Source organism: Lepisma saccharinum, chromosome 19, assembly GCF_977018435.1.
Source record: "Lepisma saccharinum chromosome 19, izLepSacc3.1, whole genome shotgun sequence".
Lineage (NCBI taxonomy): Eukaryota > Metazoa > Arthropoda > Insecta > Zygentoma > Lepismatidae > Lepisma > Lepisma saccharinum.
This window is the reverse complement of record NC_139247.1, coordinates 48,184,686-48,328,864: the sequence shown is the minus strand read 5'-3', so window position 1 is coordinate 48,328,864 and position 144,179 is coordinate 48,184,686. Positions and strand designations below refer to the sequence as shown.

Sequence of the window (144,179 nt, the reverse complement as noted above, 5' to 3'; positions counted from 1 at the left end):
AGTACCCGACACATTTGATGCCGATTGTAATTTTACATTATTCTTCGATTTTTCAGGTGGTTTTGCGCATCTAGAATGAAATTTGCTTTAAAAAAAGTTGTGAAAATGAACATTCATCTTAATTAACGAATCTATATATTTAATTGAAAAACACAAGGTTCATAAGCAAAAAAATCATGATGATTAACATGTCTGGAAAAAAATCATTTTTGGACTGGAAATCCTGGAAATGTCAGGGAATTTCATAATAAAAGAAATCAACCCTGTTAGATTTAGATATGCAATATTTTGACAATAATATTTCGTGTAACTTTAGAAAACACAGGAATATCAAACTATTTACACCTCTTAAGAGTATGAAATTCTATTACAGATCTCTTATTCGTACTGCAATCCTATCTATGTTTTATAGCAGTTCAATATTGATTCATATCAGTCGCTTTGTCTCGCAGTTAGACAAATAAGCCAATTTGTATATTTCACTTAATATTAATTATAATTTTATTGTGCATCTCCCTAGTTGCTATAGTTCATGAGATAGATGGGTCATACTGACTTGCTACATCGCAGTCAGGGTTACCAGTATTAAAATGCAGTTGTACTGAGGTAGCAACTGATAACATTACTGTTATTACTCTACACCGCACACCACAATACCGCTACATGCATCTAGGCTTTACAAATGTTCAAAATATTTCTATTTGATAGAAATCCAATTTGAAAAGTGTTTTGATGTAGAAGTAATTCCTGTGATCTACAATATACTCGCACTTATCATTTACAACTATTATTTTCAATGCATCATGGGGCTGACCTTCGCTGAAGGCACATAAATATCTGCCTCACTTCCATGTAGTACATCACAGTAAACTACATATCTGCCGGACAACGAGGCTGTGGCCCGTATAAATGCAGTTTATGCTGTGGGTCGACCTACAGCCAGGATAATTCTCTGCATGCCTGTGTTTTGTCTTTCTGTGTGCTGAGTGCCACTTTACAGTCTCATCTTTTAGCCTAGGTAAGGAGCTTTTACTCCTCAGAGAGAGAGATAGAGAGAGAGGTATTCATTTTAGCTATGGTTAAAATATCAACCTACTAGTAAGTGCTAACGCATACCCACAATTCTCTTTTCAATGAATTATAAGAGTTTTGCCAGATTAGGGTCTAAAATATTATTTTTCTAGTCTGCAGACAACACCCGAAATAAAATGGCGTGAATTGCCACATTAAGGGCATGCGGGACAGTCTCCGCCCGGCTTTTCCCTCCGAGTCACTGTTGCCAACTTACCTGTCTTGGAGCCAGATCTGGCTTTTTCGTGCACTCGTTTGGCGTCGCCCCACCCCCTCTTATATTCCCAGCTACTTTATTTTTAGCGCTGTGTTGACGTTAAATTGGCATAATATTGTTATCAGGGAATCCTTTATTTTCGACTTCGTACGACCATGAGATGGGTGATGCCGTCGAATCTAGATGGTGAAAACTAAGAATAAATTGTCATCAATTTAGAGTTAACGGTAATAGCAGCGCCCCACCCCTTTGACAACTAACATTACTCTAGGAAACACTTCGCAAATCTAGCTCCTTGAAAGTCAGTTTTAACTCCATTTAAGGTGAAATTTAGCTCTTTTATGCGCACCAGGTTTTTGGTAACACTGCCAGGAGGAAAGGAGAAATGCATTGGGCATATGGGAGTATTATTTGATTTTTTATCTTGCGAATATCAAACCTCTGATGGAATAGAAAATAATATCAATGGGAAGAGGGTAGTTTGAAGAAGTGATTGCCAAGCAGAAAAGTCGAAACTCCCATTTGATTAGCCGTAACTTGATGTTGAAGTTGATTCCCCATAAGGAATACATGGGATTCCGAAAATTCTTAATCTTCATATTTTTCAAATATCGTGTCCAGAATTAATAATCAACTAATTAATTTGTTTGATTTATTTTACTTTCCTATTCTGTCACTTTTAATTAATCGCGAAGATGAGGGTGAAAGGTGATAATATGAAATGGATGAAGGGACAATCACAAATATATATGGACGAAACAACAAGCGCCCCACAGAAGATTATAATGTCTTTGAATTCAGACGCCAGTGCCTCGCTAGTCTGCAAAATGCACAGGGTGTACTACATGGAAGTGAAGAAAGGGTCACTCCTTACACCACACATTAAGTTTTAATATGCTGTTAAAAAACATACATAACATGGTAACATGTACTTAAATCAGCTCAGAAAGACTCTTGGGGATTGGACCTACAGTTTTCTGGAATCCGAACCACTTGTATGTAGCCTCAGCGATGCACGATAACGAGACCCTTTGATCAGTGGCGGCAACTTATATGGTCCACCCAATAATTTACTTTGTTATTATACTTTTAATTAAATCTCCGCGCTTAGAAAAAAAATGTTTCAGCACCATACATTCAAAGATTTCTCACAAATTACTGACTGTTATCAAAATATTTCGTAATAATTTGTTGTCCTATATTATTTACACTCTCCGTAATCACATCGTTATTAGGAAAGAATTAGTACCCGAATCTGTAGACACTCAAAACTCTCAAAATAGGCAGACAAAGGCACTAAAATTCGTTTCAAGATTATTTTTTTTCATAAAGCAGTTGTCTTCGAAATAGACACTTACGAGTGTAAATTGGCTGAATCGTTTTTATACGTAAAAGTCTACATTTCCTGGCCAAGAAACAAAAAATGAAAAATTGAATTTAGTGCAAATTCTCCGGTTACTTAATTCGTCCCTACCGAGACAAAGAGCAGTATCTGAGTTTTCTTGATTTTTTCAAAAGAGCATTGTAAAGTTTGTGATCATACATTATGATTGATTGTACTTTTGTTTTTCAGGGGTATTGAAATGTGTCGCAGCATACAGATACCTAAAGGGCCGTGCGTTTTGATGTGTGTGTTTGCATTTTGGCCGTTGGGAACTTTTTTTGAGATAAGCCCCTTTGTCTCGGTAGGAACGTCATGACATTTTTTTTATTCCATAAAATTACAGAACGTATCTTTGAAAGACATTCAGCCCACCGAATGTGTTTCAAACGATGGCGCCACTGGCCTTGAATACAAGATGGCTGCAGATAAGATAATGGTCCGGAAACAAAAGAACCTGCGCAGAACCGCGTGTCATGTGCATCGTACTCGCGCATGTAGGGGAGACTGCAGCAGGTTTCCCCGTGATGTAGGGGAAGATGCGTGAAGACTTCTGCCCGAATGTTTGTGGTCGCTCTAGAGATATTTAAAAAACATGGAGTTTAAAAATAGAATATCATGCATGTTGTACTCTTTCCAGTCAGAAGACACCGACTCGTCAGGCTGCTCCTCCCTCTGGTGATCGGATTCAAGATGGCCGGCGCCCTCATCATGTCCATCGCGATCGTGAAGGTCTTTTTGATCAAGATCTTCTTCATCAGCAAGGTCTCCTTGCTGTCGGCCGCCATGATCGCCCTGAAGAAGGTCATGGAGCAAGGCTTCTTCCCGGCGCAACCTGCCTACGGATACGACTACTACGGGGGACAAATGGCTGGCGACAACTCCGGCGCTTACGGTAGCTACATGTATCCTTACGGACAGTACTCTGCCGCCGGATCGGGACCTTACGGCGCCACTGCTGCGGGTGGAGATTTGGCCGCGCAGTACTCTGCATCAGTGCCCAGCACTCAACAGCTCATAGCCAATGCAACTGCTGCATATCGGGCAGCCCTTGCCAAGAAGAATGATGGTAAGAAATGAGTTTATTTTAGCTATAGTGGACTATTTTTAATTCAAACTTCGATAATTCGAAGTTAGGTAATTGGAACTTCGATAATTCGAACTTTGGTAATTCGAACTTTGGTAAATCGAACTTTGATAATTCGAACTTTGGTAATTCGAACTTTGATAATTCGAACGGAACTTTATTCCCCTTGACATTCACTTTAATGATACATGTTTTTGTTAATTCGAATTTTGGATAATTCGAACTTTTTCGTGTCCCCTTGGAGTTCGAATTATAAAGAGTCCACTGTGTTTTATTTATTTTTTAATGTCTTATTTCAGAAGGCGGAGTTAAGACTGTACTGAACCTTTTCTCCACTCAACAATATGCATAAAATTAATTACACGTTAATACTAAGGGTGAGCCGATACATTTTGAATCGATAGCCATACCGATACAGATTCTTGAAAGTTGTAATTAAAAGTTTTTCAACGCATTGATTAATATTAGTGAGCCAATATTCCACTCCAATTGTAAGCATCAATTTACCAGAGTTTTGCTTTAAAATATTTTCTTAAGAAATACATCAGAATATAAAATTACCTACTATGCAACCACAAAATACAGTTTTTCCACATAATATTGGTACAAAATCAATGGAAACTTCGAATTTTGCATAATTCCCGGACACCGCAAACAATCAAGACACGAGAAAAGTATCGGCCGATATCGGTAAATCCAACCGATACTTTCCGATACCGATACGACTGTTATCGGTCGATATCGATACATCAGCATCGGTATCGGCTCAGCCCTAGATAACACATTAAACACAAAGTACACTGCTATAAGGCACAGTAAAATTTCTCTACCGTTAAAATTTAACAGTGTGCTTGTTAATTGACAAAAACGGGATGTAACTGTTTCTTTTTTAAATTTGAATATTTTATCATATTATAAATTACAGTTGCGTTCACCATAAATATATTTTTAAAAACTGAATGAGTAAAATTATATTAATCAGATTGCATTTCTATAATCAATAATCTATATCTATCTATAATCCATAATTATATATAATCAATAATACAACAATTTAAGATCTTCATTTATTCGACAATTACTTCTCAAAGAGAAAATTAAAGTATGATAATTGTTGTAATTTTGTTTCAGATTGTCATCGTTTCAATTCTTGTATTGTGCTCTCATCTAATCTCATCTGCAATCTTGGCGGTTTACTTTTTCGGCAAGATTTTTACCATGCCTTCTTATTTGTTATTTTGGCCTTTCATCCTGTCTTCGTTGTTTTAAAATTTTTAGCACAGTTATTCATTTCGTACAACTGTCGTGCAAAGTGAGCATATGGCATTGTATATTTTAATTTTTTAAAGTTTTTGCAATGCAAAGTCTTTTGAAGTGTGACGTGAAGGGGTTTCGGAGTTAGGGTCCGCACATTCTGGGTTGTTAGTTGATGTCAGCACCACGCTCCGTTTCCCCATTACCCAGCAGAGTTGCGTCCTAATATCCATTGCTTACAAGCTATTTTGTTATGTTGAACCTCACCCGCTAAATAAAGGAATCTAATTATTACTTAATTAATATTTTTAATAATTATTTAATTATTATATTTAATAATTATTTAATTAATAGTTTTAATAAATATTTAATTATTATTATTATCCATAAAGAGTGATGAAAACACAAAATTATAACAACAATACACAACAAACAATAATAACTACTATTTCCTGTGTTTGGATGTAATTCTATGCCAATTGTGATTTGTTTTTTTACTTTCTTCTATGTTTTTCCTTTTCAGCAACTAGACGTTATTCTTTCTCTTACCGAAGACCGACTAGGACACGCACTGGATAATGAAGTGCCGTTTCAATACCTTCAGAAGTAGCTAACGAATTTAGTCATGTGCTTTGCTTGGACTCGCATCAAAGTGTGAATGTTTCTTTACACTTGTTCAGTCACAATGTGAGGATATCCACGCAACAGTACAATAATTTATGCAGTTATCGAGTCATCTAACTTATTATTTATTATTTATTTATTTGTAACAATACTTGGTATAATCTATAAAAAAGTTGCATAGAAAAAATTATACGTCTCTGAATTTGCTCTTTTGCTCAATATTGTTGATTCCCTACGTTAAGAAATTACGACTGCAAATGCAGAAATTGTACATATTCTCAGTAAAGAATTTATTTTGAATTACTTCATGTATATATTTTTTTCCGTTTAAGAATACTTGTGCATGATATGAATAAATGTAGTTTTTCAAATAAATTAAATTAATGTATTTTATTCATGTTCTGTGATATCTATAACATTCTTCTATGATTGTGGAAGTTGGATATTTTATAGATTATGTTAGAGCATTTTAAAAATTATGATACTCTGCTCAATTTTGTGACTGTTTAGTTGCTTATGCCTAAGTAATAAACAACAGACTGTGTACATAAGATAATATCAATTTGATTCTACGAAGGTTGCAAGCAATACTATACTATATATGATGTAATTTTATGTTTAAACTAGCTGATTAGCCGGTGTTTCCCGGGTATTTATTTATCCCAATCTTGTATTAGACAGGAAAATAATGAATTCTAACTATAGTGTAAAATGAACTTGGAGTTCAACGGCATTGGGAGTGTCACTATTCATCTAAGCAACCCCGACAACTATGGATTCCACACTAATATCGGTCATTTCCGATTATTTTTACATATCACCCCTTCCCGTCCCCACCCCTAGGGGTGCCAGGGGTGTCTTACCCCCACAGTATTTCTTTCTATATTGTAAGTCATATGTGTACCACGTTTGGTCATCGTGAATGTAAGCAAAAAGCTTAGCGACTCCGAAAACTATGGATTCGACACTAATCTAGGTCATTTTTGAAATTTCATTTCTCACCCCCTCTCTACCCCCTTGCCGATAGGTGATGAACTTGGAGTTGAACGGTATTGGGAATGTCACTATTCATCTTAGCGTCTTACTCCCACAGTACTTCTTTCGAGATTGCAAGTGATACGTGTTCCAAGTTTGGTTGAAATCGCTCCAAGCGTTCGAGAGTTATGCCTGATAATATACACACATACATCCATTTTTATATATATAGATTTGGGAAAATTTTATGTGCTAATCAATGATGACACCAGGGGGCGGTGACGAACATCCTCTACCTTTACCCCACAAAATAAGAAAAACTTGACAAATTAATGCTCAAATATGCATTACTACTCACTTATTCTGGCACCGTCACTGACGTCAACCACACTTTTCTATATTATTAAAAAGTTTGTGTATTAAATTTTGATATCTACTATAAATTCAACAGCTTTTTTGTAGTATGTATCATAAAGTAGGTTCATAGTTTGCAAACCTATGATATAGCTACTGTTTTAAGTAAAATTATTATTTTCATTTTTACGTACGCATGTTTAAATATCTTGTGTTTTTGTGTACAAAAGCTGGTTTCAAGTACGTTCTTCTTCAGTGTGTGTCCTGTGTTGGCAAAGCAGGTAACCACGATATGTATCTTTCGATTCACAGGGTCCCGGGTTCGAATCCTGGACTAGGCATGGATTTTTGTGAGTGTCCATTCATCAATTTCATCGTCTCATCACATCTTCGCAAATTAGCCAAAAGTGGCACAAAAACGAAGTAAAATAAAGCAAATCAATCAATCAATCGATTCACAGTGTTACTACTGTATTTGTGCTGTTTGAGCAGTGGTATAGGTGATTAGGGGGGGGGCAAGGGAGGGAAGGTGCCCCCCGCTTTTGCTCCCGCACTATACTAAACCTTAGCTACCAAGGGAAAGTAAACTCTCCTTGCCCTCCCCCCTCCAAGTTTTGGAACCGAATCGGCGCCACTGTGTTTGAGTATGCTAGGATGGTTAGGTTTTCTTGTCTTAGTATTTTTGTACTTTCTTCTGTTCTGTGGCGTCACATTTCGAGAAGCGTATGGCTTCTGTTCTGTGTTGATGTGAAACGAAAAGTGAGGCACCATTTTGCGATGCGACCATGCGTTCAAATTGCAACAAGATTGTTCCCTGATGTTTTCTTCCATAGTTCAGCCCGTCCATGGGCGTGGGGGGGGGGGGAATCCGTCGATCCTCCCTTGAGCTTATCACCATTCGTTTTAAGTTACAAAAAGCAGAAAACTTGTTATTTTTACAGTTAATAACAGAAATATATCTAATTTGTTACATTCGAAGAGAATAACCAAAGTACGTATAAACTGCATTACATCTAAAAAAAATAGTGTAAAATGCAGGAACCCTTTTATATTTTCACTCTACCAGTTAATCCTAAAAATAAATGGTTAACAAAATTCAAAATTATATAAATTATACGAGTTTTATGTCAGAGTCACACAATATAATCTTCGTGAGTAAAATTTCTTTATAACTTTTTAAAGCCTTTTCTTGAACGAGGCGCGCAAGAGTTAGTAATAAGAAATATACAAAAATATAATGAAACGATTGTGTTGGATATTCACTCATCTGGTGGATCGAGTAGAAAAGTCTATCCGGATTGATTGATTGACTGATTTGGTTTATTTTGCTTCGCTTTTCTGCCACTTTGGTACTCCCTCAACAGAGTGTATCTCATCACCCTGTTATCATATGAGATTTCAAATATGTTGCATACTTATGCATGGTTTGATTTGATTCTTGTCGCTTTTCTACCACTTTTGGCTAATCGCGACAATGAGGATGAATGATATGATGAAATTGATGAAAGGACACTCACAAAGAACACACATGCTCAAGCCGAAATACGAACACGGCTAACCATCCCGCCATGGAGGTCGGCAGAGTACCCAGGACATAATAATAATAATTATTATTATTATATTTATTTAAGTGATGAGCACGATTTGTCAACCAGGTACATCACTATGTCAAAACAGGTGATACAAAAATACAAAATTTGTGAAAGGTCGGCCCCCCAGTCCCTGGTTTCTACCCGGCCCTCTGGATTACTTCCTTGTAAAATCCTTTCCAATCTCTACTTCCACCTCACCCTGGTTGCCACGCGAGCAGCTTATATTAACGCCGAAATTACGAAAGGGGGGTTTCACATAACATTTATATTTTAGTCCCTGGTTCGTTATTCATGTACAGCAAGTGAATAAATGTTTGGTTTAAAATGGACAGTACCGTAGTTCTTAGAGTTAATTCAGCAAATCATAACATTTGTAGTAGGATTATATTGGTTTATTATACGTTGTTATATATATACATATTTGCATATTGCTTCCATGTGTGCATTTACATAATCAACCAGTTTCCTTAATTCAACATAATTGTGCACACCATCGGTACTTCCTTTACTGCAGAATTAGCATAACTATCTCTGCGGGCCTACCCTCAGCTTAAATTATATTCCGTTCATTACAAATGCGTTTTATTAAGCCTTTACTCTTTCTTTTGGGCATCAATTATAACTAACTAACTAACTCCCTAGCTTTCTTAAACCCGAAGGTTCATGGCTGCAGCAACACAGGCCTTCCATCTTTCCCTATCTTGAGCAAGTTCTATATACTCTTTTCCATCCCTACCGATTTCCCTTAGGTCCATCTCAACGTTGTCCCTCCATCTTCGTCTTGGCCTTCCTACAGGTCTCTTACCATCAGGTTTCCCAACAAGAATCCTGTAAACTCCTCTTTCCTCTCCCATTCGTGCCACATGGCCTGCCCACCTAAGTCTTCTTGATTTAATTATTCTAATAATATCCGGACATGAATACAAATTATGTAGTTCTAAATTATGTAACCTTCTCCACTCACCTGTCTCCTCACCCTTTTAGGTCCAAAGATTTTCCTAAGGATCTTATTTTCAAATACTCTCAATTTATGTTCCTCTTTCAATGTAAGGGACCAAGTTTCACATCCATATAATACTACAGGCAAATTACGGTTTTGTATATTTTAACTTTTAGTTTCTTAGATATTAAATGAGTTTATGAAGACAAAAGTTTATGAAGAGAGAAGTAACATGCATTTCCTGAATTAAGCCTACTTTTTATTTCCTCTTTAATATAATTTTCATTTGTTAATATTACTCCTAAGTATTTGAATTTGGAAACTGGTTCAAACGAGTTGTTATCAATAATTAGATTTTGATTATTACCTAACACTTGGTTTCGGCCTGTAAGCATATATTTAGTTTTCTCTTTGTTAACTTCCAAACCTATCTCTTTAGCAGTTTTGAAAAATATTTTAGCATTATTCTTAATTGTATTCACATCATCCCCCAGTAAGTCTACATCATCTGCATATGCTAACAACTGAGTCACACCATTTAATTTTAGTCCTTCTTTAGTTTCTTTTACCTTCCTAACATCATATTCTAAGGCAAAATTAAAGAGCAATGGAGATAATGCATCTCCTTGTTTTAACCCATCATGAATTGTAAATTTGTCAGACATATTAATACCCACACGAATTTTACTTTCTGTTTCACTGGTGCATATTTTTATCATACTAACAAGCTTCTTAGGTCTTCCAAACTCTACTAATATATTATATACAGAGGCGAAGATATAGTACAAGCAATGCAAGCACTGCTTGCATAATTCGAATATCATTTAATGTACTTAATGTTCTAACCGTATTTAGTTTCCATCGCACTCGATTTCGCGAAAAAATGCGGCCGCAAGCTCCCCCAGCAGCTCTGTAGCAAGCACCAGCCTCAATGCTTGCAGCCGTTCTGCGGGAAAATAAGGCCTCCGAAGGAGTCACATGGCGAAGCGTGAAATTCTGGTGGAACCCGTCCACAAAGCTTCTACAAAAAGCTGTGCTTTCCGAGCTTGCGTGATTCCCGAAAATAGCCGAGTTCAACCGAAAGCAGAAGGATTCATCTATGGGTACGTTGCCAGCAAAAACTAGTAACGAATATTTGTCTTCATGAACACGTAAACAAGATCGCAAATATAATAATAATTGTTAGTCATAAAATAACTAAAAGAAGTTATTATCACTGTTCTAAATTCCATATATATCATATTATATTACAAATTATTTTAGATTTCGCGAAATGTAAAACGCGTAAAAAAAGTTGACATTGGGAGTTGGGGCAGTGGAATTTCTGCACCCCCGTGAAGAGTTTTCTCAGGGAGGGAGGGAAGATTGGACGGACCTTGGTCCTGCACCCTGCTTCCTGGTCGGTCCAGCTCAAATTACGCCAGAAGTGTTGACCGCTACCAGTGTTTGCAACTGCCAAATTATTTACGCAGTAATTCAAGTGAGCTCTTTCACAAATTTTACAATCAATAAATTGACTGCTTTTGAATAAAACTTGGGGTGAAAATAAAGCTATCTGAGAAAGAACTATCTACTGATATTTGTACATGGCATAGAAGTAAATCGTATACATTCTGCATATTATGAGCACAAGAATATGTTTTAATGATTGATTGATTTATTTGTTGTTTTAAGTCCACTTTATGCACAGTAAGGCTAATCGGGACTGGACCTACAGTTTAAAATGGGATCTGAAACACTTGTGCCTCCACCGGGTATCGAACCCGGAACCCCTTGATTACAAGGCAACGACACCACCACTGCGCCATCGGGGAGGCCCGAATATGTTTTAAGTTCTATTATTATGACGCAAGTGGTGTTCCCAGGGTCTTTTTACGGTCCCCATTTTGTCATCTTTTCCTTCCTTTGACGTTTTTTCTTAGATATACTGGGCCAAAAGGGGGTTATGTCTACCATCCACCCCCCCCCCTTCGCCCCGGGCACGCCATTGAATGACACTTTATTACTTAAATATTAATGTACATACTCGTTCTGCTGAAATGATTCTGATTCCTCCGCGTAATTTTTATCTCCAAACTGATATATCTTTCCTTTGTGACGGATAAAATTAAGGAAATAGGTTGGTATCACTTTCTGTTGTTTCAGAGATTTTCAAAGTGAACTTGTGTGGATGCTTGCATTTGCAGTTGTGGAAAGCGCGTGGGATAGTGTGAGTGTTTGTTGCTTCGTGTTTTGTGTTGTGAATTTATCGGAATGAACGCGTATTTAGGAACGGTTGATGTGAAGTGCGGGTGTATTATTGAGCAATTGAAAATTGCTTCGTTTAGCTCGAGAGAGATAAGTGTTAAAATGAAAATCGTGGAAGGGGGTCGACCAACACCAAGAGTTTGAAATTTATTGTGGTGAGTACATCGTCTATGCATGTGTTTCTTTGCTTTGAAATGAATTTTTTATTGTTTGTGTTTAACTTTTTATTTAGTGTTTAAGTTAGTCCAATGCGGTTTTTAGGGTGCCCAAAAATACTAAATTACATCATGCAGCGTAAAATAAACAAATGATTCCCATTTTTTTAAATCTAAATCGGTTTGGTCACCGTTTGACCATATTAAATAATAATGAACAAATAAAGGTACTAATAAGTAAGTAAGAAATTCCGTCTTTCTTTAGTCGTATGCGGAAAGTTCGCATATGCAAAACGTTTAATATCATATGAATAACGTTACCTGGATTTTTTTAAAAAAGTAAATGTGACGTTTGCGGATAATATGGTTTATTTTTAGTACAGTCACTTTATTACGATATTTTGACAAATCCAGCGACTGGGTAAATGAGGCTATAAACCTTGAATCTTTCCCCTCGGCATGTCGTTGTACTACATGTTTTGTTGTACTGAAACATTGCTTGCCTCCTTCGTAAGACTACGCTTCGCTACTGATTATATAATTTATCTCTTTTGACCGAATCATATGCTTTTTTGAAATCAATGAATAGCTGATGGACATTTTGATTATATTCCCACTTTTTTTCAAGTGTCTGTCTGATGTGAAAAATTTGATCTGTAGTTGATCTGTTACGTTTAAATCCACATTGATAATCACCTATAATTTCATTAGCATATGGGGTTAGTCTTGTTAAAAGAATGTTAGATAATATTTTATATGTTGTTGAGAGTAGAGAAATTCCACGGTAATTATTACAGTTCATTTTATCACTTTTTTTAAACGCAGGAACAATTATGGATTCTTTCCGCTGTTGAGGGATTTCTTCTTTATTCCATATTAAACAAATTAATTTATGAATTTGACATATTAATGAATTTCCACCATATTTAATTAACTCAGCTGGTATTAAATCAATGCCAGGTGCTTTGTTATTCTTTAGCCTTTTAATAGCATCTTTAACTTCATTCAAGTTAGGTTCTGGAACTAAAGGTTCTGCTGTGTGGACTTCATTTACTTCTGATTTAATTCCTACATGAACATTTAAAAGGTCATTAAAGTAGTTCTTCCATCTATTTAGAATATCGCTTGGGTCAGCTAGAAAATCACCGTCTTTATCTTTTATCAAGTTTACTTTAGGTTGCCACCCCTTTCTAAATTCATTTACACCTTTATATAAATCTCTGATATTTTTATTTTTGCTGTTTGTTTCAATTTCGTTAATTTTGCTTTTCAAGTAATCTATTTTTTTACTTCTAAACGTGCGGTTAATTTCTCGCTTTATTCTATTATAATTGTTTAGATTTGTATCATCAGATTTATTTAACCACCTAAGTCTAGCCTGATTTCTTATTTCTATTAGATTATGACATTCATTATCAAACCATGGCTTACTTTTTCTCGGTTTATGGTATCCTGTACTTTCTTTAGCTGCTGATTCTATTGCATTACGTATGTGCTCCCACTTCTTATTTACGTCTGTTTCATTTATATTTTCAACATCATTTAAATCCTGCAAAACATCAAATCTGTTTGACAGTTTAATTTGGTAATCTTCCTTAATTCTTTCATCAGTAAACTTTCCTGTATCAAATTTTATAACTTTTAGATTTTGTTTCTTATGATTTATCACTGAGAGTCTTTCTCTTAATTTAGCAATTACTAAATAATGGTCACTGGCACAGTCAGCACCTCTATGTGTACGAACGTCAATTATACTAGTATGCCTTCTCTTATCAATGAGAATATGATCTATCTGATTATGAGTTTTACCATCTGGAGAAGACCAGGTATATTTATGGATATCTTCATGTTTAAAAGTGGTACTTTTCACAATTAAATTCTTTGAGGTTGCAAAAGTAATCAATCTTATACCATTATCATTACTTAATTCATGAAGACTTTCTTTACCAATCGTGGGTTTAAATGTCTCTTCTTTGCCAATCTGTGCATTACAGTCACCTAACAGAATTCTCATATCATACTGAGAAAATTTATCAAAGACCTGTTCTAACTCTGTATAAAAATCATCTTTAGTATTATCATCTTTATCTTCCGTTGGTGCATGTAGGCTATGTTTATTAAAATAATTTTACACCACCTACCCTGTAAAACTGCATATGATATCCTATCATTAATAAATTCTACTGTTTTAAGAGCCGAGATAATTCTATTATTTATGAAAAAGCCTGTTCCAAAATTATGATTTTCAGTACCACCATAGAAAAAAGTATAATTTTTAGTTTTACAATCCCCTTCTCCTGGCCACCTAACTTCCTGGACAGCTACTACATCTAATTTATACTTAACTATCTCATTAACTGTACACTGAAATGCCCCAGGCCGGTAAAGGCTCAGAACATTCCAGGTGCCTAATTTAATATCCTTATTCCTAACGTAGATCTTATCCTTAGTCCAGGGACCTCCCAAAGTAGTCCCCACCCGGAGATCGGAACGGGGGACTATTTTACCTCCGGAATATTTTACCTTGGGAACATCCATGGCCTTATATTGCTGTTTCTTGACTTTTTTTTTTACAGTGCAGAGTTGTCAGCTCTACGCCTAACCCCCAATATGAATGGAGGAACTACTACACAAGACAAACACAAACACATTAAACAGCACAATTACTACACAAGACGAACACAAACACATTAGACAGCACAATTACTACACAAGACACACACAAACACGTCACAACTATAACACAATATAAACACAAACACACCACAACTACTACACAATATAAACATAAACAAACTACACACCACAACTACTACACAAGACAAACACAAACAAATTAGACAGCACAACTACTACGCAAGACAAAACAAACATACTAGACAGCACAACTACTACACAAACATACTAGACAGCACAACTACAACACAAACATACTAGACAGCACAACTACAACACAAGACACCTACATACACATCACCGATACTACACAAGACAAACAGAAATACATTAGACAGCATAACTACTACATAAGATAAACACAAACACACTAGACAGCAAAACTACTACACAAGACAATCCCAACCACACTACACAGCACACCTACTACACAAGACAAACCCACATACAAGCACACCACAACTACTACACAAGACAAACACAAACACACTAGACACCACAGCTATTACACAAGACAAACTCACACACTACACAGCACAATTACTGCACAAGACACACAAACACATAACAACCACTACACAAGGAAAAAACAAACGCACAACTACTCAAAACCTCTTCATTATAAGGTGACCGCATTAGTTACACTTTCATGAAAGCTCAATTCACTCGAAGGTTGTGACCAAGAAATGTATTGAGTAATACTCAATACACACCCATTTTTGAGCCTTCATGGTAATCACATGAGAAGAATATCTAATATATCGTTATTATTATAAAGTTAACACATGTCTCCAAAAAAATTTACTCATGCAATGAAAGGATAAAGTTACAACTAGGGCTTAGTCAATAACAATGGTGGTGTATCAGCTGATAAGAGTGATACCTGGAAGTATTGGTTGGATTTTAATTTACCAATACCAGCGGATACATTTCCGACATTTTGATCTTTTCGCAGGGACCATGAAAATGTAGCATGACATTTCGTGAAGTCTAAATATCATGGTAATTATCCAAATTTGAATTTTTCATTTATTTTGTTCCAATGTTATGATAATGTGATTGCATAAGAAATACTTTAATATTCTGATGTTATTCTCTTATATTTTGAAGCCAAACTGTGATAAATTGATTCTTATAATTGGAATGCAATACTTAAAAACTAATATTAATCAATATTTTGAACAACTTTTAATTATTACTAGAGCCTGGAAGTTGGCATTTATGATGTAGAAAATAGACACAAAAAGAAAGAAAAAAAAATAAGCACGATAAACCGAAAAAGTGGAAAATTCCTAGTCACGTATACCCATAATTTCACTCAAAAAAGGGCATCAATTATTCAATACGGAAATATCCAAATATTCAAAGCTTTTCTAAAGAGGACTTGGGACAGCAAACAGGTGTTGGATTACACCAAATGCTACATTATTATATTCAGTCTAGCCACCAAAAGTGGACTAAACTCGGGGAGACTTTCCTCATCGTCGAATCGATGGGGAAACACTGTTTTTTGCTAAAGCCCAACTGGCATTTTTTATAGTTGCGGTAAACGTCCGTGAACGTGGACCCCGTAGAACTGGAAATTTCCACTGCAACGGTATTTTGAAAGACAGCTCCCCCACTGGGGAGATAAAAAAAAAAAAACAGGGGAATCTTACATCCAGTAAAGCACAATCCAATTAGCACATACACTTACATCCAGTAATAACATAAAAGTACACTCATGGAAACATATTACTTAACCCTACACCTTGTAGCTGACCAGCAATTAATTAATACAATAATAGAAAACCAGTAATGGTCAATCCGACCATTGCAAATTGAAAATATAATTATAAAATAATACAATGGATCCTACAATCTTACACGTCATCATAAATTCATATTGTAGCTTTCCACAAGTTCAGCTATTAAACATCTGGCCCTATTGAGATATGTTAGAATTGAGATATTCCTCTGGGAATATCTGGGAATTTTATAAGATATTATTCAAAAAGTATTCACTATCTATTTGGAAAGATTCTTTCATTTTTCTTTTTTCTTCTAAGGTATACATATTCAACTTTGTTAACCATTCAGAATGATGCTGTTCATAGTAATTATTTTTAAATTTCGTGCATAGTAAATGTAACCAAGCATCTTCTTTGCTCTTTTGCAAATTTCTGAAACGTGCTCATCAAATATGAGAGAGGAGTCAATTAAGATTCCCAAATCTTCATGTCTGTCGCACACTTGGATTCTATTTTGATAAATGTAATAGAAACTATATAATGAACTTCCTTAGTACATCTTAAAACTTTACACTTTTTCAAGTTAATTTTCATTGCATTAATTTTACACCTATATGCCATTTTATGAAGGTCAGTCTGAAGTTGAACATCATTAGGGTTAAAATAATCTTAATTTTGTTTTATATTATCAGAATACAATAAACATGTGCTACATTTAAAATATAAAGTAACGTCATTGATAAAAACAGCAAATATATAATAATAATAATATTAATAATGATTACTACTAGTATTGCATGGCAGTCGGATACAGTTTGTAAAGTGCCCCGGTAGTATTTATTGTCCTGCTACTCCACAGTGTATATATAAACGATATACATAAACGAACTTAATTAATGCTATGTACAGAATATTACACACAGCCCTAGTTACTAGTTGACCATGTATAAGTGCTGAATCGTTAGCACAGCGCGCTACGACGCCAGGAGTCCCGGATTCGAACCCCGCCCTGGGCATGGGTGTTCTTTGTGCGTGTCCCTTCATCAATTTCATCATATCATGTTTCATCCTCATTGTCGCGATTAGCCATGCATAAGTGTACAACATATTTGAAATCTAACTCATATGCTCCTATGATATGTAACAGGGTGGTGAGATACACTCTGTTAAGAGAGAGAGCGAGAGAGAGTATAAAGGTAAAAAAGAGAACAAGACGAAAGTTGAAATGTAATAAAAGAAATAGTAAAAATCTGAGAGAATAAGCTAGACGACATAATTTGATTCCAACACGTGGGAAAGAAGGCGAATAAACCCATGGTGCAACAAACTTTGAGGGCCAGAACGTACCTACCGACTGCCAGCCTCACAGGCTTCAGCAGAGGTAGGCGATCATCCAACCACTTATGGTGTGACGTGTGGCCAGCACGACGTCTAATCCTCCAGTCGTTGTAGGTTTCCATGTCCAGGTTACGATACTCAATCATAGCCAGGGCTGTAGTTGAGGGTATACGACGGTATATGCCGTATACCTTCTGGTGAACCTTACTCTTTAGCATATAGGTATCTTCTGCTATACCTTCTACATTTGTTTAATTTATCTTCATTTACTAGCTGAATACCCGGTGTTGCCCGGGTATTTATTTATCCCAATCTTCAATTAGACAGGAAAATAATGAATTCTAACTAAAGTGTAAAATGAACTTGGAGTTGAACGGCTTGGGAGTGTCAGTATTCATCTTAGCGATCCCGAAATCTATGGATTTCACACTAATATCGGTCGTTTTATATGTCACCACCCCCACTCCTAGGGCTGCCAGGGGTGTCTTACTCTCACAATATTTATTTCCAGATTGTAAGTGATATGTGTACCAATTTTGGTTGAAATTGCTCCAGGCGTTCGAGAGTTATGCCGGAACAAACATACATACATCCATTTTATATATAGGCTATAGAGTGTAGAATGTAATTTGGGCATTATTCCAGTGAGTTTTTATTGCTGTCATGTACTTATGGTTTCACGTGATTGGGGAACATAATGTCGAGAAGGCCCACCTGTGAGGATGTATTTGAAAAAATAAATCTTTATGCAAATAATTTAAGAGTTTGTGCAAAACGTTCGTGACAAGTGCAGTTACGCATCAAAAGAGGTACTTTGGAAGTGGAAACAGCTCCAGAAGACTTTGTTACTTAAGAGCCCGTATCAGCGTCGCTCGAAAAAAGCAGCGGACAGATGTCATTTATTCTTCCTAGTCTTGCCAATATTGATTCCATTTCCCCCTTCAAAGGCAAATCCATTGCATTGAGACTTTGCTGGAGGGAGGGTCTGTCGAAAGAAGCAGACCATAAGGCTAAGGTTCCCTGTCCGCTACTCTCCCCCCGCTCAAGAGTCTGACCATAACAGGTTTCCTGTTACAAGACAAAACTTTTTCCGAGTGTCTGAAAGAAGAAAAACACACATTGACGAACATCGCAATACAACTGAGAGCCAAGGACTATTTAGGGGAGGCGGGGTATCCAGGGAGTCCGAATCTTCCAGGAGAGACTTACGAAGTACTAAAATTAAATAATGTAAATATGCTTGTTTTGTTTAGCATCTGTCGTATAATCGAGAGACGTTTATTTCCGTCAAACATATTCTAAGGGAAGGATTACATTGGGGTCAAACAACTTTGGATGACTGTACCAAATAAGATTTATGCACACCACTACTTAAGTAATATGATTAAATATTAAATTAAGAGCTTTTCATTTCGTCAAATGGATCTAACATCCTTTTTCGTTATTCAATAAATATTCAATTCTTTATCTGTTTCACAATCACCTTGCCAGGGCAGTTGTTTTTATACAAATTGAAGCGATCTGAACTATTCATGAGCTAGATAATGAATATGTGCGGTTATATTCCTATTCATATGCCGTCTTTTTCCATTCATGTAATAACAATATTAATTAATATTTTAATTATTAATTTAATATTCCAGTTATTTTAATTTGTTTTTATTATTAGAAGAAGGTACCAACATCATAGGCGTGCGCAGACTCTCACATAAGGGGGGGGGGCAAAAGCCTTGAAAATTCAGTCAGATCGGGAAAGAAAAACCTCATTTTATCTCACTCTTTTAGTTTTTTGGATTGATGTGATATATATATATGTGTGTGTGTGTTCGCGCGAGCGCGCGCGCGTGTATATTATATTTATATATATATATATATATATATATATATATATATATATATATATATATATACACCTAGGTATTAACATATTATTTAAATACATTACGTAATCTATTCATCCGCCCCTTAACAAACCAACAGCAAAAATTATATAGATTGTCTCTGAAATGTGAGCGCTCGTTTTCCTCCAAATCAAGCTGTTATAGCAGCAACTGTCTGAATTACTTATTTGTTCTTACTTTCTCTCTAGTAATTTACAATGTATTGGAGAAAAGAAACTGCGAGCGAAGCGAGCATTGCAAATTTTTCGATCCAAATTTTTGAAAGTTGAAAACAGTATTGATTTAATAGGGCGCAAAAAATTTCATACGGCATGGCATTCTCTTTTACAATTTTTCTCAATCAGATTGTTCGGCGCCCAGGGCCAACTCCCGCTACTTCCTAGCTACGGTTCGGAAGTTGACAAGACTGCAAGAAAAGCAGGTACCGCGAGCGAAGCGAGAAAGAAAATTTTACGAAATGTATTTTTATTTGTATAAAATTTAAAGTCGAGGGGACAATTGTCCTTTTGTAACCCACTGCAAGTGATCCTGACCGTCTGGAAGAAATAATGCAAGATGGACGTGAAAACTAATTCCGTCTTGAGTATCCTTTTGTCCTGCTACTAGTATAGATTCTGCTAGTCTTGCTTTTTTTTTTTTTACTTCAATGTATGCCCCCCCCTATAATTGATTTCCGTCCAAGGTTGGAAAAAGGAATAAGGCAATGCCCCCCAGTCCCCTTGTGGTTGCGCCATTTCCTTTTAGAGTATAATATTGTTTAATAACAGCGACAATATTGTCTCCACTAAATTTCTAGGTGAAAGTATAATAATATAGGGGCATGGAACGTCTGGAAGGGGGACAAGGATTACCACACTTCGAAAACGAAGGTCAAACTAAAAGTATATATTTCACAGGTATAATTATATTTCAGTCATAGTAATTTACATTAATTATTATGTAATGGGGACGCAGGAATGCGATAATTTCAAATTCAAGTGGTGTTTTTAGAGGGGACAGCACTAGTATCGGGGTAATACGCCCCATGAAAAAAATACCTTTCTTGTCCCTTTGTGGAAAAATCTGCGAACGTCCGTGATTAGGGGGCAATTCCCCCCCCCCACCTCCTCCGCCCGTGCGCACGCATATGACCAACATATATGGAATAGTTTTTAACATCGAGTAGCAGGATATCTCTCCTGTATGGTGCAGTAAACTAGGGAAATAATAACGATGTTTTGTAGTAGTGCATAGCTATTCACCCTGTTGCGACACATGTGCAGAACAGGCGGAAGACATTCTTTTGTGTTTTCTGCAGTTGGTGGATTATCCTAGGTGAGATGATTTTGATGTTCTTTCTTTTCTTAACGTAATAAAAACGTGTCTTACAACCTAAGGCGTCGTGCTTTGTGCTCCGCCTGAGGATGAATTATATGATGAAACTGATGAACGGACACTCACAAAGAGCATCCATGCCGGGATTCGAACTCCCGGATGTGCTAACCACTCCATCACGGAGGCCAGTGCTAATGCACATGAATATCACTTCAAGTTAGCCATTTGGAATCATTGGGAAAGTCGTGTAGTTAATAAAATGTGTACTTTTAGCATTTTTGATACAATTAGAACTATTTACAGCCAATGCATATTATTCATATTGAACCGGAATAGGGATGGCCAAACGGATCCGGATTCGAAAAATCCGAATCCATTCGGATCCGGATCCGGATCCAAAAGTTACGGATCTGGATCCGGATCCGAAAATTACGGATCCGGATCCGGGTCTGAAAGTTTCGGATCTGGATCCGGGTCCGAAAGTTCCGGATCCTGGTCCGAGAGTTTCTTATCTCAATCCCATTATAATATTACCACACCTTAAAAGGTATTATGATCTCCGATTGCAAAAAAAAAATTCATTAGTTAGTCCTACAAGAATTTTTTTTTAAGTGTTGTTCGTAAAATACTTTGCTACGCATCGGCTAATACACTCGTGCACAAAAATAATCTTACTTGTTTAACATAAAATGTCAGAGGTGATTTTGTAAATGCCATTGAAACAAATATGTATTCATTCGAATGTATTGGAAATGAAAACACACATAAATGTGAGACATTCCATTCCAGGATGAAACCTTTAACACATATAACAAGATAGAAATGTTATACAAAAATTATACAATTGTTCTACAGTTACAGTTTTACAAATTAAAATAAAACATTATAATATATGAAGTGTTATGTAATTACAAAGTGTAAGACTAACAAGGGAGGTTATCTAAGTGTCCCCCCTCCGATTTCCATGAACCTTGGCAGGCGTGTAGTGGGGCTCAAAGGAAGAATTTTTTTTTGTTTCAGCTAAAAAACGGTTTTAGGGGACAAAACCCCCTCAAATGTCAAGATGAGGACAAATTGAAGTGAGGTTCTGACCCCTATGTCCCCCTCCGATTTCCATGAAACTTGGCAGGTGTATAGCGGGGCCCAAAGGAAGAAATACATGTTTTTTTTTGTTTCAGCTAAAAAACGGTTTTACAGGGCAAAACCCACTCAATTGTCAAGATTAGGACTAATTGAAGTGGGGATCTGACCCCTGTGTCCTCGTCCGATTTCCATGAAACTTGGCAGGTGAGTGTATAAACGGGCCCAAATGAAGAAATACGTGTTTTTTTGTTTCGGCTAAAAATCTGTTCTAGGGGGCAACCTCCCCTCAAATGTCATGATGAGGACAAATTCAAGTGGGTATCTGACCCCTGTGTTCCCCTCCGATTTCCATGAAACGTGGCAGGTGTATAGCGGGGCCTAAAGGAAGAAATACGTGTTTTTTTGTTACAGCTAAAAAACTGTTTTAGAGGGCAAAACCCACCTCAAATGTCAAGATGAGGACAAATTGACGTGGGGATCATCTGAGCCCTGTGTCCCCCTCCGATTCCCATGATTTTTGACAGGTGTATAGAGAGGCCCTATGCCCCCTGTTTCTTCCTATGACATATTTACGTGGTTTCGGGGTCATATCCCCACTTCAATTTCTCCTCATCTTGACATTTGAGGGGCTCTATACACCTGCCAAGTTTCAAGGAAATCGGAGTGGGAGACTTAGACCTCCCTTGTAAGTGTATTAATTAATTACAAATCGCGCACGCGCACACACACACACTATATATATATGTGTATGTATATTATATATATATGTATATTAGCAGGTAATAATATGTTATAAGCACATTCTTACTTTCCAAAGAAGCGCATGTGGGATGGCAAAACGGATCCGGATCCGAAAATTTTGGATCCGGATCCGAAAGTTCTGGATCCGGATCTGAAAGTACCGGATCCGGATCCGGATCTGAAAATTCCGGAACCGAAAATTTTAGGATCCGGATCCCTAGGATCCGGATTTCGGATCCACTAGGATCCGGATCTGGCCATCCCTAAACCGGAACGACGAATTTGTGAATTTACTACAGGACTTTTCAAACATCCGCAGATAAGGCTAATACAGTTTCTTGTTCATATCTATCATAGTTATCCTGAAATACACGTATGTCAGTTTTCACGCAGCTTACTAGTTTCCAGATATGCTTGATTCTGATAACTGTACACTCCTATTATTCATAGTTGCGAACTATCTCTCCGGATCCGAGCATGCATGTGAAAAAGAACTGAATCACTCCGCTCCGGAGGGCTCCTTTAGTACCACCGCGACCTAGCTCCGAAACCCTGCCTGCTGGCAATCGTATAATTGTCAGCGATGTTCTCTCCATCCTTTCATCCTTGGGTTCGAGTCCTAGTTGAGCCTGCATTTTTCACTGAAAATTCTACGTAAGTTATGGTTGTAGCGAAATCCGGATTGTCTCCGAAATGGGGAGATTACCTCCGAAATCCGGATTCTCTCATTTTTCCATCGGATTCCCGAATAGTAAAAAAAAAAAAAAAAAATCTGGATTTGGCCATCCCTACTTCACACGTCTTGCGCGAACACTGACCTGCTGATGTGTAAGTGGAATTATCAGTGTGATAATTCTTAGTAATTCAGACTTCATAACACTGGTAGAAAAATGTGCAGAACAAATTCTCGAGTTAGTAACCTCAAAGTTGTCTTTTCGACAGCATTTGCTCTTTTTTTTTAACTTCGGACGGAAATGCATGGTAAAAAAATCAGAATTTTCAGTTTTCATGAGATAATTTGGAACTGTGTTTACAGGACAATAATACATCATCATCACTGGCACTGAGATATGGATCTCATACAAAAATAATTTAAATACACGAATACAAGAACAGGGGAAGAACACAGAAACGAGCACTGCCGGATCTACAAGCCGCAAGATCCCGCAGTGCGGGGGTGGGGGCAGAGACAAGTAAGTCTCTAGAAGGCCCTCAGTGATTGACATAGTATAGGGTTCGTATATGCGTATTTAAAAACTAAACTTAATTACTCAGGGGTTCAGAAACGAATACAAGATATACAGGTAACGGCAGTAGCGGCGAGGGGGACAGTCGGCCCCCACTTTTCGCCACTTTTGTCCCCTCACTATGCTAAACCGTAGAGTATCTACAATGCGAAATATACTGTCCCTCCCCCCTCGGTTTTGGAACCCAATCACCGCCACTGGGTAAAGGTAACGTTAAAGTTCCCTGTGCATATAGCACCGTGCCATGACGTCCACTTGGAACACACCAATGTGTTTATATATGAGTTGTTGAGGGACTTTTGAATCACCCTCTAGGCTCTTAGATGTGACTTTGTCAACATGAGATCAAGAACTTCACACACACACATGCATTATAATATACATACAGACACACAAACACACAAACACACACACATATTATATATATAAGCGTAGAGGGTATGTTTGTGTTTATGTTTGTGTGTGGTAGGTTGGTAGAGGGGAGCCTTTGGTTCGTTGTTGATCCATGCAGATCTGCAGCTGCCACCTCCAACCACGATTTTACGTACAACACGTTGTAATAATCTTGCGATCTTATAAAAGCTAAAAGCAGGAAATGTACTTGAACATTGCAATGGCCTTGCCCTAAGGGAAGTTTTATAATGTAAAATATTACGTAAGATAGCTTCTACTTCTTTAATTTTCGATCGCAAGGTTTCTACCGTACTATAAAAATCTGGGGGCTACAGGGAGCTTAGATCTGTTGTTGGGGTTTCATCCCCCCTAACCTCCTTGTAGCGCCGTCCCTGGCTGTATGTATTTCGTCCAATGAGTACAAGCTAGCAAAACTGTGAATTTCAACAAGTTTGTAGATAATTCTGCAGCTGTTCATAAAAACAGACGTACGCGTATTTTATTAGTTTCTTGCTGTGGTTCATTTTCCCATTTCAGCAAAAAAGTATTCACACTCTTTGCATACGGTGAGTAAATGTGGGGGAAGGAAGAAGTTCCCCCTTAATAGTCTCACTTAGAAATTTAGTGCAGAGGAATCTAATAACCGTTCTTAAACAACATTATGCTTTTATAGAAATAAAAGTATATACTATTTTCAAACCTACGAAAGTTCCAAGTAACTACGTAAGGAAAGGGTAGTGAATTACTTCCTATGTAATTGGACTCTCCCACTAGCAAATTTCTTATTAACACCTCCACATATTTCATTATTTAGTTGTATTATCTGTATGTGTCTGCAGAATAAATTGCCCATATATTGCACATGAATAAAATATGAAATTATGTGTAGTTGTTTTGAATTTGCGGTACTAAACCACGTTTATACGTAAATTAGTATTTGAACGACAGATATGGAAAATAAAGCGCCAGCAGAGAACAATGGTGCCACTGAAGTTGAAATTCATCTAATAAAGTGATTTTAGGTGGGTCGGGACACACACGACCCTGTTTTGTTCCCACCAATGTAATAAAAACAATGAGATGGAATGAGGAACTCTTATCAAGGCCCTTGCTCCCCATAATCGGAGGATCTGAGACAGAAATAGTGTTATTTGTCGTATATCCAGAAAGTTGATTGATTTGCTTTATTTTACTTCGCTTTTTGTGCCACTTTTGGCCAATTTGCGAAGATGGGGATGAGTGATGATATGATGAAATTGAAATTGATGAATGGACACTCACAAACATCCGTGGCCAAGCCGAAATTCGAACCCGGGACCCCTGGCGTCGTACCCCCCACGGTGGCCGGCCCCAGAAAGTTGAAAGTGAATGAAATTTTTATGGTGTGTTTTCTATGATCATTATCAATAGTAAGTCTGTCATATTATTCCACTAAATAATGTCTTCGGAAAAGAAAAAAACAACAAATAATTAATGTATTTTATTTTACATAAGACCTATGCCTAAAAGTATTTTTGTATATGATGACACAGAACTATCTTATGTTGTGATTTCTGACTGTAATATATATATGTAATTGGTGATAAAATAACGCAGTAAAGTATTAAGTAAATATATTTTATCCCCCTACTTACAAATCATGAAAGGAGTCAAATTCGAAATTAAATTAACGGACGTTCAAAATTTTTAAAAATAGCACTATTTCCATAACAGATCATCAAGTATTTTTTACCATTGACCCTCAGGAATATCTCAAACTTACAATGAACGTTCATTGAACTTATTTATGATCGACAGCTAAAAAGTCATTCATTTGCATGACTGGATGATAATCCACCACCAGATAGAATTTACACAATATTTACCTAAAAACTTTGGGTAAAGTTACCTTCACCCTAAAAAAAAATCCCTTGGTAATGGACATTCGTGTTCTCACAAAAAAAAGTTATAATTTGGCACAATTTTTCTTTCGCGGGCAAACCTTTTGTAAAGGTGTACTTCAGTCTGTGCAATCAGTCCTTCCCATTTGTGAACAATATACTGGGGAAATCCACCGTCCTTCACTGTTGTCATTGCACTACAACCCGATCGTGATTTAGTATGAGGATATCGCATAGTGAAGAACTGTTTACAAGCATCGCCCAAACCATTGATTCTCCCCCCAAAACCTTTCCCTGCCACTTGAGGAAGACTGGCCGATTGTGAAAGAAAAAAGGAACGGAAGAGGAGGGAGGTTCATGAGGGGCGCGAGCGGTACAGAGGGGGAAACGGCTAGCGCGACCAGCTTAGAAAAGTCGAAGTTAAAATTTACATACATTGCTCTGTACGTCGACAAACTACAGACATTCTAAAGAAAATTATGTAAGATCAGTTTCATTTCTTTGCTGTAGAAGAACAGTAGAAGCTTTCTTGTTCTTTAAAATGTTGATTTAAGTTATTACATATAATTGGCGAGCAAGTAAATTTTACGAAATTTTACGAAATTTTACGAAATTTTACGAAATTGAGATAAGGAAAACTACGTAATAAATAATGTATTTAAAAAAAGGCTTAACGACATAACAAATTTCATATTTGATCTTTAACTCAGTAAAATTTAAATGACACACACTTGACTGTTCGAGCACAGAATAGTGTTGCCCACGAGACGAGACTTTGGCCTGTCTCGTCTCGTGGAGTCTCGTGGAAATGCTGTCTCGTCTCGAAAATATTCGTTTGTCTTATGACACATGGTCAATCTCGTCTCGTCTCGAATTTTTAAAAGCCTGTCCCGTCTCGTCCCGTGGGCAACACTAGCACAGAAGGTCGACGCAAGAACCTATTTTTTAGGTATCGTCACCAGCGGTGATACGGGCTCTTAATATAAGTTTTTCATTTTTGGGGAATTCCACGAAAAGTGGTCCTAATACATGTAAGTAACAACATGAATTAATATGGAAACTATTATTGCTTTTAATTGCATTATGGTTTAGATGTTTGTGAATGCATATAATTTGCACATTTCACCAATAAGTTACGAGCATCTGCAGCCTATATGCTTCAGACTCAAATGAAGTCAAAATTTGCTACATTTTTAAATGGTCACACACGTAATGCCCTTTTGTTAATGCTTTTCGTGTATTCAGCCTGTGCCTCATAACTGACTAACTAAGCTCTCTAAGCCTTCTTAAACCCGAAGGTTTATGACTGCAGCAACATAAGCCTTCCATCTGTCCCTCTCCTGGACGAGATCAATCCAATCTTTTCCATCCTTACCGATTTCGTGTAGGTCCCTCTTAACGTTATTCCTCCGTCTTCGTCTTGGCCTTCCTACTGATCTCCCACCTTCAGGTTTCCCAACAAAACAAGAATCCTGTAAACTCTTCTTTCCTATATCTTCATAGTCAAGTTTTTTTTTCATTTGTTAGCAGACCCCACAAAGTACTTCATAATTCCATGAAATCAGTTCATTATGACTATTTTAATCCAAACTCATTCCCAAAATATTAAATTTTGTGTGTAACATGTCACACACCTAACGCTGGAATGCCCCTTTTAGTGTTATTAGAAGCAGGGCCGCCGTTAGAAAACGCGAGGCCCTGTGCGAACCATACCCCCGAGACCCTATATTTTGAATAGTGAAAATATACACACCTTTCCTTCCTTGTAAAATTCTACACTCAAACCATCCTCCCCCATCCTCAACACACATTTCATTTTCAACCACCGATGAAGTTTGTCAGTCTGTAAAGAGCATCAAGACAAACAACTTTACTTAAGAAACTTTTGGTAGGGCTTGTTTCGGCAAGATCATCCCTCGAAAAATATTTTTTCTTCCGTAGTTTTCGAACTGGAAATTTCTAGTACGGGCTTGCTTGGTCGAGTTTGGAGATAGAAATTGGAGGGGGCGTGATTATACGTATCAACATATTGAGACAATGCACTAGAGGGGATGCTAACGCAAATTAGCCTAGCTGGCGGGTGCTTTATAAAATTTGTTTAACTGAAGGGATTATCATCCCGCTGCTTTTCACCCTCCACACTTTGGGGGTGATCATGTGTGTATGAAGGACATATCTTTTTGCAACATAACGTACTAAATGGAAAAGTATTCTATGGAAAAGGGATCATGCTAGCAGGCATGATGAAACCCCTGGTATTATTCCTTTCGCTTAATTCATGCATTGCTGCTCAACATCACAGGTGTAACTTGGCGTGGGGAAGGGGTCGGGGCCAAGTCGCCATGTTTATTAAAATGTATACGTATGTTTTGGAATGTCAAACCTTCTATATATTTGGAAACCTAAAGTTCATGTTCTTCGGTATGACTTGAGATGAACGGACCCCTCTCCGATTTTCTTCATATTTGACATAGTCACTAATTGAGGCCACCTAATCACGAATCTGAAGTTAAAATTTGTCGGAAAAGTCTAGAAATTGCGAACCATTGACGCTAGCCTCACGAACCATTGGCGTGTGGTTAGGTTAGTTTCGGTTAGGTTAGGCAAACATAGTTAAAATTTGGTGTCGTGGTAGTATCAGGAATATAAATTTGCTTGTGAAACAAAAAATTTCGCGAATATCGACGGTTTCCATTTCGAAAACTAACGCCTTATTTTCGCTTATTTTGCAATTTCTAGACATTTCCGACAAATTTTAACTTCATATTCGTGATTAGGAGGCCTCAATTAGTGAGTCTACCAAATATGAAGAAAATCGGAGAGGGGTCCGGCCATCTCAAGTCGTTCCTGTTCGACCCTAAGTTACGCTGCGCTTATCGTTACATTAAAGACTTGTTAAGTCTTATTCAGAGATATTTATATCCTGAGGGCCATTCTTTTGTCGTCTTCCGACAGAAAAATTGCTAGTACCGTAGTAACCATGAGTGTGATGCATGGGCTCAAGCATACAGGAAAAACAATGCTATTTTTGAGGGTTGAAGTCGAAATGAAACATCAAGGAAAGTTGTTCGTATTGACGTCCTCTGCAAGCTGTTAACGTTTGTCTGTGGTCCATTTGTTATTTAGCGTCTCTTTTCTGCCACTTTTGGCTAATCGCGACGATGCGGATGAATAACAAGATGAAATTCATGAAGTGACACACCCATGCCCAAGCCGAGATTCGAACCCGGGAGCCCTGGTGTTGTAGCGCGCTGTGCTAACCACTCCGTCACAAAGGAAGGCGACTCTGTATGTGTGTATATCCATGAAATTATTATATAAACGTGTGTGCGTGTGTTACGCAGTCTTCACACATTGGTACTGTAAAATATGAATATTCCGTATGGATGAGGAAAGTATCGTAGGGGGAAATTCATTTAGAAAACATGTAGAATACAATCTCTCCCCTTTTGTGTATCAAAGTCTTCAGTCAAGTTATCGAAGTCAACTTTTGACAAGTGGCGACTGTGGTGAGTGTTTTTAAAAATACAGAAGGTTGTTTCACGTTGATGGTAACGATTTCGATCACCAAGGAGCAGCACGTAGGCACAGCACTGAGCAGCCAGAGCCAGTAGGACGAAAGTACTGTGTGTTGACTTTCAAAGACGATGGTTGGTGTGTGTGTGTGAGTGTTTATATGGCACCAAAAATTCCAGTCTTTTGGGAGGGGTACATCTGGGACCTTTCCGACGTTGGTTATAGTTATAGCCAGATAATTAAACAGTGCCACATGAAAGCATTCCATGTGTCAAAGAAGGGCATGAATGCAGTGTTGAATCGCCATAAAGCTTGCACCGTACCTGTTGCTGGAACCAGTGAAAGTGGGCCTCGGACATATCGGAAGCCCAAGCGTTCCTCCGATGTTGTGCGGAAAGTGAGATCCTTGGTGCGATGTGCAAACCCTGCAACGCAAAGAGTGATTGCACAGGCAGTGCAATGTTTCCCTGCAACTGTGAATCGCATCATAGCCCAAGATTTATAACTTGTGCGGAAGCACAAGGCTCAAGTTCATACGTTGCGTGCCTTACATGTCCAGGAGAGGAAGAACAACAGTCGGAAGCTCTACGAACGCCATCTGGCAGGGGACCGCTGGAAGTATGTGGTGTCTCTGGATGAAGCATGAGTGTACCTGTCGGGATGTGGTAAAAAAAAGGCCATCTACTATCGTCCACGTGATGCAAGAAGTCGATCTGAGTCGGTACGTGAATGTGCTGAAAGTTTTCCACGCGGGTTCATGGTTGTTGGTGGTTACTGGCATAACGGCAACGAATATTTTGGAGCCACTTTACAGACATGATATTCCTTTTGTCTATGGCAGCGACACATCTCGTGTTGTCATCCACCAGCACAAGGCTTCCAGTCATACGGCAAAGTCCACGCAGATATACATGGATCGGATGGCACGTGAAACGGGCATTCATGCAATCCCCTTTACAGACATCCCTGTGAAATCCTCCGATGCCTCTTTCATGGATTTTTGTGGGTTTCCGTTGTTGAAACGAGCCTTGGGAAGCAGACGGCCCCGCACAATTGAGGGTCTTTGGAAAGCTTGTCAGGAGGAATATGATCGTTTGGACCAATGTGTTCTTCAACGCAGTCTCCTCCAATGGAAACTCCGCTGCAGGGCCATTGATGCAAGCCAGGGGTATCACATGGAGCACCACCGCTCGTGACGTCACGGTTTTTCTTAAGGTGAGGTGGGTTCTAACTTTGTTACCATGGACGTGAAACGACCTTCTGTACATGTTGCTTCTAAAATCACGGTCCCCCACAGGAGTCTTTCTGAGGGGTCATCAGCGGTCAGTGGAAGGAAGTGGGGTGACGCTATCACACCCGGTCAAGAAAATTCTTATAAAGCATTCCACACTAGGATAATCCAGTGCATTTTATCCATGTTGATCCATGTAAACATCCCCCAACTTTCCCCAAATTGATGTTTCCAGAAATATCAGGGTTGGGGGATAAGTGCTCCTCTTGCCCCCCCCCCCCCTGTGACCGCTCTTCTCTCAAATACGTCTTGGTTGATTTCAAACGACAGAAGCATCTTTCGCCATTTGCTACTTTTATCGGCGATGTTAGACGATTTTTTTTAACGTAAACTGGAAATGAAATACTTTAATTGAAGCCGCACGCAGAACTGCTTCAAACGATAATGATTAATTTGACTTGAAATTTGTTTGGCCCACTGGCATAGTGGTATTATCTTGCCAAATCTGTAAACGTCCCTTCTCTAGGAGGAGTTTTGAGGAATAAAAATAAAAGCATCTCCAGATCTTTATTTCAATTTCAGCTGCGGATGTTTTTCACACAAAATGGAATATGACCCAGGACAATTTCCCTGTCCCGGTCAATACTCTTCTTTTAATCTTTTCTCAATTTACCAGATCGCAAACAAAACCCCACCCTAAAATGTCTCAGCTCAGCACAAAGAATCACTTTATAGTTCCTGTACTCTCTTGGGCAATGGTTTATGGCAGGAACCTGTCTGTTTTTCTCTCGCATGCTATGAAATTTATTTCAAATAATTCACAGTTAGATGTAATATACTTTGATCTAGCGAAAGCCTTTGATACTGTTAGTCACCTCCTTCTGATTCACAAATTATACAATAGATTCAACATTCATGGTAAATTTCTCACCCTTCTCACAGATTACCTTAGAGATCGCCAACAACGTGTCGTTCTTCCAAGAACTGTATGTAACTTTCTTCTTGTCCTCTCTGGAGTTCCACAGGGCAGTGTTCTAGGACCTCTCTTATTCGTACTATTCGTCGACGACATTGCCGACCATCTCACAGATCCCTCTAGTAACTACCTTCTTTTCACAGATGACTGTAAAATGTTCAGAGAAATCTCCACTTCCGACGATACTCATCTTCTTCAGAATGACATAGCAACATTTACTTCCTGGTGCCTGACATGGGACCTTACATTACATCCTGACAAATGTACTACTCTCACTATCTCACTCAAGAAGAATATGTTAAAGTCATCTTATTCCATCTCTGGCAATAACATCAAAGAAGTATCCTCCCACATAGACCTAGGCACTGTTTTCGACCAAAAGCTCACATTTGAGGAACAAATTTTAGGCACCACTAAAAAAGGCCATGCGTCTCTTGGGTTTACTGTATCGTTTCCCTGAAATTAGTGACATCTCAGCCCTCACCTTGTACTTCAAATCATTCATTTCCCCAATAATAGAATACTGCTCTCCCGTCTGGTCCATGGCATGTCCCACTCATCTCTCTAGAATCGATTCAGTCTTTCACTTCTTCCTAACTATAGTTCGATACAGGGTTTGCAGAATGATTTCAGTTATTTATACGAAATTGTGAATGGCAAAATCCGCTGCAACACACTTCTTGAGGAATTCCACTTTAGAGTACCTATGCGCTCAACTCGCAATACAAGATTATTTTATACAGAAAAACCTAGACTAGAAATTAAAAAAAAATATATATATTTTAAAGACTTACCACACAATAGAATGATCTATCATCAAGAATCGATATATTTTCCTCCGAGTTTGCCTTTCGGTCATCTATTAGAAGAAATGTTTGTAAATAATATCAAGTAGTGCCATCTGAGTCATTCCATACCAAATCAACACAGATATGTGCAATTTCCAAACTGACCATCTCCGATTTTCATGAAATTTGGGGAGTTGAAACTATGCATGGAACTTAGTAAATATGAAAAATTTTAGTCTCGTGCGTTTTGTAATTGTTAAATTATTCAAGGTCAAATTTCGCGTAAATTGCCCTTTTTGAGCCCGCTTAGCTATACTAAATGTTCTGTACCTCCGCCACTATTTCACCTAGGAAGCTCAAAGAAAGCTTATTGTACAGGGAATTGAACAAGCTTTCCAATGATATACAACAAGCCCATCTATCGATAAAAATGTAATTTTGCCACGTGACCTTGACTTTTGACCTTGAATATCTCAAAACATGTCATAACAAAAAATCGTGAAAAAATATATTTGGTCCCTCATGCCATACTCTAAAACATATCAAAAAATCATTCTGGGACTGCCATGGGATCAGAAGATACAAAATAATATGTTTAACAATGTGACTGATAAAAGCCTCATTACATGAACTATGACGAGTCAAAAGTCCTTTAACACCTCCTACAAAATGTTAAGGAGTTATCCTGGTCATAAAAGAAATAGGTTAGGTACAGGGAGATCTCTAGCTGTGTGTGTCAAGCGCAGGTCCGGCATATTGTTGACCGCCATATTGAATTCAACGCAAACATTTCAAAGGAAAGTGGTTGATGTGAAATATGAAATCAGGCTAGAATTCCACGAGAAATGAAGCGGCGAAGGTTTTCCCAACTTATTTTTTGGCAGCAAAACGTTATACGCATATCTTTCACTTACGATATATGCACATTATAGTGTTGTCAATATTCCTGTGAGCACACTCGTTGACGTCTCTCACACTCACATAGAACATTTGGCAATGTAGCATGTGCAACAACATCGCAAGCAGCAACTATGCCTTCTCTCAGATGGTCAATATCAGGGACTTTTAGTGCATGCACCATTCTCTTCAAATGTTTCTGAAGGTAAAAGTCCTCCTAAGATGTTAGATCTGGGGAATGTGCAGGCCTTTTAATAGATCCTTATCTGCCCATGAATCTACCTAGAAATTTACCATGAAGAATGTTCACATACGGTGGTTACACACTGTCTTGTTTCAAAACTATGGAAAAGTGCCATACCCCGTAAGGAAAGATGAAAAACCTGTTCACTTAACATAACACATCCAAGAAGCCGTCACCATTTAAGGTTCCGTTGTTGAATATGGACCAACCATTCCCGTTCTCCATACACTATACCACATCATTAGCTTACCAGCAATATCCATTCGGCTGGGATCTGTCTACTGTAGATTATCAAATCACACGTATTGCGTATAATTTTTATTAACTTTACCAGGAACATAAAAATTAGCATCGTTACTGAAGAATTTTTCATTCCAAAGGAAGTGTCACGTAATTGTTTGAGATACTTTTCCCAATATTCTCCACTACTCAAGTATTTGGTGAATGTTGCTGATTAAAATCATATGCAATGGTGCGTATACTTCTTTCTGTCCCAAGATGTCAGCGTGATCTCGCCGAGTTCCTGACACGTTAAGAGCATTCTTAATACTTTGTTTTTAACACCTCGAAAAGGAGAAAATGATTACAAGCATGCAGTAATAATTTTTTGCTGGTTAAATATACTTTGGAAAAACCTTCGCCGCTTCATTTCTCGTGGAATTCTAGCCTGATTTCATATTTCACATCACCCACTTTCCTTTGAAATGTTTGCGTTGAATTCAATATGGCGGTCAACAATATGCCGGACCTGCGCTTGACACACACAGCTAGAGATCTCCCTGTGCCTAACATATTTCTTTCATGACCAGGATAACTCCATTACATTTTGTAGGGGGTGTTAAAGGACTTTTGACTCGTCATAGTTCATGTAATGAGGCTTTTATCAGTCACATAGTTAAACATATTATTTTGTATCTTCTGATCCCATGGCAGTCCCAGAATGATTTTTTTATATGTTTTAGAGTATGGCATGAGGGACCAAATATATTTTTTTGACGATTTTTGGTGATGACATGTTTTGAGATATTTAAGGTCAAAAGTCAAGGTCACGTGACAAAATTATATTTTTACCCAAATGTAGACTTGTAATATATCATTGGAAAGCTTGTTCAATTCCCTGTACAATAAGCTTTCTTTGAGCTTTCTAGGCGAAATAGAGGCGGACTTACAGCACATTTAGTATAGCTAAGCGGGCTCAAAAAGGGCAGTTTATGCGAACTTTGACCTTGAATAATTTAACAATTACAAGACGCATGAGACTAAAATTTTTCATATTTACTAAGTTCCATGCATAGTTTCAACTCCCCAAATTTCATGAAAATCGGAGATGGTCAGGTCAAAGGCTGTGTTGCTTTCGCATGGAATGACTCATCTTTTACTTATTTTTTGTCAATTTGCTATTCACTTTTGTGTTATTTTGTTATTTTTATTATTTTTAAATATTGTTTTGTTTATTATTATTATTATTATTATCTTTGCATTTTCATTGTTGACAATTTCAGTGTAAAATGGCCAACTGCGCTGTATCTGGAATTTTCTCAATAAATAAATAAATAAATAAATAAATCGGTTGAAGGTTGTGGTCACAAACAAGAAATTCAACTCCGTTCCGTCGGACACAGCGGCTTGCACCTTGCAGCCCACGTTCGAAAATTATGTTCCCTTTTTCCTACACTACGCAAGCTTATTTAAATCTATTTCTATCGCTAAAATAGATTTCCTTTCTTTTCTTTCTTCTATTCTAAAGTGATCACGTTTGCACAAGGAATGAATGCGTATAAAAGATTCAATAATATTATATAAATATTTCGGAAGCGTGAGCCCCCCCCCCCAAGCAGCGAGGCCCTGTGCGGTGGTACACGTCGCATACCCCTAACGAAGGCCCTGATTAGAAGTATTATTAAAGTTATTAACAGCATACAAAGTGACAGTTCACAAAGGTAATATCAACAAGATAATAAAATACAATTACTGCCGTACTGTATCGCTTATATTCAAATACGGGTTTCGATTTTTTAAAATACCTTGTCTATTGTAATATGCCTTATTTATGCTAATTATGGGTTAGGTATATCATCAGTCTTTTCGGCCTTAATGTTTTACGAAACTTAGCGTATACCCTCTGAAATTTTTGGGACTACACCAATGTTCGTAGCTCCCTCATTTCATTACGATGGTCTTATACAATGGTCAAAATCGCAGGTGAAAAGCTGTCAAGCTTCCCCCAGCAGACTCGAACCAGCGCTCGTCCCGTATTCCGAGCCCAAAGCCTGAGATCTTAGACCGCACAGTCCGGGACAGGCGAATATATGGAGCTTTTCACATATTCTAGGGAGAAGAGGGGGCAAGCAAATCTTTCGATCCTCCCCATGGACCTCCATGGGGATGATACATTACATCACTGGTCATTAGCGGATTTAGCAGGAGGGCAAAAGGTATGACTTAATATAGATATATCAATGGTAGGGAGACTATTCTCCCTCCTCTATCCCCCAAAGGGATTAAAAGCTCACCCCAAGGTAGGGCGAGAATACTGGTCCCTGTATCCCCAAAGGGAGCAAAAACACCCCAAGGCATGAAGAGTATCATCGCCCACCCAAAGGGAGTAAGTATAAACACACCCCGAGGTAGGGCGAGAATACTCGACCCTCTATTCCGCAAAGGGAGCAAAAACACCCCCCAAAGTAAGGCGAAGATAACTCACCCCTGTATCCCAAAAGTTTAGGGGAAACACACCCTAGGCTAGGGCGAGTTAAACTCACTTCAATATGGGGTGAGTAAACTCACCTTTTGGGAACGCCTGTTTGTGACAAGCCAAACTCACCCCAAAAGGTGAGTTTCCACACCTTTATTTTTTCCAGTTTAGCATTATATTACAACCAACAAAAAAAAATGTTCGAGCAATCTTTTTCCAGGTAGTAATAGAACGATACCAAGTCTAGATCAATATATTGATCAGGACTAATTTCACTAAACTCTTAAAAAATACGACACCGGAAATCGAATCCGGGACACGTTGGTTACAAGGCAATAACGTTAAATATATCCGAGTTTTATGACAGTCACTTCTGAGAAAGTGAGTTCTGAAGCTTATATATTTCCTTCTGTAGCGTAGAACTGTTCTACCTAGGTATTTCACAAAATTCTACTAATGCTATCGTCTTATGATCAAAGGGTCCTGAGTTCGTTTCCTAGTGGAGATACATTGTATACATTGGTTCGGATTCAACCTTGAAGGCCCCGTCCCGAATAGTTTATTTGACCAGAAATTGGATCTAAAACGAGCCCATGTAATCGTCTTGATGTAAATATGATATAGACTGGGGATGTTTTTAACATCTAGAAATGTCTGCAAATTATATTTCCAATGTTACGTCTTATATCAGGGTGGCTATTCACCGGGAATTACTTGAATTCCGGGAATTATGCGTGAATTATTGGCTCCGGGAATTATGCGTGAATTCTACATGAATTTTTCTCCGTAGACGTGAAAAATCACAACTTTTATTAATCCAAATCCTATTCACATTTTATGGAACTAAAAATTATTTTCGTAAATTTTTTCTTGCTCGCTTCGCTCGCAATTCCTGCTTTTCTTAGTCTTATCAAGTTTATAACCATAGCTAGGGGGCGGCGGGAGTCGGCCCTGGGCGCCGAACTATCTAAATGAAAAATGTTGTAAAATTGATTGATTGATTTTTGGTTTTAAGCCCACTTTATGCACAGAAAGGCTAATCGGGTCTGGACCTACAGTTTAAAGTGGAATCCGAACTACTGTGCCATGTGCCTCCACCGGGTATCGAACCCGGGACCCCTTGATCACTAGGCGACGATGTTACCACTACACCATCGGGGAGGCACAAAATTTGTAAAAGAGAAAATGCATTGGCGTCCCGTGAAATTATCTGGACGGTATTAAATCAATATTGATTTCAGCCTGCAAAAAATTAGATCCAAAAATGTTCTTCGTCGCTTCGTTCGCATTATTTCATTGCGTAATGCATGGTATTGTAAATTATCAGACAGAGAAATAACACTTGCCTTAATTGATTTTGTTTTAAATGCAGGAACAATTGTTTGGAGGAAAGGGAGTGAGCACATTTGAGAGACAATTTGTGTAATGTTTACTGTTGGTTTATTGTGAGATGGATGAATTGGTTGTGTAATGTATTTAAATAATATACGAGTATGTTGTACATATTATATGTATTAAGGAAACTTTGAATACGTACACAATTTAGTGTCCACCTCGCTCTATGTTGCATATATGTGAAACATGTATATCGTGTATGAAAGTTATACATGTTAATGTAGAAAAGAATAATATTTGGAATGCATTTATCATGCATTTCCTGTCTTTCAAAAGTAGTTTGTGTACTTGTTTTCCATTATTAATGTGAAATTGAACGTGTTGAAAAAATAATTGAAATCGTTTGTTCGAACACAAATGCTTTAGCACCAACTTCTACTCTCTTTCTACATAATTTACGAGGATAATAACTTATTTGATACTACTACTACTACTACTACTACTAATCATAATAATGTTGGTCCCGGCGGGTTCGAATCCCGGCTTGAGCATGGATGTTTGTGACTGTCTTTTCATCAATTTCATCATATCACTTATCCCCATCTTCGCAAATTAGCCAAACGTGGCACAAGAAGGGAAGTAAAATAAAACAAATCAATAATAATAATGTTATTATTATTAACGTATTAGTACGATCATCCTCGCACTTTCTCCCCGCCTCTGATTGTAAATAGAAACTCAGTACATTAAATTAAATATTTTGATTATATTACGTACACCATTTAATTGAATTATAATTTTTGGATGTTGGAATCACATAATCCTTTATATTATTAAGATATTTGTGTGTGGATGTTGAGAGGTGGTAATACGTAAAGTTGAAATAGAGGAAACATCGGCTTGAACTTATGGAAAGTTTGCCTTGAAAACCGGGAATTATACTTGAATTTTATCATGGTCCTAGAGTAGCCACCCTGTATATGAACACAGCATATTCTGTGCCTCTCCTAGAAAAAAATTCTAGATCCGCCTATGTCACTGCTTATATTTCAGTGTCGTCAGAGACTACTTAATTTGCAAAAGTACACTCAAAGAAATGGAATTTTCCATTTGAGTGCTATTAGACGACAACTTGTAATAAACATACATGGCTGTTGATAATTCTAAAATAAATTGTAACAAATATATCTACGATCGCAAGAATTTTATTAGAAATAAGCATACAAAAATTACGCACATAACAATAAATATATACAGAATATGATATTTTTACACTCACATTAGTTTTAACAATAAATATAACAAATAAATTAATTCCGGCTGACCATGGTTTTCAGTAGTATATTTCCAAAGCACGTGAAAGCAATATCATGAGCTTAATGTAAGGGTAGTGGGTGTTCATAAGAAATTGTCCTAGTAATGTTTCTCTAATACTGGCAAAAAATATTTGGTATCTATTAATTTCTATATCTGCTTTATAATGAATTGTTTCACTTTAACAATTTTGGTTTATGTCAACCTCGTTTTCACAGGAATAGTATATACGTCATGAGTTAAATAGAGAAATTGGTTCAAGTCGAATTTTGTTTTGTCTTAATTTGGTGGCAAGCGTGTTTGATCATTATAAATACCAACATTCTGGAACGGTTAAGTAAACGTTCGCCTACAAAGTTAGTTGGATTAGGTTTATGTAAAATTAGGATAGGTTGAACTAGGTTCAGTTAGTATGTAATATCATAGGAATTTTAGTTTTCCTGGCGACGTGATTGGAACAAGTGTTGTCGTGTTACCAGCAAAGTTAAGTTATCATTAGCTTCCAACGTTTCGAAAATCATACAAGATCAACGTGTTTCAGATTTGGTTACGTTAGGTTTACATTCAAATAATTTTAGTTGACTTAGTTTAATTAAATTATATGATATTATTTTATGATAGGTTTGCTTATAAGTTTGTTAGTTGCCTGAGCTTAAGTAATATTATGGTAGTTTAGGTAAACTTACGTTTGATTTAGCTATGCCTTTACATTAGATTAAATTAGGTTTAAATTAATTTGGAAATTTAATGTTTGTTCTGTTAGATTATTCAGTGTTCGTATTTCATTGACAGCAAACTGTTATGCAATATTAACTGTACTTATTATCAATATAATGTTGTCGGGAAGACAATGTTACATCTAGTGGATGTCGCACATATTTATGTCACTTCCCATTTACATCAAAATGGCTTATTAGGCTTGTACAAGGCCTATGGGTTATATGCAAATGACCAATTTCATATGGTCCCCTCGCTAACCATAAACCTAACTAGACCTTTTTACTACATATTGATATGACTGAAGAATCCGGCATACCATATCTCTTGTGTTTTAAATGTACTTCCGTGAAGAAAATGGAAAATGATAGAAATGTGTGATTCAAACCGTTTAGTTATACTACCAGTTGTTAAATGCTGTTTATGCTAATGTTTTCTCTTGTTTAAGGCACACGTCACAATACAAAAAATGCTTATATATTTTGCATTTATATTTTGGTCAATGAATTATGATCAGTCTGCTGCAATGCATGTCAATTACATTTCTTTAAATGTTTTCCTACCCTACACAATGTTATTTGACAAATATTACAAAGATCAAGCTAAGTTCAGAATCGAGTTGACTATAGAGTTTAATTCAATATTTGAACATGTAGTTTGACTAATGTCCACATTAATCATCTAACTCAAGTTTACAAGTTTATTCAGGTCCAATGCATAGTCGCAGCTTATAGAGGGAGGGTAAGGAATGTGTATTTATGTTAATTGAATCAACACGATAATTAGCTCTCAACAGCACGAAAGCAGGTCACCAGTGTTTGTCAAGAGCTTAAGCAAAATGCAAACGAATCTACAGATTGTCTTCCCCTTGGCCTGCAGAAGCAAATTATGTTCAAAGTCGATCCATCTGTAATGGAAGAAGAAAATATTATAATATGCGAAGTAGTAATCAACTATACAAGCAAATTGAATTATATATTAATGAGGTACGGTCAATATTTTGTCATTGTTCATGCAACTAACTGTCTTGTCCGTTGAATCTTCACCATAAAGCATTGTAGTTCCTTTTTCTTTCATGATCTGTATTCTTTTAACTGTAAATTTGGTACTGCTTTCAAGTGATACAATGCAGTAGATCTAGTTTTATGGTTAGTTCATGCATGTCACTACCATACGTATTTGTTCTAATATATATTTTGATGCCCATAAATATTCTCCGAAAAAAAGGCCAATAATTTTTAAAGTTCCAACTCAGCATTAGTTGTTTGTTCTTGTTTAAATATTATGTTTTAAATTCCCGTGCTAGTGAAAAATCTGAACGTGTTTAAAAGTGCATAATTAGAGTGAGTATCAAAAGCATACATTGACCCTTAGAGGGCTGTTGAACCATGGGGTTTAGTTTAACCATCAAAGATCGTATCGCAGGTAATGTGTTCCAAATTTCAAAGTTGCTGATTAAATTATTCTCAATCCCTATTACTGTTGACAACAAATACATTGTAAATGCCCATGTTGTGAGGTGGCATGTTATAATTTCCCATGAATACAACATGTTCTGCATTTCCATGCTATCATTAACCTCAGTATTGATGTCATGAGTGATGATGACATGATAATCATGTCAATGTAATGGACAACATCATCTCAATATTCATAACTGTTGTTATGCCAGTGTGTATTAATTATGATGCATATTCTATATGTCTCTGCTTTCAGACAAATCCTTCTAAGTTCCCTGACTTCTGACAAAAAATGGTTTCCAATGACCATGTTACATCCCAACCAGTATCCTCTAATATTCCATGAGTGCTGATGATAATCTTTATTTAAGGTGTATATGTTGTCATCTTATGTCTTTGGCAAAACTCTGACGTCTGTGATAAGATAGATAAACGATAAAACTCGATATGAATATCGATCATTGTAAACCACTAGCGTACATAGGGGAAGGCTGATGGGGCTACAGCCCACTCAAAATTTTCAAATGAAAGATGTAAAGAACTCGTGGAAACTAGAGTGACAAAATATCCACCTGTACAATTGAAACGTCTGAGAAAAAGACAGTTAAGTCAACTCATCTAACTACAGGAAAATGAAATTTTAATTCCAAAATGCGACTCAACATGTGAATGAAAAGGTACTATGTCTAGTCTCCCCGATGGAGCAGTGGTAGCGTCATCGCCTTGTAATGATGGGGTCCCGTGTTCGATAACCGGTGGAGGCACATAGTGGTTCGGATCCCACTTTAAACTGTAGGTCCAGTCCCGATTAGCCTTACTGTGCATAAAGTGGACTTAAGACACTAAATCATTCGATCAATCAATCAATTGATGAATGGAAGTGTCAAATGCATGAACCGAAAGAAAGCATGTTGTAAAGTTCAGTACAGCTTTCACATGGCAGGAAAGTACACCACTGCTTCGCTTACGAGAGAAAATTGACTTAGCTGGATATTTCCCCTGACCCTTCAATTACAGATCCCTCCAAAAAAAAAAATGATAATGGTTTCTGTCAATCAATATCTGCATGTTAATTTTGTTGCGATGATAACGGCAGGTTAAAAATTATTATCATAATACAGCTGTTTTGTCGTGTGAGACCGTGATTGTCTGAAATGGGATTCTTTTTTCAGATGATCTTAAGCCAATTACTCGTACTTCATGACAAGGAACGAATTGACAGACATGTCTTTACCAGCAGTCACGCGAGAAGATCAAGGTGAGTTGATTTTACTATGAAGAAAATAGAGAAATAAGACGATGATTGTGTCTGGTTGGTCACGGCGTGTCCACGAGGCAATTTTCCGTGAGTGAGTCTCGTGGAAGCATCCAAGGAAGACGAATTTTCTTCTTTCTGTTCTTTCAGCTCCGGTGAGCAAGCCGTAGGTGGTTGGTCAGTGGGCTGAGGAATTTCTGCAGGAGTCTGGTTTTGTGTGTCAGTCATTCTGTCACAAGGGTGAAAGTAGATCGAACATACATTTCCTGGAAATGGGATGCTCTAATGAGTGACTCTCCGATAATTCTGTACCACTAGTCCAGAGGGAGGGAGGAGGGATGTTATACGAAATTTAGTCAATCATAATTAAAAATTTCTATAGCTATCACACCGCCAATATTAGCGATTGCTTCTCTGCCTTCTACCACTTATCCCAAGTAATAAATGGTTCCACAGTTATTAAAATTCCATAAAAATATAGTTTTATATTAGAGAACTTGTGAGCCATACTACATAGTGTATAAAACACTAATTATTATTCCTGCATCTTAGAAATATAAATATACATATATCTAGTTCTCGCATTAACCGCAGCAATTGTATTTTTCATAGTTTTGTTTCGGTAGGTTGCACGTTCGCCATATTGAATCCGCATTACTAATTTCGTACAAATACCATAGAGTGCCTGAGACACCTACCTAAGAAAGATCTGCTTGTAAACTTAAATATATATACTTCAGAATCACTTAGATACGTTGCAGATATGAAATTACTACATAAGATCATTAATGGAAACCTAAGATGTAGCATCCCACTCCACGAACTCTCCCTCAGAGTGCCCAGACATAAAATACGGAGCAAGGAGACTTTCCACACTGCAACTCCCAGACTATCACTCATACGACGTCCATTATTCCATAGGCTACCGAACCAATTCAATATCATCTCAGACCAAGTAGATATTTTCAGTTCATATTCGTCTTATATCACCAACTTAGAATAAATTGTACATAAGTAATGCATTGTGAAAGTAATCTGTTTACCTTGCTTATCTTTATATTTTGTTTATTATATTTTATCTTCTTTCGTGTGTTCTTCTTAACACTAGGGTACTGTTTTACTGTTGTGTCTTTCCGGTTTAAAATGGCTTCCGCTGTACTGGAAATTGCAATAAATATATAAATAAATAGCAGGCAAGTTCTTACGAGTAGCCAGCTGCTATGAAATTTTGAGATAAGAAAATCTAATTTTACGACACTTGACGTGGCCAAAATTTTAGTGACTTGTGCCATATATCATATCAGGTCTTCTTGAATGCGTAGTGGTAATGTTATCATCTTGTAATCAAGTGGTCTCGGATTCGATACCCGGTGGAGGCACATAGCGGTTCAGATCCCTGTAAACTGCCCAGCTTCGATTAACCTATCTGTGTGTAAAGTGGGCTTAAACTCAATGTCTGGCTCATTCTCGGCGTGTAAGGGATGGTGCTTAGTTAAGATACCAAAATGTCATCCTCTTTTTCGCGAAGTATACCCTTGACTTCATTTTGAAGACTAGCGAGGCTGTGTTGTCTGGACACGAGGTCAGTATAATACTCGGTGGGTCTCGTGTTGTGTGCTGTCCATTTGCGTTTGTGATTGTCCTTTCATCCACCTCACCTTCTCACCATTCATCCTTGTCTTCGCAATTAGCCAAACTGACAGAGAAGCGAAATAAAATAAACTAAATTCATCAATCAATGGCTCATTCTCGTGGTAGTCTCGACATTTGAACTGTCTCGGTTTGTTCTCGAATCTCGAAATCAATGATACAAAAGGAACTATAAAAATACTTTGTAAAAAACAAACTAAAACACAAGGTTTGGCATTAAACAACACTTATAACCTATCTATAACCATACTATACCACCTCTGTCTTGGTATGTCTGAGTAAGTCTCGGTTAAGCAATTTGAATTTAAGCAAAACCTTCGTGTGTCCCGCAACACTCTCTAGTTTACTCAACTCTAAAACGAGACGAGAGTCTCAAACGGCATGCTTAGGTCTCGTCTCGACTTTGCAGACGTTTATCTCGTTCTCGGTATCGTAAGCTCGATTCACTATTTTTAAATTGTGGTCTCAGCACCAACCTATTCCTAGCCATAATTGAGATTCTAAGTTGGATCAAGACATGCACTAGGAATAATATACAGGTATTTCGAGCGTAATAGATGGTACAGTATGCTTCAGTAGAATAGATTACAAATATATTGATGAATATATGAAAATCGCACGCACACAGATCAAAGACTATCCAAAACATGCAATTTGCACGAAATTCTCGCAATTATAATCTCCATCTGGCCATTATTTCTGCAACTAAGAAGAAACAGCCAATCAGAGGGAGCCACGTTGACCCTCACGTAACCGTGTAGAGTGTGTGCAGGTTTATTGCAAACATAGATTACAATGATTAGAGCGTGTTTATGCATTCACTGACCCAAACTATATGTAGGATTAAATTCTTACTCTCAGTACTGATCATAATTTATCTAAACTATTTTTTCTGTTAGGTGCTCTAGAATATGAACTAACACTAAACCCTGAGGCGCAGGAGACTTTTAAATGAATTTTTCATTGTTGGACGAGTGAAAAGCGAATCGATTTCAATCGTTACTGTTTTCTGGATTTCGAGCACACTATATTAACTTATTGTCAAACCGTTCCCCAATTTTCCTCACGATGCTCCCACCGGCAATGGAATCCGGGTACAAGCGAGCTTAGTTTTAGTATATAGAAATAAAAATTCTAGAAAACATCACTAACGAACTACAGGGATATCAATAACGAGTATCTTTATTTGTGTTATCTGTAATTATCACAGCCACTCAGGGTTGTGTCTGTTTTGTAAATATATAAACGTGCTCTGTGGCATCTATATTCCGATTAGTGAAACATACCTCAAATCGCTTTGTTGTGTTCAATAGGATAATGTTTTTTTTAACAGGTTATATTCTCTATCTAGATTTTCTCAATGACTCCAAACTAGATGACACGCTTGCATAAAGTAGTCTTAACTTCAAGCTTTAATCTAAAGAATAAACTAAACCCAATCACATTAGATATGTGTAGCTATGGCGAAGGAAAGGCAAATTTTACACTAGATGGAGTTATGAAGTATGAGCATTTTCCCCTTACTATTTATACTTCAAACCGTCTTAATGCCGGACGAAAGTATCCCTCTCTACACAATCTCATTAGACCTGGAAGATGTCTCGTGACGGGTTGCCCGGAATTGTGGAGGGAAATATAAATATGAAGACTAAAATTAACTTCTTATTTTCCAAAAGGCAATACAGTAATTGAAAAATTTGAAACATTGGATCGTAAGATAAATCGTTTCTCAGAGCTCAAGTAAAATTTGAAATTTTCCTGTCCACAGTTTGTCGAGATAATCATGATCAAACATACCCCGTAAGCTTTACACAGAATTGGATGAAAACGCCCATTATTGAAAAAAGATACAAGATCACCTTAAGATGGTACATACCTATTGACTCTCTTGTATCTTAGCAAACTGCCCCCTGTAGGCCATCTCTTGGGAATCCATCTCACGTTCTAATTCTTCAAGTGCTCTGTCTTTGGATCCTTCCAGGCTCCTGCCTGTCTTGTAATCTTCAGAGCCATAGCTCTCCCCTCCGTTGTAGTAAGCGTACCCGTCTTCACCCTTGCCCTCATAGTGGGTGGTGCCGCTGGCCCAGTGGTCGTGCGAAGGCTCGAAGTGCTCCTCGTGGTGCGTGTGGGGAACGACAGTGTAGTGCGTGGAGTGCTTGTGCGCGAAGATCTTCTTCAGCCAGAGAACCGAAGAGAGGACCAAGGATAGTTTGCCCACTGCCAGAGCCTTGAAGGCTAACAGTTTCAGAGCGAGGTAGGCCAGCTTTGCAAGAAAGAGCTTCTGCATCAGGAAGAAGAGGAGGATGTAGCGGTTGCCTTTCTTGCCTGAAATCAAGACATAAGATATCGTTAGACAGACTGTTGGAGAAAAAATTAACACAAACACAGGATGTTATTTAAGGACATTAATACATTAACTTCTTCTAAACAGCGCATCGTGTAGGCTTTAACCCACTAGAGTACTGCAGAAGCTCGAGCGTATACAATGGGATATCACTTTAATGTGACAATAATCGTAGACATATTGGGTTGATACATACGTTCGTAACGTTTTTATCACTGTGGCAAAAGTATTTTTGTTTCATACTAATTTGAGATGAACAAGAGAACATAAATTAATCAGTAATATATTTTCCTTCATTGTCTATGACTGTCTATCAACGCTGGGGCAGTTTTTCAATTCAACGCCTGACGAAATCAGCTGATTCGGGGTTCAAAGCCAAGTTTGAAGAGCACTTTCGTCACCAAAGGAGCTTCCTTGAAGATTGATGGATTGAGAGCTGAAAAGGTAGCAATCCGAGGGCGCAAGATCGGGGAGTAAGGAGGATGTGGAATAACTACCCAACCAAGCTACTTGGTAGCTGCTTTTGTCGTGTTAGCGGAGTGTGGATGTGCGTTATCGTGTCGCACCACTTGATGCTGTCTTCCTGGCCTGCTCGCTGATTTGGTTGTTTTCATTTAAAGCGTGCGGTATCCAGAACCTTACCCATGGAATGGAAATGTCGCACGATGGTTGAATGGTCACAGTTCATCACATTTGCTAATTCTCCAGTCGACTGATGTGGATTCTCGTGGATTAAAGCCTTTAAACTGTCTTCATTAAAGCCCGATGGTCTTCCTGAACGTGGAGAATGAAAAATGTCCTCTTTCTAATGACAAAACCATTTTCTTGCCCTGCTTCCCCGTAGAAGGACAAATGTTTCGAGCCGCCTCCGCTGCCCTTTGTCCCTTTGTTAAACTCAGACAGAAGAATGTGTCGGAAATGTTTTTCCCCCACTGGATACTTATTGTTCTTTAGCCCATAAATAACACCGTCTTTCTTCAAATCTGTAAAATTCAATGCGTATTTCCAAGCACAACAATGCCACTCAAATTGATGAACATTAAACGATAAACAAACTCCTAACACCGCAGTGTTGCCATACCAAACACAAACGCTACGAACTAATGCATCAATCCAATATAGGCCTATGTGTAAAGTATACATCCATTCAGTCCACAATCATCTATTTCGGTTTATATACCACTGCGTATTGGTAATATAGAGCAAACTACATTTTTACATGGAGATGATGAGCGATGATTATGTTCACTTAAGTTTCAATTTCCCTGCGTTTGTCACTTCACGATCCATATTTGGGGGCCCACTACCGCATACAAATTACAGTTATACTTGTACTGATAGGCTTCGAGTGCATAGCGCTCGTTTTGCCTCTTCCATAGTTGTTCGCTCGACCGAAACAGTTCTCAATTATGTACGCTATCTATCGTTGTCCATGCGAACTATTTGGCGCTCGAGCAAAATCCTCTTTCTACAGCACTCTATAGCCCATACTAAAATAGTTTGTTGTCGACGTATACAGGCTAGAGTTGACGAGCTATATCTTTGCGGGTGCCTTGGCTACTCCGCGCAGAGTGTGAGAGAGATACGTTTATGTAATTGCCACCTAATCGCCCTTTGGGTGGTCGACAGCAAGGACAGAACGCAAGGATAATGACGCGCAGTCGGTAGCTCCTCCCCCTTGCTACTGCGCAGCCGTGCTTGGGCAGGGTTCACCCGCAAAGATGCAGCTCGTCAACTCTAGTAACCATTTGAATCGATATAATATACCAATATACCTACAAGCACAGCGACAGGAAAGAAAGAAACATCTGCTAATAATGAGAGGAAAAGTATAAACGAAATAAGAGGGAAATAATGGATAAAGAAAAAGGATTGAGAGTGGAAAGAGAAGAGAAAAGACGAAGTACAGTAATAAGGAAAAGAATAATAAAAATTAAGAGAATGCGAGAGGAAAAGGGAGAAGAAAGAGATAAAAAACAATGCGAATGTGTTAGAAAAGAGAATATAGGGGAATAAAAGCTAGAAAGAGAAGAGAAAAAAAGTTTTTCTTTCAAACGACGCTAGCATCATTTTTAGAGCGATTTAATATGTGTATGAGATAAAGCAAGAGAATGTGAGAGAAATGATAAGAGATGGATAGGAGAGTAGAAAGATAATAAGAACGAAAGAATAATAAGAATACCAAGAGAATGAGGGAGGAGAAAAAGGAAAAGAATGATAATGTGTTAGGAAAGAGAAGAGAAAGATAGTATAGAAAAAGACAAGAAACTATATTTTCAAATTACACTAGTAAACATTTTTCGAGTACATAGGAATTTAATTCATATAATTACCAACAAGCACGGGAACAGAACATAGAGAAATAGGGTAAGAATGGGAGAAAAAGATTAAGAGAGAATGGAAGTAGCAGAGAAAGAGGGAAAGAATGTGAGAATGAGAGAGAAAAAGGAGAAGGAAGAAAGACAGTAAGAAGGAAAATAATGATAGAAAAATCAAGAGAATGAGATGAGAAAATGGAGGAGAGAGGGAAAGTGAAGAAAGAGATAAAGAGGAAAACAATTAGAATGCAATATAAAAGAGAATATTGAGAAATGAAAGAAGAAAGAAGTAAAGAAAGAAAATTACTCATTAAATAACTCTAGCAAACATTTTTATGTAGTGATTTGATCGCTATTATATATATATATATATAATCCCAGAGAGAAATAGGGTAAGAATGAGCGAAAAGAGAAGAGAAAGGATATGGAAGTAAGAAAAGAAAGCAAGATAGAAAAACCAAGAGAATGAGAGAGGAAAGGGAGAATAATTAAAGAAATGAATTCGATAAGAAAATTTCCGAAGACCTTGAGAAAATCTCGGAAAACTCCGGCGATGCTGTTGTCACAAAGATTACAGCTTGCAGATACTTTCTGGTCTTACAAATTGTCCTATACCACACGCCATGCTAGAAATTATTTCAGGAGTCAATCAGCCATATATACAGGGTGTCGCCGTGCAACAGCGACAAACTTTCATCGAGGCGAACAACTGTTCTCATTAACGTTGTTGAAGTTGAGACATCGTTTCGTAGCTAAGAGAGTTCCAAAAACATTTCGTATCCTGTATGTATGCAGCCGTGCGATCCAGATGCATGGTTGCCACTGCCATTTATTTTCCTGTCGAATAACATACCAAGAACAATAATATGCCACGGAGAGTATAGATAACTCAAAAGTAACAAATGCACAAAGCAGCAAGTCGCATAAGACAATACATAGGTTGGAACCGGCTTAATGGAACATAAGTCAAGCAGAGTCTTCGCTGGACAGTATTCGGATGGGTGGCCGTCACAATACCAGGTTCAATATACAACAAATAAATTGAGTAAACCACTTAGGAGAACGGCAGAAGAGATACAAAGGCATATATTTGTAATAGAATCGATATGATCAGTTCTAGCTACTTAGCCTTATTCTAGTATAACTCCTATAATGTAATACAACGACAAACGCTCTATTAGCGAAAGAGGAAAAATATAAAATCAAAGCAAACAAAGACAGGAAAAAATGACCGCAAATGACAATACTAGAAGGCAGGGCAAAACCGTCATGATTTCTCCTGTCCTGTTTGTTTTGCGAGGGTTGGTAGGATTGCCTTCACGCTGTGAAAGTTTGTGGATGTTGTACAGTGATACCCTACGTGCGCACGTGTCCACAAACCCCATTGGTTGCGAGTCCAGGAGCCAGATCCTGCCGACTTGCATTATTGCACACACACACACACACACACGCAAACACACAGACGTATGTATGTATGTATATACGTGATTGGTTGGTATATGGCAGCGGTGTCAATGTCAGTTACACTTGAATTTTGAAAAATACAACAAAATTACTACACTGGTGAACAGAACATTAGATATTAATTATGGAACCTCACTTTCTGACTTCCCCTTGTATATATAATATGATAGGCAAATTATAGCTCTCATGATACTGAGGGTTTCATTTTTGTCACCTATCCTAGTTTATGTGCACATATGATTACTGAGAACATGTCGAGTATACAAGTTACCTTTTCCTCCAAGACCACCACCTTTCCCGCCAAGTCCACCACCACCTTCTCCTCTTCCTTCGACTTCAGAGCCGTCCTCCAGGAGAGTGACATCAAAGGACGACTGAGGGCTTGCCCTGCTTCTGGCAACCCTCAGGTACATCCCAGGCAACAAGCTGCCCAGGCGCAACCTAACAATATGGTCGCTGACAAACTTGACGATCCTATTCGCTATAAGAGCATCAAGATACTGCTCTTTCGCCTCACTACTTCTTGGTAAATCTGCTTCGTTGAACGACTCTATCGGTTCATCAGCCTCGCCTTTGTTGCTGCCCTCAGGAGCTACCAAGCTTCTATTGTCGTTCCTCTCGAACTCAACAATGTTCCACCAGTTCATGTAACGCCTTCTCGCATACCGATCAATGTCCCTCACAAGGTTTATCTTCAGACAAGAAGTGTCTAAGTTCTTGATGCACTCGATGTACGCAACATCCGAACTCTCTTCACCATGTGCCAACGCAACGGCAAGTCCAACGATCACCAATACCTTCAGGCACTCCATCTTTGTGTACTTCACTCGGTAAGTCCTCAACACTACAAGATAAGTCCACTATGAGCACATGTTACTAATTATGAATTGCGGTGTGAGCAAGACAAAGGTTTGCAGGAAAATGTGGTGCTTTCGACGCCCGCAGCACCTTTTTAATGTAATTTCTGGGTACCCCAAATGTTATGCTTGTGCACTGCCGGAGCTTTGAAGTCTAGAATTTGGCGCGAACTACTTATCATCAAAGCATGCGAAAGTTCGCGTGTTGTGATATGAAAAGGTTTCCATAAACTCAGAAGGGGGGAGGAGGAAGAACAGATTGTTATGAAGGTCTGGTGGTTTTTTGTGGCTTGCTGCCGGTAAGCATCCGTGACACCGTTATAGTTTTCACACTCCATGTGAGCAATGCCCGCATCTTGTTGCTCCCACATCCGAGAAGCTACCCTCTGCCTCACACACACTTACACACATGGGTGACCGACCCTTCCTTCCTACTTCCATCCTTGGAATTCCAACGCTCCAAGACCAAACTGGGTTGTCACAGGCATGTGATTTATCATTAGGATCATCTGAAGAAAGAGAAATAAATAAGAAAATGAATTGAAGCCATGCTTTATAATTAACCAAGTCTAATGACCTATATTGTCACTGTCTATAAAACAAACTTTCTTTGGCATGATAGCCGAAAAGAATTGACTCCACCATGGAGGACCCTTCTCAGATAGAAAGTTGTTTCTCAAATAATAAGTATTCATTAAGCTTTCTTTTGTTTTAAGTAATTTACATTTATGTGATGTTTTACATTTATAATTGCAAAATGTATGAAAACTATATAATCCACATTAATTAAAGCTAGTGTTCCAGAAAAGGCACATAAGTCACAAACTGATATTTTATCTTGCTTTCATTTAAGTCACACTTACTCAATTAAAAATATATTAAAGTATAATTTTATATTTAACATGTGTAAATATACTAATCAGTGATGATCCAACATTTGACACATATCTGTAATAATTGCTTTAAAAAAAAATAAACGTAATAACTGTCTGCTGCAAAATTTCATATTTTGACTTAATTACTTTCTCCCTAACATCCTAGATATGATCAGTGTAATCAATAAGACACTTGCGTTCCTACTTGAACTTACTAATATAACGTGATACTGAGTTTTGGAAGTGGCTGAGTGGCTAACGTAATGTGCTGTAAAGCCAGATATCCCAGGTTCGAACCTTGGATGTATCATTGGGTTTGCCCCATTTTGAACTTCATCAATAATCCTCGTCGTCACGATTAACACAAGAGGTAGAACTGCGATGAAAGAAACGATATAGAAAGAATTAAATGATTCGAAAAAGATAGTTTATTTGTGTAGTAACTGGTGTTATTTTCAAACCTACGTAAGATTTACTTCAAATGAAAGCAGATAAGCTTAATTGTTATATTGAATATACCGTAAATATTTTTTCATTCGCTTTCATTGTTGATAAGTTTAACAATGATAAAAACAACTTAATTCTTTCAAGGGTAGTAATAGTATTTTTGAAAAATGAATAACAGCTGTTCCATCTGCTGATTGCTATTGAAAGTATTCCCTGCATACAGAACCCAACATGTGCCAATTGACATAAATGTGTTGGCTGCAGTAACACATTAAAGTATATAAATTGCTAATGATGCATTTTGGTACATCAAAATTCACACATAAATGAGCCGGGTTCGAATCTTGGCCTGGGCATGGATGTCTGTGAGTATCCATTCATCAATTTCATCACCTGCTCACTCATTCCCATCTTCGCAAATTAGCCAAAAGTGGCACAAAAGGCGAAGTAAAATAAAGGAAATCAATCAATGAATCAAAACACACATAAATGCATCAAAGGGTACTTTTATCAACCGCAGTTCCGTCTGACTCATTTAAAATGAATGAGTTGAGAATATCAAGCATGATGATTTCAAAGAAACCAAAATCCAGCGTTTAACTGTGTCATTTGATGCATCAATAATGTATCAAGCTTGCTTTGATGCATTCGAGCTCTGTGTGTTGACCTGAGAGCCTGTTGTACAAAGCTCTCCCGAAAATTTGAGATTTGACAGAACGCTCTGCCAGGTTGCTGAAAATTTCAACCATGTACACTTTGTCTTTCTTTCATTCACTTCATTTTAACGTAGAACGTATTTTTTCTGTTTTTTTTTTCGATGTAATAATCACTGATTTAATCCTCTTTATGAAAAGATCATTCCATGCCAAACCATCCAATGGTGGTTGCATGACCATTTTAGAAAAATTTCATTTTTAGTACATACGTTTGTACATGTTTCTAGATATCAAAAGCAATGTTCAAAAAAAAATATTGTCTTTAGTTCTCCTGGGGAAGCCATTTTTCCAACATGGCGCATGGCTTTTTTGCTCATGTAGCAGTATAGAGAAACCTTAATATCTCAAAAACCATTAAAGCTAGAGACCTGAAACAAAATTCATTTTGTAGCAAATGAAGTATACTTTCTATGATATTCAGGTATGTTTTGCTCGAAATTGCATCGTAAGTACGAAAATTATGGCGGAAAATGGGGTAACAATAGTTAAAAAATTGCAATTTTAAGTCCAATTTTTTTTAATGATAGGGTTTAGTCTAAGGCTTGATTTTCTTTCATGTGTAGACGACCTACCTGCAGGGTGTCTGTAAATAAAATATCAGTGCTTAGAAATGCACCCCTTTTTACAGCATGGGCTCAAACATGGCCGTTCATTGAATTTTGACAGTTTTCGGGGTTAAATATCTCATATGGGTCCCCTTTAAAAATTCTGAAATTTGTCACATAGGAAGCCCTTCATGAACCTAACTCACAGTAAAAATCTCAACTTTTAGATTCAATTCGTTTTGGTCAATATGAGGTAACATATGTCACCTAATTTCTTACGTTGCAAAGTAAGGTTAAACTACATTCCATACTTAGAATAATGTAGTCCTTTCAATTTCTTTTTTAAATTTGGGTTAAATAAAGGCTCAGAAAATATAGTAACATAAGGTTTTAATACTTGACTTACCAGAAATTGAAATTACAAGGTGTGCCAATTGAAAATCTGCAAAATTTCATTGAAAAAGGTTTGATTTATTAGGTACCCACGACCAGTTAGTATTGTCAGCTCCAAAACTGAGCTTCCCCCATATTTTTATAAATGTAGAAGTACATGCAGCTTAAGATAGGCAGTGGCATGCCCAGGAATTTCCAAAGGGGATGGGAGGGGGTTACATATACTTTTTTTAGTATACAGCCCTGTTTTTGCCACATTATCCTGCCTTTGACGTAATTGTTTATGGAATACTAGGCAAAAACATTGGTTGATTTGACATGGAATGACCCCTTGTGCAATTTCTATCTTTAAGCAATAAGTAGAAACTTGATGTGACTCTTACGGTTGTAAGGTAGGTGAACCGAAGGTGGCCATATTATGTTTCTAGGGCAATTAACAAACTTCTAATGAGAGATACATTTCTGAAATTTTATAAAATAACTTCTACCGGGTGTCCGAGAAGTCTTTGTATGAAAACAAAAATTAACTGTATCCGCTATATGCAACATAGACATGAAAAAATGGTACCAAAATGTTCGGAAACTATTCAAGTTTTATTGGCAATAGGAAAGAAATCAATAAATCTCCACGTGAGCACCCTTGGTAGCACGGAGTACATCTAGTCGAAATTCAACTTTTCGCCATGCATTAGCCAACATCAAAGGAGGGATTGATGTGATGACTTGGGTTATCCGTTGTTGCAGAGTTGCAAGATCGGATGCAGGAGTTCTGTAGACATTGTCTTTCACATAACTCCATAGAAAAAATCTAAAGGGGTTATGTCTGGAGATCGTTCAGGCCACGCCGTCGGTCCATCTCGACCAATCCATTTTCCAGGAAATGTCTGTTCAAGGTAGGAACGAACCTCCAGACTCCAATGTAGCGGTGCACCGTCTTGTTGAAAGATAACATCTGGGTGGTATTCTAGCAATTGAGGAACAGCAAACAATTGCAACATGTCGAGATACACTCCAGATGTTACGATGTCCTCACAGAAAAAGAATGGTTCGATTATTCTGTCATGCAGCAGGGCGCACCAAACGTTCACCTTCGGGTTGCCCATGGTCGACTTCCTCACCTCATGAGGGGGCTCATTACCCCAGATACGCACGATGTTTGAAACTGTCTCTGCACTGTTTTTTGTGACCTGCTCTCGTGAAACCACAGGACACACTTAGCCTTTTTCTGATTTGTGTACATTTCCGGTTTGCTGGACACTGGCACTGCTACACTACTGCAACGGTACAGAAATCTGAAACAAAAAAAACGTGAATAGTTTCCGAACATTTTGGTACTATTTTTTCATGTCTATGTTGCATATAGCGGATACAGTTAATTTTTGTTTTCATACAAACACTTCTCGGACACCCGAGAATTGACAACGTGTACCAAATGGATATTTTGTAAAATTGCGTGTAACTTTTAAAAAATTCAAAACCGTGACGTATGGGCCACCTTGGGAACAGGGGTACCAAAGGTGGCCCACTGCTTAGAAAATGTTGATGCTTAGAAAATGTTGCTTGTGCTCAAGAAAACATATTTATTCCTGTTGTTAAAATTTATTATAGAAAATTGTTGATCTCAAACTTTTGATTGTTGGCGTGCATTAGGGCAGAGTTGCCGAAATTAGACCAGTTGGTACTATTTTGCTTCTGCATCAAAAACAAGACACAGAAAAAGAACGAAATTGTAGGTATGCGAAGCACAATTATTAAGCTTTCACTTCATATATGTATTTCAACAAAAAATGCAGGAACCAATATAATAGGGTACAAAAACGAAAGTAGTGACATCGGTCCATTATAGGCAACTTGTGTCTTAACTTAGACCACAGGTTAGTTAGGTTGGACCGCTCACAAAAGGCATGTACGTATGTATGTCTACGGTATCTAGACACCTGCATCACTCACTGCACACACCATTGTGGTATTTACTCCACGTTCGCAGCTTGTAACAGCACCTACCTGTGATTTTCCTTTCTTTGCTACACTTTTTTGTGGACGTTTCTGGACTGTTGTGAAACCTGACTCATCCACGTTGAATATTCAGTCAGCTGTAAAACCAAACAAACCATACCTTCTACTACACTCGTTCAAGCCATAGTCCCCATTATTGTATGCTGCTATAGAGATTTGCAATTCCATCTTTGTCCACAGCCAATACTTTCCCCGGTCCAATTTGGGAAACAAGTGGTGGTCCAACTTAAGCAATTGTACCCCGTTAATAAAAAAAATGACGCTACACGAACATACGCAACTAAACCATAGTTTTCCCACATGTAGTTAGTGGTTAATGAATGTCACTTTCATAATATACTACAGAACTTGATCACTTACCCCTAGTCTACACAAGAGCTTAAGGTCCGAAGCACAATAATTGCAACACGAACAATGGAAACACAATAACAGCACTCCTACTTCGTCGAACGTCTCTAGTTGACTGACCATTCAGTCATTTGTACATGGCACTAACGCCAACCAGTAGTGAAAAACTAACCTGTTTCAAATACTCGTCTATAGGCAAAAACAAAGGCGGTCCAACTTAGGCAACGGTCCAATTTCGGCAACTCTCTCCTATATATGGACGGGTTAAGGTTACAGTGGTGTAAGTCACTTTCTTAAAAAGAAAAAAATGTCTGACACACAGCACTTTGCTGATCAACACAACAGCTGTTTCCTTTATCACTAAACCTTAAATTGTCATCTGTTGACAATCTCTGATTTACTTCATGTTTTCTGTTAACAGATTGACTTATATAGATCTAGTTTCTGTGTCTAAGTCTTTTTATTTTTAAAGTGACTTACACCACTGTAACTTTAACCCATCCATATATTAACGACGAATAGCCGTCCTCTGTGGCGGAGGGATTAGCATAGACCCTAGAGCGTCAGGGTTCCCGCGTTCGAATCCACGCCTGGCCATGAATGTTCTTTATGAGTGTTCCTTCATGAATTTCATCATGTCATCTTCATCTTCGCAATTAGCCAAAAATGGCAGAAAAGCGAAGTAAAATGAACCAAATCAACCAATGGTCACCTTAAGAACTCGCCTTTGGACCACGGTTTCCAATAAAAGTAGTTATAGTTGCTTTGACACAATAAACATTTTTACAATGTAACTATATGATCAAAAAGCGTAATTAAATGAGTTTTCAAAATGTGTATAATATATGAACATTCGTTAATTGGAAGTATGTGTACACACACACATTTCTTACTTACCTGAAATTAACAAGGATTATTAATCTACTAAGCAACCCGAGACAGGTGATTTCCAGCATAGTGCGCCAGATGGGGACTGGGTACTTTTATGTAGTGCCATTTGTTATGCCACGTCCTCGCGTAAACATCTACCAGCTTAGCACAGGGGAGAGACAATGAGATACCTCTGGGCACAGATCAGGGTTACTAACGCTACAAATATATGGAAAGAAACAACAAATTTAACCCACTACTGAGGGTATAATTCGTACTATATTCTTGATTAATTATGTACAAATATTAAATAACTTTTGAAGTCTTTTCATACAGTAATTTTCTTCTATTTTTTTTATTAATTCTAACCAATCTTCTTCGGGCTTCTTCTTCTTATAATCAATATGGCATCTTCTTCTTATGGCTTCTTCTTCTTATAATTAGTATGGCATCTTCTTCTTATAATTAATATGGCGTCTTCTTCTTGTAATCAATATGTCATCTTCTTCTTATAGCCTCTTCTTCTTATGATCAATATGGCATCTTCTTCTTATAATTAATATGGCATCTTCTTCTTATGATTAATGAATCTTCTTCTCCTTGTATTTAATAGTTAAATTGCCTTCTTCTTGCAATTAATAAGGCTTCTTCTTCTTATAATCCCTAATATTCCTTCTTCTATATATTTACATCTTTATTCCTCATCCTTTCGTTACTCTTTATTTACATCTTTTGTTTCGTTCCTTGATTTTTCTAAGGAACATTTTATATCCTTGCTATCTGGATTATTCTTTGTCCGTGGATCATTAAATGAGCTTCCCTTTATATCTTTTGACGTAAATATCGATCCTCCAAATAAACAAAGAGAAAGGGGTTAGTTAAAGATCGCCGCCTTGCCGGCACTAACCTTAACTTGGAGCTACAATGTATGCGCCTCCAAATGTGCTTGGGTGCTGCCAAGAAATGGCGCTACACCTGGGGAAAACAACCCAAAAGCCGCACGAAACTCTCAGTTCGTGGGAACTGTAATAAACACAAAATCGAAATTGCAATTCGACTTCTTTACTTTTGTATATTAATCGCTTATGTCATTTCTGAATGATAATTCCCCTTTTCTCCTTATTTATATCCTGTTATTATTTTTAACTTATTGCGAGTGAGAATGTCTTGATTTGTTTCTTTGCAACTTGACCAAATTAATATAATAGGGCGTCAGACGCGACGTTCGCTTGTTTCTACTTTTTTAAAATATTTTTGCTTGCTCTTTGCATCGACGTCCAGGGTTATCTCTCCTTAGTTACGGCTCTGCAATTAACCAGACACTTATCTAGAAATACATTTCGGAGGCGGTCCGACCAAGTGGCTCAATAATAATAATAATAATAGTTGTTTATATTAAAGTACTGAGAACAGTTAAAAAAAGAAACCTTATACATCATTATGTCACAAAGAGTATATAAAAGTACACACACACACACACACACACACACACCATGGTTTGTAAGTGTGAAAATTTGGCACACACACACACACACACACACACACACACACACACACACACACACACACACACACACACATATATATATATATATATATAATATATACATATATATATACCACAGTACATCTCATCTTAAACCCATATACAATATTTTAAGGGAAGTCATAGTTAAAACCATCAATAAATATTTTAATAAATTTACCACCATACTGATAATGATTCTTTTCTTGTTTTGTATTTTGGAACGTTAAATACTATTGTATTTATAAAGTATTCACTATCAATCCTATTTGTCAAAGTGTTTTGTATTAAGTTAATTTTATATTTCCTTCTTGAGCTCAAGGTTGTTAAATTAAGTATCTCCAACCACTCCATAGAATTTTGTGATATATAACTTTTCTTCATTTTCATACAATGTAACCTTATAAATAATTTCTCAATTGATTCCATTTTCTCAGTATGACTGTTTGCTGCTACTTTCCATAGTTCACTTTCATATTCCACTAATGGTTGTACCAAAACTATGTATAAGTACGAATCTAAAAGTTTCCATTCTATTAAAGGAAGTCCAATTAAAAAATATGAAACCTAAAACCTTTTTAGCTTTTTTACAAACTTCTATTATATGTTCATCAAATAGCAATTTAGAATCAATAATTATGCGCAAATCCTTATGACTAGAACAAATATAAACCTTATAAGATTTAATAACATATTGAGAAACAATACAATTTGTTTTTCTGGAACATCTCAATAGTTTACATTTATCTAAATTAATTTACATGCCATTTAAGTCACACCATTGTACTACTCTATTAAGAGTATATTAATTTAATATGTAAATTAGTTAATATTGTATTGTTATTATTATATGAATAGGTAAAAGATGCTAAAAGAATAGATATAGCTATAACAGGACGTATTCATTATCTAGCCTACGTGTAATTAAGATCGCCAAAATTTGTATAAAAACAACAACCCTGGCAAGGAAATTAATGTCAAATAGATAAGGAATTGAATGTTTATTGAAAAACACAAAGAACGGGAATTAGATCCAATTGACGAAAAGTAAAATTGCTGATTAATATTTTATGTATACTGTCATAAGGAGTAGTGTATAAATAAATCTTTGGAACTGTCTTTCAAAGCCGTATGAGCCAAATTCCTTGCCTTCCAATAAGTTCGGCGAAAATAAATAACCATGCAAACAAGTATATTTTGATTATTTAATTTATGTACTTGGTAAGTCTTTCGGGGGGTCCGGACCCCCTGGACACCCTCTAAATAATCCTTGCAAGTAACCATTTTCCTCTCGGTTCCCACGCCAAATGTATTCTCTATCATATTGGGAATGCACTCGCACACAGACCTCGTGCACGTGCTGAGAATCGTATCGCATAAAAGTGTGCCGTACAAAAATGTTTCCCAAGAAGTATTCAAATTACTTTATGACTCAACGTGACAGCCTGCAACTCTTCATGGCCTGACCATCTGGTTCAGCATGCGGTGCAGAAAATGACTTCCGTTTGCGCAAGTCACGTCGATATCGTACGTAATTGCAGTGCGTTACGTTATGTGCAGTAATTGCAATTTACTTCTCAAGTGAAGAGAACAGGTACCATTTGCATAAAGGAGTGAGTGAGAGAGAGAGAGAGATAAGTGGACAGAAATAGATAAGAGAAACGCGAAAGAGGAAAACGAGAAGGTAAGAAAGGTAGAAAGAATGGAAAGAAATAATAAAGAAAAAGGTCAGATCGCTTTGAGAGGAGAGAGGGGGGTTTCGAGGCTTGTAAAGAATAAGAGAATACGTAAAGATACGGGAAAGGCGTAAAAAATAATATAACAGAAAAAATGAAGAATTAGAACTTTTCCGCATTCCAAAAGGGGGCCAGTGAACCTCCTGTGTGTGTCCATAAATACAAGCGAGGACATCCCGAATAGAAGTTTCTGGGAAACTCATGGCCCGTCTGTTGACTGTGAAATATATACTAGATAAGGCTATACAGTGATATATGCTTACGAACTAACTCTCTAGCCTTCTTAAACCCGAAGGTTCATGGCTGCAGCAACACAGGCCTTCCATCTGTCTCTATCTTGAGCAAGATCTATATGCTCTTTTCCATCGATACCGATTTCCTTTAGGTCCATCTCAACATTGTCCCTCCATCTTCGTCTTGGCCTTCCTACAGGTCTCTTACCATCAGGTTTCCCAACAAGAATCCTGTAAACGCCTCTTTCCTCTCCCATTTGTGCCACATGGCCTGCCCACCTAAGTCTTCTTGATATATGATGACTGTTAATTCAACCGAATTAACTTAGGATCATCTGTGGCTATAGGTTTTCAAGGAAACAGGAAACAACAGAGATGAGAATTGCAATTGCAATAGAAGTTATTGCTCGCGGTTATTTTTATTTGTTAATATTTGATCAAATACATATAGCGTTGCAAAAAGTTTTAGCCATTGAATGTATTTACAAGGTATTGAATTTCAAGTTGGAAGTCGAGGTGCTTGTTGTTTGAGCCCACGATTCACGACGTCAAGGTTGGCGACGAACACGGCATGTTTCAGAAAATATTTATCAGTTTTCAGCCAGACAGCGAGGATATTGAAACATATTTGAAGAAGTTCGATCATTATTGTAAGGCGAATACCTGAACGAAAGAGTTTCCACGTGCTGTTGTCTGCAATCGATTCGGAAACTTACTCACAAAGAATCTTGGTTGGTCATGGAAGTTCACCAGCTTCACATACATGGACGCCCACAGTGACAATCGAAGGAGGAGAGGGGGGAGGTTACTGGAATATGGAAAATTGCTAATTATTGTTAATTTCTCTCTCATATCAGTATTATTTTTATATCTCCATTTTTCTATATCTCTTTACATTTTTATCTCCTTTCCTGTGTCTTAAAATACACTTATTATCTTCCGTTTTCTGTTTTCTTTTCTCGTTTATTGTATTTTTCTCTCTTTCAAACTTGTTATTTCTATCTCTTCTTCTTGCTCTCTCTCTTTCTCTCTCTCTCGCTCGTTTCTTTTATTTCTGCCTCTCTCTATACATATATCTCACGCGCGCGCGTTTATGTTTTTTTTTTATGAACTTCGTTAAATCAATATATATATCTTTATCTTGATTCTTTCGTTTATTTATTTTTATATTTATTAATCTTATTCGTTTATTTCTATTTTCCTCTTTCATTATCTCTTTCTATGGTTATTTCTTTTATTTTTCTTTCTGAACTTCTTCAATTTCGAACTTTCTCTTTATCTCGATTCTTTTGTTTATTTATTTTTCTCACTCATTCTCTCTCTGTATGGTTATTTGATTTTTCTCTCTTCCTATTAAAACACTTCCGTTTTACTATAATACATGAACATGACGTCACACTGTTTGCAATATAAGTACATCACAATGCAGACCTTAATCTTTTGATTTTTATCCCCTTTAGCAAATCTTCTGTGTGCACCCATGAGTACAAGCATTATGTAAACCACTGCAAACACACGCATTTTATTAAATATTTCTCAGGTCACGGATTGTGAAAGTGAGTTTTGTTTTCCTTGCGTTCATTACTAAGTAATTAATGCAACTTTTCTTTCATGGCGTGTGCGATTGGTGCTAATCTCTCGTCGCCCCTGAAATCAAACCAGAATCAATTTCTACTCAAGTGTATCCAACGAGTAAAGAAAACATCGGCAAGATAAAGGTTTCCTTCAAGGGAAAGTGAATTTGTTTGTTTGCCACGCGAACATGCAACGAAATCCATATTCCATGAAACTCGAAAACAAATTTCAAGTAAATCACAAGTCACCTAGTAGAAATACTGTGATTAAAATATGTAATGCTGATTCTCTCATTCTCAAAATTTCACTTCATGTTGACATCATCTTCCTTTACGCATCATTAATCTTCAGTTTATACATGCAAGGGTGTAAAGAGGAGAAGACTCTTCTTTTTCTAGTGGCTTTAAAGGCAATGCAACATGGTTAAACTGTCGGCTTGTAAGCGAAGGACTAAGGGTTCGATTCTTGGTGGAGGCATATATCACATTGGTAACAGCATTAAGCCTTGTTTCCATGATATGAAAAAAACTAAATATGCTGACCAAGGCAGTAATTTATTTTATTAAAAACATAAACTAAACGTAACGTTTCAACCTTCTAGCAAGGTCTTCTTCAGACTCTGATACAAACATTTGTATTTGATACAGAGTCTGAAGAAGACCTTGCTAGAAGGTTGAAACGTTACGTTTAGTTTATGTTTTTAATAAAATAAATTACTGCCTTGGTCAGCATATTTAGTTTTTTCATCACATTGGTGTGGATCTCATTTTAAAACTGTAGGCCCAGTCCCGATTAGACTATCTTAACATATAATTGACTTTATATAGCCAATCCAGCATATTCGATCAGGCACATGAAAGACAACAGCTATACTACCAAACTGATGGATAGTGGCGCATGTAACGTCACTTGTTTTGTTAAAATTGACCTCCCCGATGGCATAGTGGTAACACCATCGCCTTGTAATCAAGGGGCCCCGGGTTCGATACCCGGTGGAGGCAGGCGCGGATCCACGGGGAGGGCGATAGGGGCGATTGCCCCTCCCAACTGCCAGGCACTTGAATATATTATTATACTTAATACTTTTGAAGACTCAAATGTTCCTTCTTTTATCACCAAGTTTAACATACTCGACAATATTATTTTTGAAGTTTGATGTAAATCCACTTTCGACTCATGATAGGAACTGGACCTACAGTTTAAATTTGGATCCGAATAAATCTGCAATATGTCTCAAAGCGGATCGACTCTGACACCCCTAGAGAGAATAGGATTTTGTTTTCTTTGTTTATTCACTTTATTCCTTGTATCTGTTCATTCAGTTTACTGTGACAATGGGAGGAATTATGATACATTAACGACATACAATAATTACCATTTATTCCAGCCAGAGGTCCAGGGTTCGAATCCCGGACAGGGATTTGTTCTTCGAGAGTATCCTCTCATCAGTTTCATATATCATCACTCATCCATATCGTTGCGATTAGCCAAAAGTGGCAGAAAAAATACGCTAAATAACAAAAATAAAATGAAATCAAACAATCTATTCCAAACCCTGGAACTTTATTTTTGGAAAATGACTCTGTAATCTGAAATATGGATGCTAACGTGGTTCCTGTTTATAGTAGGATGTATTTTTTATATAAACCAATGCAATTGTGGTCAGGTACCCGAATGAAATTCGCCCCTCCCAACTATAACTGCTGGATCCACCACTGGGTGGAGGCACATGGCACAGTGTTTCGAGTCCTACTTTAAACTATAGATCCACTACCGATTAGCATTTCTGTGCATAAAGTGGACTTAAAACAATGAAATCAATCAATCCATCAAGTTTCGTTAAAATTGATCTAATGATACACGTGCCCAGCCCTGGGATTACAACAGGGTCAAAGGGGTGACCTTCTGGTAAGGCACCTAAAACTCAATCTCACTTCCCTGTAGTTGCTTCATGCAGGGCAACGTGGCTCTGTAATCATCGAGGTGGGTCGTGTTGTCCTGTACTTGTCCTTGCGTGTCTCTTTACAACCTTAGCTACCGTATGGAAATTTTATCGTCAGAGATGGTATAGTTTAGTCCTTGTTAGTAGTCTAAACCGTATTAGTTTTAGCGATTTAGGAAGTTTTTAACAGGCATGTTTTATTTTCTTGTTAAAGCCCTATCCTCAGTTCTGTTCTGGTTAAGGGGCTTTATCCCCGTATGTGTGACGGCAAAAATAGCCTATGTGCTGACATGCCCATGATATAAGAATCAATCTAACTTACTAACTCTCTAGCCTTCTTAAACTCGAAGGTTTATGACTCAAACAACACAAGCCTTCCATGTCCCCCTATCCTGGGCAAGATCAATCCATCCTTACCGATTTCCTTTAGGTCCATCTCAACGTTATCCCTCCATCTTCATCTTGGCCTTCCTACAGGTCTCTTACCATCAGGTTTCCCAACAAGAATCCTGAAAACTCTTCTTTCCTCTCCCGTTCGTGCCACTGACCTGCCCAATCAATGTCTTCTTGATATAATTATTCTCATAATATCTGGACATGAATATCTGACTGACCCGAAGATGCTCATTTTTTAAAATTTATTATTTATTGTTTCATTCTGTGTTTAATATGCATGATGATATATTTGCGTTGAATTAATATGATGAAAGTATTGATAATGTAAAATTACGATGTATAAGTTTCTATATACATTTTGATCATAACAACAGAAAAGAAAGTAATGAATGTAGATAAATAAGTGACTAATGTATGGAGATTTTTGACGTCAGAGTTTCCATTGAATTTATCAAGCTATAAATAGATTTGGATAAAGGGAAATACTAGGATGTTTCGTTGAAGTGTTCGAAGGGCTTGCTTCAAATACAAATTAATTAATTAATTTATCTTTGAATTGTAACTTAACCTTTACATACGGTATAACTCTTCTTACTTAATCCAATCTTTGTAAATCACAATCTCTTGATTAGATATAGGCGAATCAGTGCACGATTACATTCTGTCTGCTCCGTGAACTGAATGCCAGGGTTAAGTTGCAACCTAGGGCTTTGTGCAGAAACCGTGAAGGAAAATCGTGACAAAACATCATATTTTACGTCAGAATGATGTCATCCGAACCTTATATCCTTCGAGCACTGACCTCACCAACATTAGATCAGTTGACGATAATGATGATTGCGTGGTTCTTTTCAAACCAGGTCAACATTCTTACAGTTGACACCATGCCAGTTTAGTATCATGATAATTGTTCTATCTTGTGATTTCATTGTGATCCGGATAGATTCATTGAAATTTTTACACCACACACGTCTAGATTGATCGATTGATTTGTTGTTTTAGGTACACTTTATGCACAGTAAGGCTAATCGGGACTGGACCTACAGTTTAAAGTTGGATCCGAACCACTTGTGACTCCACCGGGTATCGAACCCGGGACCCCTTGACTACAAGGCGACGACGCTACCACTGCGCCATCGGGGAGGCCCTACACACACTTATAGAAATCCAGGACCATCCTTAGGGAAGATTTTTGTCCCGAACCTTGATCTATAAAGGGTTGTACACCCTTCGTCCCTTTGGTTTCGTCATGGGTCTAGCTCTATGACTAGAATCAAATCTAACACTACTGTAACCAACATTGTAGGCAATTATGCAAATTTAATACAGTGATGGTACTGTATTGCTTCTGATTGGCTTCATAGTAATTTTAGAAAAAGTGGCAGTTCACTTGTAATAAGGCCGGCGCAGATACACTTTGTTTACATGTTACGTCATCACTGGTAGGTCTTGATCGTAACATAATATCAGCGTTACAAACGCAAAAATGTGATATCGTTTAGCGATTAATGACCTACCAATGACGACGTCATATAAACAAAGAGTTTATACACAGGTCTTGTTATAAAAATTCATTGGATTGGTGCAGAAAAAGGGAGTGGTTGCAAAGTAGTTATTTGTTTCTCTTTAGTACAGTAGTGACGTAATAAAGCTTAGTATACACATGACCCAATAAAATAATTATCGAAACTGAAATATAATTAATCAACCAATTATTTTGTTAATATGCTTTTATTTATTATAATTACAAGGCTACATTCAAATAAATATCTAACATCATTACAAATAAATTAGTATAATTCATAAGAGACCTATCAATATCACCTACATGGCATTCATTATCATAGCTTACCCCTCACAATCCATTGTGTTAACCCTATTGTCCCAACATGGTTTACCTTGACCTTACAGATTTAAAATTAATACATGAATTACAAAGTTCTTTGGTATCAAAATATGAAAAATATATATTAAATCATTCCAAATTGCAAACCTACAACAATACCCATCTACCATCGATTGTTATTTCCTAGATGATAATACTCCACGTAGATTCATTTTCCTCTTGTACATATCACAAATCGTCCCCAGGAAATATTTTTGTGTTACCATACAAATTAATAGCCTACTCCAAACAGAAATTTACCACGAAACCTTAACCTTTTAGGTTAAAATTCAATAAATATTAACATGTTAGATAGACATTTAGAATTTTGAGACGCGTTTTGATTAGAAAAAAATATTCTCAACAATGTCTTTAATTGTTACTCATAATGATGTGTATGCTTTGTTCATAAAATACATGCACACTTGAATATGTGGTACGGGTTGTAACAGTACATTTCTGTATATATAGTGTGTCATGTATCATGTTGCGACTTTATTGTAAATGTATGTATTGTATTATTTAATATTTAGCTTTACATTCGCTTTATACTCCTGTTGATTAGAAGCCCTAGGACGTTAATGACTACTATCCGTGACTCTGTTTACGTGCTTGTAAAATTGTACTCCGTGGGGGGAAAGAAGTCAAATATATCTCATTGGAAAGCCAGAAGTATCTGCTTTTTGACAAAAGCAAGACAAATTGATTTTAAGTCTGTGTGTTCTCTATTTAAACAAAAATGTTCATAAAGGTGTAGTTTTTTCGTGTGTTTTTTATGTAAGTCGAATTCAATTTTGTGTAGCTTCTTGTAAACCAGTCGTAAAAATATGACATTTCTTGTGATTGAAGCTTGTTTATGTGGAAATATCTCAGCCACATACAATGTTGCTATAATTTGTGGAACAGCCACAATTAATGTTTACTACCAGTGTTGCAATCTCGGTAACGGTTAGCCCAATGGCGATGCAAAGCATATCCAAATGATGAGCATGGAATAAAAATCAAATTTCCATGCCTTATCTTTTCATATTCTGCGAATTGAAAACGACAGACAGAATTGTTTTTCTTGGCAACCAGCTCGCGCGTTTTCCTTCTCGTTGCTAAGACGAAGTGCGCTTTGTTGCCAAACGCCGCCGGCAGCCCTTTAAACTTTGCGTTCAGCCAGCAGCTTTGACACGGAAAGTAAGCCGAAAATTTTGGTTACAAAGCGAATTGTTGTGCAGAGGGAAGCATTGTTCAGATACTGTAATTGACGAATGCAAATTTTATTTTATCACTCTTGTGTTCCTACGATGAATTATTGCCTGAACTTGCATAAGATCCCTTACATGCACTTTTTCTTTCCTGTTTTCTTTTGTTATGAAGTTGCTATACATCACAGGCACGTTATTTTTTTATACAGAGGAGACTGCGTAGCCAGAAGTCACGGGTTCGAATATTTGTTAAGATCTTTTATCGCCTTCATCAAGTCGTGCTCTTCGTTGCACTTACTCTGTTGAAATGAGCGACATAAAATTATACATATACGGAGAAAATGACGTTCGTATAAAGTTTGGAAAAAACCTAGAAAATGTAACAAAAACTAAATACAAAGAAAATGTCTTTCATTCCTAATATGACAAATTGTTTATTCATTATTTAACACTGCTACAATGCTTTGGATCGGACCAACGGAACGCACTTCCAATATTCCCGCAGACCCTATAGCGAGGCGGCAACGCTGTGCAAGTCACCTGCAGCCAGCGGAGTCTGAGATTGGCCGCATCTCGCCATACGTCATCCACGCGTTTTCCATATTTGGAGTAGTCAATAATAATTTATATCTGTGGTCATACTTGAGATACACACGTTAAATTTCTGGATTTGGATCAAATATGTCATATGAATGGCTTTTTACAATTTCATTAAATTTGCAATTGTGCATTTCAAGATTGCAGGTTTGCCTAAAATTTCAATTTTTGAAGAATCTAGTTAAGATCTTCATTTGACTTTTTTCACAGAGGTGCAAAAATAATCAGTCTTTAAGTACAAAAAATCTCAATTTTATATCAATAGTTGATTATGAAATGTATGATGTTAAGTTTCCCGTATTTGCAAAATGGAAGGAAAAAGTACACTTTTTAGTAAATTTTTCATTATAATAAGAAAATGCAATGAAGAATAATTTTCAGATGACACTTATTAAAAAATAAACACTTGAAGCTTTCCAATGCGGTATATTTGACTTTTTTCCACCTACGGAATGCAATTTTACAAGCACGTAAATAGAGGGCTCAATATTTTTGTCACGGATAGTAGGTGTTCAATATTATTAGAAAGTTTAGACATGGGCCGAATCACCATAATGTACATTCGTATTTTTATATTGTTGTTGTAACTTCTTCTTGTTGATTTTGTTCGCTCGCAAGTATGTTATAATGTAAATAGATAAATATGTATGTTATAATAAATAAATGTCATATATATCTGGACTACGTAATATAATATAGGGGTACGGAGAATTTTCGGACACACTGTGTATAAAGAATGTAATTAGATATTACATTTCTTAGTGTATTGGTGCTAACCATGACAAAATATTATTACAACACATTTTACTTATTATCCAAACCCATTTCAGTTAGGAAAGTTAGAAATATCTTGAGTGAGTTCTTACCACAAAAAAAGTTCTGCTTAGTCTATGAATTGTGTTGACCAGAATACTTATAACTTGGGCTAGGATTTTGATGCAAATGTATCTTTTTTTAGTAAGGCAGAAACGTTGCATAAGTATATATAGGAACGTGTTTTACACGTAAGTGAATAAATTGGGATGCCTTTCTTAGGTCATTTTTTTTGCATTTTCTTACCCTTTCTGGAGTAAAGGTCATTTTTTAAACTTTTTAAACAGTTTAAGTCATTTTTCGGCCATTTAAAAGTCATATTATGCATTTTTCTACATTTTGGTGAAAGAAAGAGCATTTTACATGCAAATGTAACCCTTTGAAGGAGAGAGGTTCCCGACTCTCGTCTCATTGCCTTCAGCGCAGTTCTGAATGACTGTGTTTGAAGAAACAAAGAAATTCTGTGCAGAATTTTTGATACAAGCTGTTGTTTAACGTCGCCGAACGGATTATTGTTCAAAATTCCTTTTTAGTTGTCATGCCTTTGAAGGCCGGTATTATTGCGTTGTTGCACGTGCATGTGTACTTAGACAGCACGGGGATAGAACATATTCTTTTAAGATTGAAGTGGACAGCAACACCAGTGTACATGTAGGTTCATTGAGTTCATTTCCTGCAGATAGTTTTCTTGTGTATGCATTTTATCATTGACTTTTGTGCTCTGTATCGGACATTTTGTCAGGGAAACAATGCACTCCATGGAATTGAAAGTGACTTAACAGCAAGTGATATTGTTCATTTCAAGTACGCTCCTCTTGTGTTTGCAACTCATTTCTTAAAGTGTAAAAGATGACAAAAAGTGAATTTTCTTACTTGTGCTACCATTCGCAATGAACATGTGACAGATACCGTAACGTTAATTTGTAATTTGAATTTCTCTTGGTAGTTTATAAATTTGTTCTACAAATCCTTCAGAAGTTTTAGGTCATTTTTCTAAGTTTATAGGGCATTTTCTTGCATGTATTAGGTCATAAATGAATTTTTAAAGGTCATTTTTTGGCAATTTTAAGGTCATCAAAATCCTAGCCCTACTTATAACATTTTGCATTCCGCAAGGATATACACTTCTGTGCATATTAATGAATGATTACTGTTTATTCAGGACCTGGAATTCGTTCATTTGTACGTCACTCGTAATGTTTATGTGGCCATTGAACCGGAATAAGTTTGAAATGCAAGACCTTGGACCCGTCGTTAGATCCTGAAACGAAAAATGATTCAGGAAATCAGATTCAGTTGCATGTAATTTGACTAAGTGCCATTAGTAAATTACTACAAAGTTACAATTTTTAATTTTCAACCAATCTATAATTACTAGTTTTCGTTTTTGGGCATAGTACAATAGAATTCGACACAACAACCATATCTTGGCTTTAACATCAAATAGGCATCATTTCGATTTTCACATAGTCTGCAGCCTATGTACATTTATGTATGCTAGATATGTATTTGTGAGAACCATATTTGGTTCTCACAAATACATATTTAACAAATATAAAAAAGGTGGGCTGTTAAATAACATAAGAGAGAACAAAATAATTTGGAAACGCACCTATTAATGCGTGCTAAAAGTTGATTAGTGCCGGCCTATTGGCTAATTGGCAGCCTCACATAGTATGGAAATCCGAGCCCTTGACAAAAATAAAGTAAGCCATTTTGAAATCCATTTATATATGTAGATTATAATGCCTGATCATGAACAGGGAACGAAAATGCACATATTTATATTATGCTAAAATCAATGTTATTTTGTAATAACATTGCGAATCTTAGCAAATCGTGGCATGTAAGCTTGAAAATTGCTATTTTTACTTTCCATATTTTTAGATACACATATAGGGTGTCTACAAATGATTGAAGCTGTTTCAAATATTATTTGTAACTATAATATTAGATGTAATTTGTTCGAATCTGATGTTAGAGGACAAGTATCTCACAAAGTTTTGTTTCCTGTTGCATGTGTTGTACGTTTCCGTCTCTTGCCTATAGAGCGCAACAAACAGCGAGAAAGCTTACGCTTTCCTCGAATTTCATGCAAGTCGCTCAGTGACAGCGATTCAACGACGATTTAGAACGAAGTTCAGTAAAGATCCACCCAGTGTAAACTCCATACGGCGATGGTGGGAACAGTTCACAGCTACAGGATGCCTCTGTAAGGGAAAATCACCGTGTCGTCCTCCACTGCCTGAAGAAATAGTTGAGCGTGTACAGGCCAGTTTCGTGCGTAGCCCAAAAATGTCAACGCGGAGAGCAAGCAAGGAATTGGATTTTCCACAAGTGACCTTATGGAAGACCTTCCAGCAACGGCTGAAGCAGAAGCCATACCTTTTGCAGTTTCTGAAATCACTAAAACACTAGGACAAAGTCTTTTACTTTGAGTTTTGTACACGATTTCAAGAGCTTATGGAAGAGCATGGTGACATTTGCGAGAAACTTCTGTTCAGTGATGAAGCTGCATTTTGTGTTGGTGACACAGTGAACAGTGTGCGAATCTGGGGAACAGAAAACCCCTATGGCATCGTTGAGCATATGCTACATCGCGTTTGGGAAAAAATTGTTTATAGAGTTTGTGTTTGCAGAATCACAAACGGGGGACATGTCGAACACTTGTAATATTTCACAAAACTTGTTGAGTTCCCCTGCAGAACTGTAAAGTTACTTAATGATGCGTTCAATTATACACGTACAGTAACATCATGAAACCGCTCCAATCATTTGCAATTAACATATGTAGCAAATATTTTACATATAATTTCCATTTTTAATACAATTTTAGACATATATTCCATATTCATGTTATTATTACATTTTTCCTTCTACACGTGTAGAGGCGGCTCAAGGCGAAGCTTCTAGCCCCAACATCAACCAATTGCCTTCCTTCTGTCTACTTCTCCTCGGAACGCAGTGACCTGGTTGCAATGTTACCAGTAGCATAGAAGTGATTCTCACTACATCCGCCTATCTTTGTTTTGCCTAAATTGTGTATACATAGTTAAATGATGAATTGCATTACACTGGAATATGCAATAATTATGAAATTTGTCGTTGAAGAATATTTAATGAGATTTCTAAAACGAGCAGAGTGGACACTGAAACAAGTCACTGGAAAAGATCCAGAATTATTGCCGTAGTCTTTTAGAATTTAAGTAAACAATCACCACGAAAGCTGATGAAACGTAAGCACTGTTTGTCACTATCTGAATTATAATTGAGCTAATTAAGAGCTTTTAGATTAAAACTCACAATCACGGATTCTAAGAATTCTACCAGACTGTTGGTTGGAGACTGGCAACGCTGAGGTGAAGGTAGAGATAAAATAACAACTTTTACAAGTTGCTGATTCTTAGCGGGCGGGAAGCAGAAGAAGGTTACCTTGAACCGCCTATTTAAAAGTAACAAACTTTACTATCACATAAACACCTGTTTGGTCAAATCAATAAGCAACAATTGCAAACTTACCTCTTCGATTCTGCGTAAGAATTTTCGGCGGGTTTATAACATGCAGCCCGCCTTTCATAGGAGGCCTGATGTAGATGTTCCGCAACCCGCTACCATCGGCTTGCTGGTAGTAATTATCCTCAACGTACGGCGTTCCTTTGTAATAAGGAGCAGTGGTCTGGGAGCCGTCAGTCTGATACGGAGTACTGAGTTGCGCCGTTCCGTTCTCTTCACTACTACTCTCCGTTATCTCGTACCCGCCTTGCGCCTGCGTGGTTGGCTGTGCATTGTTGTACTGGTGATTGGTTGCTGGGGCGTACGGGTCGGTCGCGTAGTAGCTGCTTCCAGGCTGTTCGGCGACATAGTACCCGCTGTCCATGCTGTAGGGGTGCCAGACTGGCCCCATTGTTTCTTGCTGTTCTTTTGGTAGTTCGTACTTAATCATGCCTTGCAGATAGTAAGGATTTGGCCTTCGGTATATGACGTTACGATGTGATGGTTGTTTCATGTAGTAGTATAGTGGCCTCTTGTAGTTCGAGTGGGAGGAGCGGTTCCTCTTCTTCCACCAATCAGCGATGGCGTAGAAGAGCGCGAATTTTCCAAGAAACAATGTCTTCAGGGCAACAATGGTTAGTAGTGCGTAGCCGAACATTCCAAATTCGACAGCTTTTGCTTTCACTGCCGAGAAGGAAGGTAAGAGGTTCTTTAAGAATTTCCCTGAAAACAAAAACAAAGAGTCTATTAATATACATAAAATTATCTTATTGCAAAATAAAGTTGTTTTGGATTATACAAAAATTTACACTCTGTCCCGGGAATGTCTGGAGCAAGCGCAAGTAGTGTCTTCCGAGTGCTCGACCAATGAACGTGTGAAAGGGGAAGTGAATGCATGGAGGGGAAAACGCGGCTGCAGCATCTCAGCCCACTCGCTTTCTTTCCTTCTCTGCCGTTATGGGTGGCCTTGCTACACAGATTCCAGAGACAGAGTGTAGGAAGATGTAATAAACTACATTCGTAGACACGACACTAGGCAAAGTTTGCGGTTTTGCCACATTAGAGCGGGTTTAGTTCTATCCGTAAATAACTCGGAGTCTCATGAGGAGTATCCTACTGACTTACACCGTCTTTACACGAAAGCATTCCCTTTAAATTTTTTGCTAGCATAAATGCTATGTAAATGTTTCCAAAAATCTTAAAGCAGATAGTACTTTACCCGGAAGCATTTCATGGAACATTTCGTTTAGCTTTTGCGATTACAATGTATAGTTCACCATCTATGGTGAGTGAACGATGTTTACAATTGAAACAACTAAAATATTCTTCCATACGTGTACAGTAAACGCTATGAAGTATGTATTTAAGCAGCGCCATTCTATTGTACCTAAAACCATTTACTACGAAACGTTATTCCTTTCGGTTGAATAGTTATAGTCTTTTAAAAATGTGAAGCGATGCATGTTTACTTCTCACGCGGCCGCCATTACAACTGCACTCGTGACCTAGAGGTCGCTTCTGATTGGTTACGCTAGGAAAAATGATACGGAACGAGCCTATCCTTGAGAAATGCTATGAAATATGCCATAACATTTCTCACTTTACACGGAAGCTTTTTGGTCATGGGATAAATGTTACGAAAAATGGGGGCCTTGGTGCAGCTAAAATCCAGTCCATTAAATTCATTCGTGATGACCTTCACTATGAAGAAATATATTCAATTATGTGATTACTAGATTGGAACCGTCTCATAAAACATGCCGATTCCATAAAGATCTTAAATAGCACTTGGATAACTGGTCCAAGTTAATCACAACTCTTTCTAGCCCCTTTCATGTCTAGTTTATGGGTAATCTCGCCTGGAACCTTCGAATAACGGATGAAGTTCCGGAACCCATTTCCTAGCTTCACAGAATTCTATATTCATTATTCCTCCATTTCGGTTGGTGCTTTTTCATTGTAGAGTCATATTTAATAATTATCTTAATGATAGTGGCAATGGTTCTACGGTAGCATGCAATGTTAATTGTGCATTATCCATTATCTAGTGCTAGTGTAGAATTGAATCAAGGATGGTTCGCAATCAGTGGCGGCGATTGGGTTCCAAAATCGGGGGGGGGGGGGCAAGGGGCCAAAGACAGTATATTTCCCTTTGTAGAAAAGGTTTAGCATAGTGTGGGGGAAAAAGTGGCGAGGCCCCCTCACCCCCAATCGCCACCACTGTTTACAATTGTATTAGTTTGTCAATATACAGTATTTCTCCTTATTTTGGTGCACAAATATAACATTTAGGTCTTACATTTTATGTTTTATATAGTATATCACCAGGTATTCCATATTTGTCGACACTTGTCCTTTTTTACTTTACTTTTCTGCTGTGTGTCTATCTTTTCCTTAACCCAACAAGTCTCCGTCAGAGCAAAATCTTCCTTTTATACTTCTTGCATTTACTAGTTATGACCCAAAACAAAAATGCTATTCCATATTTGTCTACTTTACTCTAAGTATAGTTGAAAGCACTTAAAAGTTAACATTGCATGCTAAGTTGTATTTGTATTAATTCCTATTGGATTTATCATACGTTCTATACTACTGACAGCGTTATTCCCGGCCTCCAATAGCATAAGAGCGCGGGCAGTTTTCAAGAACAAGTTCGCCTGATTGGCTGTTTCGAGCGCCTGCTGTGACGCGTGGGAAAGGAAACCCTGCAAGTGACCAATCACGCCTATTTCCTCCCAGTGACGCAACAGCTTAGGTGAAAGGAGTCGGTCTACGCCGGAAATCACAACGGCTATGCTATACCTATTGTTCTTCCCTTAGTTGGGCTCAACGAAAATTTACCATATTCATAACGAGGCTGAAACCAATAAATGGAACAACGTTACAAATAAGAAGGACAGGAAATAAGAAAAATGGAAAAATCGCATGAACAAAAGGGGCCAAGAAAAGAACGACGCCCACTTCAAATGAATGTGAACGCGTGCTCCTCACACGATTCAATTTCATATTCACTGACCACAACCGGACTCCATGGAATATGATTGCACCGCTCCAGTTCTTGGCGTTGTCATCCGTGTCGGGTGGGGTGGGGACGAGGAACATACAAAGGAAAAAAAAAAGAATTTTTGTTAATTCTGATTTTTCCCGTAAATGAGCCCAGCGGACCGTGAGACCCACGTACGGGGGTTTGACAGGACCTTGTAAATCTTCAGCTCAAGTCGAAAAGGACATAAAGAGTCAGGCAAGAGTTACTGGGAAGGGCTGATAACGTAACGTGTTCATGCGGCGGAAATGATATGGATAAGAATGCTTTTTGACAACGGAAATGCGATTCTTTCAGATTGAACTTAATGAAACGTCCATGGTTGACCTGCAGCTACGGGTGTATCAAAAGTAGTGCCTTCCTGCCCTGCAACAATATCCAGAACAATTGTGAGGGGTGACTGACTTTCTTATCCAAACTTGTCAACGGAAAAGTAGATTCTCCAGCTCTACTCTCACAATTAAACTTTTATGTTCCAAACGCTATTTTAAGACCCAGAAATAATCTCTTTAAAATCTCGCATGGAAGAACCAAGATGGTTGAAATGGAACCCCTGAGGAGAATATGCAAGTTGTTCAACTCAGTGTCTAGTAATAACACTAGTATCGATCTTTTCAGATTTAAAAGTCATTGTATTTTCTGGACACTGTAGCCTATACAAACAGGACACAATTAAGATTGTTATGTTCATAATCTCACCCTAAATTAAACATTATCTATATTTTTGTTTAACCTTATTTAATATAAAATACTGTTTCAATTTCACAGTCGTATCTTCATCATTGTGGCTCTTATATGTGCAACGTATTACTCAATATCTCTATTACACTACTACTATTTACATGTATAACTTGTATAACTTGTATACAAATATTACATAAACTCTATTAATTCAAGCAATATATGAAATCAGTCATATTTATAAGTATGTTGTAGATTGAAATGCCATATTTCTCACTTCATGTAATATTATTTTTGTATTTTGTATTACTTTCTTGTTTACTCTGTGAACACTATAATTGGGCATATGCCTGTGTGTTCGAAATAAATAAATAAATAAAATAAAATATGACAACCTTCCTTCCGGCCTCGCCGATGGCGTAGTGTTTACGCCGTCGCCTTGTAATCAAGGTCTCCAGGGTTCGATACCCAAGTGGTTGATATCCCGGACATATAACCAAAACTCAAACAAACAAACCTCCCTTCCACGTAGTACACCCTCGACTGCATTTGCAGTCTAGCGAGGCTCTGGCGTCTGGAGTCACAGCCAGTATACTCCTCTGCGCGGCTTGTGTTGTGTCGTCCCTATATGCATGTTTGAGTTTTTTTGTTTTTTTGTTTTAAGTCAACTTTAATGCACAGATAGCCTAATTAGGATCGGACCTACAGTTTGAAGTTGCATCCGGAACAGTATGTACCTCCACCGGGTATCGAACAGGGACTCCTTGATTACAAAGCGACGACGTTACCATTACGCCACCGGAGGCCTATATGTTTCTGATTGTTCATTCATTAATCTCCGTCGGCCCCCGTGGCGGAGTGGTTAGCACATCGCGCTACGACGCCAGATATCCCGGGTTCAAATACTGGCCTGGGCATGGATATTTGTGAGTGTCCATTCATCAATTTCATGACATGATCACTCATCCCCATCTTCGCAAATTAGCCAAAAGTGGCACAAGACGTTATGTAAAATAAAGCAAATCAACCTTCATTAATCTCATCACAATTCATGAAACATCTTCGCGATTAACATAAAGGCGAAGTAAAATAAATCAAATCAATCAATAAATCTATTCTGTATGCTGTTCAGTCTCTTCTTTTAGCATACACGTGGCAAATTTTGTATAGTTCTTACAGTACATCACCCTAACATTAGCTGACCTGCACTGGCGTACGGAGGGCGGCTAGTGGGGCTACAGCCTCTCCCGAAATTTTGAGAAAAGCAAAATTTTCAAATGAAAGCAGAAATGAACTCGGGTAAAACCAAAGTGTTAAATGCAAACTCCCCTCAAAATGACCCCCGATTACCATTTTCGCCTTCAACCAGTTTTTAAAAGTAAGGTTAAAAATGGTAATTACGAAATACTTTATAATGTATCCACCCTCAGAATGCAGCTATGTAATATTCACCGTTACAATTCCAGCCCCCTCCCCTCGAAAATCCTGCAGTGTGGGCAGTCATCATGCTGATAAATCATGTCACGTCTTGTAGCTAGAGGCACATCCTCCAACAACATTGCCATCCCGTTCCTCAAGAAATGTTCATAAGTGATGCCTTTTAAGATTTGGGGCAGGAAAAATGGCTCGATCAAATGATTGTTGATTACGCCCATCCATACTTCTGCCTGGGCGTGCGACTGTGGCTGGATGAAAATTACCCAAAGAAATGGATTGGCCGAGGCGGCTCGATTCCCTGGCCGGCTCGATCCCCCGATCGATTTGAAGCCTTGGGACTTTTACATTTGTAGCCACATGACAAGACACCGGTAAACTCGTAGGAAGAGCTCAGGGAGAAGATCTTTACAGCTGGTCAACACATCAAGGACACCATCACATCACGAGTTAAGAGACCAAATGTCCGTGAAAACCTGCGTGCCTGCATTCGTAACGGAGGTGCCAACTTTGAGCAAGACGTGTAATGTTCTTCAATTGTATTGTTCATTGATTCCATTCACATGAAGATGAATGAAGTATTATTTCTTGTACAAAAATGTGAATGTCAGCAACATTTGTACCTTGTTGGATAGCACATGTCACAAGGAAGTAATTTAAGTAATTTGTACGCTTCGTGTCATACCATTTTTGTTATTAATACGTTGCCAAGTAAACTAAGAGTGCAATTTTTTATCATCACTTGTACGTTTAGACCCACCCGTTACTTACATGTGATTGTTATTTGGGAAAAACTTTTTTCAACGAACCACTTATTTGTTAGCTATCAGAAAACGCTGAAATAAGTTCCATACAATGAGCAGTTTTTTTCTCAATTCATCTTTTTTATGTGGAAAATTGTCATTTTTTAAAAAAAACAATTGAAATTCGATTATCTCGAAAACTACTAATTTTCGGACGGGGTATCATATGGTCAAATTTATTGCAAATTGTCTCTACTTTATCCCCTTTCAGGGAATACATCTAATTACCAGTCACCCTGTATATCAGGAAACGTTTATGTGAAAACGCAGTTTGACGCCACGCACTTTTATAAGCACCATTGTATGGTTTTCACTTACATCTCACCTAAACATATTAATATTAAGATTAAAACGGAAGTTACTATTTTAAACTACATTATTATATGAATGAAAAACCAGTTGTGAACCCTCTATATACCTTCGTATGAACCAATTACTGTGCATTTTTAATTCTCTCCTATACAAAAAAAAATAAATAAGGTGACCACGGAGGTTTAAGTAATTTTCTACATTAGAGTAGACTGTATTTTATCTTACTTACTAATGTCTTTCTGGAGTTATAGAATATGTCAACATGAGAATCTATGTACTAAGTGATATTTATTTGCTAAAATAAAAAGAAAAGGCGAGCGGAAAAGGTTACATTATACTCAACAGTGCCATCTACATTCATCCTCTGATATTATTAGAAAAATCAAACCAGGAAGACCAGTGGACAGATCATGCAGCACGTATGCGAGAAAATTGAAAAGTTTATATGGTTCTTGCTGGGAAACCTGGCGGTAATAGACCCGTGAGAAGGCCAAGACGAAGTTCACTAGCGTACGCACGGGGAAGACCAATGGCACCTCCGAAATTTTGAGAAAATCTGTATTTTAAAATGAAAACAGTGACTGGGGGGAAAGTGGCAAATGCAAATCTGCTTAAAAAGACCACAGAGTCATTCCATGCGAAATCAACACAGCCTTTGACCTGACCATCTCCGATTTTCATGAAATTTGGGGAGTTGAAACTATGCATAGAACTTAGTAACTATGAAAAGTTTCGTGCGTCTTGTAATTGTTAAATTATTCAAGGTCAAAGTTAGCATAAATTGCCCTTTTTGAGCCCGCTTAGCTATACTAAATCTGCTGTAACTCCGCCCCTATTTTGCCTAGAAAGCTCAAATAAAGCTTATTGTACAGGAAATTGAACAAGCTTTCCAGTGATATATAACAAGCATACCTTTGGACAAAAATATAATTTTGTCACGTGACCTTGACTTTTGACCTTGAATATCTCAAAACATGTCATCACCAAAAATCGTGAAAAAAATATATTTGGTCCCTCATACCATACTCTAAAACATATCAAAAAATCATTCTGGGACTGCAATGGGATCAGAAGATACAAAATAATATGTGTAACTATGTGACTTATAAAAGCCCATTACATCAACTATGAAGAGTCAAATGTCCCTTAACACCCCCTACAAAATGTGAAGGAGTTATCCTGGGTATAATTGGTCATGAAAGAAATAGGTTAGGCACAGGGAGATCCCTGGCCGTGTGTGTCAAGCTCAGGTTCGGCATATTGTTGACCGCCATATTGAATTCAACGCAAAAATTTCAAAGGAAAGGGGGTGATGTGATATATCAAATGAGGGTAGAATTTCACGAGAAATGAAGTGACGAAGGATTTTCCAACGTATCTTACGCCAGCAAAAAGTTATACACATATCTTCCACTTACGATATATGCACATTATAATGTTGTCAATGTTCCTGTGAGCACACTCGTTGACGTCTCTCACACTCGCATAGAACATTTGGTAATGTAGCATGTGCAACAACATCGCAAGCAGCAACTATGCCTTCTCTCAGATGGTCAATATCAGGGACTTTTAGTGCATGCACCATTCTCTTCAAATGTTTCTGAAGGTAAAAGTTCTCCTAAGATGTTAGATCTGGGGAATGTGCAGGCCTTTTAATAGATCCCCGTGTGCCCATCAATCTACCTAGAAAATTGCCATGAAGAAATTGCAAAAATGTCCACATAGTGTAGTCACACTCTTTCCTGTTTCAAAACTCTCGAAAAGTGCCATATCCCATAAGCAAGGATGAAAAAACCTGTTCACTTAACAAATCCAAAAAGCCCTCACCATTTAAAGTTGCGTTGTTGAATATGGACCAACCATTTCCGTTCGCCATACATTATACCACATAATTAGCTTACCAGTAACAACCATTCTACCGAGCAAATCACAGGTATTGCATATTATTTTTATTAACTTCACCGTGAACATAAAAATTAGCCTCGTCACTGAAGAATTTTTCATTCCAAAGGAAGTGTCACGTAATTGTTTGAGATACTTTTCCCAATTTTATTCACTATTCAACTATTTGGTGAATGTAGCTGATTAAAATCATATGCAATGGTCCGTATACTTCTTTCTCTCCCAAGATGACAGCGTGATCTCGATGAGTTCCTAACACGTTAGGAGCATTCTAATGCTTTGTTTTTAACACCTCGAAAAGGAGAAAATGGTTACAAGCATGCAGTAATAAATGTTTGCTGGTTAAATATATGTTGGATAAACTAAACCTTCGTCACTTCATTTCTCGTGAAATTCTAGCCTCATTTGATATACCACATCACCCCCTTTCCTTTGAACTTTTTGCGTTGAATTTAATATGGCGGTCAACAATATGCCGGACCTGCGCTTGACACACACGGCCAGGGATCTCCCTGTGCCTAACCTATTTCTTTCATGACCAATTATACCCAGGATAACTCCTTCACATTTTGTAGGGGGTGTTAAGGGAAGGGACATTTGACTCTTCATAGTTCACGTAATGGGGCTTTTATCAGTCACATAGTTATCATATTATTTTGTATCTTCTGATCCCATTGCAGTCCCAGAATGATTTTTTGGTATGTTTTAGAGTATGGTATGAGGGACCAAATATATTTTTTTCACGATTTTTGGTGATGACATGTTTTGAGATATTCAAGGTCAAAAGTCAAGGTCACGTGACAAAATTATATTTTTATCCAAAGGTAGGCTTGTTATATATCACTGGAAAGCTTGTTCAATTATCTGTACAATAAGCTTTATTTGAGCTTCCTAGGCAAAATAGTGGCGGAGTTACAGCAGATTTAGTATAGCTAAGCGGGCTCAAAAAAGGCAATTTCTGCTAACTTTGACCTTGAATAATTTAACAATTACAAGACGCACGAGACTAAAAAATTGTCATAGTTACTAAGTTCCATGCATAGTTTCAACTCCCCAAATTTCATGAAAATCGGAGATGTGAGGTTAAAAATTGCACATATCTGTGTTGAATTGGCATGGAATGACTCCACAGTTAACCATTCTTAAGGAATATCTCATTGTGTATCTCCAACCTCCTCCCCTATGTAGGTCCCATCTTTACAATTCCAGCTACCCAGAAGAAATTCTGTGTACGCCAGTAGGACAGGTGGAAGACGGGAATAAATCTTAGTGTTTAGGAATGCCAGAGATTTAGTTGGATGTTAAAATCAGAAAAAAAAACATCTCCCAATAGTCCAGTAATGTTCATATTGTCCTTTGCCACGAAGACATTCCCAGCACTGTAGCTAGTAGTTAGGCGTCCTCTCCCCCCCCCCCAACCCACACTAACAAGCACCGACTTTTTATGTCCGTCCTTCGATGTTTCCTTCTTATGCCATGAGAAAACTAAGAAAAGCTCATTAAAAATAATATACAGGGTGGCCCATAATAACAGGTAACCGAAATGTAGAACCGGTACCTTATATTCGGTTACCTTTTTTGGGACCACCCTGTAGACTACATTTAACGATGCGTAGTTTGCAGTTCTGACATTAGCACATCTAAGGATATTTCAGATATGACTTAGTGTCTGAAGAACATATTTTAAAATGTACGATTACTACTGCTTTGGTTTTGATTTGATTTATTTTACTTCGCTTTTGTGCTAATTTGGTTAATTGCGAATATGAGGATCAGTGACGATGTGATGAAATTGAAGGAACACTGACAAACAACGCCCTTGCCCAGGCCAGGATTTGAACCCTTTGAGCCCTGACGTCGTAGCTGTGCTGACCACTCCGCCTAGGAGGTCGGCACTACTACCAGAGAGCAGCTATTACTGAGGGAAACAGAAAAATCCTGCAGTGTGTTACGAGAATATATCTCTGCCTAGTGTAAATTTCTTCGTCGCAGTTGACTTAAATCGTCGTTGCCTTGTAATCAAGGGGTCCCGGGTTCGATACCCGGTGGAGGCACATAGTGGTTTGGATCCCACTTTAAACTGTAGGTCCAGTTGCGATTAGCCTTACTGTGCATAAAGTGGACTTAAAACACCAACTCAACCAACTCAAACAGTTGTCTTAAAGAAATAAGGTTTAATAGGCTCCCTAGGCTTCAGCCCCCCCCCCCCCCAAGTTTACCCCACGCTACGGGCCAATTGTTTTCTCTCGTACGTTTCTACATACTATTTGTCACGTTCCTTTGTTCATACTACTGCAATTTTGGGGAGGATTTTCCCCTTAAAATAATATAAAATGCAACATGTAGCTACATATGTTTTGAAAATATATGTAAAAAATTACACCTTTTCACCAAGCCACAATAGATGCGATGAGGCGGGGAGGAGGGAATAAGTAGAGGAAGTGTACCAAATGTGGGCCCCCATTTTGTTTTTTGGCGCATAGAAAGGAAACCATGTAGCCAAAATAAACGGTAATAAAGCCTGAAATAGTACATTATATGTTTACTTATTTAGTATGCCTCCTCCCGTAGCGAGAAAATAATGGCTTCATTGTGAAATTCCTATTTTTTCGAAGAGATGCAATTTTGAAGATTGGAAAGAAACGTTCCTAACGTGGGCCCCCTTATATTTAGTACAATTAAAAGCAGCAACAGCATAAATTATAGTGATATAAGCTTAAATACGATACATGAAAGGCCCAGGATTTTTGAAAGGGAGGGGTTATGCACACTTTTTCTGGTAGTCATCCCTCATTTCGCTATCTTTTTCTACCTTTGACGTTCCTTTTTTTAGGAATACTGGGCCAAAGGGGGAGGTTATAACCCCCACACACACCCTTGGGCACGCCACTGAATATTACAAACTTTCTTCAAGGTCATCGTTTTCTTTCGTATAGAATGTATGTGGCCATCTTCTCTTGATTTCACGTTCTTAGATTGTTCTCTGTTCTCGCTATATCTTTTCTCTTGGAACATGTACCAGAAATCCATGATTATAATGTGGACGAAAATGCATTCTGTGCTTGTTGCACAACAACACAAGGCGCCCACTTTAGGACAACTAGGGGTTATTTTTTCATAATCGATATTTCTCACGGATTCCCATCCATTGCTTACAAATTGCATACAAAGATAGCTACTATACTTTGGATTAAGTACATATAAGAGTTGACGCATTTTCCTCTCAGATGACCGAAGTACAACAATTGAACGTGGGAGTAATAAAACTTTCGATTTTTACAAAATCACCCACGAGCTGATTGGAGAACAACAGACGCAGCAATCAACATGGGTGCAAGCACCGCATGCGGCAATAACGTAAACTACCAACTCAATGTATTTCCTTCATGCTACGGCATCAGCCAGTGCAGAAATGCAGGAGGCCCTCTTTAAGGAGGGGCCCGCATTTGGTACACTTCCTCTATATATTTCCTTATTAAGTCATTTACTTTATCTGCTTCCAAGTCACTTTTGCTACTAGGTGTACCATGTTTAATCCATTAGGGGAAGAAAAGAAAGGGAAGGGCAGATCAAGTAAAGTCATAGTAGCATCCCCACAGTTAATCTCAGCTCCCCCCTAAGAGTTTTAATTTCAAGTATCAATCCTAACAAATTCTAAAAAAAATATGCAATTTATATGCAAAATAGAACAACATATCTATTTATCGCGAATATTACCTAATTGTGCAAAATATGCAATATCAGTATGGTGACATTTATTTATATTTTTGTTAAAATGCATGTGAAAACATTTTATTTCAAAGATGCCTTTTCAATAAATTCTCAATTTAATTATCAGGCACGATTGATTATTTAAATGTGTTCAGTATGAATAGTATTTTTCACTAAATTAATATTGGGGCGGCAAGGTGTGGCCTTCTCTGAAGGCATTCAAATGTCAACCTTTCTTCCATGTGATACAACCCGGTAACAGTAGTCTTGCGAGCTGACAAGGCTCTGGCCCCTGGAATCACAATCAGTCCCCATATATGTTTATAATTGTCCCTTTATCAATTCCTCTTATTACCATCCATCCTCAAGTTCGCGATGAGCCAAAAGTGGCAGAAAGCGAAGTGAAATAAAACAAATCAAATAACTATATGTATTAATTAATTAGTAAAGTAAAACAATTAAGAATTAAATTAAATGACAGCAATAGACTGGGACTAAAGTATACGACTGAATGTGAAAAATATGGTGAAAACTGGTTGAAAGTGGGTGCTACCCCATCCACTTCGTTAACCGTTGTGGATATAAATGGCGGGTGATTGGAAATTTAATAAAATCTAAAGTAAATGCTCCGAATTGTTGTGTTGGGGATGTTTCCAATATCTTACCTTCTCTGTTATCTAGTGTCTGCACATCTGTGGTATTGTTCGTTGCCTCTCCCTCCGTTCCCTGGGGAATTTCTCTCACGGTGACGTTCTTATGGTCAACTCCTGTAACATTACGGTTTTCCACCTCACTGGAAACATCACTGTCACTTTTGTTAGTAACTTTCAGTGTGTGCCTGATAGAGTCCAGTAACTTCTCATGGAACACCGAACTTGTAATGGAATTCCTTTTGATATACGCGGTCCCTCCATATGGACTATACTGGATGGTAATCTCACCAGTCTCGTTATTATCCTTTTCCTTACCACCTGTCTTTGAAACCTGAGAATATGTACAAGAAGAATCGGCAAAAGCTGCTAAGAAACATAACACTAGGAGCACTACGTTCCACATAACACTAGAAAAATTAGCAAAATCCTGAGATTGTCGATTGTCATTGAAATATATCCTCGAGTCTTCCTCAATACATGTATTGTCTTCGTGGTCGGTTCAGACAATACTCACAGAAGGTTCTTTTAGGTCTAAAGTCGAGTGATATCTCGTAAAGAAATCTCTGGTCACTGAACCGAATATACAAGGCGGTCATCCTTTGGGCCAGTGCATCTACAACGGGGCTCTGGAGCTTCTCAATAACAAGATTGGCTGTCTAAGGGTTGCTGCCTTTCCCGAACTAATTGCGTGCTATCTTGCTCATGTGTCGTGTGCATGGAACGTGGCTTATTGTGAACTTAATCGCGATTTTCTTCAAAGGCCCGTGACCTCATGTTTTGGTAATTCCAGTACTCTTGCTCGTTAGGAAGTCAAAAGGAGTCGCTGCTTGGTTGTGGATTTGCATTAGAATAGAAGCTAATTAATGTCGTTTGACTTACAATGGATTTAAGGAACATTTTTGTACTGTTTTAACACTCCGCGGGTGTTCGCTTTGAATAATGTTTTGCATTAGTTTATCCTGTCATCTTGTTGAAAGGAACACAGGAAAAAACTGAATTGTTTGAATAAAAAACAACATTTCGTTAAGCTATTTGGTAACCATGAACAAAACTTTGATAACCTTTCCTAAATTTGGTAATTTGAACCCCATTATTTAGTATCTAAGGCAATGTGTGCGTTTACTAACTGAATTTGGTTCTGGTGAAGAAGTAGTAATATAATTTGGTTCTGGTTTGGTTCATGACCGCAATCATCTGCTGTTGCACTCATAGTTCGCCGCACCTATTCATTTTATATAAGAGCCTCTGAATGTGAGAACCCGCTCTCAAAACATCAGACGAATATGCAGCCGCATACACTGTTACTCTCCCGGTCATTCTCTCTTTCATAACCCTTAAAACTGCAGACACTGACACACCACTGCACTGGGATACCACTTCATTTACTGGTTTCTCAGGATACCACTGACAGAACGTTACATAAATATTGAGTACAATCTGTTTCTCACCCCTTTTCAAAGGCTGTCCTTGCTGGTGTTCTGAAAACAAGCTCGGATAACAGGGAGACCTTCCCGCACGCATAGAACTCGACATGTTATTTTTCTAAGGATAAGTCAGGCAATATTACTAAGTTGCGCTACTTCCTTGCTATTCACATGATTATTTTTAGAAAATAACCAATGTTATAAAATATAATTATGAACACAAATCTCTAAGCTCATTGAAAGTTACAATGCATATTACTACAAAATGTTCACACTTATCTTGCCTTGCCATGTCACCAAGTTATTTTACGAAGTGCACTATATTTGGCGGAACAAAAATCGTTATTAGGATGCTTGTTAACCGCAATAAATTTACGAACTTTCTTTGTCTTGTTTTGATCATCATCATCAATATATTTATTGGACTTACAGCAATGCATATGGCTGTTTATGCCCATTATATATTTTATTTACATAAGATACAATTTACATAAAATCTACAAACAAATTTCAAATACACTCCTATCTATATCATCCTTAGAAATATACATTACCATGTTATATCATTTTGACTAAAAAAATGCAAGTAAAATATATTCAATTGACATGCAAGGAAGAAGCCAAATTTATGGGAAATGATTACTGGTGCAAAGAGTTAAGCATAAAGGTGAAGCAATAAGTACAAAAGAAAGAGCATTGGGTTTAAAGTGAGACGTCATTTGCGGCAGCGTATCCCATACTACAAATTGGCCATTGTTTTACCTTACGTAATGAATCCTGTAACAACGCTGGATTTTCGTGTGGATTATTTTACTTCTATGAGTTTGCAATGCTTTCTCCATGCAGATGGTTTTGTTTACAGAAGGTCTCAGGGTTTGTGATTTGAACTTTAAAAGAGTTTGCTTCTGGTGAAGAGGTACTAAAATAATGTGGTTCTGGTGAACATTTACTAAAAGTATTTGGTTCTGGTGAAGAGGTACTAAAAGAATCTTGTTCTGATGAAGAATTACTAAAATGATTTTATTCTGAACAATTACTAAAATAATTTCGTTCTGGTGAAGAACTTAAAGAATTTGATTTGGTGAACAATTACTTAAAGAATTTGGTTCTGGTGAAGAGGTACTAAAAGAATCTGGTTCTGATGACGAATCACTAAAAAAAAATATATTCTGAACATTACTAAAAGAATTTGGTTCTAGTGAAGAATTGCTAAAATAATTTGATTCTGGTGAACAATTACTAAAAGAATTTGGTTCTGGTGAAGAGGTATTAAAAGAATGTGGTTCTGGTGAGCAATTACTTTATGCTAATCGTTAATACTTACAGGACTTATGGCATAATGAAGGAACTGTACTAATGAATTCCGGTGAGATCGAACCTGCGTCATTCTGAAAGACTTGCAACCCAGTAGAAAAGTTGGTTATGCTAAGAAAGGAGGATGTGAGTGTGTTGAAAGTAAATTTGTTATGCGAAGGGGAAAAGGAGGCAGGCATATGCTAGTGTAAGCCAACCGAAACGAATTGGCGAAATGGAATGTTATGGATCTGAATTGAAAGTTATGTGCACCCTAATCAAAGGAAACGTAATTAATTTTAAAGGAATCTACCCTAACCTAACCCAAAATAAAGTAGCATACACGGACATGGCCTGTCTTAATATACCCTATCAAAAGTTAACTAAATCTAACAACCCGGAAGCAAATCTAATCTAGCGTAATCATAATCATCCAAACATAACCATCCATAACCACTTTAAACTGTATGTTCAGTGCCTATTAGCCTTTCTTTGCATAACGTGACTTAAAACAAAATATACACATGCTCATATGGAGTCTGGAGTCCAAAATCAGTGTACATTTGTACAGAGTTAACAAATAATTTTGTTAAAATTACCAAATAAGGAACGGTTAGCACGGTTATGGATACCAAAAAGCTCAACCCATCGTGTTTTGTTAATTCGAGAAAATAACTTTTTTCTGTATTTTACGTTATGATTAGTGTTTGGATTTTTATGTGATTACGTATTGTATGTAGTCATGCAAATATTGCAAATCTCGGCGAATTACGATTAAGAAGGATATATATGAATTCCATGTTACGATTTTTCTTTACATATTTTGAGGTTTATTACATATTTACGTTACCGTTTATCTTACATATTATTTTTATATAACATGTAGTATTCGGACCATCATTCTGGTTTTTGATTAATTGGTTGATTAGGCTGATTTTACTTCGCCTTTCTGCTACTATTGGCTAATTGCTAAGATGAAGATGAGTGATGATACGATGAAATGGATGGAGGAACATTGACAAAGAACTCCCATACCCAGGCCGGGATTCAAATCCGAAACCCCTGGCGTCGTAGCGTTTCTTACAACCTCTCCGCCACAGATGTCGGGTTTTCTGGTTTCTCATTTAGTAAGAAGTTATAATTGTAGGACAAACGTTAAAACTTTGATTTCTCCAAAAATCTGGTATTTTTATCAATTTCATTATTTCGAGATAGCTTCTTAACATATATTGAGTAATTGTTCTATTATAATTATACTTTTAGTGCCAGAAAACTAAAAAGAAGCACAGAAATCTTAAATAATACACACATCAGATATTTTAATATACATACCTATTTTTACATATTTCAGCATATTTACTTTTTTTTTTCATTTCAGCCATTTTTCTACATATTTAGGTACATATTGCGCATGTTTTTTTTGGCTACATAAAAATCCGGGCTGTAGTTATAATTCACGTAAAGAAGGTGAAAATGAAGACAGGTTGTCATTATCTTCAGCCCACCTCTCTTTGTGTCGCTCTCTCTCTCTCTCTCTCTCTCTCTATCTCTCTTGCTTTCTGTCTCATCGCACGTATTAGTGATCATCCATTTCTAATCTGCATATTTGATCCACTTCAACTAACCTACTTTCCTTAGGCAGTTTGTTTCCAGCTTTCTTCACTGGGTTTCAAGATCCCCATTTGCCCCTTCGAGCAACCTGCCAATTGCCCCAGTTCCTCCCAATAAAAGACCCAGGTTGGCTTTCCTTGCTTCTAACTTCCATGAAGATCTTCTGAACAAGTTCATGTAGGTCACATGTGTGTGTCATTACTGTCATTTTCTGTCTTGTTCCTGCATTATGGAGACATCCTTCTTTTCAGAGTACACGTATGACAGAGGGCTTGTCAATCATGGCAATTCACCGTTTCGGATGTGCATGGAAATAGGTTGGCAATTGTCCTTTTCCTGCAACGTAATGAGTGCATGTATCAAAAATTGACGGTACACAGTATGCATACGTCTTCATCATGCAGTCTCAGAAATTTCCATCTTTTCGTACTGGCCTTTCTGGTCTAGAGGCCTTGGTTTCGTTTGCACTGAAAGGCTAATCGGGACTGGACCTACAGTTTAGAGTGAGATCCGAACCACTATTTGACTCCGTCGGGTATCGAAACCGAGAACGTTTCATTACAAGGCGACGATGTTACCATTACGCCATCTATTTGGACCCCAGTGGGCTTGTATTAGTGTTTGGAACAAGTTTGGAATTACTCCAAATTTTTCCTTAATCCAATTCGTCACAATAGCCTGTATTTTGAAGTTGCATCTTTGTTATGTGCTCGCTCTAAGGCGCAAACTTTGGGCTGCGGCTACGGCGTGCACAGATTCAAGTCTCCTTGAGAGGCCCTTCCGTGGTGGAGTGGTTAGCACATCGCGCTACGACTCCAGGGGTCCCGGTTTCGAATCCTGGCCTGGGCATGGATGTTTGTGAGTGTCCATTCATAAATTTCATCATAACGTCACTCAACCTCATCTTTGCAAATTAGCCAAAAGTGGCACAAAATGCGAAGTAAAATAAAGCAAGTCAATCAATCAAGTCTCCTTGAGGAAGCATAACAACCCACCATCCTGTGGAAATTGGGGAGCTACGAATGAGTAGCATAACCCGGTCATGAGAAACCTACAACTACAACTGGGGGTTCGTCGTGCTGACTACACGTCACCCCTTAACTGGTTGGATGATCTGCCACCTTTGGTGAGGCCGGCAGTCGGTAGGTGGGCATTGGCCCCCAAGGGTTAATATGTCTTTGTTATTTAGCGTTACTTTGTTACTTTTGTCCGATGAAAATGAATTATGCCCAGAACAGGACTTGAACCCGTAATCCTTGGTAGTGAGTTCGTCAGTTAAGAATGTACTAGAGACAGCACGAGACGGTTGTGTTTCGTTCTCATTCTCGACGTCCTCTCGTTCTCAAATAACAGATATCGTCTGGACTCTCAAAATTTATAGCATAATCAATATAATTCACAGGACACACATTCGTAGCATATGGACGTCATTCAGGGAGATTCAGACCAAAGCAACACGAACCCCATCCAGTCTATAGAAAAACATTCACTGCGCATGCGCTACGAACAGACCAAGGCGACACGATGCACGTTATCGAGAAAACGACCCAGTCCTCGCTTCGACGCTACGAACCCTCGAAAGACAATTTTATCCTGAATCTATTAAACCAAGCTGCACAGGTTCACAATTGCAACCAATGGATTGACTTCAATTCCGATAAATAAAATCACATGACTTATCAGGTATAGATATCCGTTTGATATTTCCGAATAATGTCTTGTTGAAATAAAAAAAAAAACTGGTTGCCTCAACTGTCGTTACGATGAACAAGCTCCTTGTCAATAACAACAGGAAGGACCGGTCTTAATTAAAACACATTATGTTTTCCCAGGGCTCTTAGCGTAGAAACGTAAACTCAACGAGGTAAACGTTGCTAGGGAGAGTTAGATGTTTACACTGTGACAGCTGTGGTTGTTGTACAGCGACACCCTGTTTGTTTATGTATTTATGTGTAATACAGTTACAAGCAGATGCAAGTTTAGGAAAAATAAATAAATTATATTATACTTACTTTCTTATGCAATAGAATAAGGCTTTTTTTATCTTTACTTTATTCCTTGTATTTTACATTTTGTTAACCAAATCTGTTCCGTCACACTGGAACAGTTTTGGTCCTTCTTCTATCTATAACTAAAATATAAATCATAGAATAAAGAGAAAAAAAGGTATAATGATTGATTGATTGATTGATTTGGTGCTTAAAGTCCACTTTATGCACACAGTAAGGCTAATCGGGACTGGACCTCCAGTTTTAAAAGTGGGATCCGAACCACTGTAAAATGTGGCTCTACTGGGTATCGAACCCGGGACCCCTTGATTCCAAGGCGACGACATTACCACAACGTCATCGGGAAGGCCACCCCGTGTTTTATTTCAGGTACCTGAGCATAAGCGCATACCTCTGAATGTATGCGGGTTTTGGCTGGGCATCTTCGTCCCCTTTGTTTTTTACTTTCTCATGTGTACGCTAAATTGTGTATTTTGAACAAAATGCATATTAAAGGTAACTTCAGGTACAATCTTCCAAAGTCGTGACAAAAAAACTATCACCTCTTCTACTGTGAAGTGGGTACTCTCATTAATATTCATTAACCATAAGTAGGGTCACCATAATATTTTGACCCAAGGAGACCCCCCCCCTCTTTCCTGAAAAATCGGTTAGGCCCAATTACAAAATTATTGTTATTTTTATTTTTATTATTATATTTATTTTATTATTATTATTAATTAAAGGATGGATCACATAAATGATACATCTTAAACAATCGATGAAATATGATCTCCCGTTGTCAGAAGATATTAACCGGTCAATCTTTCATGTTAGTCCTACGCTAGAAATATTTAGCAGAGGAACCAATCTTCTTGAGAGCAGCTTAATTCTTCACCAACCGTTCATAAATCACCCCGAAAACCTTACCCCACATATCAGACACATAACTAAATTTTTCTTTTGAGTTTGTGTCAAGATGCAGGAAATTTAAATTCATGTTATAATTCCATAAAGAAACTGAATTCTTATTCACTGCTCTACAAATAACGGAACACACGCAAAACAATAGAATATATTTTTCAGCATGAAATGTCTCTCAAATTTAGTCTTGGTTTTCAAGGTAAATCCTAGTCTTTTATGAAACGGGACAAATAGTGGTATTTTAATAATATTTCCCCTCTCAAACGGGACTGTCCCGGTGAAAACGGGACGTATGGTCACCTTAACCATAAGCCATTTTGTGACTGGCAAAGCCAACTTCAGTTGCAGAAAAACCCTGGTGTTTAAGAAAGATGAGGATAAAATGGAGAAATGGGCAATAACAAACACACATAGAACAGAACTCAGGTACCACAGATGAGTATCCTGGCTGTGGGTCCTGACGCCAGAGCCTCGTTAGTCTGGAAAATACCGTTCAGTGGGTACTACGTGAAAGAGGGGTTGACAATTGGTCGCCCTACAAAAGGGTCACTAGTGTTCAACACAAGACTGTACCGTTTGCTGTTTGGGAAAACGCAAGAGACAAGAACCTTATCCGTTAAAACCTGGACCAAAAATGAAAACCCCTAATTTCACAATTTAATTTCGTAATCTTTTTGCCGTGCTAGTAGAAAATATCTGATCATTACAAAACACCTGGATCTATCCAAAAATAGTTCAACAACAGAATAATTTGAAAAACTGTATCTACTCGTACATTAGAAATAAATATGTGAAATTTACTTGCATGATAAATTTTGTTCATTAAACTTAGAAAAAGTTTCAAAACTTTTACGTTCATAAAAAATAGTGCTTAGCCAAGTGTTCTCTGTGGTAAAAAGGCACAACTACCCCTCCTGCTCGTTACCAATGAAGGCATGGGCTGGTTGAAAAGTAAAAGGCATCCGAAATAGTAAATAGTAATACTTTCGGTTACCTTTTTTTGTGCCACCCTGTATGTAGCGGGAGAGTGGTGTGAAGGTAGGGATACACACATTCATGAACTCATCCATTTATGGAGATGTGGTCAGCACCATGCCCCGACTGCCTTTACACCCACAAGGTTGTCCCAATGCGTAATTTTGTTCAGGCCGGGTCAATCATATAACAGCTCCGTATAGAGATATTGTTGACAAAGAAAAAAAAAGTGAAATCATCCACGCTGGAAATCGAATCCGGGCCTTCCATCTGGTAGCCAAACTGGACCACAGTGTCACTGTGTTATGCCTGGCCTAGATTTTATGAACCATTTAAACACAAAGAAAACAATTCATTGCACGAATAATGGAAATTGCTGCATTCCCCATCGGTGTTCCTTGTAGAGAATTTCTACTGTATATCCCTCTCGACAAACACGTTGATTCTCTTTTAAATCCCTTAACTACTAAAATACACAATGAAAACTTCATCGGTACATTAATAAACAATTCATATTTGTAACAAAATATTTATTTCGCATAAAACGTGCGTACATAAATGTGTCATTCAACAACATTAAAAAAAAACATTTAAATATTTTGCAGTTATAGCCATCTCACACAATTTTATAACAAAAATACTGTCACGCAAGTTAGCCCTCCGTAAAGAAGGATAGTCTATTATATACAACGGTATATACACATTACGTATTATAAACCTGAGGGTTTTGTAAAAATGTCTAGTTTTTTTGTACAGTCACGGACATTTCTGGGTTTTAACGATCCCATTGGGATTATTACTACAGAGAAGTGTTCGTGACTGTACAAAACGACAAGAACAGTCTTGAGCGTCATAAATGAAAAGAGTCAGTCTTGAGTATGTTACATGAAATAATGTCATAGAGAAACAGTGGGTTATTCGTCACAAGTCATTCGTCTTGTTCTTGGAACCTAAGTTAAATAAAGGTAAATATCCAATAAATATTTATCTTTATTTAAAAGTAATGGAAATCTTGATTTTCTCTCTGAGGAATGGAAAACTAGTTAAATAACATATCTATTTTACTTGAGCGCAATGACCCGTATTGAATCCAAATGTTCTTACTGTATACTACTAAAGAAATATCATATTAAAATCTAATGTAGATGTAGGAAATATACATAGATACATCTTACATTTGAAAGACATTTGGTGAAAATGAAATTCCTAATTTTCAAACTACAGTCAAAACACTATCAAAGAGAGTAAAAAGAATTTCTGAATATAGTTATTGGTTAACTCAGCTTGTATATTACATCTGTTGTAATTAATTTGTTATTCGTCTGTCAAAAAGTTTATAAATTGTCTGGAATAAAAACCGGGAAGATTGTCGAGAAATTAAAAACAAATTCAAAATATATCTCATTGGAGCTTTAAAAAATAAATAACGGAATAAATTTAATATTATTAATAAATTACGTATAACAACAACAACACGAATGAATAACAAACATTAAAGCAAACACTGAATGAAGTGGTCTACGATTAGAACATTATCATCCTCTCTGCACCATTTCGACTAATTATATTGTTAATATATAATGTTGTACTCTTATACTACCTAGCAACCACTCCGAACGATTCTTTCCGGTTTCCAATGCAATCTGCAGAAAAACAATCGAAATTGCACAAGGAAGTGGTTATTTTCTTTACCTGAAAGAAAGAAAAGAACATATGTGGCTTACTGTTGCAAATCGATAAGGTGTTGCAATTTCTATAAACATCATGGTAGACGGAAACAAACTGTAGATATGTTGACAACATATATACACTAACCAGTATAATGTATGACACTCGTTTATCAACTGTCTGCAGTTGATAAACTAAAATGCGGGCGGCGCATAAGAGCGCGGGAAGATTTCAGGAACATGCTCGTCTGATTGGCTGTTTCAAGCGCCCGGCGTTATTACCGGCTTCCAATAGCATAAGAGAGCGGGAAGATTTCAAGAACAAGCTCGCATGACTAGCTGTTTCGAGCACCTGGCGTTATTCCCTACCTGCAATAGCATAGGAGCGCGGGAAGATTTCAGGAACATACTCGTCTGATTGGTTGTTTCGAGCGTCTGCCGTGACGCGTAGGTCAAGTAGTTCCGCAAATGACCAATCACGTATCTTACCTCTGCCGCTGACACAAAGGGCTGGGTAAAAGGGGAGGTGTCAGTTCGGAAACTACAAAGAATCTTGTACAATATGTGTGTAATTACAAATTTATATTGAGGAAGAGACTTGCAGTAATCTACTATTTAGTATGCTTTATGAAATCATAGTCCTGAGATACAAACACGCGCTTCATATCAATTTTGGCTGGAACCAATAGAGAAGCAGATGGATGAAGCTGATCTATATTTTGCATTAAGATTGTATTTTCGCGGTCACTAAACTCATCCTAACTTCCTTTACACAATTAATCATTTCAACTATTAGTTATCCCCGATGGAGCACTGTAACGTCATTGCCTTGAAATTAATGGGTTGTGAGTTTGATACCTGGTGGAGGCACATGGTCGTTTCTGATCCAAATTTAACTGTAGGCCCAGTCCCTATCTGTGCATAAAGTGGACTTAATAACAAACTTTATTTTTGCAATTGTATTTAATAGTACCATTGAAAGGTATCAAATTGAACTCCAGAGATATATTGATGAAGTTATGTGCGGGAAAAGATAATCTTAATGCAATAAAGATAAATACAATGCAATGCATAAGTAAATGCAATAAATTATAACGGAGAAAACAGCTTTTGTCTGGGTGGCACCATTCGTTTGCTGATTGAATCATAATATTAATAAGTAGACTTGAGCCAAGAAATCTAGTCATATTTGCAGAACTCATCTAACACATCAGACTACAAGTTTAATGAGTTTAATAGCCAATGAATAATAAGACATTTGAAACTAATATAGTTACATGCTTTGTGGCCATTATTAATGGGCACATTGGACATGTTCAGGGAACAATCTTTTTGAAGCGCAAGAAAAGACGGACTTCTTAATTGACATATTAATGTAAAAAGGTGGCAATATCTGCTGCCTAAGGAGGATTGTACACTAAATCTACATATGTATCTACAAGTAGACTATATGGACAATGCACTAAAGTAGAATATATGCAATGTTGGAATTGAAGAGATAAACCAGGATACATGCTCCATTCTGTATTTTTTTCAAGGTTGTACGTTTCCCTAATTTTATGGTGTGAAAGTGTTAATTGTAAAAATCTATACGTAAAGAATTGGAAAATTTCGAAACTAATTAATAAAAGATTGAATTTTTATCATAAAGGTGGCCTGTGGCCTTTAATAAATGTACCCTAAATAGTATTTTTTTGCAATTGCAACTGTAATGACATTATTTCAGTTGGCTTTTGGGTCATAACACTTTTCAAGATGTGGAAAATGGAATTTCTGATGCCTTCTTTCCTGTACAGTTTGAGTTTTTGTTTGAAGTCCATTATAATCGGGACTGGGCCTACAGTTTAAAGTGAGATGTGAACCACTACATAGCTCCATTGGGTATCGAACCTGGGACGATTTGATTACAAGGCGACGAAGTTACTATTACCCCATCGGGGAAATCCTTCCTGTACAGTTTGTTCAATTCGAACACTGAATATGTCTTTTAAGATAGGTTATTTTGTGAGTTTGAACTTGTATGCTGGTAGGAAGTTGAGTGAGTATACATATGAGTTATTTCAAACCAAGAGAAAGGTTTATTATTTTAAAATAATATATTTCACTTTCAATGTATGATCAGAATTCGGACGGCACCGATAGAAATATGATACTTTTTCATAAAAATTACATTACACAATCATGTCTACATAGATGATATGTCTACGATGCCAAGGGTCCTTTTACAACCCTTTATCCTTTCTAAATGAACTTTAGTACACTTCTTTTTTAACTTTCAGGTAAGGGGATTTTACTCTGTATACATTGAAAGGTGGGATATGGCTATATGTTTGATTGATTGATTGATTTAGTTTATTTTACTTCGCGTTTTGTGCCTCTTGGCTAATTTGCGAAGATGGGGATGAGTGATGAAATGATGAAATTGATGAATGGACATTCACAAACAACCAAGCCCGACCGGGATTCGAACCCGGGACCCTTGTCGTCGCAGCGCGATGTGCTAACCACTCGGCCACAGGGTCGGGCATGGCTATATGTGTTGGTTACACGGTGCAACACCGACTCGTCTACTTCGTTCATTTGCTGTCAAGTAGTGTATTTGGTGTATGCACCGTTTGCACTACGTTCAATAGCGGTGTAGTGTGTGGTGTATGGTCAGGTGGTGCGTGTTAACTTATCAAATGAACGTTTAAAGCAGCAGGCCGGCATTCGTTGAATCTTCTTAACTTGAACCCAGATATTCGTCTACTTGGTTGAACATTTCCTGCACTACACCTGATGTCAAAGAGTACAGCGAACTATACTCTGTCCCGGGAATGTGTGGAGCAAGGCCGCGCATAACGGTAGAGAAGAGAAGAAAACTAGTGGGCGGAACAATGCAATACGCGGTGCTCCTAACAGCTGTTATAGCTCTTGTCCAGTCATACGGCGGCCGTGCTGGCAAGGGAAATGGGGAGAGGGGGTAGCGACCAATCGAGCGCGATAAGGATCACAGAAGCCTGTAGAACGAGATGCGCGCAGCACATCCTCCCGCGACGTCGTAACTCTCGGCGCCACCGCTGTTGCCTGGTTGCTCTGTGGCGTATTCCGCCACTTCCCTTGCCAGCATGTAGGCTCGCCCGCCGTAACAGGAGTTATAGCTACACTCACTTCTCCTCTCACGCCCTCATTGGTCCAGTCCTCTCGAGTCACTACTTGCTCAGAGACTTGTTTTCTTTCGCTTGCTCCAAAGATTCCCGGGACAGAGTATAGACGAAATCATTCATTCAACATTGGTACCTTCAGCCAGCTTAGTTGGCACCGTTAGGTATCCACTGGCTAAAACATTTTTACCTGTGTCCACCACGTAAACAAATTTACAAATAAGCCTGCGAACATGTATCTAAAGTGGCCAATGGGCCATGTCTTGCGATATTTTAAGGATATGATTCATAATAGTAGGACTTTTACATACAGGATGCTTCAAAAGTATCTTGACATTTTCTTTATATCGGTAAGGAATGGTTTTCAGGTTGGGATAGCCGGACCCCGCTACTACGCCAGGGGTCCCGGGTTCGAATCCTGGCCTGGGCATGGATATTTGTTGATTTGTTGTTGATTTAGTTTATTTTACTTCGCGTTTTGTGCCTCTTGGCTAATTTGCGAAGATGGGGATGAGTGATGAAATGATGAAATTGATGAATGCACATTCACAAACAACCAAGCCCGACCGGGATTCGAACCCGGCACCCTTGGCGTCGCAGCGCGATGTGCTAACCACTCGGCCACAGGGTCGGGCCAGCATGGATATTTGTGACTGTCCATCATCACTCATCCCATCTTCGCAAATTAGCCAAAAGGGGCACAAAAAGCGAAGTAAAATACACCAAATCAATCAATCAGGATGGGATAAAATTCACTGTTGTTTTCCAGCAAGATGGTGCACCACCCCATTTCACCAGAAACATTCGGGACTACCTCGCTGACACCTTCCCCGATAAGTGGATTGCCCATGGCTCACCAAGACTTTGGGCGGCTCCCTCTCCAGACCTGACTCCTATAGTCTTTCTTTTCTGGGTTTTCATTAGGTCTATGGTGTACCAAGTAAGGATCAACACCATAGAGCAACTGACACAGCGAATAGCTGCAGCAACAGGGAAGATCACGCCAGCTATGTTGGAGCATGTGTTCCGGTCTACGCAAAAGAGGTGGGTGCTATCCGTAGACTTACAGGGCTACCACATTGAAATGCACTTAGTTTGTCTTCTATTCTTGAGTACTTTTCAGCAGTACTGTCAATGCTTTTTGATTAAAATGTCAAAATAGATTTGAATCACCCTGTATTACCACAGTATTCCTTACCCCGTAGACTTCCGGCTACCAATCCAAAATCCCGTTCAAGATTACTGACTCGGAGCATAGGCGTTGTAGGCCATGGATTGAGCAGCAGCGCCCTCATCGTACGATCTCCTGTAGTGGCCTCCGTGTCCATGCTCGTCGTGGTGGACCTCGTACGTCACGCCCTTGTGGGAGAAGAGCTTCTTCAGTCCTATTATGGCTGCCAAGAGCAGAGCCACCTTGCTGAGGAGAAGGGCCTTGCCGACCAGGAGCACCAACGCACCAAAGGCCAGGGCACCCAAAATACCAGCCTTGACCTTGAAGGCCATCAACAGCGGCATCAACTGCTTGCTTGCTTTGCCTCTTCCTGAAACGACAACAATAACAACATAATTTTTAATTGCCGAGTATGGGCTAGAGCGCAATACAGTCCTATTAAAGATTGCAAATTCCTACTGTGCATGAATAAATAAATTAGTATGGAGATATCTTCATAGCAGTACATTCAAATTTACGTAATAATTTTGTTCAGAAACTACATCTCGTTAAACCACTTTCGTAGCAAGATCACAAACGCTGAGATTTTCTTCATTTTCGCAACAATTTCAGGTTTCTAAACAATATTACTTGTATTTTTGATGGTTCATGGCAACTGACTCCAAATAGCCGTATTACAAGCTTCTCAATGAACTATTAAATTAATAAAACTCCTTATCAACAATAGATTCTGAAAAATACCAATATAATGCAAACATTACAAGCTTCTCAATGAACTATTAAATTAATAAAACTCCTTATCAACAATAGATTCTGAAAGATACCAATATAATGCAAACATTACAAGCTTCTCAATGAACTATTAAATTAATAGAACTCCTTATCAACAATAGATTCTGAAAGATACCAATACAATGCAATAATTACAAGCTTCTCAATGAACTATTAAATTAATAAAACTCCTTATCTACAATAGATTCTGGAAGATACCAATACAATGCAAACATTACAAGCTTCTCAATGAACTATTAAATTAATAAAACTCCTTATCTACAATAGATTCTGAAAGATACCAATCCAATGCAAACAAAACTTCTTGTTGGTTTTTTAAATAATTTCTGTCCATCAAGCGTATTTTAAAACAAACTTTGCAAGGAGTAAAATAATTTGAGTCAACGTTGGCAAGCTTGCGTTTGGTAAGTTAAAAGAAGAAAGCAACCATGATTATGTTTACTCATAGTAAAGCAGAAACATCCGAGCTTGAATGGATACTGGAAGGTATTATTCACGTGACGCTTTAGTTACTGCTAAATTTGCATCGCGCCAAGATAAAATTGAAATGTTTTCAGAGAATTACTACATAATCTTTCCCAACTAGCTAGCTATCAGCATCATCTAATAAATTACTAATTTGCTTCTCATAATACGATGAAAATCGATATGTAAGTACTATTCGTAATTTAATTTCATTCATATATGTAACCATGTAAATAAATTATACGATTTTTACAAAGAATGACAATCCAATCCGCATTCATTTTTGTAAGTGTCACAAAGTTAAAGATTCATAGTTTTTAGATTTTTTGCACTTAACGCAAACTATACAATGTAATTTCATTTTTACATGGGACGTTCTTTCCCATCTGAATCATTCTTGTATCTCTATAATGTAACTGCTTGTAATACTACAATCTATATTAATATTTACTTCTGTAATCGAGAGGGTGTGGATTCAACTTACGCAAGTGCTACATGCCCTCATAACACATTTTAATGCATATGTGTTGTAATTTACTGTGTTGCTGTATAGCAAATTTACTTTTCCTCCGCGTAGTATTAATGAATGGAAATATATTTATAAATTAGCCATTCGTCTTCCTTTTTGAACGTAGCAGTGTTGTATTAATTTCTGATAGTTTGATTAATCATAACGGATTTAGAAAATGTATTCGATAGCATTCAGAAAAAAAAATACAATAAAAATCACGCGTTAGATAGCACATCCTACCTTTCTGAAGCGCAACATGAATGAAACTATAATATATATTCAACAGGAAGAAATACACCATATTTACACCGTTTACAGCACTACCGTAAAAATATAATTAAGGAAAACAGCTGTTTATCATGAAAATACCATAATGAAGACACTAAAATATGTTAAAAATATAATTTGTACTTTGACCCTCCCTAAATGTAATTAATTGTGGATAGGTAAATACCTTTCAAAGTTGCATAATTTTCCACGTTGTGGTATTTACGTTATTTTTATTTAAATTGGATCTCTGCTTTACTATATTAATCTAAGAACAGATATAGAAGAATTCATGCCTCGTACAGGATTATAACAGATAATCTCTCGCTTTGTATCTTTTACAATGTTGCGGCTGGAAACAGAAGAAATAACCGTAATATAGGGAGAATTGGGGCACAATAAACACCGTTTGTTGATCTACTTAACTCTATTTGAGGTAGTGTGTAATTAATAGACTATAACCCACCCCATAAAGCTTTGAAATCATGCAAAAAGACTGACACACTTAAGAGTAAAGAAAATTGCCGTTGAGAAAAAGCTAATATTTACCTTCTGCAATCGCCTTGCCCACCCTCCATGACACTCCAAGATTGACGGTGCCTTCCTGCTCTGGGCTTGTGGACAATAAAACATCGGTCTCCGGGAGGATGTTCCACTTGAGGCTCCTGGACTTCACAAAAGCCACCAGCTTCTCTACCAGAAGGTTCGTCAAGGTAGTGTCGACATCTCCGGCGCTTCTTGGCAAGGTGGACTCGACAATGGTTTCAGAGGGTTGGACGGCCGACGTCTGCGAGATTTCGACGCCCTCGGTGATCTGGATGGACGCCTTCTTGAGGAGCTTGTTCATGTAGGAGATGAGTTTCAACTTGATGCAGGCCGACGTCTCTCTCTGGGCGCAATCGGAGTTCAGCTTGTGCAAGAGCTCTTCCTCCATTGGGCTCGAGAGGATGACATTGTTGGCGAAACCTCTGGCCTGGGGAGCATCTGCTGCTTCGGCCACTGCTGGTGCCGGATCCGAAGCCTTTGGTGGTGCCGGCTGTGGTGCCACGCTGGCTATAACCGGTGTCTGCGGCGACGAGGCACCATCAGCAACTTTGTCCTCTGTAGCAAGAGGAGTTTCCGTCGACAAAGACACCAAAAGGACGCACAAAAACGCACAACGAAGCATTGTGATATCGCAGTTATAAAAGTTCCAGAACACTAACGCACAGTATTTTTTTTTAGTGTTGCCTTTTTTTGGCGCTAAAAGTCCTTGAGCACGACACACACTTGAGAGCCGATTGTACCACAACCGTTCGCCAAGCTGAATGATGCGTGAGAGTTAAAAGGATCTGGTTTTTATGCAGACCTCGTGTGGGGGGTAACCAGTGAAACTGGTAAATGATAGCGTTTCAAACCGCACAACCTACTGTCGCGCGCAAGTGTGTGTGTGTGTTAGTGCGTACGTGCGCGCGCGCTCCAAAAGAGTTTAAAATATTGACCTTAGGCGGTCAGTAGAGAGGAGGAAGGGAAGGAGGACTTGATTCGTGATACTTTTTAGCTCGCTTCTTCAAAGATACCTCTGGCTCGGGGTCAAAACCGGTGACACAGAAACAGGAAGTGTCCAGGCGGTAGACTTACACAACACAGACAGGTTGAAACCGCCCGAGGACCTAACAAGGCATACCGACCGCAACGTTTAAGGGCCAAAAATGCGAACGGGACGACTCCCAAATATCTAATATGGGGGGGGACCTTGCCACATCCAGTAACAAATCATAACCGACCTTTCAATTCTGTTCCTTCCCCTTCCCCTTTCCCTCGGCTCCCACCGGATACTTGTCCTGAGAACGAAAACACGTTCTCCCATAGGCTGTCTGAGGTGCACATCCCGTAACAGTGTTGCCAAGTGGATGCTTTAAAAAAATGCCAGCAAGCTAAGGTATTCGCCTTACTTTTGCAAAACTCGGTCATTTTGCTTTAATCTGATAGGCTGTTCCAATCTGGGCTGTCTCGTCCATGTTACATTCGCATTGTTGGTGGGAAACGGAAAGCTAATTCTTAATGTGCTTTTAAGTGGTGGAAAATGGATTTTAACATTTATTTTTAAATATATGAGTAAAACGTTTGAGGAGCCTTACTTTTTGAGGGTGTCAATTCCTCCATATTTTTTTTAACAAACACTAGAAAGGCGCCGATCAAGGAATGACCAGTTAGGCATTGGCGGTGACGTTTTATACGTCCCTCAATTGATTCAGTAAAAAATAAGAATATTGCACATGTACTAAAAAGATACTACGTACTTTAACAAACAACACTCGCATGATAAGGTTTAAGTGTATCATAAAACATGGTTTTCTTGTCGAATGTGACGTACAGTTCTTCCCTAATAGTGAATTATTGAATACAAACATTGATACAAAATAGATTTTCCTGTATCTCTTGCTTAAATGACTATTTTTTCTCTGACATAATTAAACTTCAATGTATTTAAACATAACAAGGACCTACCTTCTATTCCTATTTTACTTAACTAAGATTTGGTAAATGTGTCATGAAGGAAAACACCTCCTCCCCTCCTGCAACAAATTGTCTTCCTATTAAGCACTACCGCTCTTTATGGACTTCGGTTAGTTCAGTCACATCCTTCCACCTATCTCTATTCAGCACAGTTTTCCTCCAGTTTTGCCTTATATCATTTCTAATGCCATCTATCCATCTGGTATCAGTTCTTGTTTCTGATCTTGTTTTAATGGGTTCCCATTTGTATATTAGCTATCCTGTCCTTTCTTCGAGCATTCCTTCAATGATCCATCCAACTCAATCTTTGAGCTTTGATATTCTTCTGTTATTCATGCATTTTATTGTTATATCCAACTCTGAATTTCTTTTTATTCGCCGTATGCCATGGACCATTTCCTGTAACAAATAAACCTCCTCAAATAAAGAAAATCTGTTGTAACAACCAGTGGAACCAACGTCATATCACTTTCAGGGGCACGATTCATAATCTCATTTGTGTGTGTGTGTGTGGGGGGGGAGGGGTAGGCAGATTTTTTTTCACTGCAATCTCTAGGCTTTCCGATATTGCGCCTTACACTTCATGTGAGTGCAGGGTAAGGAAAACATTCCTTTGAATTCAAAAACATTCACTATGTATGTATACATATACACACACATAAAAGTAAGGTACGCCCCTGCGCTTTGCACCACACCATGAAGGCGTATAGTGGGTCTGGAGTTAGGGCCTCACACTTTCTTGAGCACTGCCAAAGTTGGGGGTGATGTGATCAGCACCACGTCCCTGGCTGCCTTTACCCCCCAGAGTCTCCTCCAGGTACCCACTTTATACGATGTTGGGTGGGCACCGGAGCCGCTTGAACAGGTGAAAAAATCACAGGTCTCTCGCAATATGTATACTAAATGTTTTTCAATCCTTAGGAATGATTTCCTTAAATCATATTTGTGTGTCATATGCAAACAAAATAATTAATGGAAACCTTACTGTTCGTTCTGAAATATTAATTTACTAACAGCATAAACGCAGGTGCAACAAAAAATTGTTTCAGAAACAATTAAGAGGTTTTAGGAGATTAATATATATATAAGGAATTATACACCAATGAACGATTAGGTGATTTATTGTAAGTTTGTTTAAGTTTTGTTTAAAGTCCACTTTTATATTTTATGTGCAGATAGACTAATTTGGACTGGACCTACAGTGGAATCCCAACATCTATGTGCATCCACCGGATATCGAACCGAGACCTCTTGATTACAAGGCGAGAGTATATAATTTAGAAAGAAAGCCTACCAATGTTTTTGTACTGAACTTTCCTTAATCAGTTTAGGGGGGGAAAAACCTAACAGTGAATATTAAAATTGGGGTAAACCAGATACTCTGTCCCCTTGAAGTACTTTGGGGGGCATAAATACCTTGTTCCCCCGATGTCGACTTTCGTGTAAACAACTTTATTTTGGCACATCAGTATCTTTTTATGCCTTCCATTGTTTCAAAGGTTCATGTATTAATATCATTTTCAAACAACTTACTACGTTTTGTAACTTGAAGATACACAATGAGAAGGACTTTCTGTAAAGCGGCAGAATGCACTGAATGAATATCGTTTCATTCAACAAAACTTCGAGTGAAACAAATACGAAACCAGGTCAGAGACTAACGGACATTACAACCTGTCCAATAAACATATGTGGAGTCAGCGTGTGTATGTGTGTGCATCAAGACTCTCTAAAAAGTGGTTCACACAGTTCTTGGTCGTTACACTTTCAAGTTCAGTGGAACAAGATTCTCTCCTTGCCAATCTCCTGTCTTAAGCGGTATTTGCGAGAAGATGATGTATTTATCAGAGAACCTCCAGTGAAAGTAGGAACAGAACAAGGGCAAGGCAAGAGTTAACCTAACTCTTTCATCTTCTGAGAGCTAGCTTGTTATTGTAAACAAAGAAGAAACATGAGAAAGTACATGCGACAGCCTCAACTAAACTATATACACAACAAAACAATAGTACTTTCTTTGCCATCGCTTGAAATTGGCTATTAAGAGACGGAATTTATGCCATTCTTAAAAAAAATATTATTTTGTGGCATATATATGTATGTACGGCCACCGACAATAAAAATGGGATACATGCATCCTGATATACTAGCTTCCTTGCAATCTCCTTAGAGTTAGGCAACACACATAAAGCGTTGCAGGAAAGTCGGTATTCCAGGATCTATATGTCTCATTTTTATTGGCGGTTACTGTACGTACGTCTCTATCTCCGTCGCTTGTTGCATATTAGTGTTTCTTTTACATAATGATCACAAAATAGTCTTATTTTGTACCATGAAAATTAACATGCCATCTTTTCATGTTATTTTGCTTCTTTCTGTTGCTACTCCTTGTTAGTGTCTTTGTAATGTGCTATTTTCCTCCCTTAACGCTTTCATGTCCAAACCAACCTAAGGCTCTTTACCCATTCTACTAACATGCCCAAACAAACTTATGGTTCTTTTCTCATTCTGCTTATATGTCCAAACCAATATAAGGTTTTTCTCTCGATCTGCTTACATGTCTAAACCAAATTATGGTTCTCTTCTCACTCTGCTTACATGTCCAAGAAAACGTAAGGTTCTTCTTCCATTCTGCTTACATGCCCAAACCAACTTAAGATTCTTTCCTCTCCTCATTCTGCTTATATGTCCATACCAACTTAAGGTACTTCTTCCATTCTGCTTACATGCCCAAACCAACTTAAGTTTCTTCTCACATTCTGCTTACATGCCAAACCAACTTAATCTTCTTCTTCCATTCTGCTTACATGCCCAAGCCAACTTATGGTTCTTTTCCTATTCTGCTTATATGTCCAAACCAACTTAAAATTCTTCTCCAATTCTACGTAAATGTCCAAATCAACTTAAGGTTTTTCTTCCATTCTGCTTACATGCCCAAACCAACTTAAGATTTTCCTCCCGTTCTGCTTACATGTCCAAAGGTTAAATTTCCAAACCAACTTAAGGTTCTTTTTCTACTCTGCTAACATGTCCAGACCAAATTAAGATTCTTCTCCAATTCTGCCTAAATGTCCAAACCAACTTAAGGTTCTTCTTCCATTCTGTTTGCATGTTCATAGCAACTTGTGGTTCTCTTCTCATTCTGCTTAGATGTCCAAACCAACTTAAGATTCTTCTCCCATTCTACCTAAATGTCCAAACCAACTTAAGGTTCTTCTCCCATTCTGCTTACATGTCCAAACCAACTTAAGGTTCTTCTCCCATTCTGCTTACATGTCCAAACCAATATAAGGTTCTTCTCCCATTCTGCTTACATGTCCAAACCAACTTATGGTGGTTCTCCCATTCTGCTTACTGTTCAAACCAACTTAAGTTTCTTCTCTAATTCTGCTTACATGTCCAAACCAATATAAGGCTCTTCTCCCATTCTGCTTACATGTCCAAACCAACTTAAGGTTCTTCTCTCATTCTGCTTACATGTCCAAACCAACTTAAATTTTTTCTCACATTCTGCTCACAAATCAAACCAATATAAGGTTATTCTCCCATTCTGCTTGCATGCCCAAACCAACTTAAGATATTCGCCTTTATTATTTCCTCCACTGATTCCACCTGAACGTGTTCTCTCTTTTTTTCCGGTTTCGAACTCACGTCAGTCTTTTTTTGTTTTTCTTCTACTCTTCTGAGAGTTGCTGCTATTCTGCTACTGTGGTTATGTTGTAAATTACAATTATCTGTTTTTCTCATAAATAGCTGTATCACAAAACTCCAATTAAGATTCAGAAATACGGAATTCGTTCATGGTAATTTAATCCTTTTGCGTGGAATATGTAATGATCCACCGCCGACCTAGCAGCACCCTCCCTCTGCCCTTAACGAAAGTCCCTGGTCACTCCACGTGAAGAGAGTGGCCTGAAACGTCATAGAAAGGGATAACGGAACTCTTGATCAAACAGTGTAACAATATCGCTCATTAACACTCTCCTAACAACGTGGTGAATAATTATGAGGAGTGGAATTACGTTCTGTTGACCGTGAACCCTTCACTTGTCCTTTCCGATTACGTCACTTGATTTACATACGAGATTGAAATATTAATCTTGCTTCTGTCTGAGGGTCATTTCTCTTTCAGAAATTGTTCAACCAGGTTGCCTTGAACTTGTTGTTAATACTGCATAAGCGGAACCAAGGAGATGTGTGGTGATTCCTGTCCACGTAGTGTGTTACATAAAATCCACACCACCTTCTGAGTTCCGTTCTTAATGATTGATTGATTTGGTTTATTTTATCTTGCTTTTCTGCCACTTTTCGCTTTGAGTGACGATATGATGAAGTTGATGAAAGGACACCTCATAAAGAACACCCATGGCCAGGCTGAGATTCGAACCCGAAGCTCCTGGCGTCGTAGCTCGCTATGCTAACCACTTCGCCATGGAGATCTGCATTCTTTCTTAATAATAGTAGATAATAAAGAATATAATTGTTGGTACGTACATTGTAATGTTGCAATAATGTGCGTGCGTAGGATTTTCAGGTAGAAGTTATCAAAGTATTTGTCTTCTCTCCAAAACTTCTCCCAATAAAACACATTTACTACATAATTCTGGTCTTCTTGTTACGAACCTGCACCAGCATTACTCACAATTGGTATTTTGTGATAATTTGTATGCAGTGGCGAAAACCTTTGAGAAACATTATGTGGGGTAAGATTTGTTTAATAATGTTGAACAATAATATTCGAGTTTTATTTTTAAGTCCACTTTATGCATATAAAGGCTAATTGGTACTGGACTTAGCTTAAAGTTGGATCCGAACCACTATGTGCCTTAGCCGGTATCGAACCCGGAACCCCTGGATTACAAGGCCACCTATGGTGCGTATCCTTCTATTCGTTTTGCTGTGTTTTAAAAATGAATTGTAGTTAGGCAGCAGCTTGCTACTTTGTTGTGAATCCTGGTTTAAAAAACGTTTACGATTCGATACATTGGTGCACAATTACCAGCATATATACATGTTGTAGTTTTATTGAGAGTCTGTGGTATATATTACCTTTGGTGTTTAAAAAAGAACAGAAGATCGTGAATGATTATGAACGAATTAGCATGATGGAACATGATGATATTTCATCAAACAACACATGATACTTTATTCATGGAGTAAATGTGGCGATGTTTCCTTCACAGTTTTAACTTCTTTAATATACCTCGTCAACCGCGGGTCTCCACGCTGGAAAAGTAGTAACGTCGTCGCCTTGTAATCAAGGTGTCCCTGGTTCGATACCCGATTTGTGCATGACGTGGACTTCAAACAACAAATCAATCCATCATCAGCCGCATTCTCGTTGCCAGCCCCGTAGGTAGATTTTTTGGCATCCCAGACAGGATTGTGTTTTAACGTCCTCCGCTTCCTCTCGCATTACCAAGCACCGGAATTTTGTGTACGTATGTGTGTATTTTCTTATCATGCCATGGTTTATGATATTTACATCCTACAAATTTTGAAACAAGGAAACAGAAAAACTCATTTAAAAAATAATAAAGGTTATTTTAAATCATCTGTAGTATGCATTTCTTATATAAAAAATAATATTTCAGTTGTGTCTTAGTGTCTGAGAAACATTTTTTTTTTTAAAAAAAAGTACTATTACTACTAATTTGGGAAACAAAATTCCAGCAGTGTGTTACCAGAATATAAGCCTACAAGTAAATAAAGAAAAGAAAAAGGTTAAGAATATTAATTAAAATAAATAATACAGTGTGCAGTTCTCAGTAGAAAATTTTGTAATTTAAAAGTATTCAACTCTGCTTGAAAAATATAAAATCTTTATATTTATATCTTTATGTTAAGTAAAATTTATAATATATTTATAAAACCTGATTGATATCTCTGAAAGAAAATAATTATAATTTAACTGATCTTGCTTTCAATTAAGGAAAATCGCCAACAAGGGTAGAGTAACACCTTGTATATTTTCCTTCTCCCCTTGCCTCTGGCAGGTGTAATTTCTCCGTCACATATTCTGCCTTTTTTGTTTTAAGCTTTGAATGGCGTCCTCTGTTCTGCTCATTGGAAATTTTGCATTGTTTTCGAGAGCCGATCCACACCCATTTCACTTCCTGTATAAACACAACCACGACGTTGCTTCGAACAAGTGCAGCCAGCATTCCTCTCCCCTTGTGAACAAACTGTGGCAACATCGCCGGAACGCAATTGCTATGCGATGTAGGATGAAATAAATCACAGGTTACGTGGGTCGGCCTGGTGTTTCAAAGGTCAATTGCCTACCTCTTGATCCTTGCTTACAAGTTCACGGTCAGGAGCAAAGAAGCAACTCGGATAAAACAAGTGAATAACGAATCGTAGACCGGTTTCTACCGGGCGCCCTCGATCCACTGACACGGTGACCCAGTAAGGAAGTAATACGGTTGATGAAGAAAACAGAGAGACGCAGTTCCTCTTTCCATGTTGTTAATTCTTATCTTTTTCTTGTATCCCCCCCAGGAACTGATCTGGGAGAAATTGCACAGTTGGTGATTAAGGGTAAGCACAAGAGCACAAGTCGTCATTTAAAATTTCACTAAAAGACAGGAAAAGTAACTATGAGTTCATTTGCTCTAGATTCCGTGTTACTCTTTTCCATTTCGGTGAGTTTTCTCATGTTAAACTTTCAGATAACTTTCCACCTGGTAGTAAGTACATTTCTCGCAGGTAGACGAGAATGTTGTTCCACGTTTTTGCTACCAGAAAGGTTAATACTTGGTCAATAATCTTGTCTTAGGATCTGCTAGGATCTTTCCCTAAGGTTTTAATAAAAACAATGCGACAGTTCTCGAAATTGTTTATGTGTGAGAATTCCGTCAAAGAAGTCCTTGCCAAGCTGTTTGATATATCTATATATATTGTTGTGTAGAGAGAATAATGGCATGAGCTGTGTGCGAGCTGAGAATATGCACTTGAAAACAGCTAAGGAAGGTCCATACAAGACGAAACATACCCGAATGATCCAGCACCGTTCGCATGAAGATTGTGGTGTTTGCGGAATTGAATGATTTAAAGGCTACATCCTCGAACACTATCGTCATAATGGTAACGAAACGGAACAAGACGAAAGCCTGTTTTTTTTTCTCGCGTTTCACTAAATTTAAATTTCTAAACCATTTCTCCTTCCCAACTTAATCTCGGGTCGAGTATGAGTTCGTTTTATTTTGCTTAACAATACGCAATTGTGCAGGAACGTTTTTGATTTGAGAGGTTAAGTTCAATCTCCCTTGTACATACAAACACACACACACATACATATGTATGTACATTAAGAAGATCGATTGATTGAAATTAAAATTGTGGGCGAGTCAGCATTTAGGCTTTTTTGCACCAATCACATATTTCGGGGTCCAGCCCCTTACCGTAATTAAAATCAATATTTATCTGTCTCTGAGGATTAAAATCACTTTACCTAGTGAAAACCTGAGGCTGTAAAGGAGCACTCAGCACGTGTATGGACCTACTGGCCGTATGTCCAGACGCCACAACATTGTTGGTCTCCAACATTGGTGAACCAGGTGGAAGAGAGGTTGATACAATTCGAATTTTTTCGTGTTCCCTTGTAGTTCCAATTAAAAGGAATTCACTGCGTGTGTGTATATATATGAATGGATTGTTCCCCACCATTTCTACTAATTTTGAATCAATTTGTCGATTCGCCATTTTAAATTTTTTCAATAATTTTATCACTTATGTCTATCTTCTTCAAGTGTTTAAAACCAGCATTGAAAATTGTTTTCAGCGTTGCGTTTGGATCTGATAGCCATTTTCAATTGGTCGCGGGGCTTCCCCGATGGTGCAGTGGTAGCGTCGTCGCCTTCAAGGAGTTCCGCGGAAGGGTTAGCACATCGCGCCACGACGCCAGGGGTCCCAGGTTCGAATCCTGGCCTGGGCATGGACGTTTGTTAGTATCCATTCATCAATTTCATCATTACATCACATAGTGGTTCCTACTTTAAATTGTAGGTTCTGTCCCAATTAGACTTACTGTGCATAAAGTGGACTTTAAACACCAACTCTATCACTCAATTAGTTGAGTGCGGTGATTTCAGCGTTTCCAGACCTTTATGAAAATTGCTGTAACTTATGTTCTGTTATCCCAAATGCAATGATTAAAACCATTTTCTTCAGAAATAAATGTTCTTTTCGTGTTTCCTAAAATGTTTGCTCTTAGTTTCAATTCTATACTACATTGAATCCGACAGATATTTTTTTCATAATTTATCATCTTTGGGGCGGAGTACCGGGTTCGAATCAAGGCCTGAGCATGGGTGTTCTTTGTGAGTGTCTCTTCATCAATTTCATCATATCATCACTTATCCTCGCCATTAGTCAAAGGTGGTAGTAAAGCGAAGTAAAACAACCAAAATCAATTAATCATTTATTGGGCACAAAATAACCATTAAGGGGCAAAACATCTTAACCATACTTCTTTCGTTTACTGTGCGGTGCCAGGTAAGTCGGAAAATTTGTTAAACATATAATGTGTCTGGGCCCCCTTTTTCCTATAAGCTTCCCCAAATTAATAATTTTGAAAAATTCGTAAGTTTGACGCTATGTAGCCCAAATGGAGAACAGTGGAAAAATTTGAAATTTGCACTACAGTGAACTACTATATAACATAGAAATGTCAAACCTAAATTATCGTTATGGATACTTTTTTATTCCACAAATATATCCTTTAAACTGACTGATTTTATTCTCAATATGTATATCAATTTATTTTCTATTTATAATTATTAACTACTATAATTGTAATAAATTATTAAATACTAACAATTTTATAATAAAAAATAAATCAAAAACTAAACACTGAAAATGATATCAAGATTATTCTCGTCATTTGACCCAACATTATGAAATTATCACTAAATTTAATAAGAACATTCCTAGGAATGCTCCGTCGTCAAGGGGTTCCGAGTTCGATACCCGGTGGAGGCTCATAGTGGTTCGGATGCCACTTTAAACTGTAGGTCCAGTCGCGATTAGCCTGTCTGTGCATAAAGTGGACTTAAAACGCTAAATCAATCAATCAATCGAATGATTTTTCAGTGATGTCTGTGCTCCATGGTTAAGAAATGGTATGCTATAATGTTTCAATTCCATTAACTTTAGCGGGGATAAAAACATCCCTTGCGGGAATTAATTGTTTCTTCTTCTGTCGGGGATAAAAAAAAAATGGTGGGGAGGATTCCAGGCATCCCCCCATTAATTCGCACACCGGCTTGCTCAAATTGAGATGAATTAACATCTGCCCTGAATTATGATAATACTTGTTAAATTTCCCGATCGCTACGTCCCACAGCAAATGCAAAGGGTTTCATGTAAGCTGGTCGCACTTCGGTGCTTCTTGGATCATTCTACGATGAAGAAGAATGAATGTGTAAGATTAATCATCCTTCATTCCGCTCTTGAGCACAAGCAGCATGCTGATAAGATCATTAACTACCCCTAAACGGAAGTAACGCGAGGTACATGCTGCATGGTAATTGATCTGAAATCCAGGTAACAGTAATTAGCCGGCTTCCGTGTTTGCAGCTCATTAACCGATATGAGTCTCTGGGAATGTGTTTTAGGGCATTACTCTTGCACGATGGAATGTATAATAATTAGGAATGGGAGTTATATAGATTGCTATCTTTGCCTATGGTATCATTTATATATTACCTATTCGTGATTTTCGTGACATTCTATACTGATGCGACAATCAGGTTCTGCTTTCGCCTTAATGTACATGTAACGGGACTCATGTTTCAGTAGAGCAATTCTGTCACGAAATGCTTACCCTATTGGTATAGGTTCAGCCCCGAAGATGATATTTTGGCTCCCTAGGCGGGATTGCGGTTTCGCGTTCTCCCCCTTCCACTACCAAGCACCGTCATATTAAGTGTGTCATTCGATATTTTCTTCTTATGCCATGGTTTGCAATGTTTACATCCTGCAAAGTCGGTTAATGACAAAAATTCCATAAAACTAACAACGGCGGCGTGGCCTAACCAGGATTTTATTTTTCGAAAAGGGATCACAGAGATAAACATTACGGGGTAAGTTGAATATTCGAAATTTTTGTTTTAAGTTCACTTTATGCACAAATGGGCTAATCGGGACTGGATCTACAGTTTAAAGTGGGATCCGATCCACTATGTGCCTCCACCGAGTATCGAACCCGGGACCCCTTGATTACAGGTTACCACTGTGCCATCGTGGAGGTACAGGAGTAATTTAACAATGTCAGTAAGTAAGCATAACGTTATAATATATATATATATATATGGATACGCAAAGGGTAAGTCTGTAACTTCGTATCAACCTCATAAATTAAAAAGAATTTATGATAGAGATATTTTAGAGACGAGGTCGAACAGGAAACGTCATGTACAGAGTTGAATGGTGACATCTATTTTCACGTGATGACCCTCCCAAAAGAAAGTATCTTAGGATCACTTCATCACTTGAAAATAGGCTGCGAAATCCTCGGGGGGAAGGGGGGATTTTCTCCCACCAACAACCTTGGGCTCAAAAATCCACCCTCCCCACCAAAAAATTCCGGGCGGAAAGTTTTTGTTAAAACAAACAAAAGATAAGCAATTACTTTTAATTTTTAATATACTTGTACTTTACTAAGATAATATCTAAAACACGCACAAATTAGTGTAGTTGTGAGTATTGAATGCTTTCTGTCTCTCTCAAGAGTTCATTAACAAATCTACATCAATACGCACAACAAAAGTAAAACAAGAATGCAAAACAATAATTACTATGAAATCTAATGGATTTATATTAACATAAAGCAAGAACTAAATAAAAACTTATGCATAATAACACCACTTCAACTTTTTCATAATTTATTAACATCTTTAACCAGTTACTAAAGGACGTAGTTTGCTACTTTATAATATCTGATATACATAAAAGTAACAAATTAATTTCTTTACATGTAATTAATAATAATATATTTTTAATTTAGAAATTTATTTTTACTTTTAATAACATTATAAATGTGTGTATATATAGTATAATTTATATATATATATATATATATATATATATATATATATATATATATATATATATATATTTGTGGTGGGACGTTGTTTGTAGATTAAGATCCTTCTCCCCCCACCAGTCTTTAATGATTTCACACCTTGCTTGAAAATCTTCAGTGCCAGCAAGGGTCGTGTAGAGTACTACCTTGCATGTTTTCCTTCTCCCCTTACCTCTGTCAAGCGTAAAGTTCTGCGTCGAATATTCTTTATTTTCTTTTAAAAAAAAATGCTTTGAATGGTGCCCTAGGCGTTGCCCCCCCCCTTTTAGCCTACGCCTCGCTATGGATCTGTATGGGTTAACCTTTAAAATCATAATGGGGACATATGAGCCCCGGTATGTGATAAGAAACTTAAAATTTTATATTTAGTATGATTGTACAGTAGAACATTAAAACTTTCTGTCATCTTCAACTTGATATTCATTTACAGTTTGAAACTAATTATGGAATTTTTTTTAATTATAAGGGCCATTCGAGGTGAAATATCCCACCAGGAGAAGTACCCCACATACTGTAATTCAGGCAGTTTCCGCAAAACGGCGTTGTCTGTTGTTCGTTGTTCTCAGGTAGACTCTGGACGTTTTCGTGTATGATGCCTGGATCAACACTGCAAAAGGTAAGTTTCTTTACTTTCCCACCTCTAGAGTATAATATCAACTTTTTATTTACAGTGCTATTTCTACAATAATGTTTAATTTAGCCTTGTTTTTATATGCTAAACGGTGCAAGAAACGTCCCTACGATTTCACCAGGAGCCTATATTCTAGACTAGCATACGCCACTGGATTTCACGGCCATTTTGTCTTTTCAACGTGCACAACAGACCGGGGCATCTCTCCTTATACAAAAGGGCAAATGTCTCTTTTTCTTTAGAGAAGAGAGATGCCCCATTAATTTCATGTGAGAGGAGTTGCGGTTTTAAAAGAATCCGTAATCCTTTGTTTGTGACTGTACCTTCATCAACTTCAACATCCCCATCGTCGCGATTAATCCAAGTTGCAGAAAAGCGATATAAAATATGAAAAAATGAAGGGAAAGAAGCGCTTTATAGATCTGATTACAAAATTTGTTTTAGGTCAACTTCATGCATAAGGTGGCTTATCGGGACTGAGTGTACAGTTTAAAGTGGGATCCGATCCACCGGGTTTCGAAACCGGGACCTTTTGGTTACAAGGCAACAGCGTTACAACTCCGCCAAGTGGGCGGACAGAGAATACGTTCATATGAATGCATGATATGCTAAAATCTTCCTGGTCATGGAAAAATTTCCCAGCACTGGAAGTAGACTTCCCCGTAGCATTTCCGCTAATTACGAACATTTTCATATCACGACTTGCATTTATTTGCAAAACACAGCCTTGAACTTGAAATCCTCCCAAAAAATTACAAGCAAATTGCTTCTTAGCAACGACCTGGTTCCCATCACACTGCAGACCGACTTCCGTTCCGGGAAAAAAAGGGAGAGAACAGAGAAACGTATGCAAAATGAAGGTCGTTTCTATTTCTGCGCACCTGTCCACCCAAAATCAATTTTCTCCACATCGGCGACGTCCATTTCTGGGGCGTTTTTTCGAAAGCGATTGTTGGATGACTGACCTAGCCCAATCGCCCCCTTCTCTGTAAAGTCGTGTGTGATGTTCTGGTTTCGTATATCCGGTGTCCACAGAGCGAAAGCTAGACAATCTGATTTACATTCAAGTTTCACTCATGTACTCTAAAGGTAAGAGAAATTTGGTTCCCTTACGTTCGTATAAAGTGAATAATTACATCTGCTCAAAGGGTAGGTGGGGATGGTTACTACACTAAAAATTTGACTGTATAATTTACTGACTAGAACCGTCAATTTCCGCTGACATCGAAGTACCGTAAAAAAATAATCGCAACCGTTTTTAAATTATTAAAGGTCATTACATAGTTAATTCAATTAATGATTTAGTTTTCAAGAAGTATGTTTATGGTTAACGCAACCGAAATTTATAATCATCATCTATTTCTATGCATAATACAATATTGAAATATAAATTTAAAAAAAAACGGTTCCGTTTTTGTAAATTAACAGGTAGACTGTTAAATTCTAACAGTAGAATATTTTAAATTTTACGCTAAGTTCTAGTCTCGTCTCGTGAATAAGAAAGAGTGTTTCATTCTCCGCCCCATAGACGCCGACTCCATGGGGCTTGGGGGGGCTCGAGCCCCCCAATGTTAACGATGTGGGGGCAGAGCCCCCCAAATAATTTTGCTTAAGAGAATCTAATGTATTATTTTGCTTCTCTTGTAAAGTTTACTCTGAATTGTGCCACATGAACTTAACTTTAAATACACATTTGAATGGCTTATTGCAGAAAGGGACCTGAGTCACTTTTGCACAATTCTGAGAAAAACAATGAAAAATCGTATAATATTAATAGTGTAAGAAAGAAATGTGCCGTTGTTGGCTCAAATATTCAACATAATGAATAGTTAATTTTGCAACCCTCAATGCACCCCCCTGCAGTATGCTGCTAGACACAGTGGTGATGAAAAAATTAACTCCGATACCTCAAAAATGTGACTCAGGTGCCTTTCTGCAATAAGCCATTCATTTGAAATGTTCTAGACCATCAATTTGGGGGCTGAGACCACTAAACCATCAACTTTGGGGGGGGGGGGGCTATGACCAGAGACAGCAAAACACATGACTTAACACTATATACTAAGTATGTAATTATTGTTAACATTTTTACTAAAAATAGTTTCAAAAGACGAACTAGGGTAGTGGGTGGGACGTTCGGGCTACAAATGGCTCTCACATGACATTCAGAACGAGATAATTGATATATTAGGAAGATCTGTTTTGCGCTCCGTGGTAGCAGATATTAAAAGTCGGGAATATTTTGCTATTATGGTTGACGAAACTGGTGACATATCCATTCGTTGACAATTAATATTCTGCATTCGAACTGTGAATAAAAAATTTGATATTTTTGAGGAATTCATGGCCTTTTACGAGATTCCGAACACTGAGGCCAGAACTTAAAAAAAGGGAGAGAGTGAGTCATTCATTAATTTATTTCAATAATCAAAGCCCTCCCAATAATTTTGACAAGTCGGCACCCCTGCTCCGCCCCGTCTCAATTTCGCCACATTGGTTACGGGTTCGAATCCCGCACTGTAAAAAAGTTGACTTCCGAAATGACGGTTTAAGACCAATTTCTGCTGCCGTCCAACTGCCAGAAATGACCAAGACCGTTATTAAAGTATTGACAGCCATTATATAATCTAATTGATGTAATTTTACTAATTCAGTTTTAACATATGGTTAGCAGAACGCTCTACAACTCCAGGGGTCCTGGGTTCGAATCCAGGCCTGTTGATGGGTGTTTTTTATGAGTATCGCTTCAATTTCATTATATCATCACTCATCCTCATTGTTGCGATTAGCCAAAATTGGTAGAAAAGTGATTGATTGATTGATTTGGTGTTTAAGTCCACTATATGCACAGTAAGGCTAATCGGGACTGGACCTACAGTTTAAAGTGTGATCCGAACCACTTTGCCGGACCCCGTGGCCGAGTGGTTAGCACATCGCGCTGCGGCGCTAGGGGTCCCGGGTTCGAATCCCGCTCGGGCATGGTTGTTTGTAAATGTCCATTCATCAATTTAATCATTTCATCCCTCATCCCCATCTTCGCAAATTAGCCAAGAGGCATAAAACGCGAAGTAAAATAAAACAAATCAATCAAACCGAACCAGTATGTGCCTCCACCGGGTATCGAACCCCGGACCTCTTGATTACAAGGCGACAACAGGTAGAGAAGCGACATAAATAAGCAAATCACATAACATTCCGTCGCGCAAGGTGGTCAAAAGACAGTTGCGGCAAGGAACACACAAGCTTGAATGATATAATACACGGGTAAGCGTGCAAGCAAATCACACTTGTCGAATAGCACAGAGTTCGTGACCTACGCCGTCAGGAAGCGCGTTGCATGCATAATTTCCACCAGACGTTGCGGTGACCACTGGAAGCTGTCCAGCGAGCCACCCTTGACTCTAGTGACCAGAAAACCCGTCTGAAGAAGGTCAGTTCTCATGCCAACTCGTCCAGCGGTTGAAGCTATTTTGCTTGCGGTCATGGTAGGTTTTCCGCCGCGGGACATTTCGTGCCCAATCCGGTTTCAGGAAAAAGTGTGCCGAAGAAGGCGAGAAGACTTCCGATGTAACAATTCTCTGTTAACGGTAAGTCTTGCATGAGAAGTCCAATTTTTTTCTGACCCGTTAAACTGTTCGTGTAAGACGGAGAGAAGAGAAAAATGAAAATTAACAGGTGCTGATTGTTACATATTGGCCAATTGAAGGGTCGGTTGGTATTTTTATTGCACACTAGCCACCATCGGAAAAGAGTATATAATAATGCATGATCTTCCCACCATCTTTATTCTACTTGCATTGCGTTGCCGTTCTTGTAGGTGTCTGATTCCCAATGATTATATTACACTCACGTCACTTAGCACTCCGACAGTTTGTTTTTTATACAGCATATTTGCAGAAGATACAATTAAACCTATACAAATGTATCAATAGGTATACGCTGTATAAAACACACCTTATTACTAACTTCGTTGCAACGCTAAGCAAATATTCAGTGTGGAACCCTACTCTACCGACAAAATTTCACAGATTGTTCAGGGATGTTGGCTGGGTGTTTTGAAGTAAGAGGAACCCATGGTCTCTGGTACCTTGTTACAGAGTAGTTTAATTTCTTTCGTTTGTTCAAACTCTACTACCTTTGTGTATGATTACACGGAATTTGGAGCGCTCTTAGAGAACACCTTCATACACAGAAGCACTTACGGTTGCGCTCCTTATTAAACGCACTGGGCCATAGGCAGCGCTTGCTGTTAGCGATCCTGAGCTATTCCCCTTTTGGTCGTTACATAGGAGGTGGCGCTACTGTCAGTTTAGACGCCCGTAATCTTTCTATAAGTATAGCTTGTGTTGCTGTATAATGCTAAAGAAGCGGGGAAAGCGAGCACATATATGTAATAAATAAGATTATGCTTTAAAAGGAAAGAAAATAAATTAGAAGAAAGAAAAGAAGAAGCAACCTTCTCTCAAATCACAGAAAGAAAAGAAGAAGAAGCCTTTTCCCAAAATAAAAGGAATAAAAGAAGAAGAAGCCTTTTCACTAATCAAAGATAGAAAAGAAGAAGCCTTTTCCCAAATCAAAGATAGGAAGGAAGAAGAAGCCTTTTCCCAAACTAGGAGAAGAAAAGAAGAAGCCTTTCTTATTGAAAGAATAATCCACCTGTATTTGAAGAAGATGAAGAAGACGATTTCCTTTCAAGGATACATATAAGAAGAATATAACCTATGTATTTTTGAATCAACACACACACACACACACACACACACACACACACACACACACACCCACACACCCACATATATATATATATAAGATATAAAAAAATATATATATAAGCTTCGTTATATATATTTTTTCCTGAATTGTGTACAGTTTTCAGAATATAGATCCGCATTTACCTATTTATATATCCTCTTGGCTATAAAACGCTTTCTTATTTGGAATTCTCGAATAAAGAACCTATCCCCTGAGATTAAGATATTTCTATAGCCGTAGTAAATAATATTTTTAGTACCTCACGAGAGGGGGTAGCACGTGGCACTCACAACGTGGGACATTACCTTACACGTATACACGCTTTACCATACCCACCGAAAAGGCAGGTAGCAACAGTCCATACTCCATCGCTGTACAATTTGTCGTGATCATAGCGGTCGACCTTTTGAACAACTGACTAAAAGAAACATTGAAGAGTACATAGTGTAATGGACTGTACGTACAGTAGCCTACAGATATTTAACAACAAATATGAGTTTTATCCTAGGTTTGTGTACTAATATAATTTTTTGTACTGTTTGCATTGATATTAATGATATTACAGAAGGTGATGAGTAGTTGATTAATTGTTCTTTATAATCTATCAGAACCCATGTATCACGGTCCAAATAACATAATGAAAGTATAACACAACAACATCAGTAATACATCTGTTGTGTATTTGGAACACATGCAGATCTCACACAAGGTGTCGAATAGATTATAAATGATATGCACACATAATCCAACATTATTTAATTGACCACAAATTACCATTCATTCAACAAACTATAATGAACTCCATTTATACCAGACAAAACACACCTCTTTTTACCAACATCTTGACAACTTCCTTCATAATGCCCTTGCACTTTGGACTTTGATTTATATGATTTTGAATTATTACCTTGACCATGAAGATTACTTTGCTGATTGCTAAATTTGGAATCATTCTCATTTTTACGTGAAACCTTATTCGCTTCATGAAATCTTCTGTCATTGCCCTTGCACTTAATATTCATTGTGCCTTGTAAGTTCACTTCACGGTAATAATCCTTCATATCACACTCGAGTTTCTCCATTTGTCTAGCTAACTCAAAAGCTTTCTTGAATTCCATGATGTTTTCTGCTATTATTTTCTTCCTAATAACGCCAGACCTTAAACCGCTCACGAACGTGTCAAACAATGCAATAGGTAAAAACTCACCATATCCAAATGCTTCACCTATCTTTCGGAGCCTTCTTGTAAAATCTTCAACCTTCTCCACATCCAATTGTGTACATTTTCTTAATTTTAGGCGTTGCACTATAAAATTACTACTTGGATTGTAATAAAAAATGAGCCTATCAGAAATTTCCTTGAACGATTTCTTCTCTGGTAGTATTGGAGAGAACAACTCGCGTAATACTTCATAGAACTTTGCTTTCCTCAGATATGTTAAAAACTCGGCAATAATTATCATATCTTTCCAAATAAGAGTTAAAGGTTCCTTCATCTGGATCATATTTGTCAAATCCTGGCACGTACGACATGATGCCTACAGCAACGATTAAATCCAATTAATCATTGACAAAACTCACCTAAATCTGTACTACGCCGTTAAATATTTCTCTTGTCGCCATTAAATACATCTGTTGTGTATTTGGAACACATGTAGATTTCACACAAGGTGTCGAATAGATTATAAAAAATATGCACGCAATAATCCAACATTATTTAAATGACAACAAATTACCATTACAAAATATAATGAACTCCATTTATACCAGCCAAAACACATCTCTTTTTACCAACATCTTGACAACTTCCTTCATAATGCCCTTGCACTTTGGACTTTGATTTATATGATTTTGAATCATAAAGATGGTAATCTGGTTACATCCAACCGACACTGTGGTCACTAAAATGTCAATACTAAAAGGAAGAGACATTTTTAATCTTATGCTAAAACAATGGTAAACAAAGTCTTTCACGACTCGATTACTTCGGATGAGATGTAGGTTATTTTGAAAACTACGCTAGAGTAGATAGAATTTCTTACCTTCGTTGGCAATAACGTTTGAATAACCATCACATCGTGTTCCAATGTAAATATTAGGGCAACAAAATTAAGTAAAATCTTTAGGGACACAACAGGGGTGGCTTTTCCGTCGGAAATGTTTTGCAATCAACATCCCCATTAATTTCGTGGTAGAGACAAAATACGTTTCCCTGCCCTCTGGTTGGAGTTTTGGCCTAAGTTGCATGTCTTGAAGAGTATTTCTTGTCATTAACTTGTCACTCGCTTTTATACTAGTATTGTCGTAGTGGGGCATATGAATGTCAGCTTATGTTTATTTGGGAAATTTAATAACAAACATGCATTTCGCTTGGAGACGTTCTACAATTACTGTAACAATCGAAGCTATATATATATTTGATTGTTTCTGTTATTGAAGATCTTCTCCAAGCTAAATGTATGTTTCTCATGTTTGTAGTATATACTCCAAGTTAAATATCTATTTATATATATAAACGCGTGTGTGAGTGAGTCCATGAACGAGGAAATTAACATTAATTTCACGTTCCGTTTATAATTGCTAACAGCAATTACAACAGTTAATATTTGCATTCAAAGCAGTCGTTAATTACATGGTTTAAAGTCTTACTAAGTCGTTCTTGTGTTTCGATTCTTGCATATTGGATGGTTCAAATGGATCTTTTGTTACAATGCTACCATCTGAATTTGGTGAATGAAATATTGGTTTGTGATTGATCTTATACTAAAATATTAGTAAACGAAGATTTTCAAAACACAGTTTCTTAGGATGAAATGTATTTCATTTTGAAAATTATGCTATGCTGTGTTTGAATCTTGTGATTGTTTTTGTTAAAACTGTTCGACACAAATTCTTGATAAATTAATTAAGAGAAGTTAATGTCTCACCTGCAACCTCAAACGAGGTTACAGTAGAATTAATCCCATTCAGAGACAGGGGTTTACAAAGAAGTTAATCTCGTGCCAGGGACCCCTTCCCTGCCCACCCGGGGTTTACGAAGAAATTAATCTCGTGCCAGGGACCCCATTCCCTTCCCTCCCTTCCCCTTCCCTCCATGAAATATAGAAAAGTAATAAACCTGGAAACCTGGTTACATGATACGCACACAGCGGTCACTACAATGGCAATACTAATGAGGAACAAATACTTTTGACCTTACGATAAAATATTAATAGAGAAGTATTTCACGACTCAATTTCCTCTGATGAGAATTAGGCCATATTGCAAACCACGCTATGCCGTGTTTGAAGTTTGTGACAGTTTTGTCAAAAGTGTTCGACACCAATCCTTGATTAATTCATTAAAATAAGTTAATCTCAAACGAGGTTACAGTAGAATTACTCCCATCCAGGGACAGGGGTTTACAAATAAGTTAATCTCGTGCCAGGGACCCCTTCCCTGCCCACCCGGGGTTTACAAAGAAATTAATCTCGTGCCAGGGACCCCATTCCCTTCCCTCCCTTCCCACCAAGAAAAATAATTACTTCCCTTCCCCTTCCCTCCATGAAATATACAAAACTAATAAAGAGTAATCTGGTTACATCCAACCGACACTGTGGTCACTAAAATGTCAATACTAAAGGGAAGAGACATCTTTAACCATATGCTAAAACAATGGTAAACAAAGTCTTTCACGACTCGATTACTTCGGATGAGATGTAGGTTATTTTGAAAACTACGCTAGAGTAGATAGAATTTCTTACCTTCGTTGGCAATAACGTTTGAATAACCATCATATCGTGCTCCAATGTAAAGATTAGGGCAACAAAATTAAGTAAAATCTTTAGGGACACAACAGGGGTGGCTTTTCCGTCGGAAAGGTTTTGCAATCAACATCCCCATTAATTTCGTGGTAGAGACAAAATACGTTTCCCTGCCCTCTGGTTGGAGTTTTGGCTTAAGTTGCATGTCTTAAATAGTATTTCTTGTCATTAACTCTTCGCTCGCTTTTAAACTAGTATTGTCGTACTGGGGCATATGAATGTCAGCTTCTGTTTATTTGGGAAATTTAATAACAAACATGCATTTCGCTTGGAGACGTTCTACAATTACTGTAACAATCGAAGCTATATATATATTTGATTGTTTCTGTTAATTGAAGATCTTCTCCAAGCTAAATGTATGTTTCTCTTATTTATAGTATATACTCCAAGTTAAATATCTATTTATATATATAAACGCGTGTGTGAGTGGGTCCATGAACGAGGAAATTAACATTAATTTCACGTTCCGTTTATAATTGTTCAACGGCAATTACAACAGTTAATATTTGCATTCAAAGCAGTCGTTAATTACATGGTTTAAAGTCTTACTAAGCAGTTCTTGTGTTTCGATTCTTGCATATTGGATGTTTCAAATGGATCTTTTGTTACAATGCTACCATCAGAATTTGGTGAATGAAATAGTGATTTGTGATTGATCTTATACTAAAATATTAGTAAACGAAGATTTTTAAAACACAGTTTCTTAGGATGAAATGTATTTCATTTTGAAAATTATGCTATGCTGTGTTTGAATCTTGTGATTGTTTTTGTTAAAACTGTTCGACACCAATTCTTGATAAATTAATTAAGAGAAGTTAATGTCTCACCTGCAAACTCAAACGAGGTTACAGTAGAATTAATCCCATTCAGAGACAGGGGTTTACAAAGAAGTTAATCTCGTGCCAGGGACCCCTTCCCTGCCCACCCGGGGTTTACAAAGAAATTAATCTCGTGCCAGGGACCCCATTCCCTTCCCTCCCTTCCCATCAAGAAAAATAATTACATCCCTTCCCCTTCCCTCCATGAAATATAGAAAAGTAATAAACATGGTAACCTGGTTACATGCTACCCACACAGCGGTCACTACAATGGCAATACTAATGAGGAACAAATACTTTTGATCTTACGATAAAATATTAATAAAGAAGTATTTCAGGACTCAATTTCCTCTGATGAGAATTAGGCCATATTGCAAACCACGCTATGCTGTGTTTGAATTTTGTGACTGTTTTGTCAAACGTGTTCGACACCAATCCTTGATTAATTCATGAAAATAAGTTAATCTCTCACCTGCAACCTCAAACGAGGTTACAGTAGAATTAATCCCATCCAGGGACAGGGGTTTACAAAGAAGTTAATCTCGTGCCAGGGACCCCTTCCCTGCCCACCCGGGGTTTACAAAGAAATTAATCTCGCGCCAGGGACCCCATTCCCTTCCCTCCCTTCCCACCAAGAAAAATAATTACTTCCCTTCCCCTTCCCTCCATGAAATATACAAAAGTAATAAAGATGGTAATCTGGTTACATGCAACCGACACTGTGGTCACTAAAATGTCAATACTAAAGGGAAGAGACATCTTTAACCATACGCTAGAACAATGGTGAACGAAATCTTTCACGACTCGATTACTTCGGATGAGATGTAGGTTATTTTGAAAACTACGCTAGAGTAGATAGAATTTCTTACCTTCGTTGGCAATAACGTTTGAATAACCATCATATCGTGCTCCAATGTAAAGATTAGGACAACAAAATTAAGTAAAATCTTTAGGGACACAACAGAGTTGTCTTTTCCGTCGGAAGAGTTTTGCAATCAACATCCCCATTAATTTCGTGGTAGAGACAAAATACGTTTCCCTGCGCTCTGGTTGGAGTTTTGGCCTAAGTTGCATGTCTTGAATAGTATTTCTTGTCATTAACTTGTCACTCGCTTTTATTCTAGTATATTCGCACTGGGGCATATGAATGTCAGCTTGTGTTTATTTGGGAAATTTAATAACAAACATGCATTTCGCTTGGAGACGTTCTACAATTACTGTAACAATCGGAGCTATATATATATTTGATTGTTTCTGTTATTGAAGATCTTCTCCAAGTTAAATGTATCTTTCTCATGTTTATAGTATATACTCCAAGTTAAATATCTATTTATATATATATAAACCCGTGTGTGAGTGGGTCCATGAACGAGGAAATTAACATTAATTTCATGTTCCATTTATAATTGCTCAACAGCAATTACAACAGTTATTATCTGCAATCAAAGCAGTCGTTAATTACATGGTTTAAAGTCTTATTAAGCAGTTCTTGTGTTTCGATTCTTGCATATTGGATGGTTCAAATGGATCTTTTGTTACAATGCTACCATCTGAATTTGGTGAAAGAAATATTGGTTTGTGATTGATCTTATACTAAAATATTAGTAAACGAAGATTTTCAAAACACAGTTTCTTAGGATGAAATGTATTTCATTTTGAAAATTATGCTATGCTGTGTTTAAATCTTGTGATTGTTTTTTTAAAACTGTTCGACACCAATTCTTGATAAATTAATTAAGAGAAGTTAATGTCTCACCTGCAACCTCAAACGAGGTTACAGTTGAATTAAACCCATTCAGAGACAGGGGTTTACAAAGAAGTTAATCTCGTGCCAGGGACCCCTTCCCTGCCCACCCGGGGTTTACAAAGAAATTAATCTCGTGCCAGGGACCCCATTCCCTTCCCTCCCTTCCCACCAAGAAAAATAATTACTTCCCTTCCCCTTCCCTCCATGAAATATAGAAAACTAATAAAGATGGTAACCTGGTTACATGCTACCCACACAGCGGTCACTACAATGGCAATACTAATGTGGAACAAATACTTTTGATCTTACGATAAAATATTAATAAAGAAGTATTTAACGACTCAATTTCCTCTGATGAGAATTAGGCCATATTGCGAACCACGCTATGCCGTGTTTGAATTTTGTGACTGTTTTGTCAAAACTGTTCGACACCAATCCTTTATTAATTCATTAAAATAAGTTAATCTCTCACCTGCAACCTCAAACGAGGTTACAGTAGAATTAATCCCATCCAGGGACAGGGGTTTACAAAGAAGTTAATCTCGTGCCAGGGACCCCTTCCCTGCCCACCCGGGGTTTACAAAGAAATTAATCTCGTGCCAGGGACCCCATTCCCTTCCCTCTCTTCCCACCAAGAAAAATCATTACTTCCCTTCCCTACATGAAATATACAAATGTAATAAAGATTTTAATATGGTTACATCCAACCGACACTGTGGTCACTCAAATGTCAATACTAAAGGGAAGAGACATCTTTAACCATATGCTAAAACAATGGTAAACGAAGTCTTTCACGACTCGATTACTTCGGATGAGATGTAGGTTATTTTGAAAACTACACTAGAGTAGTTAGAATTCCTTACCTTCGTGGGCAATAACGTTTGAATAAACAATATATCGTGCTCCAATGTAAAGATTAGGGCAACAAAATTAAGTAGGGACACAACAGGGATGGCTTTTCCGTCGGAAAGGTTTTGCAATCAACATCCCCATTAATTTCATGGTAGAGACAAAATACGTTTCCCTGCCCTTTGGTTGGAGTTTTGGCCTAAGTTGCATGTCTTGAATAGTATTTCTTGTCATTAACTCTTCACTCGCTGTTATACTAGTATTGTCGTACTGGGGCATATGAATGTCAGCTTATGTTTATTTGGGAAATTTAATAACGAACATGCATTTCGCTTGGAGACGTTCTACAATTACTGTAACAATCGAAGCTATATATATATTTGATTGTTTCTGTTATTGAAGATCCTCTCCAAGCTAAATGTATGTTTCTCATGTTTATAGTATATACTCCAAGTTAAATATCTATTTATATATATAAACGTGTGTGTGAGTGGGTCCATGAACGAGGAAATTAACATTAATTTCACGTTCCGTTTATAATTGCTCAACAGCAATTACAACAGTTAATATCTGCAATCAAAGCAGTCGTTAATTACATGGTTTAAAGTCTTACTAAGCAGTTCTTGTGTTTCGATTCTTGCATATTGGAAGGTTCAAATGGATCTTTTGTTACTATGCTACCATCTGAATTTGGTGAATGAAATATTGGTTTGTGATTGATCTTATACTAAAATATTAGTAAACGAAGATTTTCAAAACACAGTTTCTTAGGATGAAATGTATTTCATTTTGAAAATTATGCTATGCTGTGTTTAAATCTTGTGATTGTTTTTTTAAAACTGTTCGACACCAATTCTTGATAAATTAATTAAGAGAAGTTAATGTCTCACCTGCAACCTCAAACGAGGTTATAGTTGAATTAAACCCATTCAGAGACATGGGTTTACAAAGAAGTTAATCTCGTGCCATATTTATAGTATATACTCCAAGTTAAATATCTATTTATATATATAAACGCGTGTGTGAGTGGGTCCATGAACGAGGAGGTTAACATTAATTTCACGTTCCGTTTATAATTGCTCAACAGCAATTACAACAGTTAATATTTGCAATCAAAGCAGTCGTTAATTACATGGTTTAAAGTCTTACTAAGCAGTTCTTGTGTTTCGATTCTTGCATATTGGATGGTTCAAATGGATCTTTTGTTACAATGCTACCATCTGAATTTGGTGAATGAAATATTGGTTTGTGATTGATCTTATACTAAAATATTAGTAAACGAAGATTTTCAAAACACAGTTTCTTAGGATGAAATGTATTTCATTTTGAAAATTATGCTATGCTGTGTTTAAATCTTGTGATTGTTTTTTTAAAACTGTTCCACACCAATTCTTGATAAATTAATTAAGAGAAATTAATGTCTCACCTGCAACCTCAAACGAGGTTATAGTTGAATTAAACCCATTCAGAGACAGGGGTTTACAAAGAAGTTAATCTCGTGCCAGGGACCCCTTCCCTGCCCACCCGGGGTTTACAAAGAAATTAATCTCGTGCCAGGGACCCCATTCCCTTCCCTCCCTTCCCACCAAGAAAAATAATTACTTCCCTTCCCCTTCCCCCCATGAAATATAGAAAAGTAAAAAACATGGTAACCTGGTTACATGCTACAAACACAGCGGTCACTACCATGGCAATACTAATGAGGAACAAATACTTTTGACCTTACGATAAAATATTAATAAAGAAGTATTTAACGACTCCATTTCCTCTGATGAGAATTAGGCCACATTGCAATCCACGCTATGCCGTGCTTGAATTTTGTGACTGTTTTGTCAAAACTGTTCGACACCAATCCTTGATTAATTCATTAAAATAAGTTAATCTCTCACCTGCAACCTCAAGCGAGGTTACAGTAGAATTAATCCCATCCAGGGACAGGGGTTTACAAATAAGTTAATCGCGTGAAAGGGACCCCTTCCCTGCCCACCCGGGGTTTACAAAGAAATTAATCTCGTGCCAGGGACCCCATTCCCTTCCCTCCCATCCCACCAAGAATAATAATTACATCCCTTCCCCTTCCCTCCATGAAATATACAAAAGTAATAAAGAGTAATCTGGTTACATCCAACCGACACTGTGGTCACTCAAATGTCAATACTGAAGGGAAGAGACATCTTTAACCATATGCTAAAACAATGGTAAACGAAGTCTTTCACGACTCGATTACTTCGGATGAGATGTAGGTTATTTTGAAAACTACACTAGAGTAGTTAGAATTTCTTACCTTCGTGGGCAATAACGTTTGAATAAACAATATATCGTGCTCCAATGTAAAGATTAGGGCAACAAAATTAAGTAGGGACACAACAGGGATGGCTTTTCCGTCGGAAAGGTTTTGCAATCAACATCCCCATTAATTTCGTGGTAGAGACAAAATACGTTTCCCTGCCCTTTGGTTGGAGTTTTGGCCTAAGTTGCATGTCTTGAATAGTATTTCTTGTCATTAACTCTTCACTCGCTGTTATACTAGTATTGTCGTACTGGGGCATATGAATGTCAGCTTATGTTTATTTGGGAAATTTAATAACAAACATGCATTTCGCTTGGAGGCGTTCTACAATTACTGTAACAATCGAAGCTATATATATATTTGATTGTTTCTGTTATTGAAGATCCTCTCCAAGCTAAATGTATGTTTCTCATGTTTATAGTATATACTCCAAGTTAAATATCTATTTATATATATAAACGTGTGTGTGAGTGGGTCCATGAACGAGGAAATGAACATTAATTTCACGTTCCGTTTATAATTGCTCAACAGCAATTACAACAGTTAATATCTCCAATCAAAGCAGTCGTTAATTACATGGTTTAAAGTCTTACTAAGCAGTTCTTGTGTTTCGATTCTTGCATATTGGAAGGTTCAAATGGATCTTTTGTTACAATGCTGCCATCTGAATTTGGTGAATGAAATATTGGTTTGTGATTGATCTTATACTAAAATATTAGTAAACGAAGATTTTCAAATAACGGTTTCTTAGGATGAAATGTATTTCATTTTGAAAATTATGCTATGCTGTGTTTAAATCTTGTGATTGTTTTTTTAAAACTGTTCGACACCAATTCTTGATAAATTAATTAAGAGAAGTTAATGTCTCACCTGCAACCTCAAACGAGGTTACAGTAGAATTAATCCCATTCAGAGACAGGGGTTTACAAAGAAGTTAATCTCGTGCCAGGGACCCCTTCCCTGCCCACACGGGGTTTAGAAAGAAATTAATCTCGTGCCAGGGACCCCATTCCCTTCCCTCCCTTCCCACCAAGAAAAATAATTACTTCCCTTCCCGTTCCCTCCATGAAATATAGAAAAGTAATAAACCTGGAAACCTGGTTACATCATACGCACACAGCGGTCACTACAATGGCAATACTAATGAGGAACAAATATTTTTGACCTTACGATAAAATATTAATAGAGAAGTATTTCACGACTCAATTTCCTCTGATGAGAATTAGGCCATATTGCAAACCACGCTATGCCGTGTTTGAAGTTTGTGACAGTTTTGTCAAAAGTGTTCGACACCAATCCTTGATTAATTCATTAAAATAAGTTAATCTCAAACGAGGTTACAGTCGAATTAATCCCATCCAGGGACAGGGGTTTACAAAGAAGTTAATCTCGTGCCAGGGACCCCTTCCCTGCCCACCCGAGTTTACAAAGAAATTAATCTCGTGCCAGGGACCCCATTCCCTTCCTTCCCTTCCCACCAAAGAAATAATTACTTCCCTTCCCGTTCCCTCCATGAAATATACAAAAGTAATAAAGATGGTAATCTGGTCACATCCAACCGACACTGTGGTCACTCAAATGTCAATACTAAAGGGAAGAGACATCTTTAACCATATGCTAAAACAATGGTAAACGAAGTCTTTCACGACTCGATTACTTCGGATGAGATGTAGGTTATTTTGAAAACTACACTAGAGTAGTTAGAATTTCTTACCTTCGTGGGCAATAACGTTTGAATAAACAATATATCGTGCTCCAATGTAAAGATTAGGGCAACAAAATTAAGTAGGGACACAACAGGGGTGGCTTTTCCGTCGGAAAGGTTTTGCAATCAACATCCCCATTAATTTCGTGGTAGAGACAAAATACGTTTCCCTGCCCTTTGGTTGGAGTTTTGGCCTAAGTTGCATGTCTTGAATAGTATTTCTTGTCATTAACCCTTCACTCGCTGTTATACTAGTATTGTCGTACTGGGGCATATGAATGTCAGCTTATGTTTATTTGGGAAATTTAATAACAAACATGCATTTCGCTTGGAGACGTTCTACAATTACTGTTACAATCGAAGCTATATATATATTTGATTGTTTCTGTTATTGAAGATCCTCTCCAAGCTAAATGTATGTTTCTCATGTTTATAGTATATACTCCAAGTTAAATATCTATTTATATATATAAACGTGTGTGTGAGTGGGTCCATGAACGAGGAAATTAACATTAATTTCACGTTCCGTTTATAATTGCTCAACAGCAATTACAACAGTTAATATCTGCAATCAAAGCAGTCGTTAATTACATGGTTTAAAGTCTTACTAAGCAGTTCTTGTGTTTCGATTCTTGCATATTGGAAGGTTCAAATGGATCTTTTGTTACAATGCTACCATCTGAATTTGGTGAATGAAATATTGGTTTGTGATTGATCTTATACTAAAATATTAGTAAACGAAGATTTTCAAGTAACGGTTTCTTAGGATGAAATGTATTTCATTTAGAAAATTATGCTATGCTGTGTTTAAATCTTGTGATTGTTTTTTTAAAACTATTCGACACCAATTCTTGATAAATTAATTAAGAGAAGTTAATGTCTCACCTGCAACCTCAAACGAGGTTACAGTAAAATTAATCCCATCCAGGGACAGGGGTTTACAAAGAAGTTAATCTCGTGCCAGGGACCCCTTCCCTGCCCACCCGGGGTTTACAAAGAAATTAATCTCGTGCCAGGGACCCCATTCCCTTCCCTCCCTTCCCACCAAGAAAAATAATTACTTCCCTTCCCCTTCCCTCCATGAAATATAGAAAAGTAATAAAGATGGTAACCTGGTTACATGCTACACACACAGCGGTCACTACAATGGCAATACTAATGAGGAACAAATACTTTTGACCCTACGATAAAATATTAAAAAATAAGTATTTAACGACTCAAATTCCTCTGATGAGAATTAGGCCATATTGCAAACCACGCTATGCTGTGTTTGAATTTTGTGACTGTTTCGTCAAAACTGTTCGACACCAATCCTTGATTAATTCATTAAAATATGTTAATCTCTCACCTGCAACCTCAAACGAGTTTACAGTAGAATTAATCCCATCCAGGGACAGGGGTTTACAAAGAAGTTAATCTCGTGCCAGGGACCTATTCCCTGCCCACCCGGGGTTTACAAAGAAATTAATCTCGTGCCAGGGACCCCATTCCCTTCCCTCCCTTCCCACCAAGAAAAATAATTACTTCCCTTCCCCTTCCCTCCATGAAATATACAAAACTAATAAAGAGTAATCTGGTTACATCCAACCGACACTGTGGTCACTAAAATGTCAATACTAAAGGGAAGAGACATCTTTAACCATATGCTAAAACAATGGTAAACAAAGTCTTTCACGACTCGATTACTTCGGATGAGATGTAGGTTATTTTGAAAACTACGCTAGAGTAGATAGAATTTCTTACCTTCGTTGGCAATAACGTTTGAATAACCATCATATCGTGCTCCAATGTAAAGATTAGGGCAACAAAATTAAGTAAAATCTTTAGGGACACAACAGGGGTGGCTTTTCCGTCGGAAAGGTTTGCAATCAACATCCCCATTAATTTCGTGGTAGAGACAAAATACGTTTCCCTGCCCTCTGGTTGGAGTTTTGACCTAAGTTGCATGTCTTGAATAGTATTTCTTGTCATTAACTTGTCACTCGCTTTTATACTAGTAATGTCGTAGTGGGGCATATAAATGTCAGCTTATGTTTATTTGGGAAATTTAATAACAAACATGCATTTCGCTTGGAGACGTTCTACAATTACTGTAACAAATGAAGCTATATATATATATTTGATTGTTTTTGTTATTGAAGATCTTCTCCAAGCTAAATGTATGTTTATCATGTTTATAGTATATACTCCAAGTTAAATATCTATTTATATATATAAACGCTTGTGTGAGTGGGTCCCTGAACGAGGAAATTAACATTATTTTCACGTTCCGTTTATAATTGCTCAACAGCAATTACAACAGTTAATATTTGCATTCAAACAGTCGTTAATTACATGGTTTAAAGTCTTACTAAGCAGTTCTTGTTTTTCGATTCTTGCATATTGGATGGTTCAAATGGATCTTTTGTTACAATGCTACCAACTGAATTTGGTGAATTGTGATTGATCTTAGACTAAAATATTAGTAAACGAAGAATTTCAAAATACAGTTTCTTAGGATGAAATGTATTTCATTTTGAAAATTATGCTATGCTGTGTTTGAATCTTGTGATTGTTTTTGTTAAAACTGTTCGAAACCAATTCTTGATAAGTTAATTAAGAGAAGTTAATGTCTCACCTGCAACCTCAAAGAGGTTACAGTAGAATTAATCCCTTTCAGAGACCGGGGTTTACAAAGAAGTTAATCTCGTGCCAGGGACCCCTTCCCTGCATACCCGGGGTTTACAAAGAAACTAATCTCGTGCCAGGGACCCCATTCCCTTCCCTCCCTTCCCACCAAGAAAAATAATTACTTCCCTTCCCCTTCCCTCCATGAAATATAGAAAAGTAATAAAGATGGTAACCTGGTTACATGCTACCCACACAGCGGTCACTACAATGGCAATACTAATGAGGAACAAATACTTTTGATCTTACGATAAAATATTAATAGAGAAGTATTTCACGACTGAATTTCCTCTGATGAGAATTAGGCCATATTGCAAACCACGCTATCCCGTGTTTGAATTTTGTGTCTCTTGTCAAAACTGTTCGACACCAATCCTTGATTGATTCATTAAAATAAGTTAATCTCTCACCTGCAACCTCAAACGAGGTTACAGTAGAATTAATCCCATCCAGGGACAGGGGTTTACAAAGAATTTTATCTCGTGCCAGGGACCCCTTCCCTGCCCACCCGGGGTTTACAAAGAAATTAATCTCGTGCCAGGGACCCCATTCCCTTCCCTCCCTTCCCACCAAGAAAAATAATTACTTCCCTTCCCCTTCCCTCCATGAAATATACAAAAGTAATAAAGATGGTAATCTGGTTACATCCAACCGACACTGTGGTCACTAAAATATCAATACTAAAGGGAAGAAACATCTTTAACCATATGCTAAAACAATGGTAAACGAAGTTTTTCACGACTCGATTACTTCGGATGAGATGTAGGTTATTTTGAAAACTACGCTAGAGTAGATAGAATTTCTTACCTTCGTTGGCAGTAACGTTTGAATAACCATCATATCGTGCTCCAATGTAAAGATTAGGGCAGCAAAATTAAGAAAAATCTTTAGGGACACAACAGGGGTGGCTTTTCCGTCGGAAAGGTTTTGCAATCAACATCCCCATTAATTTCGTGGAAGAGACAAAATACGTTTCCCTGCCCTCTGGTTGGAGTTTTGGCCTAAGTTGCATGTCTTGAATAGTATTTCTTGTCATTAACTTGTCACTCGCTTTTATACTAGTATTGTCGTACTGGGGCATATGAATGTCAGCTTATGTTTATTTGGGAAATTTAATAACAAACATGCATTTCGCTTGGAGACGTTCTTCAATTACTGTAACAATCGAAGCTATATATATATTTGATTGTTTCTGTTATTGAATATCTTCTCCAAGCTAAATGTATGTTTCTCATGTTTATAGTATATACTCCAAGTTAAATATATATATATATATATATATATATATATATATAAACGCGTGTGTGAGTGGGTCCATGAACGAGGAAATTAACATTAATTTCACGTTCCGTTTATAATTGCTCAGCAGCAATTACAACAGTTAATATTTGCAATCAAAACAGTCGTTAATTACATGGTTTAAAGTCTTACTAAGCAGATCTTGTGTTTCGATTCTTGAATATTGGATGGTTCAAATTGATCTTTTGTTACAATGCTACCATCGGAAATTGTTGAATGAAATATTGGTTTGTGATTGATCTTATACTAAAATATTAGTAAACGAAGATTTTCAAACACAGTTTCTTAGGATGAAATGTATTTCATTTTGAAAATTATGCTATGCTGTGTTTGAATCTTGTTATTGTTTTTGTTAAAACTGTTCGACACCAATTCTTGATAAATTAATTAAGAGAAGTTAATGTCTCACCTGCAACCTCAAACGAGGTTACAGTAGAATTAATCCCATTCAGAGACAGGGGTTTACAAAGAAGTTAATCTCGTGCCTGGGACCCCTTCCCTGCCCACCCGGGGTTTACAAAGAAATTAATCTCGTGCCAGGGGCCCCATTCCCTTCCCTCCCTTCCCACCAAGAAAAATAATTACTTCCCTTCCCCTTGCCTCCATGAAATATAGAAAAGTAATAAAGATGGTAACCTGGTTACATGCTACCCACACAACGGTCACTACAATGGCAATACTAATGAGGAACAAACACTTTTGATCTTACGATAAAATATTAATAAAGAAGTATTTCACGACTCAATTTCCTCTGATGAGAATTAGGCCATATTGCAAACCACGCTATGCCGTGTTTGAATTTTGTGACTGTTTTCTCAAAAGTGTTCGACACTAATCCTTGATTAATTCATTAAAATAAATTAATCTCTCACCTCAAACGAGGTTACAGTAGAATAAATCCCATCCAGGGACATGGGTTTACAAAGAAGTTAATCTCGTGCCAGGGACCCCTTCCCTGCCCACCCGGGGTTTACAAAGAAATTAATCTCGTGCCAGGGACCCCATTCCCTTCCCTCCCTTCGCACCAAGAAAAATAATTACTTCCCTTCCCCTTCCCTCCATGAAATATAGGAAAGTAATAAACCTGGAAACCTGGTTACATTATACCCACACAGCGGTCACTACAATGGCAATACTAATGAGGAACAAATACTTTTGACTTTACGATAAAATATTAAAAGAAAAGTATTTCACGACTCAATTTCCTCTGATGAGAATTAGGCCATATTACAAACCACGCTATGCCGTGTTTGAATTTTGTGACTGTTTTGTCAAAACTGTTCGACACCAATCCTTGATTAATTCATTAAAATAAGTTAATCTCAAACGAGGTTACAGTAGAATTAATCCCATCCAGGGACAGGGGTTTACAAAGAAGTTAATCTCGTGCCAGGGACCCCTTCCCTGCCCACCCGAGTTTACAAAGAAATTAATCTCGTGCCAGGGACCCCATTCCCTTCCTTCCCTTCCCACCAAAAAAATAATTACTTCCCTTCCCCTTCCCTCCATGAAATATACAAAAGTAATAAAGATGGTAATCTGGTCACATCCAACCGACACTGTGGTCATTAAAATGTCATTACTAAAAGGAAGAGACATCTTTAACCATATGCTAAAACAATGGTAAATGAAGTCTTTCACGACTCGATTACTTCGGATGAGATGTAGGTTATTTTGAGAACTACGCTAGAGTAGATAGAATTTCTCAACTTCGTTGGCAATAACGTTTGAATAACCATCATATCGTGCTCGAATGTAAAGATCAGGGCAACAAAATTAAGTAAAATCTTTAGGGACACAACAGGGGTGGCTTTTCCGTTAAAAAGGTTTTGCAATCAACATCCCCATTAATTTCGTGGTTCAGACAAAATACGTTTCCCTGCCCTCCGGTTGGAGTTTTGGCCTAAGTTGCATGTCTTGAAGAGTATTTCTTGTCATTAACATGTCACTCGCTTTTATACTAGTATTGTCGTACTGGGGCATATGAATGTCAGCTTATGTTTATTTGGGAAATTTAATAACAAACATGCATTTCGCTTGGAGATGTTCTACAATTACTGTAACAAATGAAGCTATATATATATATTTGATTGTTTTTGTTATTGAAGATCTTCTCCAAGCTAAATGTATGTTTCTCATGTTTATAGTATATACTCAAAGTTAAATATCTATTTATATATATAAACGCTTGTGTGAGTGGGTCCCTGAACGAGGAAATTAACATTATTTTCACGTTCCGTTTATAATTGCTCAACAGCAATTACAACAGTTAATATTTGCATTCAAACAGTCGTTAATTACATGGTTTAAAGTCTAACTAAGCAGTTCTCGTGTTTCAATTCTTGCATATTGGATGGTTCAAATGGATCTTATGTTGTTGTTATACTAAAATATTAGTAAACGAAGAATTTCAAAATACAGTTTCTTAGGATGAAATGTATTTCATTTTGAAAATTATGCTATGCTGTGTTTGAATCTTGTGATTGATTTTGTTAAAACTGTTCGAAACCAATTCTTGATAAGTTAATTAAGAGAAGTTAATGTCTCACCTGCAACCTCAAACGAGGTTACAGTAGAATTAATACCATTCAGAGACCGGGGTTTACAAAGAAGTTAATCTCGTGCCAGGGACCCCTTCCCTGCATACCCGGGGTTTACAAAGAAATTAATCTCGTGCCAGGGATCCCATTCCCTTCCCTCCCTTCCCACCAAGAAAAATAATTACTTCCCTTCCTCTTCCCTCCATGAAATATAGAAAAGTAATAAAGATGGTAACCTGGTTACATGCTACCCACACAGCGGTCACTACAATGGCAATACTAATGAGGAACAAATACTTTTGATCTTACGATAAAATATTAATAGAGAAGTATTTCACGACTCAATTTCCTCTGATGAGAATTAGGCCATATTGCAAACCACGCTATGCCGTGTTTGAATTTTGTGACTCTCTTGTCAAAACTGTTCGACACCAATCCTTGATTGATTCATAAAAATAAGTTAATCTCTCACCTGCAACCTCAAACGAGGTTACAGTAGAATTAATCCCATCCAGGGAGAGGGGTTTACAAATAAGTTAATCTCGTTTCAGGGACCCCTTCCCTGCCCACCTGGGGTTTACAGAGAAATTAATCTCGTGCCAGGGACCCCATTCCCTTCCCTCCCTTCCCACCAAGAAAAATAATTACTTCCCTTCCCCTTCCCTCCATGAAATATACAAAAGTAATAAAGATGGTAATCTGGTTACATCCAACCGACACTGTGGTCACTAAAATGTCAATACTAAAGGGAAGAGACATCTTTAACCATATGCTAAAACAATGGTAAACGAAGTCTTTCACGACTCGATTACTTCGGATGAGATGTAGGTTATTTTGAAAACTACGCTAGAGTAGATAGAATTTCTTACCTTCGTTGGCAGTAACGTTTGAATAACCATCATATCCTGTTCCAATGTAAAGATTAGGGCAACAAAATTAAGTAAAATCTTTAGGGTCACAACAGGGGTGGCTTCTCCGTCGGAAAAGTTTTGCAATCAACATCCCCATTAATTTCGTGGTGGGACACAACAGGGGTGGCTTTTCCGTCGGAAAGGTTTTGCAATCAACATCCCCATTAATTTCGTGGTAGAGACAAAATACGTTTCCCTGCCCTCTGGTTGGAGTTTTGGCCTAAGTTGCATGTCTTGAATAGTATTTCTTGTCATTAACTTGTCACTCGCTTTTATACTAGTATTGTCGTACTGGGGCATATGAATGTCAGCTTATGTTTATATGAGAAATTTAATAACAAACATGCATTTCGCTTGGAGACGTTCTACAATTACTGTAACAATCGAAGCTATATATATATATATATATATATATATTTGATTGTTTCTGTTATTGAAGATCTTCTCCAAGCTAAATGTATGTTTCTCATGTTTATAGTATATACTCCAAGTTAAATATCTATTTATATATATATACGCGTGTGTGAGTGGGTCCATGAACGAGGAAATGAACATTAATTTCACGTTCCGTTTATAATTTCTCAACAGCAATTACAACAGTTAATATTTGCATTCAAAGCAGTCGTTAATTACATGGTTTAAAGTCTTACTAAGCAGTTCTTGTGTTTCGATTCTTGCATATTGGATGGTTCAAATGGATCTTTTGTTACAATGCTACCATCTGAATTTGGTGAATGAAATATTGGTTTGTGATTGATCTTATACTAAAATATTAGTAAACGAAGATTTTCAAAACACAGTTTCTTAGGATGAAATGTATTTCATTTTAAAAATTATGCTATGCTGTGTTTGAATCTTGTGATTGTTTTTGTTAAAACTGTTCGACACCAATTCTTGATAAATTAATTAAGAGAAGTTAATGTCTCACCTGCAACCTCAAACGAGGTTACAGTAGAATTAATCCCATTCAGAGACAGGGGTTTACAAAGAAGTTAATCTCGTGCCAGGGACCCCTTCCCTGCCCACCCGGGGTTTACAAAGAAATTAATCTCGTGCCAGGGACCCCATTCCCTTCCCTCCCTTCCCACCAAGAAAAATAATTACTTCCCTTCCCCTTCCCTCCATGAAATATAGAAAAGTAATAAAGATGGTAACATGGTTACATGCTACCCACACAGCGGTCACTACAATGGCAATACTAACGAGGAACAAATATTTTTGACTTTACGATAAAATATTAAAAGAAAAGTATTTCACGACTCAATTTCCTCTGATGAGAATTAGGTCATATTGCAAAATACGCTATGCCGTGCTTGAATTTTGTGACTGTTTGTCAAAACTGTTCGACACCAATTCTTGATTAATTCATTAAAATAAGTTAATCTCTCACCTGCAACCTCAAACGAGGTTACAGTAGAATTAATCCCACCAAGGGACAGGGGTTTACAAAGAAGTTAATCTCGTGCCAGGGACCCCATTCCCTTCCCTCCCTTCCCACCAAGAGAAATAATTACTTCCCTTCCCCTTCCCTCCATGAAATATACAAAAGTAATAAAGATGGTAATCTGGTTACATCCATCCGACACTGTGGTCACTAAAATGTCAATACTAAAGGGAAGAGACATCTTTAACTATATGCTAAAACAATGGTAAACGAAGTTTTTCACGACTCGATTACTTCGGATGAGATGTAGGTTATTTTGAAAACTACGCTAGAGTAGATAGAATTTCTTACCTTCGTTGGCAGTAACGTTTCAATAACCATCATATCGTGCTCCAATGTAAAGATTAGGGCAGCAAAATTAAGTAAAATCTTTAGGGACACAACAGGGGTGGCTTTTCCGTCGGAAAGGTTTTGCAATCAACATCCCCATTAATTTCGTGGTAGAGATAAAATACGTTTCCCTGCCCTCTTGTTGGAGTTTTGGCCTAAGTTGCATGTCTTGAATAGTATTTCTTGTCATTAACTTGTCACTCGCTTTTATACTAGTATTGTCGTACTGGGGCATATGAATGTCAGCTTATGTTTATTTGAGAAATTTAATAACAAACATGCATTTCGCTTGGAGACGTTCTACAATTACTGTAACAATCGAAGCTATATATATATATATATATATATTTGATTGTTTCTGTTATTGAAGATCTTCTCCAAGCTAAATGTATGTTTCTCATGTTTATAGTATATACTCCAAGTTAAATATCTATTTATATATATATACGCGTGTGTGAGTGGGTCCATGAACGAGGAAATTAACATTAATTTCACGTTCCGTTTATAATTGCTCAACAGCAATTACAACAGTTAATATTTGCATTCAAAGCAGTCGTTAATTACATGGTTTAAAGTCTTACTAAGCAGTTCTTGTGTTTCGATTCTTGCATATTGGATGGTTCAAATGGATCTTTTGTTACAATGCTACCATCTGAATTTGGTGAATGAAATATTAGTTTGTGATTGATCTTATACTAAAATATTAGTAGACGAAGATTCTCAAAACACAGTTTCTTAGGATGAAATGTATTTCATTTTGAAAATTATGCTATGCTGTGTTTGAATCTTGTGATTGTTTTTGTTAAAACTGTTCGACACCAATTCTTGATAAATTAATTAAGAGAAGTTAATGTCTCACCTGCAACCTCAAACGAGGTTACAGTAGAATTAATCCCATTCAGAGACAGGGGTTTACAAAGAAGTTAATCTCGTGCCAGGGACCCCTTCCCTGCCCACCCTGGGTTTACAAAGAAATTAATCTCGTGCCAGGGACCCCATTCCCTTCCCTCCCTTCCCACCAAGAAAAATAATTACTTCCCTTCCCAATCCCTCCATGAAATATAGAAAAGTATTAAAGATGGTAACCTGGTTACATGCTACCCACACAGCGGTCACTACAATGGCAATACTAACGAGGAACAAATATTTTTGACTTTACGATAAAATATTAAAAATGAGGTAAGTAGTGGTATTGACTGTATTATAAACCCGAGAAAGTATGAACCCCCCTCAAGCAGATTTACCTACACTTAAAACAAGCTCAACATGCCCATATGAGCTTTTTGCTCAAGTGTGGAACCCTGCCTAATCCAAGATTTTTGTAAAAAATGCCCTCGGGAATTTCTCAGAAAGTATGAACCCCCTCAGATTGATTTGCCTATACTTATAAAAGGCACTTCTGTGAGATTGTTGTCCATAAACTTGTTAATTTTTTGGCTACACCAGAAATTAAGCCAAAAAGCTCCATACACACACACACATATTTACTTCCAGTTTAAGTTTAATTGGACCCCAGCTTCAATTTGTTTATCTAAAATATTAAAATATTATATGCAGAGACTCTCTAGAATTGCTCCGTGACCCTCTCATTTCTTACATCATAAACATATGATTTTTCCCCTATGAGAATAACACTACATATGGTGTCATCAGGTAATGCCTCATGGAATTCACAGATAATTTTAATGTTTGTCCTGTCATTCACCACAACTTGTTTCCTTTTTGAAGTGTTAATTACAAACATGGGTCTCTGTGCCTTGAATTCATCTGGTGTGTAATACATGTCAGTATTGCCAGTAGTGACCCTTTTGAATGCCGAAAATGCCTCATATAATTTAAGGAAATCATCCTTGGACATGTCTAAATTATAATTTTCTCTAGGAAATACCTCATTTCTGCCATTTTTAAGATATATGTTCTTGATGTTGCAGTTATCAAATTTACTTGAATTTTTTTCCTGATTGTTGTGTCTTCCAGACTGAAACAATACCACTACAAAATCAGGCATGTCATATTGTATGCTGGAGAATGAATTTGTAGCATCAAACTCATAATATGTACCAGATGCGGGCTTCTGTACACATTGATATGTATAAAATTGCAGAGGAACCTGTGGATTTTTTATTATATCAGCTTTGTATTTAAGAGCATAACTGGCCTCATACTCAACAACAGGGATTCTTAACTCCATAGTCTGAATAATGCATTTGCCTGCATCAGGTAGGGTATTGGGCAGAGCTTCTCCTGTAGGGTTTATTGTACTGTACCTCATCAAAGCATTATTATCATTTGCAGCTCTTCTAAATGTGATTCTTAAACCACCCTTCCACATAATATCTTTGTAATCTGAGAAGAATCCTGGCAACAGGCGCATGGGGAACAGCACTGTGTGGTTCTTAGATAATATCTTATCACCAGCCTCAAATCCACCTATTTTGTAGTAAGAAGCCTCGGTTTTGGATAATTTTAATGTGGCCAAAGCTGTGGAGGTAATGCCGGGATAATCCACTCTGTTTATGACAACGCCATGCTTTCTGATCTCAATTTCAGAGAATAGATGTGGCACAAAATTATCTACAAGTCTTATATTTGAATTTGCCGGATAATCTGTTCCATCGAGCTTTACAACATCAAACTTGATGTATAGATCTGCTCTGTGGGGGTGTATAAAGCCATCCCCTACATCAAGATCAACCTCAATCTCTGTGTTGGGTTGATTTAAATTTGCAAATGTCCTCCTGTTTGGAGGGAATGATTGTAACTCATAACTCTCAATATTTTCCATTTTCTTCTTGTATGTATTTTTATTTAAATATTAATCTCTATGATTGCAGTTGTTGTGGCTCCAGCAAAATCAACTAATTCTTCTTTTTCATTAGTGACCATCAATTCAATATAATCTATTCTATTATGGCACACAGGAAAATATAATGTTGGGGATGGATTGTAGATGATTGGCTCCATGAATTCAGAATTAGGTTTGAATGTTGCAATGATGCCAGTTTGTTTGTGAGTGCCTATGCCATTTGATTTGGTGATCATACCCTCAGCCACATTACAGTGAATATTTAGAGTCTCTATGGCTAAGAATTTGGGTATATTCATAGCAGTGTGTTTGATGCCTGCTTCAAGTTTTGTGTTGTTCTCAAATCCTAACAGCTCTCCTATAGTACCCAGATCCAC

The 144,179-nt window shown here is 37.6% G+C and overlaps 4 protein-coding genes across 5 annotated transcripts in view; 1 reads left to right on the top strand and 3 right to left on the bottom strand.

The window, feature by feature from the left end:
• LOC146003141 (uncharacterized) overlaps positions 1-6,022 on the top strand; it is an 8,381-nt gene extending 2,359 nt beyond the window's left edge. The window contains exons 2-3 of the mRNA XM_083141320.1: positions 3,310-3,738; positions 5,534-6,022. Coding sequence (XP_082997446.1) covers positions 3,310-3,738; positions 5,534-5,589 — 485 coding nt within the window. The 3' untranslated portion in view covers positions 5,590-6,022. The remainder of the gene's footprint in view (positions 1-3,309; positions 3,739-5,533) is intronic.
• Positions 6,023-46,154: 40,132 nt separating this feature from the next.
• Positions 46,155-51,338, bottom strand: LOC146003014 (uncharacterized). Its single transcript, XM_083141175.1, has 2 exons — positions 50,676-51,338; positions 46,155-46,603 (listed from the first exon to the last, which is right to left on the bottom strand). The coding sequence occupies exons 1-2, from the start codon at positions 51,214-51,216 to the stop codon at positions 46,155-46,157; spliced, it is 990 nt and encodes a 329-aa protein (XP_082997301.1). The 5' UTR covers positions 51,217-51,338.
• On the bottom strand, positions 48,326-85,889 carry LOC146003139 (uncharacterized). Of its 2 annotated transcripts, XR_014443789.1 has the most exons (4): positions 85,410-85,889; positions 72,886-73,581; positions 70,142-70,627; positions 48,326-48,359 (listed from the first exon to the last, which is right to left on the bottom strand). XR_014443789.1 is itself a non-coding variant. In XM_083141319.1 (3 exons), the coding sequence occupies exons 1-3, from the start codon at positions 85,798-85,800 to the stop codon at positions 70,554-70,556; spliced, it is 1,161 nt and encodes a 386-aa protein (XP_082997445.1). In that variant the 5' UTR covers positions 85,801-85,889; the 3' UTR covers positions 69,869-70,553. The 2 variants fall into 2 exon arrangements, 1 of the variants encoding a protein (XP_082997445.1); XM_083141319.1 differs by lacking the exon at positions 48,326-48,359 and having other exon boundaries at positions 69,869-70,627.
• Positions 85,890-94,127: 8,238 nt separating this feature from the next.
• LOC146003138 (uncharacterized) lies at positions 94,128-102,992 on the bottom strand. The gene is made up of 3 exons (XM_083141318.1): positions 102,178-102,992; positions 99,621-99,963; positions 94,128-95,304 (listed from the first exon to the last, which is right to left on the bottom strand). The coding sequence occupies exons 1-2, from the start codon at positions 102,794-102,796 to the stop codon at positions 99,662-99,664; spliced, it is 921 nt and encodes a 306-aa protein (XP_082997444.1). The 5' UTR covers positions 102,797-102,992; the 3' UTR covers positions 94,128-95,304; positions 99,621-99,661.
• Between the last annotated feature and the right edge of the window lie 41,187 nt (positions 102,993-144,179).

Bases quoted from the DNA above. Each gene is read 5' to 3' on its own strand.
- LOC146003014 (XM_083141175.1), bottom strand. From the start codon at position 51,216: ATGGAGTGCCTGAAGGTATTGGTGATCGTTGGACTTGCCGTTGCGTTG. The intron at 46,604-50,675 runs GTAACTTGTATA...TCTTGATTTCAG, and splicing joins TGGTGGTCTTGGAGGAAAAG to GCAAGAAAGGCAACCGCTAC.
- LOC146003139 (XM_083141319.1), bottom strand. From the start codon at position 85,800: ATGTGGAACGTAGTGCTCCTAGTGTTATGTTTCTTAGCAGCTTTTGCC. The intron at 73,582-85,409 runs GTAAGATATTGG...TTTTGTTTTCAG, and splicing joins GACACTAGATAACAGAGAAG to GGAAATTCTTAAAGAACCTC. The intron at 70,628-72,885 runs GTAAGTTTGCAA...TTTTCGTTTCAG, and splicing joins TCTTACGCAGAATCGAAGAG to GATCTAACGACGGGTCCAAG.
- LOC146003138 (XM_083141318.1), bottom strand. From the start codon at position 102,796: ATGCTTCGTTGTGCGTTTTTGTGCGTCCTTTTGGTGTCTTTGTCGACG. The intron at 99,964-102,177 runs GTAAATATTAGC...TTGTCGTTTCAG, and splicing joins GGGCAAGGCGATTGCAGAAG to GAAGAGGCAAAGCAAGCAAG.